Source organism: Thermobia domestica, unplaced genomic scaffold (assembly GCF_964235325.1).
Source record: "Thermobia domestica unplaced genomic scaffold, izTheDome1.hap1.1 HAP1_SCAFFOLD_255, whole genome shotgun sequence".
NCBI lineage: Eukaryota > Metazoa > Arthropoda > Insecta > Zygentoma > Lepismatidae > Thermobia > Thermobia domestica.
In genome coordinates this window covers 8,695-152,873 of record NW_027655972.1, presented here as the reverse complement: position 1 = coordinate 152,873, position 144,179 = coordinate 8,695, and the positions used below count along the sequence as shown (strand labels likewise).

Here is a 144,179-nt window from a genome sequence, read left to right as displayed (position 1 = left end):
ATTTAAAGTCTCCACTGTCTTTTCAGGGAATCTTCGATTGACACCGAAAAATTTATACGGTGAAATTAAAGTTTAAATAGAGAATGATATTGAACAAAACATGTTTTTTCTATTATAGACGACATTATTGTTATTATTAGAGATTATCGCAAGATTAATTTTGCCTTTACGCAAACCATTACTGAAGTCCCCACTGTCTTTTGAGAGAATATTCTATTAACACGGAAAAATGTATATGGTGAAATTAAAGTTTAAATAGAGCATGATATTGTTGAAAACATGTTTTTATTTTAGGCGCCGTAAATGTTATTATAAGAATTATGCAGATTATCATAAGATTAGTGTAGCCTTGAAGTAAACAATGGATGAATGTCCCTACTTCATTAAACAGTGTTGTATCAGAACCAAAAAAGTTACATGGTACTGGCACCCTGCGTCTAGGAGACCCTATCCCAGTGACCTTGATTGCAATTTCAGTCCGGTGGATTCAAATAGGTTTTCCGTTCTTTCGTAGTATTTCTTTCCATCTCAGGGAGAAATGTTCTCTACTCATCACTGCTACAGTTAATTACTCGAATGACATATTATATAATACGAAGTGGTTGAACATTATACCGATATGGATAGACATGAACGTTTAAATCAATCCTCGTATTTCTTAACTCAGATTCTTAGAACTAAAACGCAACTAGTTAACATTTGAAGGAGAACGTAGCTCAGGAATTTGTCACCCAAAAGGTGCCTCATTTTTCCAGACAGCCATGCTCCTTCCGTCAGCCTCTATTAGGTGAGGAATTTTGCTACTCTCATGTTGAACGCCCACACAGTAAAGACTCATGTGATGACGACAGATTTTATGTGATAATGTAAAATTTTGTTGTAATCATCAATTTCATGATTTATTGGAATTATCAGTGCCTTTAATGTGGTTTTAATTAACCTATGAATTATTCATTATATATTATTAGTAAAACAATGAAGCAAAAACTTAATGTTTTCTATGAACTATATTTTCATTTGCTAGTGTATTCTTACGCTGCTTAACTGGCAACGATATGACGCCTCAAGCCAAGCGTCAGAGCATTTTCAAAACTCCGAAAAGCTAAAACGTAAAGGAGTCTCGCTCTCGTAAAAGAAAAACGCACCAGAGAACACAAAAAATAAAAGTATTTGTAAAATTAGTTTAATTCAACTAAATATCTTCTCTAATAGTGCAACGACAAATTTGTATATTTTTAATAGTTGTGATATTGTGACATAAACAACGTTTTCATTGTATACTCGCAGTCAACATCCTTTGAGTTCAAAAAGGATGAAGAAACTCATAGAAGAGATCAACTGTACTCCAGAATTGAAGACGTCGCACAAACTCATCTTTATTCAGTAGTGGAAGTGAAATATCTCCCATAAACTTTTATCATCGTTCGAATCATCGCATCCGCCGACCGCGAATATTGTGCGCGTCAACGGTATCGTCCCGTAAAATAAATGGGCCAGTGAGTTTAAAAATGAAAATTCTGATAAGTCAAAGGTGTTTCTGTGTTGCCGCTTACATGTAAATATTTCATTTTCATGGAAGTGAATTCAAAAATATAAGTGTTTTGCAAAATATTTCTTTCTAATATTCGTTGAAAGCAATATTTAATAGCATCAAAGTGTGTGATTTTACATCTTTCTTTCTTAGTGAATGATGGATATCAAATTCTAAATATGTGTGCAGCTTAAATTAGGACGTCATGAGGTAAGGTATCTTCCAGGCAGTGAAGTACAAATGTTTACTTTCGTCTCCCACTACTCGTCTTTTGTTGATCATGCATGCCCGTTCCACCTTGTATTCTTTTACAGGTATTAAGGAGTATACCTTTGGGTTGACGCAACAGTGACGGTGGGCACACGGCATATGCCTCTGATATTTATAACGCCCGAATCCTAAGACCGTGGGAGTGGAGTTCTTTGTTTTGTTACCAGTTCTTTATTCGATCCCATTAATTTTTTGCAATTGAATGATGTTATAAAGAAGATTTCTAAAGAGATCTAAGGTTCGAATCCTGATAATGTCATAGGTAGTTTCGTGAATTGGAACAGGTAAAGATTGAACCACTCAATCCTATTATATATTGGCTAAGCCCTTCACATGGACAGAATCCGCTTACCATTATAAATTGACGTCCCGAACAGAGACATATCTTTATTGAACCCAGGACCATTATAAATCGTCGCTCCGAACTGGGACAGACAAGAATCGAACCCCGACACCATTATAAATTGGCTTACCCGAACAAGAACGTACAAGGATCCAATAGGAATATAAGTTCCGACCTTCTATTACCATTATAACATACTGCGACTGCACTCACATACGTACAAAGACGTGTCCGAAATCAAATTTCATTTCTTGTTTTCTTTCATATTTGTAGGAAGTTAGCAATCTTGGATTATAACCTAGATATCATAGATCATAATTCAGTTAGTAGATGATGTACAGATGCTCCTTACTGTTCTCTTGGCGTTCTTATCCGATAGCAATCTGCATCTTGTTTTATGGTAAAAACGAGAAAATATGTCTGACGACGCGGAGAAGTTATTAAAAGTGTCACTGGGAGAGGTATTCATTGAGGCAGGATGCCAGTACCATATAAATTATTTGGTTCTGATACAAGACTGTACATTGACAGTGGGGATATTCAGTAATGGTTTGCGTAAAGCAACCCTAATCTTGCTACAATCTGCATGGTACTTATAATAACATTAACGTCGCTTAAAATAAAAACATGTTTTCATCAATATCATGCTCTATTTAAACCTCGACTTCACAGTATAAATTTTTCGGTGTGAATAGATTCTCAGAAAGAAAGTGGGCACATTAAATAACGGTTTCAGTAAACGCTCAGATAATCTTGTGATAATCGTCAGAGGCGTTTAGAATGACATTTGAAGGGTAAGGGGAAAAAAGAAGGAATGTCACAAAATTGAATTTTCGAGAAAACTGCGATTTAATATAGAAAAGCGCGTAAGAAGAATGGGATTAGTTAGATCTTTTGCTCCTTTTTACATGGACATTTTTACATCTACGTATGCATGGCATATACAGTCAAATAGTACCAAGAGTCACCAACAGATAGGACAAAGCACCCGAAAAATCACATACATGGACATTCCTTGTTTTTTCCCCTTACCCTTCATTTGTGTGTGTGTTGCGTTACAGCACGCAGAATGGTTCGATTTCTGATACGGAATGAGCCACAGCATGATTTTAGTGTCACATTATTACGTTTTCAAGCTGATGGTCTTTAATTGTCAGGAATATTTCTTATTACTGTCGGGAAATCCATCAATTGGATAATAATAGCACAGTTAACGTTAACGAATTGAAAATCGTTATACTTATTTTAAATTAGTGTTAATGCGTCATTGAATCCAATTTAATAACAATACTGTTTTAAGAATCCAATTAAGCCCTTTGATGTTGTTTCAAAATTCAACGTGACTCCCCGTCTAGGGCGCTGATTCTGGGGGGCGTTGCTCCCCAATGCTCATTTGGGTCCCATGTGCTTTTACGAATATGTATGTTTGATTGTTATATGCATCTTTAATCAATATAGAATATTTTACATGAATACCCTCATTTTAGCTTTGGAATTTCTTTTATACAGGAAAAGTATTTCTGACCAAAGGATGTATAACTAAAACTTATTTTCGCGTTAAGAAGAACTGGAGCGTTAAAATCCGTAACGAGCGAGTTAGAGAAATGCAGGATGGATCTAAGGAGTTCAGGAAGTTAGGTGGGAAGGAAATGGAATTGTGAATTCCGGAAAGTTTACATTCATTCAGTGGGCACATAATCAAATAAATCACGTTTTAGTAGATAGAAGAAGGCAATGTAGCATAATTGATGTCCGGTCGTTTAGAGGGGCTGATTGTGACACTGATCATTACTTGGTAGCAGCGAAAATACGAGAGCGATTATCGTTGAATAAAGGCAATATTGATTGCCCGAAAACGGAGAGATTCAATTTAAAGAAATTAGAAGAGTGCCAGATAAGGGAGGAATACCAGGTTGAAGTCTCGAATAGATTCTCAGTTTTAGAAGTTTTGGAGTGTATTAGTGTTGAGGATGCTTGGATTGAAATTAGTGATAGCATTAAAATTTCAGCAAAAGAAAAATTAGGACATAAACAAACCATGGTTCGACCAGGAATGCATTAAACTAGCAGAGAAGCGAAAGCAGCCAAATTACGTCTACTACAAAATCCGAATGAAATAACTACACAAAATTTCGTAGACATCAGGTGAGAAACGCGCAAAACTTTTAGAGACGTGATCTTGTGAAGGCTAAAATTAAGAAACTTGAAGATAATAGTAAAAATAAAAAAACATTCGGGACATGTATAAAAGGATCACTCGAATTTAAGTAAGGCTATCAACCTCGTGCTTATATATTAAAGAAAGCTGACGGAACAGTTCTTACTGATACAGATAGCATCTTAAATATATGGAAGGATTTCTTTGACGATTTGCTTAGCACACAGCCAAAACCTAATGCGCGTGGAGAAAGGCAGATACACACCGCAGACAACAATATTCCATAACTCAACCGAATAGACCTTGCTATAAAGAAGATAAAGAAACACAAATGTCCGGGTGAAGGCGAAATTCCTCCTGAGTTAATTTTAGCTGGAGGCGGAAAATTGTGGAACAAGATACACGAACTCATTCTCCTTATCTGGAACAAGGAAGAATTGCTACAAGAGTGGAAAGAATCAATCATTGTTCCAATTCACAAGAAAGGGACAAGACTGACTGTAATGGAGGAAAAAGGTGTTATGATACACTTTTCGAAATGTTGTATTCTGGCGTTTCATGCACGTGTTATATGCTAGTCATGGTATGTAACACATTATGTGGCGATTGCTCGTCCTAGTGCAGATGTTTAGAAACGATGAAGGTGCTATGTTAAGGGACTAACTTTTGAAAGTCACTTTTCCCATCATATTCAATTTGTTATGTACCATGTTTATCCTCCAAGCGCTTCAACTATCGAGGCATTTCTCTCTGTTAACATCCGATAAAGTTCTTTCAAATATTCTATTATCTAGATTGACCCCACACGCAGATGAAATTATTGGTTATTATTAATGCCGACTTAAACAACATCGATCAACTACCGACCAAATATTTACCATTCGCGAAATACTCGAAAGGAAGTGAGAATACAGTAGGCCGGTATATCAATTATTTATTGATTTTAGAAAGGCTTACGACTCGGTTGGGAGAGATGCATTGTACAACGTTCTTACACAACCTTGAACACTGAAAAAAGCTAATTAGATTAATTAAGGTATGTTTAAATGAATCCCAAATAAAGTCCGGGTAGGAAAATTTTTGTCCACGAGCTTTCACGTCGAGAATGGCCTGAAGCAAAGAGATGCGTTGTCGCCATTGTTATTTAACTTTGTACTGGAATATGCTATGAGGAAAATAAAATATAGCAAAAAGAACCTACAGTTGAATGGTGTTCACCACATCATGGAGTATCCTTATGTAAATTTAATAGGCGAGGGTAGGGAAACAATTGAAAATAATGCAGAGATCTTATTAAACGTTTGCAGTGACATGGGATTAGAAGTAAATGCTGAGAAAACTAAATACATGGAAGTACGCCCGGACCTAGTACGGGAAACTATGAATGCGTTAAAATATTAAATAATACTTTTGATAAAGTGGATACTTTCAAATATCTAGGATCAATATTAACAGACGAAAATCAACTTTACGAAGAAATTAAATGTCAACTAAAAGCGGGGAATTGTTCTTGTTATTAAGTTAAAAATCTCCTGGCTTCGAGAATTCTGACAAGGAATTTGAAGCTTAAAATGCATAAAACAATAATAATGCTTGTTGTTTTATATGGTTGCGAATAATGGTTGCTTACTCAGAAGGAAAAACAGACTGAAGAACAAGATCGTCAGATAAATATTTGGACTCAAGAGGAACGGGAAATGGAAATGTCGGAAACTTCATAACAAGGAACTACATAAGTTATACGATTTACCAAACATTGTTAGGGTCATCAAGTCTAGAAGGATTAGATGGGCAGGTCATGTAGCTAGGATGGAAGACAGTAGATTCACTGAAAGACAAATTGTATAACGACCATTAGGCAGACAGAGTCACAGATGGGAGGACAATAATAAGAGGGATCTCGCACAAATAGAAATACAAAGTAGAAACTGGATCCAGTTGACTAATGATCAGTGGAGAGCTTTCGTGAACGCAGCATTGATCCTTCGGGTTCTATCGTCCATACAGTTAGTTAGCTAGATATTTTCTTTTAATCGACGTACTTTGTCAGGATTATTGTACTATTGGTAACAGTGATTGTTTTCAGTTTATCGTTTTGTATGTTTGCTCCTTCTCTTCAGTTCTTCCCACTTAGGCCGCGCCTTCATTGCATCCGAATGTGATTGCGAATGCGAATTTCCCAGCATGTGTAAATAAATTGGAGTGTCTCTGCTAGTTCCGACCTGCAAATTGCGAAAACCGACGAAAAGATGCGAATGCGAACGATCCCAACATGCTGGGATTGTTCGTCCAAATTCGTGCGAATTGAGATTCGCCTGCAGAGAAATTGAGCGCTACGTGAGAGATGAAAGTTCGTTTTGCGTGAAAGTAAACGACGTTGCGTGGTGCGGAGATAAAAATGGAAATAAGTTACCGTAGATGTTGACGTTTTAATAAATTGTGTTTTTGATAAAGTTCCATTGTGGATCCAAGTTCATCCTGATTACCACAAACGACACGTCGTGAACAAATTATGGGGAGATGTAAGTAAAGAACTTGGAGTGGAAGATATGTATAATTTTCTTTGTTTTCTCTTTAAAATATGAAGATTTAATTAATACACGAACAGCAACTTTTTATTCAATTTATATTTCCTCTTTGTTCCTCAAATAACGATTTTACGAATACATGTAAATATTGACTAATATGTTTGAAATAGCAAAAACGGGTTATTTACTCATGGAGAAAATTTTCTTAGAAAGTTGGTTGATTTTGCAATCACTAATTTTATTTAGTTAATTTATTTTAAAGTGAAAATAGCGGTTACCACAGAAGCATAATAATAACAGGACCGACATTCACTCTATTTTGCACACAAAGGAAATTAATAGATATTATTATTATTATTATTATTATTATTATTATTATTATTATTATTATTGCTTTCAAAACTTTAAGATATTAATTTGCAAGCAAAAATATTTCACATTGAAGGTTTTAAAGAGATATTGCAACTTGATTCGCATTCACAAAACTTCGGATTTAGTAGAGGCACATGAATTCGCAGTTCGCACTCGCATTCGCGTTCGCAGTCGCATTCGGATGCAATGGAGGTGCGGCCTTAGAGTTTTTGTGATTCAGGAACAGAAGAAAAAAGATTCGCAGCATGCAGCGTTTTCCAATCATAGCACAGAACAGCGAATGAAATAGAAAACCTTTGTCTTGATATCTCCAGGAGTTGCTATAGCAGATCATAGAATCCTTTGCAGCAATTACAAAAGACATTGTGACTCGAGTATGGGAAAAAATGTACTATCGACTAGATATCTGCCGCGTCACGAAGAGCGCCCATATTGAATCCGGTTTTCTCGGGGTTCTTCCGTTTCCTCCTACTTTCTTCATTCCACCATTTCATTTATTTCTGATAATCACCGTCTCCTTTAGCCTAACCGGCATAACCGAGGGACGTAAAACTCAAATATTTCATTTCATTTTTCTAATGTTTTTGCACCAATCTCTCTGCTGTCAGCAGAGCACACTTGGTCAACGCTTAAGGCTGGAAGTCTACATCGCTCAACACGTCAGGATTGAAAGGGTGGATCCTTGTAGCCTGCCACGAACACATAGCCTTCTCAAGTATGCAAGGCCGAAGATGCGAGAAATGTCTCTTTGTATTATTCCTCCTCCCGGATGATTAACGATGGTTCACCATGCATTTATCATATTCAGTTGCAAACACAATTCTGAGAGGTTCGAACAACTTGTCAAGGGGCTGGAGCATGTGGCTTGAATGCGGAGGGAAAGCAAGTTAATGAAATTATTCCTACAATACTGTACTGCTTCTAAAGTGTAGTCTGTGGTGTGGTTATCAAGAACGAGAGACACTCCATCATTCTGAGTGGACTTCACGAGGTGAGAGAAATGTTTCAACCAATCCAAATAAGTTGAGTAGTTATATTGAAGAATCTGAGACTAGAGGTAAATTTTCTGCAGGCCTATCTTCATACAACTCTATTTTCATTCTTTTTCTGGGAAATATGATTGCTGGAGGCACGTAAATTTCAGTTAGAGACATACATCAAAGAACAGTAATAATCTGTTCCCTCTCACCAGACAACTTTACCCACTGCCATTTCCCGATTGGCGAAAGTACTTTTGAAATTTAAATTCGGCCAGTTGAAATATCACTTTCATCCATATTAAACATTCTAGTAGATGGAAATTGTTTGTGTTGTAAGATTGTCTGTAACTCGTTGAAAAATACCGTGCAATGAGTTTTGTTGAAGCCAATTACTTTTCCAAGGCTGCACTTCTCCGTTCAGCGCAATATTAACTTATTATTCCTTTTGCAAAATGCATATACCCAATTCTTCCAAGCTTTCTTGTTCTCCCTGTTGAAGTTATGGTTGATATGATTTCTCTCTGCATAGTCGAATGCAAGGTTCATCAGTTGCTTGCGTGTGATACCGTTTGCGTCCTGAGCCAATTCCTCTCAGTGGGAAGGACTCCACCATTGGATGTATCCGTCCCAAAGATCCTAGAAAATTAAAATACAGGAAATTGTAGCTAAACAAAAATCGTTGTATTATGTTACTTAGTTTAATTATGAGGCACTTTTCCAAGGTTAGTTCACATGCAGTAGGTTCAAATTTGCCAGTCTTTTATGTGATTCTGACAATAACCATACCCACCTTTCTTTAATTTTGTTCTACTTCATTCACTTCAGAAAAGGCTTAGTGACACATTGCTATAATGCAAATCATGAGTGATTCCCATTGTTATTGTTTCAGTGAGCCTATGAATCGCCGAAGATTCGCATTATACCTAGACCTCTCTACTTTCTCAAGCCATGCGAATCAACGGTGATACACACATTTAGCAGTAGGTCATCAACTTCTACACGTCCGAAAAGTACTGACCATCGAGGTCAAAAAACAACAATTTTAACTCGAATAACACGTAAACGGAGCCACATATTAAGGTCCTGTTTCCACATTTAGTAACAGATCATCAACTACGACATGTCAAAAAAGTACTTACCATCGAGGTCAAAGGTTAAATATATGAACGCGAATAACTCGTAAACGTAGCAACGTATTTAAGTGATGTTTCCATATTTCATAATAGGTCATCAACTACTATGTGTCCCCAAAGTACTAACCATCGAGTTTAAAGGTCAAATATTTAAACGCGAGTAACTCGTAAACGGAGCAAACTATTGAGGTAATGTTTCCACATTTTGTAATATGTCATCAACTAGTGCACGTCCCAAAAGTACTGATCATCGAGGTCAAATGTCAAATATTTAACCCTTAATAACTTGAAAACAGAGCGCCGGATAAATTTGTGTGACTTATTCAGTTTTGTACTAAGCATAAAAAGGCGAAGAAGGTTAATTTTAACTGGCTCAGCATTTTGTACCTTTTTGTAATATTTAAAACGAAGGAGTAAATTGATATCTATCAGAAAAAGAAAAAAATGAAAAATGAGCGTCCTACTTTGTTTGTACTAAGCAGAAAAAAGTGAAGAATGAATAAATTTGGGTGTTCTACTATCTATACTAACCAGAAGAGAAAGCAAAGACCATTTTCACTAGGTCAGAATTTTATACTTTTTTCTATCATTTAAATAAGAAAGTTCCATGCTGGCCACCATCTACAAAAATGCTGATTTATTCAATTCTCAAAACTAATATTCTTTCTGTTGCTGCAGATATTTAAGCTTCTCAATATTAATGCACTTTAAATAGAAGAAAAAAGAAACATTACGAATGAGTTAAATAATGTTTGTATTGTTAGTATAGTGAGGGTTCTAAAGTACAGTTTATTGAGATCAAATTTGTTTTTTTATATAACATACGGCATCTTACCAGTGTGGAAGGCAAACGGCTATTAACACTACTTTTTAGTGTAATTTCATTAGGAAAAAGCTGTTTATATAGTGCATGTTTTTATATGACGGGAGAGGCAATTAAAATTTATATAGCAATGCTACTTTAAAGTAGTACATTCTCTGGATGACACAAAAATATAAAAAAATTAGAATTGGAAGTGCACATCCTAAAGAAAATAACGTAGAGAAGTTAAAATTTATGGGAAACTAATAATTTACAGAAGAAAAGAACTTCCTAAATTTTCACTAAATTATTTCAGGTTAAGTAGAAAGATAAATATTATCTCCATAGTTTCTCTTGTTATATATTAGTTTTCCTAGTCGGGATATGTAACGGAAAAATTCGATGTTTGAAATAAATTTATTAACAGTGGCTTTTGTTGACGTAGAGTGTATATGATTTTTACATGTTTAATTTTATTATACACATGATATATTGACATAAGGGTCAGGAAAATGTCCACTTTTCAGTGAACCCTTTTTTGAATAAACTAAATAATTTCCACACGTTGCGTAACAAGAACTAGTTCCTTCTTCACTGGAAGGAAACTATGATGTATATGAAGAATACGCGTTAAGAACAGTGAAGGTCACATTTTCAGTGTACTCAAAAAATGTTTTCTCCACACTAGAAAACAGGTCGGAGTCCACTCGTGAATGTACACGGGAGCAAATTACGTGTTTTCACCATTTTAACCATACATTTTGGTGCTGAGAAAGAATTTTCTGAGCATTAGAAAACGTGCCCTTCATAGTTCCTGCGTACTCTTCGTATGGAAGAGAACAAAATCTTATTTTAATTATTTTTAAAAAATAAAAATGAGATTACTTCAACTGAAAGTGTTTTTATTACATACTAGTTTGCTTAGTCTAAACACTGCATCTCTGGAACATGCTAAATGACCGACCGCCCTCTTTGCTCCGGCATAGAAGTGCGGCAAAACTACTTGCACCAGTGAGATTTTGAAAAAATGTCAGATGTATCTGATGTCATTTTCTTCTATTTTTATCAGAAAAACATAACTTGAATCGAAAACGGTGGACGAAGCATGTAGCGTGCACCAGAGATGCAGTACATGGCCCTATTCAAATATGATGTGGTGATATATCCATCTGGTGGTAAATCGGTAAAAATTATATGGTCGCATCTAGTTTACCGATGTGGGTGGGATCTGCCACCCAGATCTTCCCCATATCCACATTCTCATTCGAGCTTCCATGGTTAACCGATGTAGCTCTATATGGGTCAAACCCATATCTACATGCCCTACAAATGAACATATGCGCAATCAGATTTGAATAAAATTTTATATTTAATCATTTAGTGTGAAAAGAAATAGGCTGAGCTCGTACGTTACGCAATTGTGTATAGTAGCTGGGCGATCAGAAATATCGCCTATTGCATGTTCCTTGTGAAAAGTACTGGGCGATTCAAGTACATTTGAATAGCTCCGTTCTTTTTACAAAGAACATAGAGCTACAGCGGTTAACCATGGGAGCTAGAACGACGATGTGAGTATGGAGCAGATCTAGATGGGTCGATATTGATGCCACATAGGCCGATATTGTTCAACCAGGGATCAAGATGGATGATGTTGATAAAAGGCAGATCTAGATGGGCGACATAGATTATTGTGGTGCCAACATTGATCTGGAAGAATCATGGGACCCACATAGGTCAACATGGACGCTTATGTCTATCGACATAGATTTGCCGATCTTGGACAATGTCGGCAAAATGTTTGCCATTCTGCATCGATCCACATCGACACCGACATCGATCCCACCAACAAATCCCATGTTGATTGACATCGGCCCATCAATTATGCTACTGAGGATGGACAAACCCGAAGATGAAGTGTTGTACTGTCTGTAGTGTTAGAATATCACTAATACGACAGAGAAATTGTAAGGAGTGTGAAATGAGACAAGGAGTCAAATATAACGCACGATAATTGATCCGTACAATCCATATATGATTTTTTTAAACTAGTGTATCGAACAGCGCTAATTAAGAACATAGAAAAAAGTTTTCCATGAGCATATTTGAAAGTGATTTACTCCGGACATTGGCATTGGCATTCCAAAATATATGAGAAACCTATTCCATTAAATACGTATGAACATATTGTTTGAAATTCGATGTAGAGTTAGCACAAAATAAATAACATTACAATAGGTACGTCTCTATGTTTAAGTATATACTTTGATGTGTGCCAAAAACGCTTAAGTAATACGTTATTATTAAACACATGTAAATATTAAATTCACCCACAACCACTCACAGCAAAAAGTGTTCATTTCTCATGCATGGGAATTAGAGGATAATTATAGGCATAGGGAACTCAGATAATAAAGAAATTACTTATTTATTAATAGAGTTGTTATAAAGAATTCAAAGGAAAACAAATACAAAAAACATTTTACCACTAGTTATACAGATTATAAGTTACCGAATACTAGTTATTGTATACAGCTACGGAGAACGTAAGTAAATAGGTAAATAACAATTACCCTTAACAAACTGTTGTTCTTATGCAGAAACAAAATTAATTTACAACTTGTAGCACTCTTTTCGCACAATTGATTTTTGGGACGAATCTTCTCTAACGGAATCCAATAAGTCGTATAGTATCCTATAAATAAACTGAGTCGATTCATTTCAAGCTTGAATTTTTGCCTAATATTGGAAAAGAAATACAAGAATAGCACTTAATCAATACGGAAGACCAGATAATGTAAAAGAATGTTAGAACTGAAAGAATTGACTGCGGGCCTTCTCCTCACTACTATAACGATCTTCTTGACATTGTTGTTGTAGGTTATCCACTTTTCATTGCTTATCAATAACAACTTCAGAAATGCCTGGAGTTCGTTGTGTCAGTAGAGTTTTATAGAGAGAAATCCGATCTAATAAATGTTTTAAGGAAGATTATACGGCGAGCAAACATCGAGCTTCTTTTTCGTAGCTAGTTATCTTCAAATGGTTACCACTGTTTTGTGATGGATATTTAAGTCATTGGCGATGTCATGATTCTCTACACGCGTATGGCTCATTATTTTACAATAACACATAATTTTCTACGAATTTTGCCTGTTGTAACATTCTAGGCATTGAAATTTTCAAAACGGAAGCTTCTAAAACATAGATTGATTCTCACTTTGTAATAATCTATTTTTTTTTATAAACAGCACATTCTTCATGATACTTCAATAAAAAAAAAATCTTGAAAATAGATGATGCCATTTTCACACTTAATTTATCATTTAGTGTCCGCCATTGGATTTGCTCTATTTGCTCATTAACGGACCTACGTTACATTTTAGGGAATTATGATATCTGTTCTTTCGTATCAGGAATTCCTTTAAAATAGAGACATTCGTATTCCGGTTGCATTAAATATTTTTATGCTAAGTTCACACTGATAAAACTGTTGAAACATACCAAAATCCAAAGCGAGTGATTGGGAGAAAGTCAAGGAACCTTCAACTACAGAACTTATAATCTTCAAAACAAGAGCTAAAAGTTGAAACAAGCAGTGGATGAGTTTGAGCTAGTTTTTCATATGTTTAATTTTATAAGTTCTTATAATATTTTCAATTTTATACAGAGCGTTGAGGTTCCTGTTGAAGATTATTGTGGTTGTCAGAAAAATTGAACGTCAATATATTTCGTATTATGAAACATTAGTGAGAAACCGTAATACTCTGGCAACTAATTTGTTGAGTTTCTTATATTCCATTGCCTTCTTTGTGCGAACTGTGTATCCTATTCTGGTTAATAAAAGCCCGCTGTGTGTCATCCGTCGTCGAAATGGACATAACTATTCCATGCTTTGAAACTTAAGCAGTCAGAATTTCTCTATGGCACTTTTGTATTAATAGAAAGTTGAAACTATTGCTTTTTAAGCCGCTCGGTCCCACAGCCACAACGGAACGAAGATGAATTTACAAAAAAATACCGCCCGTAGACGAATTGGAACTTGATTCCTTCAGTTGGTAGGCAAACTGGTAATATTTACTGACTACGCTATTGCGCCCCTAATACTGTTGGAATGGAAACTGAAAATCCGTAAGCCGATAAACGTAAAATTGTAATTATATGCTAATGTAGTTAATTGATAATAAAATCAGATTGTTAAAGTGGTGGTCCATTCTCGATTTCATTCCTAGAAATATTATAGCTTATGCTGAATCTAAAGATGAAATAAAATCACCTTTAGATACATTTTAGCATGATAGCATCATAGCATCACTTTTAGATTAAAATAAAAGGTATACTTAATCTAAAGGCGAAATAAAACTGCATATTCATAGCAAGTCCATGAGTAGAGTATCTGACTTAAGTGGCGTAACCGAAACCTTATTAGGAGAGAGCTTGAAATCCCAAAGCATAAAATATATGTGTACAGAGCTCGAAGAATGGCGACTGGATATATAGTGTGGCGCCCAGTTAACTTAAGCTTAAAGAACGTACGACTATCTATCAAATTCGTCGCAAATGGCATAAATTACAACTCTACGAGATAAAACGGCAACCGAACTCTGATCTGGCTACCGAATCCAAATGTATAATGTGTAGTCCTCTGGACAATATATAGGAAAGCATTATATAGGTACCTTTACACATAACCTGAAAGAGTCAGAAGTATGGCGTTTGAAGCAAAAGGCTAACAAAGTGTGCATCCAAATCAACATATTCTGGCGCCTAAAGCTGCACTTCAGAGACCTCATTCCCTCCGGAAATCATTGATAAAATTGTTATCTACATTGTATTTAATACTCAGCTACACGAAATCTCATTTTCGAATGAGCATTTATACCAGGATTCCTCGCAAGGAGTAAAGTTTAATATAGAAGTGGCCTTATCGGTAATTCTAGATCAATTTATTCCTTAATATCCAAGTATCCCCCAAAAATATGTGGTCCTGGGGAACAGAACAGTAGCACATCTTAAGTTTTCTGAGACAACGAGATTGTTTAATATAGAAGTGATAAAATTTGCTAACAAATAAAGGGAAGTACTAAACGCACTTTTGAATTCATGTAGATTTACAATCGTAAGTTCCGCTTCTTTAACTGGGAGATGCATGTTCAGTTCATCGGCTCTCACGTATCCCGCTTTTTGGACCGTAGTGCAATGCCACTTTATTTAGATAGCTCTCCAATTGACTAATGATTCAGAATTAGCAGCAATTATGCGTTGTCCCAACGGATCTAGGGAACACTACACGTTGAGGCAATGCTCATTAATCATCCTGCAAATGCAGGAGCTAGATTAGACATTTAACTAGATTAGATTAGAACTAGAATTAGATATTTAAATATCGTTGTTACTATTTATTGCCTTGCCTCTTATTACATATAGTTAATTATAGAGCCTCTTATCTTTGTTTGGCATGACTATACATCGTTGCTTGCGCATATATATATACGTGTGTGTGTGTGTGTGTGTGCATGAAGTTATAACAAAGAGAGTCAGTGAATCAAACTCAGAAACTCGCGATGTGTAAAGCCTTTGTTTACAAACAGAGACTGACCATGGCTCGGGTACCAAATATAGCGATAATTATAAAGTGAATTATTTATTGTTTCTGGTCCTTTGACTTTTGTTGAGATCGGAGGCAGCAAACAGATCAGTTTTTCCCGGCTACGGTATGGTCTTGCGTTATTAAGCGTGTCACGTTTAAAAGGAAACTTAAATAAGAAACACTTACTTATGTTTTTTATCAGTTTCAAACTATCATAAGTATATTTTTCAAAGATCACAATAGTAAGAACGGAAAATTTTACACGGATCAGTATGAGCTTGCGTTTTTAACCAAGAAACACGTTGTTTACAAGGTATGAAACTACTTTGAGGAGACACTAATTCCATATGATATATATATAGTTCCGTATATAAATGAACACACTAATATAAAACAATGCTTACTGTAACTTACTTTATTATAAATAACACCTTTCCACACTCATGGCAGGTATGAGGTTTTTCACCTGTATGTACTAACTTGTACAGCTAAACTTGGACTTTGATCAAATCCCTTGACATACACTTTGCGTGTGTGAGGTTTTTCACCTGTATTTATCAAGGTTTTTTTAAATAAGAACTTCGTGTAAATGTTTAGCATACTTTGGCCTTTGTGAAGCTTTTCACCTGTATGTACTAGCATGTGACTAGCCAAACCGAAACGTTCATATAAGCCGTTTGCACAATCCTCTCATGTCTGAGGCTTTTCACTTGTATGTATTAAAATATGTACAGCTAAGGCTGAACTTCGAGTGAATCCCTTCCCACAGTCGTTGCATGTGTGAGGTTTTTCACCTGTATGTATTAATACGTGTCTTGTCAAATGTGATCTATGATTGAATCCCTTTCCACAATCATGGCATATAAGAATTTTTTTATCTCCATGTATTAACATGTGTTTTTTCAAATATGAACTTCGTGCAAATCTTTTACCACAACGTTGGCACTCGTGAGGCATCTCACCTGTATGTATTAACATGTGTTCACCTAAGGTTGAACTATAGTTGAATCTCTTGCCACATACTTTGCATGCGTAAGGCTTTTCACCTGTATGTATTAATACGTGACTAACCAATTGGGATCTATTATTGAATCCCTTTCCACAATCATGGCATATGAGAAATTTATTATCTCCATGTATTAACATGTGTCTTCTCAAATATGAACTTCGTGCAAATCTTTTACCACAATGTTGGCATGCGTGAGGCTTCTCACCTGTATGTATTAACATGTGTTGACCTAAGTTTGCGCTATGCTTGAATCTCTGGCCACATACGTTGCATGTGTGAGGTTTTTCACCTGTATGTATTAATACGTGTTTAACCAAATTGCAACGTTGATTGAATCCCTTTCCACAATCATGGCATGTGTGAGATTTTTCACCTGTATGTATCAAATTGTGTTTCTTCAAATATGAACTACTTGTAAATCTTTCACCACACTCTTGGCATGTGTGAGAATTTTCACTTGTATGCATTAACATGTGTTCACCTAATTTTGCGCTATACTTGAATCTCTGGCCACATACGTTGCATGTGTGAGGTTTTTCACGTGTATGAATTAACATGTGCATATCCAAATGGGATCGTTGATTGAATCCTTTCCCACAATCTTGGCATGTGTGAGGCTTTTCACCAGTATGTATTAACATGTGTCTAGCTAAATTTGAACGATTATAGAATCCCTTTCCACATTCATGGCAAATGAGAAGTTTTTTACCTGCTTGGATTAACATGTGTCCAACCAAACTTGAACGTACATTGGATTCGTTTCTACATTCTCGGAATATGTCCGGTTTTTCACCGGTGTGTTTTAACATATCTGTTCCTAAATTTGATTGGGGAAACCCTGCGTAAGGCTGCTTGCAAATATGAGATTTCCCACCTGAATGACAATTTATTTCCTTCCGTGTAGTAAACATATATGATTTGCTGCAATCAGTGCTTTTATGTAACCTGCAACAAATTCAATAAAGACGCTCACGGATATCGAGTTCAATAAGAAAAACTAATGATATGCAAACAGTTCCATATAAAATACTTGTTATCTGTTGTATTTGTTATTGCATCCTAAAGCATGTTTTTGCAGTTGTTATTACCATCTGTATCATACGTGATAACAATGACGTGTTCCTTCTATGCTTTTTGTATCATTTATATGAGATCTGATACGTAAGAAAAGTTCTTCTTATCGATGTGAGTATACATATACAGGGTGGTTCAGTAATGTTGGACAGCCCTGAATAAATCGGAAACCAGAAGATATATTAGCAAGAATGTGGTGGATCCAGATACATGTGGAAAGGGACGTCTATTGAGGTACCACACAATGTTATCAGGTCAACAGTGTTGCCAGCACTGTACAAAGTTTTATTTATTTTAAAATAGAACATATAGGGGTTAATGCCATCAAAAGAATTAGTTTAGAATGTGAATACCAACAAGCGAAACCGCACCTGTCAGTGTTGCCAAATAAGGAAGTTATAAAGCTTCAAAGATCAAGAAATTAAAGTGTCTGTAGAGCAAAACTAGCAAAAAGGCAAGAAAAATAATACTACGGAATGAAAAGGAGTAACCGAATGAGTAAACCAGAGAACGCACAGCATCCAGTGAGTAACAGGGTTGCCACAGCAAAGCGGAAAAAATTGAAAATTTGCATTTGCCATAGGAGGAAAAGTGCCAATATGAAGTAATGCTGGAAACACCATAGAAAGTCTATGTAAGATTCAGGAATCCTAATAGCGTCTGTTCGAAAGCGATATCTCTAACCGTTCTCGAGATACACCAAAGGTGTGCGGGGTTTGTAACACTGCATAATAATTCCCTCGCCTTCCAAACTACAGGAACGAGTAATGAAAATGACACGCCCAAAAAAATGTAAGAACTACACGGGTCTAATCGTCAAATTGAAGTCAATGATACCTTTATGTTTACAAGAAAATATGAAGTGTGGGATTTTCCCCGTAACTCGTATGGACACGGAGACATCATTGTCACGCAACGTCCGTGACAATATACACAATATGGTACACAAACCAGATCAGGTGTTCTTATGATGTACTGGTAAACGATTGGGGCTACGATAGCCATTCAGGGCTACTGTTGTTCTTTCAACAAGCACTATAATTACGTTATAGAGGCGATTTTCTATGAAACGGTTTACTAACGTTGCTTGGCTTCGCGTTAGGATGTAGTCCGTTGCACACATAAGAATTCCAAATCTAGAAAGAATAATAATTACATGGTTGTAGCAGTGAACCATGGTTTTGAATAATAATAATAATAATAATAATAATAATAATAATAATAATAATAATAATAATAATACGTTTTACTGAACGTTGGAATAGGCCAGTTATAACAATCATCAATAACATTGTTACAACAAGCTCGTATCATGCTTGTTGATGGTTCTCACAACATGAAGTCTGAGAAGCTGAAAGCAAGTGACTGCCAACCTTGCCAAGCTGTCATACTGAATGAATACAGTGTATTGACCATACTAATAGTAACAATAAATGTGTGAATCAGTGTTACATAAAGGTAAGAGAAAGGACGTAAAACCTACCTTGTAACATATAAGGGGAAACCAATCAGTTTTAGATGAGTACGCAAGATGGCGCTTGCTGTTTGATTTTGCCACTCCTGTGCTCAGTTTTATGAAATTTTTACTTACAAGCATAAATTATTTTACAAGTAGTTGTCTCATTACGGAATATGAATATTATATTACCGTTTTTCGTTGTTTTACATTTTTTCCACGTAAATATTATACACACGTGAAATACAAGAAATACAATAATCATTTTAAACGTTAAATATGTAGCCTAATATGTGTTATTTCTTTTTTCTTCTTTCTTTCCTTTCCTTCTTAATTTTTGCTGAAACTTAATTTGCTTAGGTAAAATATATCTTCTTAAAAATAATCTGTTTATGTTTTTGAGCTTTCGTATAAATACGAATAGTTGCCTGAATCCGTTAGTGGAAAATACTAATTAATTTCACTTATTAGGGAAGGTTGAGGGGTGTTACTCTGACTTCATATTGATACTATGCTCAGTCGACTTCTTTTTACATATGAAACAATTAGGCAACCGAAGAAATCCTCGATCGCAAGCTTGTTCGAATTATGAGCGTTAAAATTTCAAAATTGAACAGATTTTGAAAAAAGTTTGAAGAAACCATTTTTTGACATACACGCTTCATTTTTAGTACTGGGATGTTTTCGTGGGTGCTCGACAGAATGGTAAGATCAAAACGTACGCATTTTGCAAGATACGGAAACTTATTGGGGAAGGGTTAAAGAGTAATGGCGTCTTTCAACTTGCAAATTGCATCCTATTTGGCACACCGGGTAAATAGGCTAATAAAATTTATCTGAAAGCAACTGTATTGCCATTTAAGTATCACTTTACCGTGTGACCACCTAAACATTAAACAATGACATTTGTCTCCGAAACGCTTTGCTTCGAAACTAACTTCAACGGGACTCCCAACCCAGCAGGCCTGGGAAAAATGAAAAAATGAAATATTTCAATTTAACATCCGATGATTATACCCTTTATGCTAAGGAAGACGATGATTAAGGCAAGTGAATGGTGATGGAAGAATTGATGGAATGAGAAGAAGGGAGGAAACAGGAGTATCTTTAGAAGACCCATGAACATGACGGTATTCATTGTGGAAGACGGTGTTCTTGGGCTGGCTACCGGCCTGGTTCTATACTCACTCATTTTAAGTTTTAAAGGTTTCTTGACATCTCGTAACGTTAGAAAATTGTTGTTTCTGTAACTAACGGATATGGAAGTGGAGATATAATTTTAAAAACCGGTTATAAGAACCCGAGTAATTTTGATAACCGGTTCGGGCGAACTAGGTGAATGACATAATTGAACAAAGCAATATGCTCTGTCAACGATAAGGCCATGAGCATCCGCAGCGGAGGCAAGGGAACAATCGCTTTACATTGCATTTTCGAAAGGTGTTTGGTTGTTTCTAAACGCTTTTATCCAGAAACACACGTGACGGCACATTATATTTGGTTACACCTACAAGAATATTTAATATAGACCTATTTAATATAGTCCACAAAGATATGCAATAAACCTAAAAATAACTGTTTCGCATTATGTGTTATGTGCACCAATGTATGTCGGTCTTTTGCCCCTCCCCGCCCTTGGAAAAATCCTTCGATTGTTTCTGGATAAAAGTGTTCTTATTCGGAACTGTTAGTATCTTCAGGTGTGCATAGTATGAAGTATGAACCAGTACTGAAAGATTGTTTTGAATATATCCCACTATAAACAAGAATTAGACAATTCATACTTGAGCTTGTTATTGTTGAAGATCATGTGATATATGAAGTACAGTAATCATGGTGCAAAAGCAAGTACTTGCAAAACACTTGGAGAATTGAAGTAGGTGAAATATACTAGCAGATTTTAATAAAATTAGCTATAAATAGCTAAGTAGATAGATTACTTCTGGCGCACGAGATCTTTGTTTCGATCCCACTTTTCGCCAGGAAGACTTTACGTAGGACCCATAGTGTGCTTGGATTTTCTCGCTGTTTTCCCACTTCCTTCAGTCCACCATTTTGATAATCATCACCACTGATCCTTTGAGATTCGGACTATAACCGTGGAGTATTAAACCAGAAAAATGGTGCTAATCGCGTAGTTTGAAAACGCTGGAATGTTAGCTATGATATTTAAGCCAATAAAGTAAAACTGCTCCAAGAATTGCAACTTCCCTTACAAAATTACATTTCTGAACGTACTAAGAATGTGTTTTGTCCTATCTATCTAGGTAATGATTTTGTACTTGTACACGTATCCTTAATCTGCACCGTAGAGACATCTAGCTATAAATATATGTATAACGTTTAACAGCCGTTTCCTGAGAAACTATTACGATAGAAATGATATAATTTTTCTCTAAATGGAAATTGAGTTGCACTTTAACCAGAAAACGATGGAATTTCTAAAGTAGAGATAAGTTTTACACCAAGGATTGCAACTACGCTTATAAAACATCATTTTTGAGCGTACTTACAGTCTGTTTTGTCCAAAAGATGAAATTTATGTAATGATTTTGTATTAGTATACGCCCCCAGGCACCCGCGTTTGCTCGGACTACGGCCTCCATCTGTTAGGTATCAGCCTTTGCACGATGAGTGAATTTTGTTCATTTGCTCTTTAATCACATTTTCTGAATTTGGCACAACTGGGGGCTTCGCACCCTAGATCCTCACGTTTACTCAGCCTACGGCCTCGCACCTCCTAAAACCACAATTCTACAAAATTTTTAGTTTTTTTACTATTTCAACTATCTAAAGATAATATTTTTTTTATCCTAAGAAAACGCACATTTAAATAACATGGGAATTGCTTCACCCCCTCCTTTAGACCCCTTAAAAACTAAAAATATTCACTTTTGGCAATTTTCCTGTACGTTGGTCCCGGAAGGCTACACTCTTACGAAATTTCATCATTCTAGTCCTGCCGGAAGTCTCTAAACATTTTGGGGTGTAGAAGATATCCCATATAAATAACATGGGGAAGATTTTTCAGTTTGCCATAAAACCACTCTACATTTGGAAATTTATATTTTTGCGAATTACTTAGTTAACGCTAACGAAAACGTATAAGCATACCGAATTTTAGGTTTTTATTTCAATTCCAAGTACCTAAAATATAAGATTATAAGTCCAAAAAAAGGCCCATTTAAACAACATGGGGAAGATCTTCAATTTTCCTTTAGATCCCCTAAAACTTAAAAATATTCAATTTGGCAATTTTTTATCGGTTAGTCCCGAAAAGCTACAATCATGTCAAATTTAAGCATTGTAACCCTACAGAAAGTGCCCAATAATTTGGGGGTGTAAAAGGTATTCCATATAAATAACATGGGAAAGTACCCTATACAACCACTTTAAAGTTGTAATTTTTTATTTTTGCCAAAAATGAATATTTTTAATTTTTAGGGGATCTAAAGGAGAGTATAGTATTAATGTACCATAATGTGTATATTTTCACGGATGTTGCGTGACAATGATGTCTCCGTGTCCCATACGAGTTACGAGGAAAATCCCACACTTCATAATGTTCTTGTAAACATAAAGGTATCATTGACTTCTATTTGACGATTCGACCCGTGTAGTTCTTACATTTTCTTGGGCGTGTCATTTTCATTACTCGTTCCTGTAGTTTGGAAGGGGAGGGAATTATTATGCAGTGTTGTAAACCCCGCACACCTTTGGTGTATCTCGGGAACGGTTAGAGATATCGCTTTCGAACAAACGCTATTAGGATTCCTGAATCTAACATAGACTTTCTATGGTGTTTCCAGCATTACGTCATATTGGCACTTTTCCTCCTATGGCAAATGCAAAATTTTCAATTTTTTCCGCTTTGCTGTGGCAACCCTGTTACTCACTGGATGCTGTGCGTTCTCTGGTTTACTCTTTCGGTTACTCCTTTTCATTCCGTAGTATTATTTTTCTTGCCTTTTTGCTAGTTTTGCTCTACAGACACTTTAATTTCTTGATCTTTGAAGCTTTATAACTTCCTTATTTGGCAATACTGACAGGCGCGGTTTCGCTTGTTGGTATTCACATTCTACTCTAATTCTCTTGATGGCATAAAAACCTATATGTTCCATTTAAAAAAAATAAAACTGTACAGTGCTGGCAATACTGTTGACCTGATAACATTGTGTTGTACCTCAATAGATGTCCCCCTTCCACAAGTATCTGGATCCACCACATTCTTGCTAATATCTCTTCTGGTTTCCGATTTATACAGGGTTGCCCAACATTACTGAACGATCCTGTATATCTGTAACAACTTACTTGCGTTCAGGGACCTAGAAAAACATTCTGCAGTAGTAATTCTCGCGTCAGTTGACTACTTTCCTCTGAGTGAATATGTTTTCGCTAAATAAAATGTGCAAACATTTAGCTAATACATCCGAACTGTAGGGCTGTGCGATATCGAAATTTCGATATCGACATTCGATATTTTTCTGATATCGATATCGAATAGATATATCGATATCGACAATATTGAATATCGATATCGACAATATCGATATCGGATATCGACAATATTGATATCGAATATCGATTTCGATAAAATCGAATATCGATATCGACATCAAATATCGATATCGACAACATCAAATATGGATATTCAACATATTGATTGATCTTGAATATTCATGCTGATATAGACAATCTGGTCTCAAAACGTTTCAATGGGGGATATCTCAGAATACTTGTTAGTCACAGAAAACAGACTTGTGTTATGAGAGTGAAACAGGGTGACATAAAGTAGAATATGCGTGTTTTATTTATGTGTAGGTGTTTATTTCATGTATGTGCATTTGTGAATGTGCACGTGTGGCGGTATGCGTTTGAGAGAGAGACAGAGAAGTTCTTTCTATAACACGTGCGTGCGTTGTATTTTAAGCTGACGCACAAACAATACTTGATCCAGATATGGACGATAGGGGCCGCGGTGGCTCAGTGGTAGAGCGTTCACCTTTGTTGCATGAGGTCCCGGGTTCAAACCAGTGATGTGCTCTAAACTATAATTTTACGTCTACGCGATTGTCTACTGTAGTCTATACGTAATCTACGTTACACCTTTTCTCGTGTAGACTATGTAGACAACCACGATCAAATGTAAGGAAGAATTTCGTTGCGCGTTTGTTCATATTTCCTCATTCAGTTGTTTTGCTTCGGTTCGGTGCAGCGAAAGATTATGGAAACGACTAACATATAAAAAGTAGAGGGAATTATCTAATCTGAAAGTGATACGGATGACAACGCTTAAGTTGCGATGTCGATGCTGATGTGGTGTTTAAGAAAGGTAGAAGAATTAATCCTATATCCTTTGTGCATACCACTTCCTTAGATTTTCCACTTCGAGCACTGCTTTTATAATGAAACGTACAAAACTAATTCTCATCTGTGTGCTTTCAGTCTTCAAGCAGCTGTATTTGCCAATTTTTTCTTGCATATTTTACAAAATGCATAATATTTGTTATTTTTCTTCATTAAGACGAAACTAATTATTCGAAAGTTACTATTCGCTGGTCTAGGTATTTTATTTTGTACGCAATTTCGCAAGGTAACGAAAAAGAAAGCTTCTTTATTGTCCACGACGCCATGTTAAATTACGTGTTCTTGACATATTCTACATAGTCTACGTTGTTTACATTGTCTACGCATTGTTGACACGTAAACGTAAACTATCGTTTTTTACGCGTAGACGCACATCTCTGGTTCAAACCCTGCTCCCGCCAAGTAAACTTTGTGGTGGACAAACACCGTTGCGTGGGTTTCCTCGGGGTTCTCCCGTTTCCTCCCGCTTTCTTCATTCCACCATTTTCATTCATTTCTCATTATCTCTGTCTCCTTTAGCCTAACCGGCGTAATCGTTGGACGTGAAACTCAAAAATTTCGTTTCATTTCAGATATGGACGAATGACCTACCCGATCAACAAAAGCAAAATCGGGGAATCCCCGTTTCTCTTTTGTGCTAATCATTTGATGCCTTTCTGCAACAGGAAATCGATGGATATCTTTCAGTGCAATCTACAGACAGTGGTGCTATTCAGCCGGTTCGCACCGGTTCGCTAGAACCGGTTGTTAATATATTTCGAGTTTGCTAAACCGTTTGTTATACCCAGATATAACAGTAAATTTTATCCAGTTATACCCAAGAACGAGCAAGTTTCAGTTTGTTAACTTTGTTCTTAGAAATTCTTACAGCTACAGGGTTAGATATATGATCTCTCAGAATAAGGTATAAGCGATTTTTTCTTAATTTTAAATGGGCTGGTTAGATAGCAAGAATGAAAACTAGGATTACATGAGTGCAGTGGTGAGGGTTATTTACATTTGTAAAAATGAAAATGAAATGAAATCTTTGAGTTTTACGTCCCACGGTTATGCCGGTTAGGCTAAAGGAGACGGTGATTATGTGAAATGAATGAAATGGTGGAATGAAGAAAGTGGGAGGAAACGGGAGAATCCCGAGAAAACCCATGCACACGGTGTTTGTCCACCACAAAGTTCACTTGGCGGGAGCAGGGTTTGAACCCGAGACCCCATACACCAGAGGTGAACTCTCTACCACTGAGCCACCGCGGCCCCATTATTTACATTTGAAAGGCATACATACCATTATCAATAATTGTTGATCCATTGCTGGGTTATGGTGTTTCCAATACTTCTTGACAAACATCTATTTTGGATAATTCGTTTCCAAGATATTCGCAGTGCTACCTAATTTCGTCACAACACCTTATATTAGGTTGCTGTGTAGGTCTCTACTTGCCACTTGTGGTATCCAGTGAAAAATTTGCCTTTGTCTATCTTGTATGATTTGCTTCCTAAGAGAGAGGGAGAGAGACAGGGGCGTAAATAAGGGCCCCGAAGACCTCGCATTGCGGGAGACCCAAGTCATCACGGGGCCCCCAAATCGTGATGTAGGACGTAGAAAAGGGGCCCCATTCCACGTTATCTGTGGGGTGGCCCCCAAGCCCTTAGTTACCCCACTGGAGAGAGATATCTTTCTATGTATCCATCTACTATGTCTCTCTCATATATATAACCAGTCACCAAAAATTAAAATAGCACCACTGCCTACAGATATGGAAGAAAACCTCCTTCACTGGAGGAAATCTCATGACACTGACTTTCCAAAATTAGCTCTTCTGGCTCGTATTTGTGTAGGTACCAGCGTTCTATCGGAAAGAGTATTTAGTTGTGGATGCAATATCGTAACTGATGCTCATACTTCACTTAGAAAATACAGTGAGTGCAGAAAATGCGAAACAACTGATTTTCTTTCCATGAATAAAAGAGCTCGTTCCTAAATAGCAGTGTCATGAACTTCAAATGCATCATACATTTCTAAACGAGACAGTTATTGTTCATTTTTCTCTCTGTGTGTGATGTGTGTGTTTGTGTTCTTCAAAGTTAATCCGTTGGCTTTACAAATTTAACACTTGGACTTATTCTTTTGTAGTATTCTATTTTAATATCCAATTAAAAAAGCACGCTATCAATCGAGATCTCTTTCATGTTATTAATAAATTGATAATCTTTTTGTATTAAAGAGCTTTACACAAAGACGTGACATCTCCCACATGAACTTAAAAGCTTTCTTGTTATTGGTTTTGTGCAAACTCATATCTAAAAGTGTTCATGTTTTCATTAAATTTAGGCTAAAGCTTACGTCTTATACCATTATTCAGTTTTGCTTATGAAATCAATTTAGAAAGGTTCTAAGTCATTCCTAATAACGGTGCACCTAATAATGCATATTCTAATACTTAAGCAAATCCAAAGAAATAGGGAAGGGTTGATACTACCTAAACAGAATATGTAGGTCTGTGCAGTGAAGTGACAGAATGGAGGCTTTTGTTTGTTTTAGTGGGCTGAGTTACGTGGCTCAACTTACATCTAGTAACCACATACAAATAAACGGAAAATTACTACTTTGCACAAAAAACTAGTAAATTCTTGTTTAACTGTCTGTTTAGATTTAAGCAAATTTTAGCACAGGCATTTGATTTTTCACTCGCAATGGCAATAAAGCACAAACATTAATTGTAGTGAGGATATCAAGTTGACTCGGTTAAGGAATGCAGCCATGGTCAGAAATATTATGGAGGGCATAGCTCCCCGGCTCTCGGTTTTGGCTTTATCTTCGAAACGAACATCATTTCTGTATTATTTTTGCAAAAAGTTTGGTTTGATTCGGTGTAGAAGTTTAACCGATAATATAAGTTAAACATACAATATTTAGATGGTTTAAGTAGACGTAGAAACATCGCTACTCCACCGCCGTCGGTTTGGACTATCTTCAAAAGGAACCAAATTTTTAACCAATACTAATCCTCTGTAAATTTGGCTTCATTCTGTTAAGAAATGAAGTCAAAGAGAAAATTAAATATTAACATGGAACATTGGGAAGCATAGTCCCCAAGCCCTGCATTAATTTGACTCATGAAACGGGGCGTTTTTCTGCTTCATACGAGTATCGTGCAGTTTGGTTTCATTCGGTTAAGAAATGCAAATGCAGCTGCTATCGCGAGCCAAAAAAGCGTTATATATATATATATATATATATATATGTAAAGCAAAACCCGCCGCAATTTTTTCGAGGAAGAGTGAAACACCAATATCGAATATCAATATCGACGATATCGGATATCGATATCGACGATATCGATATATCGACGTCGGTATTTTTGCGATATCGACTGTCGATATAAGATGATATCGATATCGACGATATCGATATCGACAATATCGATATATCGAAATATCGCACAGCTCTACCGAAGTCCGCAATTTGTAGATTACTAGCTTTATTTTTCATACGTATTTATAGTGTATTGTGTAAACGTCGGTTTGCATAGGGTATATTAAGTTCGTATAGCATCTATTAAAAACATATGTACTAGGTACCATAAAATTGAACCTAACCTGCACAAGCGTATCAAAGAGTATAGAAAAAGTAAAATCTTTACGCATTTGTTCGAAGTTTACTCTATATATGTTAATGTTGACGGTGCTATTATACTATATATAATGCATATTTGCACTAGCCATGTAAACTACCACTTGCTGTGGCATAAAATATGATAGATCTACACAACGATTAGGCCACTTTAGTGCGTGTTGGTGAGACATTCTGGGCACATGCATGGATTGCCTACGCACGCATCCCAGATAGCTTGTGTGATCTTTTTCCTTTGTCCTAGTGTTGACCCACTTCTTCTCGCGTACGTTTTGTAGCACCCCGTACACCTTTCTCGAACTTTCGTGGGAGAACTACGTGCAGGTGTGAAAATTAGCTGATGTTCACTATTCTCCTGTTTGCTGGTACAGTAAGAGCTGATTTATCTTGGATTGATGCGCAACATAAAGATTCCGTTATGGCGTCCTGAAATTCCTTGATATTCATTTTCTCCTTCAAGGTATAACTATTATAAAGATACTGCGCAATTACAAGACTTGTGCCACAAATTTCCTAAATCACAATTTTTCCTTAACATTTTGTATATCTTCTCGAAATCTACTATATGTGACTATCTGGTCACAAGAATAAATTGTTTTCGTGGTTGTAATTTGCAATGCACTTAGGTTTTTTAAGTTCTTGGCCACGAAAAGTTTTCAAGACATAGTCGTCTGCAGATTTAGCAGTGGAAATCATTAGGATATCTCTTAGGGCTTTCAGTTACAAAACTGATACTACTCCTCCTGATTTTTTTCCATTAGCCTCTCTTCTTTTCAACTTCGCATATGTCACTTTCTTACGAATATTTTTTTCCCCTCATTTCACAAGATCCCAACGAGATGAGAGTTTTCGCGCAACAAGTGATATTTAGAGCAATAATGATAAAAATAACTGTCCACGTAAAATGAACGTCCTTCACCAAAAAAGTTCTGTAATCAATGACAGAACCACTCCCTCCGGAACTGACTATCTTGATTTACATAACTTAAGAAACATTCATTCCGTATTTTGGCGGCTCGATGGTACATGCTGATGGAACGATACTCGGCCTCGTCAGGGGATAATGGATTAATCCATTAACACCTTTCCTCCTCGAGGATATATACATTGATATTTGCTAATCAACAGATTTAGAATGTTTTCTACTTTATGAAGTCTATTATCATTATCAGTTTCGTTTTCGGCAAAATGCCACAATCGCAACAGAAGTTCAAATCTGTTCTGCTACAATACCGATCTTGGTAGTGTGAAACTACATAATTTACTATTGCTCCAATAGTCCTCCACATTAGGCTTTGACAAGAACCACAGAACCTACCAAGCCAAAAGTTTTCTTTATTTCTTCAATGTTGGTCCAAGTGCACCTATGTAATTTGAATGAGGTTCAACGTCTTCATCTTTCAAAAGAGTGTGACTAGCCAAGAAGTTTGTTTCATGCACCATAATATGTAACAACATTTGGATTGTTACACAGATGAAATATGCTATATAAAATTTCTACTACAAACCAGTAAGCAACTGATCTACGCTTTAAGAGATTGAAGCGGCAATTTGCGTAGTTTACTTAATATACGTAAAATTACTAAATTATGTAAAATTAATAATGAATGTCCAGTTTAATGGTCATAGTTTTGCTTGCATACAAGAAATTTCAGGTAAACTAGCTTTTCATGAGGATTTCATAAAATGTTGTTCACCTGTGAATCCATGCATCTTGAACACAACATATAGACTTATTTCCATATTTTAACATGAAACAACGTCTTAAACTGTAGAAGCTCTCGTGGTATAAGACCTTAGACATGTTTTCAGGCAAACAAAGTATTTCCACCATCTAAATAACGATATTTTCTCCTTCTTTTATTACGTAGATTATTTTGCTGCTTGGGAAGAATGTCAAAAAAAATTTCTCCTGCGTAATTCATACTCATATTACGTGCATCATTCCCGAGTTACTACTCTGCAATTTTCACTGGACAAGACTTTACTAAGTATGTTTATGTAGTTTTAAGACTTCATGCAGTATATAACTTTTTAAAAAGACGACTGGGAAAGTAAAAATTACATACTATATGATGAATATTCTGATAAACACTCAATATATGAAGACCATTATAACAACGAAACAAGACAAGCAATTCACATTTAAAATAGTGCTTTAGCAAATAACTTCTTTCCCCGTCTATACCAATGCTTCCTGAAAAGTGTACACATTTTATTTATATTATCTCATCAAAGTCCCTTTACTTCGCAGAAATGCTTGCAAACAATTGTCGATTTTCATCTCAGTAACAAATAAGATCGAGAACCTGCAGATCTTGAATCGGGGGAACAATATAGATTACTCATCCCCCTTGTATTTTCTCACAGAGCTGTGAAATTCAGAAATTCAAGTTGTGCATTAGTTTTCTGGACATTCTGTTACAGAAATCGCACCTGAGCCAATCCATGCAATGTGATCAAGAAAAAAGAAAAATTGCCGCTCGACACTTTCTAAAATATCTAATTTTTTCAAGAATGTTTATCCTATATCAGGGTACCTCGAAATCACAATTATTTTTTTTAACGTACTATGGCGACGCAGCTGCTGTCGTTACTTTTTTTCGATTTTAGGCGTTAACGTTGTTTTGAATATCTCAGCAAGTATTTGTCTTGCAGAACTAAAGCTTTGATTTCTTAACTTTTTTGCCTAATACCACTTGAAGTGGGTGAAATCATGGTTTACACTAGCAACATTTTGAACATTAAAAACATGATTGGGAAGAGGAAACAACTGACGGAGGGGTCTGTATTTGGTTCTGCAAGTAGTCCGGGGTCATAAGTTAATACGCCAAAATTTACAGAACTGTAGCTGCTGACATAGCCCTGAAAAAAATAGTGAAGTTGGGGAATTATGTCAATTTAGCATCTTTCACTCTCCAATATCTCTAATGGGCCCGAGTAAAAAAATCTGATATTTTTGCAATAGTTTGTGCTTAATATACCATAACACACAACAAAACGCGTTTTGTGTTTTTGAGCAGAAAGGGAGTCAAAGTATCAAGTAATGACGTCATACTCTAGGAGGTGTTTTGTTCATAAAATCTACTGGAAATTTGTTGTTGTAAAGTAAATAAAGTAGGATGAATGCTTAGTCCAGTCAAGGCGCTGAAGCTCGTTTCTTTCCTCTAGTTATAAACTTGTCACCACAAGAAAATGCAAACACTATTCTGGTGGTATGAAAAGAGGCTGATGTCATAACAAAAGTGTACAGTAAGTACATGGTAACGTCTTAAGACCATATAATTACAAATATCAATGTGAGTAATACTACTACTACTTTTAATAATAACAATTATAATATATAGAAGTTTACTAAGTTAAAATATTTGCCATAGAGCTAACAGAAATGAGATGAACGAGAAAAGAGCAACTTTATTGGAGAAAAATGCGTGTAGAACTATTTACAAATCTTTTTAACATTAGAATTAATATTGAAGAAACTAAACAATTGAAAATCCATAATTCATCAGTAATAAACATATAGACCTAGCGTACAGAACAATTGGATAGGGTACAATGGATCAGTACAAGTTAACAATCGTAGCTTTTTATAGAACACCTGATAGTAATCCAAATATCTTTTTAGAAAAAGTGAAGTTATTGGCGTTTCTCATTTATTAGCAGTAACTGGCATAATTATCAGGTAGTAATAGGGAGCGATGAAAAAATGCATATTTTGATATGACAACTAAGAAAGGAACTGTCCATGAGTTTATTAATCTACTCAGACAACATAATCTTCAAGTGATTAACTTTACCGACTAGATGCACAGCGTGTTTAGATAATGCACTTATCAACGTAAGAACGGAATATTTAACCAGTAATGTATGTCAATTTCCTTTCTCAGATCATGATGCCCTGCTAGTCAATCTAACTAAAACAAAAGTAGAATCCTGCAATTTTAGTATTCCCTCCACCGAACTTATAGCAAATAAGCCCATAAAGGAAACTAACTTGCAAAGTTTAATTCAACTGCTATCGTGTATAAACTGGTATGTAAAAATTAAGTACGATAATTTAAATGCCAGCGATACATTTGATCTTTTCGTAGCTAAGTTTCTAAATATTTTTTAAATGTGTGTGCCTAAAATGGTTGTCCGATATAATTCACCAAAGAAAAGCAAGTTAGGTAATATAACGTGGTATACCCCAGAACTCTCTACTATGAAAGTTAAAGTAATGCTGTATTATAATATATATAAGAACAAAATGGCTAGTGAATGCAGTGATATTTATAAGTCTTAAAAGCGTAAATATAAATCTGCAATAAAGATAGCGAAAGCAATATATAATGAAAATTGCATTGAATTATCATCAAATAAATGCAAAACTGCATGGAAGATAACAAGGTAACCAATAGTAATAATAATAACAATAACTTTACGCTGTCGCCTGATACACTTAACACGGATTTTGTTACTTCCGTAGAGGAAATAAAAAAAACAAAGCAGATACTAAGGTAAGTATGTATCAGTATTTAACTCAACATAGTCCACTTAATAGTTCTTTTTTTATTAATCATGTTACTCCTCATGACGTCATAATAGCAGTAAAAACATAAAAATTTCTGACAGTAACGATATTTAACATATCGGGCAAGTTTATAAAAGCTCTCATCAATCACATTACGAAACCCCTTACAATATGCTTCAATAAATATCTCTCTCAAGGTATTTTTCCTAAAACACTTAAAATAGCAAAATATTTCGTATATACTAAACGGGAGATCGATCGTGTTCGTCTAATTACCGTCCAATATCTCTTATTCCAGTTTTCTCTAAAATTATGGAAACTTTTGTTAAAGATCAGCTATATAAATATTCGACTCAGCAAAATTTAATTCTGGAAGCCCAATTTGGATTCTGGCCTGGGAAATCATAACTCATGCAGTAAAATCACTAACGAAAAAATAAATGAAATTTTTGAAAAGAAGGGCTTGCTCCATTCTATGATTTAAGTGAAGCATTTGATTGTGTAGATCATAAAATCCTATGTGATAAATTAGCGTATTACAGATTCCATAGTAGCTATTCAAACTTCGTAAAATTCTATTTAAATGAACGTAAACACATAGTGTTAACAACATGCACTCAAACAAATTAAAAGTGAAATATGGGGTACCGCAGGGTTCTGTTCTGGGTCCGGTACTATTTTTAAAATTATAAATGATTTATCTCTAAATACTAATACCACATCAATTCTATACGCGGATGACACTACCCTACTTAATATAAATTTGAAGGAGTGTATATAGAAGCTCAAGCTGCATTAAGAGAAGCAGCGACCTGGTTTAAAAGAAATGGTTTTGTGCTAAATCAAAACAAAACAAAAAAAAGTAACCTTTAGACTCAATCACTACAACGATAAAGGAAACTATGATGGATCTCAGGTTAAATTTATTGATATATGTATAAATACCCAACTAACCTGGAAACAACATGTCAAATATGTATGTATAATGCTCTCCCGAGTGCTTTTTATGTTAAGAAAATTGTAAGATACAGTTCCCTATGAGTATCTGAGGAATTCATATTTTTCATTTTTTCACAACATTGTTAGATATGGGATTTTGCTTTGGGGTAACAGTAGCCAAGCACATGATATTCTAGTTTTCAAAAGAAATTCATCAGGTTTATTGTTGGAACACATGATAAAGAACACTCTAAACCACTATTTATCAGGCTTAAGATAATGACAGTCGTTAATGTATATATTTAACAGGTGCTACTTTACACTAAGTAAAACCTGGCTATATACATATATAATACTAGATTGTTAAAAAAATTGATATATCCTTCACTAGATTATTGAAGACCAAAAATAGTTATTTGGTTATAGGACCAGAGCTCTTTAATAAACTAAAATCCTCCATGCAGTAGCTGCCATTTAAGATTTATAAGAAAAATTGTACGATTGGTTAATAGTGAATCCGTTTTATTCGATTCAAAAGTTTAGTGAATGTCAAGACATTGTGTCCTAATTTTCAGTGTCACTTTGTATCAAATATTATTAGGTTGTCCATTATAATATTAACCAATAACTGATTGTCGGTGTGTTATGGTTACTTCTCTATATATCTGCATCTATATGTATATCTCACTCGGACGTTGTCTATTGCTTGTAAAGGTCAATGACAATAAACTATTCTATTCTAATTTATTGCATCCGTGTTACACTAACAACTTCCCACCACGATCCACTAAGACCACTGTCTACTATAACCTTCAATGAACTACTATGACGTATCACTATTCACAACCAGCGTCATATACCGTTGATGTCTTAGCAGCACTTAATTGAAAAGAGCGTATAAATGTTAGCATTTCTTATGTATGTTTAACTAGTTAAAACATTTAGCATCATTGAAATGAATTTCACGTGGTGAAATTAAGAAAATAGAAACAGCACTGACATTTCCCTGCTAATCAGATGTGTGAGTCCCTATGGTATTCACTTAAACTTCTTCCTGTACGGTAACTATAGATCATATGAATATGATACAAGCACCGTTGAGTAGTGGTTATAGATAGCCTAAACGAAGAGAGACAAAACTCCCTGAAGCCAAGTTCTAGTGATGTTAAAAGGAGGAAATTATTTCCTACGCGAGTCAGCACTCTAGTTGAAAGTCTGATATTTTCAATCTTTTCCGTTCTCTTTTCTTATCTTCTACCACCTTTCAAAAGTCCTCTGTTTCCCACAGTAGGCACATATCTAAGGTACTCCTCTTAGTTGTAAGCTTTCCACGAAAAATATCTGTACATAATCCACATACATCTTTTATGATTTTCAGCAACACAGAACTGACATTTTTCTGTGTACAATAGAATACAGACGAACATTGCGTTATCACATTATGCATTAATCAACTACTAGTAAATAACGTTATAAATGTTTCCCAAGAAACAGATATTCAACAGACGTTTTTTAAAATACAACTGAATTTCTTACTTGAAGATCTTCAATTTTAGAGTCGATCAATTTATTAGAACCATTCATTAAAAGAAATTAATGCTTACTTATTTAATAAATGGCCCACAGCACACATTATCCTAATAGAGTATTTTCCTGCCATTTTATTAAACAATTACAAACCACCGTTTACAATGTTTCTCATTAAACGATGATATAACCAATTATCATTAAATACGAAGCTAAAGAAACCCTAAAGTTATAATTTGATGACATTTCGTTACAGGTCAATATACCACCTTAAGAAATATTCTCGTGAGACACGAACTATTACAAGTTAAGGTTATGAAGCCAGATATTAAAATAAACCATTTCGGATTGGTCTTGTTACAGTACGTTCGTGATACGACATACATCAATATTGGAGTAATCATATTAAGTGAAAGGATTCCGTAACGTATTAAAAAAAAAAACTTCACAATTCCTTCGCGTAAACAGCATTTGGCATTCTTATTTACTAAGAGGTTCTGTACATAAAATGTTAGAGTTTCTTAACTGATAAATAAAATGGATACAAAAGTATGAGCATTTGTATCATGAAAATATTTTCAATGAGAGAGGAAACATAGATAAGAGTGTGAGGTACTGTTCTCTATAATATGAAACTTATTAACGAATATTGACATTATTCACAAGGAAAGGACATTAACCTAATAACGGGACTTCCTAATCAAACCTAATGCTTTCGATAAACAAAACAAAGGTATGTTCGTGCACAAAAAATTAGGTGCCATGGACAACGGAGAGGTAAATCCGGGAACCCATTAACCCTGTTAGTATAAAGAAAATCATAGACTCCCAGTAAAATAGCTATTGCCTCAACACTGTTCATTGGAAGGTCATGTTTTATAGTTTATTCCTCCAGCATAAAACAAACTTTCCAAAGGTGCTATGTATTGGGGCCCCTAGCGTATTCGAACAGGGAACACTAGGAGAATGTCGGGGAAATGACTTCTAGAAATTCCTCAATTAAAATTTGGACGCCTCTGGAGTTATTCCAGATAAAAGCACACAATCTCAAAAAATATCATAAGGGACAAAAAATATGTGCACCCCAGGATGTATTGATAAACGTAAATATAAGAGAAAAGCTTGTATAACAATACACGATTTCCCCTCATACCTAGTCTCTCTAGTAATACAAAACTTAGTATACATATTTCTTATTTCCTATGGTATTTTCTGAGACGTTTTTGGATAGTCTCTTTATACCCGGGGTTACTCCAGATGTCCAAAGTTGATGGGAAGAATATTCCCGACATTCTCCCAATTTTCACGTTTCATGTAAGTTATTAGTAAAAACACATAGCACCTCTGACAAGCTTGTTTGATGTTAAAGGAACTTAACTATGAACTATGAGTTTCCAGTGTTGATGCAATAGTTCTTTACTGCGAGTGTATCATTTTCTTTATACTAACAGGGTCAATAGGGTTTACTCTGTTGTCCACATTACCTAATTTTTTGTGCATGGACATATCTTTGTTATGATGATTTGTTGGAGTCTAGTATTAATCCAGTGTTGTGATTGCTGCCAGAGTGAATGTTGGCTGAGCTTTCGTTACCCGGTAACATCTTCAGAGTTTTGGGTTGGAGTATGGGTATGGGGTGGAGTGTGCAGAAGTTTGTATTTTCCTGTCCCAGAACTGTTTGCTTTTCTTTAGAACTTTAATTTGGTTCCACATAGTAGTATGATTTTATTGTATGCGGTGTTCGATTATTGGAGATTTTTCAGGTTGTTTCAGTCTGGTGTTTCGCTGGTATTCTTTCATTGCCTTCAATATTCCTCCTCGTTTCGCTTATGTAACTAGCGTTATATTCACATGTGAACCTATGGATGCCCTGTGTCTTTAATCCCAATGGGTCTTTTGGGGTAGGTTGAAAACTCTTGATCTTCGGTGGGGTGCAGTGTCGTCTTGATGTTGAATTTCTTCAGTAGCCTTGCTAGTTGATTAGAGGTTTTTCCCGTGTATGGAATAACTGCAATATTTTCCTTGTCTCCCGTATTTTCTTCTTTTGTGGCGCAATTTCTGTTACTATATTTTCTCATGGCTGTCTTGATCTGTTCCGACGAATATCTGTTGAATTTAAATACGTTTTCCAGGTGAGAGACTGCTATGCTTATATTATCTGTGTCAGCAATTTGGTGTGCTTTGTGTATTAGATTATTTAACATACCCATCTTGTGTGCAGGCTGATGAAAACTGGTATCGTCGAAGTAGAGATCAGTCAGGCCGGGTTTCCTATAGATTGGGTGACCTAGATTTCCATCTGGTTTCTTGTATACGAGTACATGCAGGAACGGGAGTCTTCCTTCTGTTTCTATTTCCAATGTAAACTGAATGTTGCGGTGTATAGAATTCAGAATGGATGTGATCGTATTCAAGAAACCAGTAAAAAGTTTAGGCCAGTCAATATACAGGAAACCCAATCACACTGATCTCTACGTTGATGATACCAGTTTTCATTATCTTACACAGAAGATGGGGGTGGTAAATACTCTAATACACAGAGAAAATCAAATAGTAGATGCAGATAAGCTTAGAATTCTGTCAGATCAAAACGGTATTTAAATTTAACGCACAGTCATCGAAACAGATCAAGACAGCCATGAGACACGATAGTAACAGAAATTGCGCCTCGAAAGAATAGAATACGGCAGGCAAGGAAAATATTGCAGTTATTACATACGTGGGAAAATCCTCTAATCAAGTAGCAAGACTACTGAAGAAATTCAACATCAAGACGGTACATTGCCCCCACCTAAGATCAAGTTTTCTACCAACCCCAAAAGACAAATTGGGATTAAGGGCACTGGGTATCCATAGGATCACATGTGAATATAGCGCCACCTACACAGGCGAAACGGGAAGGAATATTGAAGACAGAATGAAAGAACACCAGCGAAACACCAGACTGAAACAACGCGAAAAATCTTCAATATCCGACCACGAGTATGTGGGAATAAATTGAAGTTCTAAAGAAAAGCACACAGCTCTGCGACAGGAAAATACACGAAGCTCTATTCGTTGGTAAACACAATGCCTCCACCAACAGAGACGAAGGTTATCATCCACTTGATATCTGGCTTCAGCTTTTCAGTATGAAAGAACCATCAGCCAGTAAGAGAACAGTTTCCACCAGCAACATCAGAGCACGCTATTGACCAATAAAAAAACATTAGAAATACAGCAATTCCTTAAGAATATGACTGTGTGTGGTTCGATTACGTGTATTCCCGTTTGGGATAAGCCATTCTATGACGGTATTGAGGTTCATGTTCCGATGACGGAACATTACACTATTAGGGTCTTCAGGTTCGGGTGCTATCGGATTAATGAAGAGAGACTTGGTCGCGTACCCACCGTTGCTGACAAGGGATAGAACTGCAAAAGGGATAGAACTTTTCTTAACAATCTTATAAAAATTATATTTATATTTCTGAGCCTCTCCTATAGCGTCTGGAAGGAAACTCATGAGGTGTACAAAAAGCAAAATAAGCACCGGATGGTTGCAGAGGACAAATGTAACCTTGCACTGCGCTACATTAAATATATCGATGGGTATCAGGGCAAAGGTGATATGTCCAATTTTTTTCAGAAATGAGGTTATGACTAATACGGATAATGTCCGAAGTCCTTATTGTTAATTTGTGAGCAATGGTTCTAAATGCAAATACGTAATAACGTTATTGGCAAAAAAAAAAACAAAAAAAGGATATGTTTTGAAATCATCACATGCAGTGAGCAAAAGTGATACGTCCATTTATATGTACATATCACTTAAGTTTTTTGTTAAAACAGAGGTGATAAGTTCATATATGTGGACAAATCACCTCTGTTTTTCTGAAAACGGTTCGTAGTTCTTCTGGTATCTTCACATATCTTCTATTTCTTTTGGTTGCAGATAATTCCACCATTCTACTTTATATATGCACTTGTTATTAATTTTTAAAACTTAACTGGAGGTATCTATTTGCACATTTTCCATTTGTGGTTTCAATATTCTGAAAATATGAGCCATTTTGTGAGACGGTTGAGGTTGCATGTTTACCGATCCTTTTCCAGTATCAGTCTTGCCTGCGTTTTTACGCGTTACGCCTTGTAATCGCTCTGAAGGCGTAGAGATACACTAGCAGTTTAAAAAATAATTCCTCCACAACACTTAGGTTTTAAGCACTTTCTTCGCATATAAAAGTTGATCAATTAAATATTATCTTATTGGGAATATATAATTTATATTTAAACACATTATAATATACGTAATAACAAATTAATGTAAAAAATGCACATTATGGCGTATAGTCCACCTTTGCCTTTTAGCTTTGGAATTCAGCTTTGGGTAGGAGGGAGCAGAATGCTAAACTGAGTTGAATTTTTTGTCCGTATTTGGTCCCACAAAGAGGAAAGTAGGAGGGTGGATGTACACACACACACACAGAAATGTATGAGCAAAGGAGTTCGCATCATCTCGGTTTCTAAGAATTTTTGTACTGGTGCGTAGGAATTCCAAGAAATTATCTTTGCATACGAGGGTTGATTGAGAATTGTATAACGATAACGTTATAAGATTACAATATAAATTGCACTAGCACCACACTCCAAGCCATAGCTCTGAAGGTGTTACCGTTGCATCGTAAGCAAAGCTCAGCACAACATTCACTCTAGCAGCAATACCGAGAACATTGGATTAATACCTTTGTCATGTTTATCGAATGGACTGAGTTTGTTTGATTAAGAAGTCTCGTTGACAGGTTCACGTCCTTTTCTTGTCAGAAGCGCGTCAGTATTCAACCCTAACACCCAACCCTTATAGCAATACGAGGTTTACAGCAAACTGTAATTACTTTTGGATACTCATTTCACTGCCAAAATTTCTTTCCTCTTACAAACTTAAGCATTATGTTGCAGTCTCTACATGTCCAAGCGTTTGCGATTCTATTAACTCAGTTTAAAGTAAACGAAGAAAAGAATATTTAACGACGTATTTCAAATGTTGAAAATATATATTTGTACGCACCATACCCATGATGAAACAAAACGAATTTAAACATACCTGAGGGCTAGAGCTTCGTTACCTGCTTCTCGATTATCATTTTCTTGAACATCCTCGTCCTGATCGTCCTTCTCTCCAATAGTGGCAGACATGTGAGTGCATGACTCTTCCGTGTTGTGTGTAAAATCTGGGGATATTGGTTCGATGTTACTGTGAAAATGTTTGGCATTTACGACTACTTCATCTGTTGATAAACGCTTGACTAAACATATTGCTGCGGAAGTTAGTTTCCAATCGGATATTGTTTCATCCTTATTACTTTCTGAAGCGATATTCTCTCTTTCGGTTGAACTTTCTCGTTTCTTACATTCCAAACGTATTTTAAGAGGATCTTGGTGGTCACTAGTGTCATTAGTACTTAGTACATAATTACATTCTTCAAATGACTCGTTTTCTATTTTCATTTGAACATTAATATGATCGTTTTCTGTTTTCATTTCAATTTTGTTAGGACCAAAGTAGAAACAATGAAAAGGAATTTCGGTTTCACAAAAACTGTCCAGGTTAGAGAGTGAAACCTTTAGCACTTAGTGTTAAGCAAAGCAAACAAATCTGAAAAAAATAAGAAAAAAAATAACAAAAATTATGAATGGGCCAGAGGAAAACAATGGTAAATCCGCTTCAGGTCAAATTCAGTTGGTGAGTGAAATCGTTTAGGATCAGACTATGGGTGTGAAAGGTACTGAAATCAGCATTTTAAAATATATGAAATTTTCCTACTACCGATACTAAAATATCGATATACCATAAAACTGAAAATACGGAACTGTACCGAAATACTGATATTTATATTTTTTTCTTGTACTTTATATGGGTATATTATAGACCTATATTACCTCTCTTGTATAGTGTTGTTTTTTAATACAAAAGTTCAGTTTATCGATGTACTATTTTTGCTTTTTGATTTTAGGTAGTTACGAATTCTCAACATTCCGTGTCGGACGAGGACAGAAAAAATTTATATATTTTTAAATAAAATATAAAAAGCAATGTTATACAAAATTTCCAATTAAAAATAGATAAATATTTTCCAAAATTACTGTAATATTTCAAATACAGATCTGCTCTTCCCTGAGGTCTTCTGTCTTTACTCAAATGCAATAGCGCTAGCAATTTCTAGTTAAATTCATTTTGTTTTTATTGTCCTATGTTTTAATTTTATGAACTTACCTTTTTTCGGTATTTTTGGTTTACAGTATTCGTCACTTTTTTTAAAAGTAACTTATGGTATTTCTTATTACATTCGCGTTAAGCATCACTTTGGTAAAAAATATTCAGTATGTAAGACCTACTGATTAATGCTGGATCATATCAACATTAGATCTTATATGAAATAAATCAGTATCTCGCGCAGAAGGTGCAGAAGCTACCCGCAGAACATGTAGAGAGTTCCTATATGGGATGTAATAGGGTATATACTCATTTAATTTTTTTTTATAGTTCATCATACCTACCTTAAATTAACGAAAGAACAAACGTATTAAGTGCATAAACCTACGGTATATTTTACTTAACTAAAACGGTTCAATAAATACATACACATGGTATTATGGTTATACAATGTTTTTCGATAATCAGACAATCAAAACCAATACCAAACAAATCTCAGTAACGAACAGCACATATGCTAGCGAGAAATTTCATTTATTCTAAAAATGATAGTAAAATAAAAAAGGTGAGAATAGTAATAATGTTACCTTTCTTTTTAGCCTAACATTAAAAACCAAATTTATTTTACCCAAATAAATTGCTATTTACATTAGTTGGTAGTTCACGATTTAAATGGTTATCTTTCTTATTTGGACGCAGAAAACTCATTTTCTCGCTGGTGGTGAAGTTTTGGCAGACCACAGTTTGGAGGATTTACAGGTGAAATGAGATATTTTGCACCAAAGAACAAAATTAAAAAAAAAAAATCTCATGCAACAGAATTTAATAAAAAGTAATACAGCTGTATTTTAGGTTTGCAAGTGCAGGTCTACTAGTGTAAAATCATTACAAGTGCATTACACAGAATAAAAATAAGTGAGTGCATAAGAAAGAGGACTCTATTAGGTGATACTATTTCGTTCGGTGTATTTTATTTAGAGTGTAGAGAAGCGGTATATTATGTTAACAACTAGTGTCGCTAGTAAGAAATGATGGCAATTGCCATTGAAATTTATAACATTGCCAAACCACATCTATTTTCAGTAATCTCAATTACGCATATACCTACCATCGCTGACACGCCCGCTACCTTAAAACATCCCGGCTGGCCAACAAGCTTGGCCCTGCCCTGCCGCAGTTAGATAGTGTTTGTCTTTACAAGCCATTTAGCATCGGTTGGTTTGTGTTTTAAGGACTACATGCGTAAGGTGTATTTACAAGCAAATCATAAAACAATTTTAATTTTTCAACATTTACTTCTAGTGGTTGCCTTTATCTATACAAAGGGAGATATTTTCTTGTTCCTCAGCGCAAATCTTCTATGGGACAATAATAAGGAAATTAGTGAACGAATTATAGTTTTTCAACAATTATTTGAGTGGTTCACCAAAAGCAAACTTTTACGATTTTCTATAATTAACAAACAATAGTATATTATTTTCCTCCCCTTTCAGAGATATCCCGGGAGAATTAACCCAACAGGATTCAAGTAGGGTTACCATTCTTTCGTAGTATTTATTTCCATCTCAGGGAGAAATGTTAGCCTATGTTTAGCAGAAGGGGTCCAGCTATTTTCTCTAAAAAATGTTACAATTTTGGTAATTTCTGTTCACATTCGGTTAGTTTGGGGTAGGGTTGGTTAATTTAAGTTAGGTTAGGCTAGTTTAGGTTACGTTAGGTTAGTTTAGTTTATGTTATATTAGTGTAGGAGTCCCGCATAATTTTCCAAAAAATTATAGAATTTCGCTTATTTCTACTAATATTAAGTTAGTTTAGGTTAGTTCAGGTTAGCTTACGTTAGTTTATGTTAGGTTAGGTTAGATTTGGTATGTTATGTTACGTCTAAGTACTTGCATCACTCATTTCTCCTGTAAATTTTGCGTTTTTTACGTGCTTCTGGACCCCTTGTACTAAACATACCCCGAAATGTTTTGTACTCATCACTGCTGCAGTCAATTACTCGAATGACATATTATATGAGCGCTTAACACTTATATAATACGAAGTGGCTGAACATACTGAGACCACTCACATCCAAAGACGTGTTTGAAATCAATTTCCATCTTTTCTTTCATATTTATAGGAAGTTAGCAATCTTGAATTATCAGCTAAATTTCATATATCGTAATTCAGTCTGTAAATGATGTGCAGATAATACTTACTGTTGTTGGTGTTCTTATCCAATAGCAATCTGCATTTTTTTTTTTTTTTTTTTTTTTTTGCACACTATTATCAGTGATGGGAAGGGGTGCCTCAGGCAAAGCCTAAATAAGCCATAAGTGCTGTATTAATCAAATAACGAAAGGGAATGGGCAAATAGCGAAAGTGAATGAAAAGGGATTGTAGCAAGACCAATATGAAAAACAATCTGCATCTCGTTTTTATGGTAAAAATGACGAGAAAATATGTCTGACGACGCGTGACAACCAGTGTTGCCAACAACCCCTAAAGAAAATATCAAGGAAGGCCTTCACAAATAAGCTCTTATACGCAACCTAAACTGGGGCTATAGTATAGTTTGAAAATGTTGCATTTTATTTGATGACGACTAACAATCAACATACATAACTTTAAATTGCAATAAAAACCATTAACAACCGGTCCCACAATGCTCATGTGGGCTCCATGTATTTTTATGAATACGTATACGAACACCCTATACGTATTTTCTTATGAATATGCAATATGTGGCATAATTTTAATTCAATTTGTCTTAAGATCCTCATATAAGCCTTCTTAAACCCTCGTCTGCAACCAGGCCGGTAGCCAGCCCGAAAATGAACTTTCATGAAACGAACGTGGAGTACTTTCAATATCTTCTTAGCAAGGAAGACTGGACGGACACACTACTAGAAAATGACGTAAACAATAAATACAGACAGTTCATTAATACAGTTAGGCACTATTTCGAAATAGCCTTTCCACTTAAAAAGATAAAGGTATATTCTCACAAAACTAGATGCAACTGGATAACACGAGGCATAATTAATTCCTGCATGAGAAAGAAACAACTACATACAATTGTAAAAAGGACGAATAATAGGAAACTAAAAGAATATTTTAATAAATATAGGAGTATTCTTAAAGGTGTAATAAAAGAAGCAAAGAAAATGCACACGTCAAATAGGATATCTAAATCTGATAACAAGAACAAAACACTATGGCAAGTAGTAAATGAACAATCAACCGCATCAAAAACGCAAAAAATAGAAATTAAAAAAATAATTCAGCATGGCCGAGAAATAACAAATAAACAACATATTGCAAACCTACTTAATGATTTTTTTGCCAACGTTGCGAAAACATACTCAAATTCTGAGTCTGAAAAGACTAACAACATAAAATTATCTAGTAATTCTGTATCTATATACTTAATACCTACCACAGAGTTAGAAATAAGATCGATTATTAAAAAAATGAAGACGAAAAAATCTTCTGGGCCCGACGATATTCCTTATTACTTGCTTAAAATGTGTGCCGAATATTTTCTTATACCGTTGACTGATATATGCAATTCCTCTCTTGAAACGGGAACATTTCCAGAAGATCTTAAACTTGCAAAAATGAGACCTATACACAAAAAAGGATCAACTACTGACCCAGGAAATTATCGTCCTATCTCTATTCTATCTGTTTTCTCCAAAATTTTAGAAAAAGTTATGTATAACAGATTGGTGCCCTTTTTGGAAAAGAATAATATCTTCACGAAGAGCCAATTCGGGTTTAGGAAGTGCAAATCAATTAACAATGCTGTAGTTGCTTTTCTAAGTGATATATATAAAGCGAGAGAGAGAAGAAATAAAATATATGGAATTTTTCTGGATCTCACAAAAGCCTTTGACCTTGTTAATCACAAAATTTTATTGAATAAATTGCATAGTTATGGTATTAGAGGTCATGCTAATTTATGGTTCCACTCCTATTTGACTAACCGCATGCAATATGTAGAAATAGGTCCAACCAAGTCAGAGGTAAGACACATTAGGCACGGAGTTCCACAAGGATCAATATTAGGTCCTATACTTTTCCTTATCTTCATTAACGATCTTCCTGATTATATAGTTCCAAACAAAAGCGTACTTTTTGCGGATGATACAAATATTTTAGTTGAAACTCCAAATAACATTTGCTCCGAGGAAATCATATTTAAGAACACGACAGATAAAATTACAGAATGGATAAAAGCAAACCAACTTAACTTAAATGCAGCGAAAACAACTATAATGAGTTTCAATGAAGGAAAACTGAACTCTCTAAATATACATTAAATACGTATAGACGGGGAACTCATACAGGTATCTGACTCTTGTAAATTTTTAGGGATAAAATTGGACTCTAAGTTAACATGGGACGATCACGTGAATGATTTGTTGAGGAAACTAAGTGCAAAAATATATCTTATACGTAAAGTTAGTAAGATTCTAACTACAGAAACATTGAAAACAATTTATTTCGGATTGATTCAGTCAATTCTATCGTATGGAATCATTTTTTGGGGTAATACCTGTTATGCAAAGAAAGTGTTTACGATGCAGAAGAAAATGTTACCAATAATGTTATCAGTACCGTTTCATACACCAAGTAGACCACTGTTTCAGAAACTTAAAATATTACCATTGCCGTGTATATACATTCTAGAAACAACATCATTTATACATATGAATAAAAGAAACTTTCAACTCAACTCGGACCTACACGAATACAACACAAGAACAACCAATCATATTCATATCCAAAATTTCCGTCTAACAAGAACTCAAAATTCGTTGCACCACATAGGAATAAAACTTTATAATAAATTACCAGATCGTGTCAAACGAATGCCAAACTTGCAGTTTAAAAGACACCTCAAGTTACTGTTACTCAAACATCTTTTCTATGGTTTAGATGAATATCTTCACTGTGATCTTTCTTTATAATGTAAATATCAAAATTTATTTGAATTTTAAAATATATAAAACAAGGTAAATTTATATTTTCTCTAAAAGTACACTTAGTTTGTTTTATTGTTACGTATATATTTTATATTATTACTTTATATATTGTATTATTATATATTATTTTTTTAATAATTGTAATACTAATTGTAGCGTATCTCTTGCAATTATTATTATTATAACTTGTAATAGTAACTGTATCTCTTGACGAAGCCATGAACGCTAAGTTCTTGCGGCGGAAAATGAAATAAATAAATAAATAAATAAAAATATAGCGTGTGCCCTGCTGAAGTTAGGGGATGCCCGATTGAACCATATTATAGTTCATTTGCAAGCCTAACGTGAAAATGTTAGTGAGGCAGCAAAAATTTAGGGGGGCGGTCCCCTAGACCCTTGGATACGGGCCTGTCTGCAACCAAACGTCCATCTAAATGCCCACATCCCCCGCCAAAGTTACAGAGAAATCAGAAACCTTGTCAAAACTCATCTGATTTGTGAAAGTCAACAGTCGTACCAATTGGATTGAAGTAAGTCATCATCCGTGGACGGTGGAACTGGATGCAACACTATTGAACTGTGGATCGGTGGTGTTTGTGTATACTGTCATTGTCTCTATTCTCAGTAGTACTTCTTTTGGTAGTTCATCAGTGGCGGAGCCAAGGGTGGGCCTGGGGGGCCCCCTTACTCAAAATCTTGCCCCCTCCTAGCGGCCCCCCACACAGAGTGATACTGCTATAGGTCGACAAACGGTTAGTTAATAGTGGCCGCAAGTTAAACTACTACCAAGACATCTCGACAACAAAGTTACCAAATGCAGAATATCGTATGTTGCAATAGTCTGCGTTCCGAGCAAAAATCTTCAGGCTCCTTTTTGTTTGTAGTACAGCAAGATCTAATTTATCTAAATCTCTAAGGTGCATGCATTCACCTCAGCATCTGAACGTTCCTTTTAACATCTGTCCCTTATCTGGTTGTCTACTTTGTTTTCGACAAAAAAAAAAAAAAAAAAAATCGGTCTGCATTTGATTTGCTTCAATGTTGAAAGTCATACTAAAATAAGAGATGCTTACTTACAAATAGCATGCACTGCAGTGAAACATTACACTTGTGTTGGACGAAAGAAGTCTTCGTACACTAAGTAACTAATTTCCATCGATTATGGCGACATAGAACAAATGCATAGCATCCATTAAATAATTTGGTATTATTATTATCATCAAATAATATCGAGAGGTCTTGTTTAATATACAGTAAAAGAAGAGGGCAGAAGTTTTAATTATTTCTGTCATTCTCTCTGCTGTTCGTATCCCAATAGTTCGAGAAAATTAAGATACTGAATACTACCAACACCTACTATTTACTACTGGTTGGTTCTCCTTCTCGTCTACCTATCATGATCCCGAAAACTATGGTTTCGACACTAATATTAGTCATTTTTAAATGTTTATTCCCCTCTCCTACGTTGTACTCTGGACTCGCTGAGAGGCATCCTTGGAAGTTACATCATGATAGGTAGCCGACAACTGCTTATAGAATACTACATCTGTACATTGCAACAGAGAATACGCCTGAAACGTTGCAGGCATTCGTCCAGTACATTATGAATGTGCACGCTCCTCTTTGATTTTGCATCAAGAAAAAATACATTGTGCGTTGAAGGTGGCCGGCACCTGTGGTTTCTTTTATCTGCTTCCCGCTGCATGAAGGACAAGTACAGAAAAATAATCGATCCTGTGTTGAAGAGAAACTTCTGCTTTGCCGGCCCGAAAAACCTCTTCTGACAAAGATTTCTGATAACGACCAAAACGTTTTGATACTTGGTTGGAGGAGAATTCCAAATTCACGATCTTTTAGTTCTTAATGTCCTAATGTTACCCGAGAAATCATAGTTCCGGAAACTGTGGCCGAAGTGCCAATTGTCTGAACCACCATTGATACGACACTTAAGTGTGAAATGAGTACAAGATAACATTAACTCAGCATCTTATCAGGGAAAAGGTATCACTTATTTCCCTGTTCATACACAAGCAGTAGAGAGACATGTGAAAATTGTGATTAGGCGGCAGCGTCAGTATGTAGCAAAGAAGGACGCCATAGATTTGTGTTGGCAACACTTAAATCTTAAGACCACATTCCCGATTTTCCACTAAGGCAGAGTACAAAACTACTACATAGAAACATAGCAACTGGTTGAATGTCACATAGTAAACCAATATATGCAATTATGGAAAGATGGATGGGAGGACGGAGCTCGACCTGCAGCCACCTCCTAGTGGTGAATTCTGGGCTATTCTTAAAAAAAAGTATTTTTTCTTTTTTGAAAATAAGAGGAGAGCTGCAGACGAAGCATTATAAACCGTACGAGTTGTCATAATGAATGCGCTTTGTTTTCATCGGAAGAATAAACGTTATAAATATATACACATTTTGTTTATATGAAATAAATTTCTGGAAAACCTTCGAGCTCAGGTACATATAGAGACCCTGCAATGCTCATTAATATTATTTGTAGCCTTGTTTGTATCATTTAGAGATAACCAACATGCAAAATGCCATCACTGGACTAAAAAATTCTATTTTTCAAAATTTACACCAAATATATATATATATATATATATATATATATATATATATATTTTAAAAAAAAATCAAACTTTAGGTCCAATGCGGCACCACAAGACTTTCACCGATCGAGTTCAAATTTTGCACACTTCTTATTAAGCCTATTTCGCCAAAAATTAGCATTAGCCGTAAGCCATTTTCGAAAAAAGCTTTTCGAACCACCCTACTGGATACTTGTATAATACATATATGGAAATTCCTAAGGCTGTAATGTACAAAATTCAAAACCTGTTTCCCGTAAGTTGTATCTAGAACATAACTGAATTATATGGAAGCACACAGGATTGGAATGGGTGGGACCGATGCCCCTGTTAATGTTTTCTGTGCTTAAAACAGTTCCTAAATTGAATTGCAATATTATATTACTGCCACAATAAATCTATTATATAAGAATGATAAGAATCTTGTAATCGCATCAAGTGAAAACAGTTGAACCCTCGAACCTTTGAAAATGAATTTTTGGATATAGTAACACATATTTCGAATTCAATTTTTATTGTGTTAGTATGATTTGTTTCAGGCCCGTATTGAGGGGCTGCAAGAGAGCCGAGCCATCCCTAAATTTTTAGTGTCCCAACTATAATTTTCAGAGTAGGCTGGCAAATGACCTATGGTGATGAACTATAATATGGTTGGATCGCTCTCCCTAACTTCTACCGGGCTCCCTATTTTTGCTCGCTACGGGCCTGATTTGATTTGATTTTGAGTTTAGCGCCCTTTTCAGTAGAGAGGCACGGTAACTCAGTGGTAAAGCACTTACCTCTTGTGCGTGGCGTCCCATGTTCGATTCCCGGACAACTAAGTTTTTGGTGGACAACATCGTCTCTGTGGGTTTTCTCGGGGTACTCCCGTTCATCCCACTTTTTCATTCCACCAATTTTTCCATCATCAATCAGTTGCTTTAATCATCGCCCCCCTTAGTCTACAGGGCATGTGAATGAGAAACTAAAATATTTCATTTCATTTCAGCAGCGAGCCCAGATAGCAGAAACAGCTTGCCACAAGCATGATATAAGCTTGTCGTGACAAGGATATAAGCTTGTCCCAAGCTTGTTACGACAAGTCTGTAAGCGTATATCAGGGCTGATTCAAGCGACGAAGTTGACAGGCGACAAGCATATTGTAGGCTTGTACTATAAGATTGTTTCAAGCTTATTGCAAACTTGTTACATAAAGCATGCTATAGGCTGGTTACCTCAAGTTTATTTCAAACTTGGTACATAATGCTTGCTACAGGCTTGTCACCTCAAGCTTATTTCAAGCTGTCCACTTCAAGTTTAGCACGTGCTTAATATGTCTCGTTTACTGCAAGATGCTCAGTAAAGCTTGATACAAATTTATTTCTGCACGTGAGAAAATGATTCATCTGGTTGGCGTCATGTACAGTACAACCCCTCAAATCCGAACTAATTGGGGCTGAAGCCTGTTCGGATTTCGTGGGGTTCGGATTACCCGGGAAATAATATTACGTACTTATTTCGTCACTTAATTGGCGGTAAACCAATGACTGAGGTTAGACAGGGTGGCCCAGTGGTCGAAAGAGCAGTGACCTTGACCGGCGGATGTACACTCATGTCCAAAATGATTGTCGCATATCTATAACTGTCTTCTTGTAAGAATATAATTAGATAATGATTTTGCAGGATACTTTTAATACTGATACTATGTGTATAATCGGGAATGTATATTTGTGGTAAATTTCACAGGAATAGAATTACAAATACGAAAATTAGAGTGAGTAAAACAAAATGTTACAAGACGTAAACTATTTCATGTTTTATCTAAACTTAACTGTATTTTATAACGTTTTGAATAAGCATTAAGTTTAAAAATGTTAAAACCTTAAAAAAAAACTAAATTTGTGTGATTAAATCTATTTTTCTAGTTAATTTTTTTCCTGAGAACGTCTTCGGATTTGCCGGGCTTTCGGATTTCCGGGGTTCGGATTTGAGGGGTTCTACTGTATAACGTTTGACGTGTATGTTAGTATTATGTTCAATGTGTAAGTTACATAAATGATGGTGTGTGTTCTTTTGCCATCTGAGGGTGTTTGGACATTGCCACCTCTTTATTGGCATTCTTTTAAATATATTACAGAAACCATAGCTTACTACTATGTTTACTATTAATAGTAAGTATGGTATGGTTTCCCCTATATATATTAGGGTGGAGTGAAAAGAGGCCCAAAAAATTTTTTTTCGAAATTCGATTTTGGATAGGGGGCAAAAGTTGCATCATATTATAGTACTTTACCATGGAAAATTTTAATCCTCTAAAATATTCTTAGCCGTGGGTTAATGGACCTTAAGTTTCGTAGATTTTGTAAACAAATACGTGTTTGTTGTGTATTTGTGTAATTATTAGACAGCTTTTCGCTTGAAGTAGACTGTAATTTGAGGGTGTTAAGATTCATTGTCGTGACGAGTTGAATTTCTAAAGCTACCGAAGTTCATATTCTGTGTTACAGGCAACATCAAGCCAGAATTCACCACTAAGAAATGGCTGCCGTCGAGTTCAATTCCACACACCCGCCAACATTAGATTAAATGTTTCATACGTTTCGTTCACGTCTTCCTTCAAAATACTGCGACTTTGTCTCAAAAGTAGGCATGTATTTTCTCGAGCCAATTTTGGAACGAATAAAGAAATCGCTCTCTCGTGCCCCACATACTGAAAGAAGTTTCACTAATTATAAATAATTTCGCTAATCTTTCCACTACTTGCGTATGATATTTCAACTCAGGGATATCAATACATGTATTTTCTGAAGCACGAATTTCTTACAATTTTTCATCTGTCTCATGAGTCAGTATTAGCGTTCTATTATTTTACACTCATTCCAGTTTATCATTTCTGTGTAAGTATTAGTCTCGGAGTTTAATACTGGCACTTCGAAGGAACGAATTTCAGAAGGTTTACACTGCTTTCTGGATTGCAATATTTTATCAGCAGCAAGGATTCGTGTAGTTGATCTGTCGACATTAATCATGGCAATGAGAATATTTTGAGGATTCGTACAGAACAGAGATGGTCATCCTCCCTCATGAGGGCGATAAAGTAATTGAGGGTGAGTGTGAGGGCGTCAATGGAGGGTGAGTGTGAGGGAGGGTGAGTGGAGGGCGTCAATGGAGGATGAGTGTGAGGGAGGGTGAGTGTGAGGGCGTCAATGGAGGGTGAGTGTGAGGGAGAGTGAGTGTGAGGGCGTCAATGGAGGGTGAGTGTGAGGGAGGGTGAGTGGAGGGCGTCAATGGAGGGTGAGTGTGAGGGAGGGTGAGTGGAGGGCGTCAATGGAGGGTGAGTGTGATGGAGTGAGGGTGTCAGTTGAGGGTGATTGTGAGGGAGCTGAGGGTGAGGGTGAGGGTAAGGGTTCATAAAATTAATTATCTTGCAATTCTACATTTCTGGAAAATATGTTAGAAAATGTAATGTAGTTTTTTCTTAGAATTAATCGTCGTTCACAGAAAATCGTCATATCAATATTCTATCAGTTTCATGCGCGAAGACAAGATGTTTCTTATAGCTTTATTACTTTCCTATATTTATATATTTTCACTTTATAGAAACAATAATTACGAAATATATAAAAATATCTACTGCAAGTTTTTGGTTACCGAAAATTTCAAATTTTAACGAAAGTAACTCATTAAAAATACTAGAAGTTCTCAGGAAATGATGTTTTTTTCATATATTCGTTCAGAAGAGAAACTAATAAATATTCATATATTCGTTCATTCTGAAATTGTAACTAAGAAAAAGCTTTATTTCTTCTTCTAAGAGAAATATATATATATATATATATATATATATATATATATATATATATATATATATATATATATATATATATATATAACTAACTCTATGGCCTATGGAACCCGGAGGTTCAGTGCCGCGTTCACAAAAGCTCTCCACTGACTTCTATCCTTAGCTAATTGCATCCAGTTTCTACTTCGTATTCCTATCTCTGCGAGATCCATCTTAATATTGTCCTCCCATCTGCGCCTAGGTCTTCCTAATGGTCGTTTTCCTATGGGTCTACCAGTCAAGACTTTGAAAGCGTTTCTACTTTCTTCCATTCTAGCTACATGACCTGCCCACCTAAGCCTCCTAGACTTGACGACCCTAACAATGTTGGGTAAACCGTATAAAGTATGTAGTTCCTCGTTATGAAGCTTTCGCCATTCCCCATTCTCGTTCCTCTTGGGTCCGAATATTCTTCTCAGGATCCTGTTCTCAAATACTTTCAGTCTATGTTCTTCCCTCAGAGTAAGCGACCATGTTTCGCAACCATACAGAACAACAGGCATGATTATCGTTTTATATATTTTAAGCTTCAAATTCCTCGACAGAATTCGCGACGACAAGAGATTTTGAACCGAATAGTAATACGAATTCCCTGCTTTTAGTCGACATTTAATTTCTTCGTGAATATGATTTTCGTCTGTTAATATTGATCCTAAATATTTGAAAGTATCCACTTTATCAAAAGTATTATTTAATATTTTAACGCCTCCACAATTTGCCGTATTACGGTCCCGACGCACTTCCATGTATTTAGTTTTCTCTGCATTTACTTCTAAACCCATATCCCTGCAAGCGTTTAATAATATCTCTGCATTTATTTCTACTGTTCTCCTATCATCCCCTATTAAATTTACATCATCAGCATATGCCATAACCTGGTGAATGCCGTTCAACTCTAGGCCCTGGTTGCTATCTTTGATTTTTCTTATGGCGTATTCCAGCACAAAGTTAAATAATAATGGCGACAACGCATCTCCTTGTTTCAGGCCATTTTCGACGTGGAAGCTCGTGGACAAAAATTTTCCTACCCGGACTTTACTTTGGGATTCACTTAAACATATCTTAATTAATCTAATTAGCTTTCTCGGTATTCCAAGCTCTGTAAGAACGTTGTATAATGTTTCTCTCCTAACCGAGTCGTAAGCCTTTCTAAAATCAATAAATAGTTGATGTACCGGGGTATTGTATTCCCACTTCTTTTCGAGTATTTGGCGAATGGTAAATATTTGGTCGATAGTTGATCGATTTCGTCTAAATCCGCACTGATAATCTCCAATAATTTCATCAGTGTATGGGGTCAGTCTAGCTAGCAGAATATTTGAAAGGATTTTATAGGATGTTGACAGAAGAGAAATGCCTCGATAATTATTACAGTCAGTTTTGTCGCCTTTCTTGTGAATTGGAACAATGATTGACTCTTTCCACTCTTGTGGCAATTCTTCCTTGTTCCAGATAAGGAGAATGAGTTTGTGTATCTTGTTCCACAATTTTTCGCCTCCAGCTAAAATTAACTCAGCCGGAATTTCATCTACACCCGGATATTTGTGTTTTTTAATTTCTTTATAGCGGCTTCCACTTCTATTCGATTGGGTTCTGGAATATACGGTTCTGCGGTGTGTATCTCCTTTTCTCCACGCACATTAGTTTTTGGCTGCGTGTTCAGCAAATCGTCAAAGAAATCTTTCCATCTATTTAAGAGGCTATCCGTATCAGTGAGAACTGTCCCGTCAGATTTCTTTAATATATAAGCACGAGGTTGATAGCCTTTCTTAAATTCGCTGATCCCCTTATACATGTCCCGAACATTTTTATTTTTACTATTATCTTCAAGTTCCTTAATTTTAGCTTTCAAAAAATCCCGTTTCTTTGTTCTAAAAGTTTTGGAAGTTTCCCGCCTGATATCTGCGAAATTTTGTGTAGTTATTTCATTCGGATTTTGTAGCCACCGTAATTTTGCCTGTTTTCTCTTCTCTGCTAGTTTAATGCACTCTTGGTCGAACCATGGTTTGTTCCTACGTATTTCCGCGTGTCCCAATTTTTCTATCGCTGAACTTTTAATGCTATCTCTAATTTCACTCCAAGCATCCTCAACACTAGTGCACTCCGAGTCTTCTAAAACCGAGAATCTATTCGAAACTTCAATCTGGTATTCCTCTCTTACCTGGCTCTCTTCTAATTTCTTTAAATTAAATCTCTCCGTTTTCGGACATTGAGTATTACCTTTATTCAACGATAATCTCTCCCGTATTATCGCTGCTACCAGGTAGTGATCAGTGTCACAATCAGCCCCTCTAAACGACCGGACGTCAATTATGCTAGATTGTCGTCTTCTATCTACTAAAACGTGATCAATTTGATTATGTGTTTTTCCGTCTGGTGATGTCCAAGTGTATTTATGAACGTCGCGATGTGGGAATTTTGTACTCTTCACGATTAGGTTTTTGGATGTTGCAAAGTTCACGAGTCTAACACTTTCCTTATGCAAACTTTCGTTCCCTATAATCGGTTTGAAAATATCCTCTCGTCCTACCTTCGCATTGAAATCCCCTAATAGAATCTTCATATGGTATCGCGGGAGTTGGTCAAATATCCGTTCCACTTCTTCGTAAAAACTATCTTTTATATCGTCACCCTTATCTTCAGTTGGAGCATGTACATTTAAAACAATAATATCACACCACCGTCCCTTAAGAGTAATAAAAGAAAGTCTGTCAGTAACAAATTCAACCCGTTTAATTGCTGGTAATATTCGTTTGTGAACGAAAAACCCTGTTCCTAACTGGTGATTTTTATTTCCTTCCCCGTAAAAGAACGTAAAATTTCCGGAATTCTCACATCCATTTCCTTCCCACCTAACTTCCTGAACTCCTACTAAGTCCATCCTGTATTTCTCTAACTCACTCGTTACAGATTTTAACGCGCCTGCCCTATAAAGACTTCTAATATTCCATGTTCCAAATCTCATGTCCATTTTCTTTTGCTGATGTCGTGCCAAGTTATCAGTCCTTGTCCGAGGCTTTTGTGAATGTTTCTGAACAAGTACCTTTCTTTACAGGATGAGGGTGTTAGCCTTACCCAAACCCCCAAGCTGGAGGACCACTCCTAGTCGTCTGTCCGCGACTGCTTATTCAGTATATTCGCAGCTAACCTCTATATCTAGAGGCCTTCTCCTCGATCCGCAACCTGAGGACGCGCCATGCCGTGGTGACAGGAACCCACCTTACACGGTATATATATATATATATATATATATATATATATATATATATATATATATATATATATATATATGAGAAAAGTACAAAGCTGCAAGCCGCAATAATTAACTTTATATTTAATTATCAAATAAAAAGATATTTCCTGCTTTTGGCTATATACCTACTTTTAGACTTCCAAACTACGCTATGCATATGAAAGGGAAGTCTTATAGAACGGCTGAGTCTGTTTGTCAACAGGTATCACATCAAAATCGGTAAGAGCTATTGACAAGCGGTTTTCGGGAATCGATCCACCAGCATCCCAATAATAGGTTGCATCTCCTTCAACAACCTCCTACTTAACAGGTACCCTCAAATCACCTTAGCAGTCAATCTGTTAAACCGGAAGTGGTAGAAATCGGAAGTTTCCGGTTTCAAATTAAAGACCACGAGTAAAAAACGGTAATAGCGATCGGCAAACGGTTTTCGGAAATAGGTGGATATGAAAGGAACCACCTTAACTCCTGCATTTCTACTAAAACTGGAAGTGGTAGGATCCACTACTACTTCAGGTTTCAATATTTATTTTTATAAACTTAAAAGGGTAAGAGCTATCGACAGACGGTTTTCGGGAATCAATTCTGCATTCCCAGAATAGGTTCCATCTCTTTCAACAATCTTACTTAAACGGGAAGTGGTAGAAGTCGACCATATCTGGTTTCAACAAACATATTCATAACTCATAAATGAATATAAAACATAGCTAGCGATAAAGAGTTTTCAGAAATCGATTTAATTCTTAAGGGGACAAACCACCTGTACTCCTGTATTTCCACTAAAATCGGAAGTGGTATAAATTCACTACTACTTCTGGTTTCAATATTGATATTCCTAGACCTAAAACGGTAAGTGCTATCGACAAGCGGTTTTCGGGAATCGATTCAGCATCCCAAGAATAGGTTCCATCTCTTTCACCAATCTTCGAGTTAAACCAGAAGCTATGTTCAACCATTTCTGGTTTCAACAATATTGGTCATAACTCAAAAACGGTAAGAGCTATTGAGAAACGGTTTTCGGGAAACGATTCGTCGTTCCAATAATAGGTCCCATCTCCTTCAACAACCTAATATTTAAACCGTAAGTGGTAGAAATCAACTACTTCCGGTTTCTACTATTTCCAGTTTTACTAGTTTGGAAGTTTACCGTAGTTTCATACAGTAAAACGATAATCGCTTGTTCTATCATATAATTCTTGTGTTATCAAATACTAGGTTTATTACCAGGTACTCAATAATATTTATATATTTTCCCATTACAGTACCTAGAAAGTTGGAAGATTATAATTTGCTGTAATGTCATATTTCTATTCATGGATTCAATCAATATCATGGCTTAACCCTTAAGTACTATGGACGAGAAGAATCACGTAACTACTATGGAACGGTCTGTCAGACCGCATTGTTGTTTCACATTTTCTGAATAGTAGTTTCACTGCTTATTTTTTAAAAATGATATTCTACATATCTTAGTTACTTATAGAAAATTAAAACATAGTAATTTCACGATGTAAAAAAAGCTTTATATTTTTAAAACAATGAGAAAGAGAACATAGTCAAAATTTGCAGCAATGTTTTCATTGTTATTCTAAAATTGTAATTCTTGAAATATTAAATTTTTTCTCCGTTTCTATGTAGTCAAAACAACACTAATTAAAAATGCACTGTTCTTATAGATGCACTAGGAATAAAAAATACAGTAAAAACGGAGAAAAAACCATTGAAGTTCAGCTTTTTTAAACTTACAGAAAAGTACTGTTATAGTTGTACTCTTACATTTTTTGTAATGAAAAGATAATGAATAAAACTTATTTTTAGTTCTTATATGATGGAGAAAGTAAAGAAAATACGTTTTGCCGGTGAAGAAAGTACCGCACTAACTTTTCTAATAGCATGCGCTTTCTTCAGGCAGGCAATTATATATTTTTTATTCTGCACTGCAAGGAAATCGGTATCCCACGCCGCTGACACGAATGAATATCTTTGCTTTCCGCTTACAACTCAGTTGACAGAAGATTATGTTTTCATTTTCAACTCCTTGTGCACAATGGTGGGAAACCCACTTTCAAGCTGTAGTATGCGCTTGATTGAAAAATTCAGCTCACGTGGCAGATGTCCGATGAACAATCTACGTTCTACGTGAGGCCTAACAAGTCCTTTTGCCAACGTTTTCATGAAATCAAGTCTTGTCATCACTGCGGACTTAGCGTAGACTTGATGCAAGACATACGCTTTGACACCACACGAAACATCCACCAGCATAAAGAAAATTGCCAATGGCTATCGTCTTGTGTGACGACTTGATGTGTAATCTGTACATTTTTTGTCTAGGTTATCCATTCCGCCTTTACTCATCTTATAAAATATGATTATTTATCTTTCGGTCATTGTTTGATGTGTGGTCCAAGACGTACCACACGGTAAGACAGAAAACTACTGATAATCAGTAGATAACGAAAGACAACTGAACAGCAAAATACTCACGTAACTACTATAGTACGTCTGTGAGACCGCTCGACCCCTCCAGCGACGCGCACAGATGATTAGTTATAACACGAACTTCACAATACGTAACCATTTGCTAGACAGGAAGGTAGACGAAAAGATCCACTTGTAGTAGTGAGACTGTGGAAAATATAATGATATGAAAAGTCGCAGCGGTCTGAGAGACGGTCCATAGTACTTACGGGTTAATGTGGAGTTAATACTAGATTGTGAATATTTGTTTAGAATGGAAAATTTTCAGAAATGGGAAGTTTTAAGCGGAAAATTTTCCACTTCACATCACTAGTTGCAGGGATGGTTTCAGTAGAGTAATTGTTAATATGTACATTTAATGGACAAAACAATGTAAAGGAGATTCTTTCTTCTAGGGTAGAAAATGTTTTATTTGTAGCTGGACTTTATTTGAAGGAGCGCCAAGTGAACTTTGTGGTGGACAAACACCGTATGCGATGAATATGCGTATGCGGTGGAGGGAGAAAAGCTCAATTAAATATAAAACATAATTGTATTTATAATGATTTACATATACAATTATAGTCCTAAATTTACACAGTTCAACTTTTTTATTATTATTAAATTAAATATTTCCCTTTGTATTTCGTGACTGGTGGCTTGTTGGCAGTGGCGTTACTAGGTCTAATTTGGGGTGTTCAAGCCTCCCCAATTTCTTACAAGCCCAGCTAAATTTCACTATGTTACATACTTTTAGAAAAGAGAATACTAAGAAAATCTACCGAATTTGCACCCAAATGCAACAGAAGGTGCACACACACCTTAAAATTCAGCATCTTCACAGAGTAATTGATCGTTGATTATTAATATTCTGTTACTATATGAATAGCCCCCTTAAAACATGAACTATTTCACAGGGCAAATTTTAAATAGGTGACTTTTAAGGTTTGATTACTTTATAAGGTAATTAATATTTTCTTTTTTTACTGCATTCTAATATTATTACGTGCAAATAGGGATGCGCACGAGACAAGATTAGAGGTTGTCTCGCCTCGAAAATATGTTGTGTAAAGTGATGCCTCGAAAAATGTATCTTTTTCTGTTGGAAGAACCCTGTCTCCTCTCGAATCTTGTCGAGTTATTTTGAGAAACAATAGCTTTAATTTAATAAAGAATAAAACAAACATGACTATGTTGTTAAAAATGCGCATGACTGAAATAGTAATCACAATTCTTTTGCCCCAAATGCTCGCAAATTGTGTTATGTTCTTGATTAAAGATAAACCTAAAATACCGAAACAATGGAATTTTGGAGTGTTGGGAACCTTGGCCCCAAAATGGTTTTTCAGTCCCCTTTTTAAAAATCCTAGTTACGCCACTACTTGTTGAATGCAAACAGTCAATGATCGTACAGATCACGCCCATACCCATGGGGCCTGAGCTTCCCTGAAATTATGAGTTTGCTTGAGAATGAATTTCGTAATGAAGAGTAATTTCATTCATTCGTCCTTAAAGTTGCTTGTATCCGAAGTATGTTCCGTCCTTCATTTATAAATATGGTGTTATATAAAGTCATAACTTCAATATCTTCTTTCTGCATCTCCTAAGTTCTTTTCACCAAAAGTTGAATATCAACAAACATTTGGCAACCATTATTTTAGATTTTTTTAATCTATGTTCTCTACCAATTGTAAATCAGACATATTGAAAGAAAGGCACGAAAAGTCAAGCTTTATTTCTAAAGAAATGAAATGAAATAAAATGATATATTTAGTTTAACGTCCCAGGATTATGCGCCAAAGCTAAGGAAGACGGTGATGATGAGAAATGAATGAAATGGTGGAATGAAGAAAGTGGGAGGAAACGGGAGAACCCCGAGAAAACCCCCACACACGGTGTTTGTCCACCACAAAGTTCACTTGGCGAGGGCTGGGATCGAACCCGCGACCCCAAACACCAGAGGTGAACGCTCTACTACTGAGCCACCGCGGCCCCCTACTTAAAACTCAGGTCTTCATGAATGAGAAATCAAGAATAACATGAGCCAGTATGTTATTAGACGACTGCTTATGTATCAGTAGAAACAACAAAGACACCCACTACAAAACATAATATAAACCAGTAACTTCTTAATCACTATTTCATTCTCAGAGAACTTTTTTGAACATGTGTCTGTACTTATGTAACACCCTGTATTACTGAAAAAGCAACAATGATAACGAAATTTTGATTTTAGACTTCAATTTAGCATGATGAATTACTATAGAACTACAGATCTAGAACTGTAAATGAAGAATGCAAGGCACATTAAACTCTGAGAGTTGATAACTTCAGAGACGTAACTAAGCTATTTTGCGCCCGGGACGAGATCTTGTTTTGGCGCCCCCTTCCCCAACGTAAAACGTAAATATATAGCTACAGTAAAAAAAAATCTTCGTTTTTCACCCTCTCAATCCGGCGCCCGGGGCACGTACCCCGTCTACTAACCCCTAACTGCGGTCCTGGATAACTGACAGGTGAAAAAAAAATTAACTGAGTTGATAGTTTCATATTTTTTTTTTCTTTTTTTGGCTCTATATGATTCTCTATTTCCCATATGTACATACATATGCTATAGATAAGATTTTTTCTAACATTGGCCCAAGCTGTTTTATTTCACGGAAGATAACTTGTGGTTTTGCTTTAGTCGTGAGTACCAACATTTTGTAGTTTCAGCAAATTTTTGGATGGACACGTTAGTATTTATATTCTCCACAATCTAAGATAGGATGGGAACTTCTCATTTCTACATCTATTTTTTCCTGTGATATCCGTTTTGATATCTCTCCTATTATTTTGTGACATATTATACTAGTAAACATAATTTTATGCACTCTTGCATATAAGAAATGGATGCAATGAACGTTAATACTGGTGAGAAACGAAAAAGAACTAATGGATAAGGAACGAAAACAAAATTTGGTACGATAATGAGCCTTGAAGTCTTAGTTCTGGAAAAAAAAGTGGAATAAATCCCGTGTCCGTGATGACGCCGGATCCAGTAACTCATCCACATCCGTTTCTTTCTCCCATTAGCGTGTAGTAATATACGCCTAATACAATTGTATGCACTACTATCACACTTAAGACCAAATCTACAATCGGTATATTGTCCATGTCGAATTCAAATCTACACAGCTACACAGATAGAATGGCATTCCTTTCCCAAGCCGAAAAAGAACAGTTTTGGTATGGTTAAAATCTCTGAAACAGAGCAAGTTTGAAGCGGAAAATCTCAGCAAGATTCCGCATACTTCACGTGGTGTACAAGTGGCTCTACTATTAGTTTGTAAATGTGTTCTACGATTGCCATCGGAAAAGCTTTTTTTTTTTTTTTGTAATTTTATTTTGATGTAGTATGGTGCATATTTTGTGAGGTTTCCTTATAGCCATATTTCTTGGGTTCACACTCAGAAATGAATTCATCTATTCCATTCCAGATTTAAAAGAAAAAAATCCGGGTTAACTTTAGTTTTAAAAATCTGATTTTCAAAATTGAGAATTTCTCATGCTAGTTGCAATCGAAATTGATAACGAATAAGGCGATAAAAATATTTTATAATAATAATATTAATAATAATAATAATAATAATAATAATAATAATAATAATAATAATAATAATAATAATAATAATATCTCTCGCTTTACCATGCACTACATCACTAGCTCTGTTGAAACAGTAAGACTTCTTCTCCGAACCGATGGGTTTCTGTCAGTACAGGGAGACTGTCTCCTAAAAGTATTTTTCAAGCAATGCTCTATTTGGCTTAGTCCATTATGGTTTTCATAATATATGTTTACAAATTTATTTATTTATTTATTTATTTATTTTATTTACGAACATAATAAAATAAAATGAAATAGCCAACATACATTATGAAAATTATAATGCAGTAGGCCAAACAGAACATTGTTTGAAAAATACTTTTAGGAGACAGTATTCTTTTTCTTTCTTCAATACCTGCCTGCCTTTTCTCCTGCTTGCCACTATTTCTTTTTCCATTTCTTACTACGGTCATATTAATACAATATTCTATAGAAGCATTGTAGAATCTAAAGCAGGGGCGTCATTTAGGGAGGGCAGGGAGGGGCAATTGCCCCCCTCTGAGTATGAGATTTATATAGATCTTATCAATAAAATGGTAGTAAATCTGTGAAAAATGCGAAATTTTACTTATATCATGGGGTCTTGCCCCCTCCAAGCACCTGAAATGACGCTCCTGATCTAAAGGCCAAACTTTACTCGATTACTGATTTACAAAGGTTTTGAGTTTATCGTCCCTTTTCACCACGAGTGTTATACCAGACCTACACCTACAGTTTAAGGTGGAATCTTAATTATCGTAATGCGTTTAAAACTTTGCCCATCAGGATTCGAACCCGTACCATGTGGACCAAAGGTGCACCAGGATAATAACAAGTGTTATATTTTGTTTAAAAAGTTACTTGAATTCTGTTAACTATTCATATAGACCCCGGCCAGGAAGAAGAAAGAAAAGTGCGAAAATGTTATATTCATTGCTTCAGCTTTTTTTTTTTTCTAACTGTAATGCACATTCATACCTTCCTTCGATGTGGACAGCAGTAACAGGTGCAAAAATGCTATTGCTTTGTGACAACAGACAGCATTTCCAAGAATTATTTTATCCCTCTGTGCTGTGTCTTCAACCGTAAATACCGCGAATTCTTGGTAAATACAAAGCATCACATGATCTGTTCATCTTTAGGGTTTTGCCCTCATGAGGGCCGCCCTCACCCTCACCTCACCCTCATTTTAGTAGTTGAGGGTGAGGGCGTTGGAGGGTGAGGGCGATAAAGTAATTGAGGGTGAGTGTGAGGGAGGGTGAGTGGAGGGCGTCAATGGAGGGTGAGTGGGAGGGAGGGTGAGTGTGAGGGAGGGTGAGTGGAGGGCGTCAATGGAGGGTGAGTGGGAGGGAGGGTGAGTGTGAGGGAGGGTGAGTGGAGGGCGTCAATGGAGGGTGAGTGTGATGGAGGGTGAGGGGCGTCAATTGAGGGTGAGGGTGAGGGAGGGTTAGGAAAAATGACCATCTCTGCTGCGGAATGCGTGATCGAGATTTAAGAGAGGATAAGAGGATTTGGTAAATGTACCAGCTAATGTGTTGAAACGCATCTAATATTGCGAAGGCTGTGACATGGCAGAAATTGTTTCAGGTTTTAATCCACTGTCGTAATTTGTATACTTTAAGATGATTACACACTGTTAGATGGAGGGCTCTATGACGCTGAAGAGTTTTGCGGTTGCCAGTGCAAACATATTCTGTATAGATTTAACGTGAGTGTTTAACCAGAGAAAGGTAGCGCGGATGGATTTTAGGATCATGAGGTCTGCTTGGTTACGAGTTGAATGCTTGGTGATAGAGATTAGAGTGGATTGAAATTCATTTCAGTAAACGGGGGATAGGTCGCTGATAGTGTATGAATTTAGTAAATTTAGTGGCGAAGTATTAGCCGAGGGAGTGGTGAGACAGAGGAGGAAGTAGTGGAAACTTTTAGAGTGAGTGTAACGGGCACATGTTCACTACCCAGAGGATCTAGGGTGTAGATGAAAATACTGTGTGCGAGAGATGAAATTATCACTGTGTCAGGAGTAGTGGTAGATCATTGATGGGTTGGTTTTGGTAATGGGTGAATGAAGACTGTAGTTTAGGCAGTAATAAAATTATTAAAAGCCGCTTTCTCTCGGTCTGAGCGGTTATGGATGTTAATATTGGAAGAGATCAGTTAATGTCGGAAATTATTAGAAATATATTGGAAGAATGGGAGGGGAATAGGACGACCTGGTCGAACATAGGTGGTTGCCATTGTGACATAAATATTTGTAATAAAGAGTTATCATTAGATGTTCTGGAATATTGACGAATGATAGGGAGTGAAGACGATAGAATGTGTGAGGAGAAAATATTATTGGCACGCCGCCGGTGGCGCGTCGAGCCGGAAGCTTTTTATTGTGTCGAATGAGTTGATAGCCGGGAAATTTCCAACTGAGTTTGGAAGTGAGATGCGTTTTACTGATAAGTAATGTGTGAAGTTGTTCCTCGTGTAATAGTAGTTCAAATGTGAGTTTATGAGGTAAGTACAAGAGAATGTTGAGAAATAGAATTAAAAGTCATAGTCAAATACCTAGGTACATGATCACCATGAAGTTAAATAGTTGTTGCGAGTGGTGATGCATGAAAGTGCACGTACGAACCATTGTAACAAGAAAATCGAGGTGAACAATGCTACGAGCTGCGTGCTGAACGTGTTGTAATATTAATGGTCGTGCATAGGGTGAACGTTTTGTAGAGTGTGGGTGACAAATGCTAAGAGTTTATGCATATAAACAAATAGATTAGTCTCTCGTGAACTCTCGTCTTTTCGATTTTAAACATGAGTTAATAGTGGTACTACAAGTTTCGGCTTTAATTCTTCTGGAGCAAGCCGAGACTTACACTTCTAGCTGTATGTCGGGTGCGGGAATTGATGCCAAGTGTTGTAGGTTGGAGCTTGTTGCAGATTCGGACAACTTTTCATAGAATGAGAACAAGTGTGCACCTGTTAATTGGATGACACGTTTATAGGATGAACAAGTTAGTGGGATGTTTTGTATTCTTGACAACGTTTACCTCGGAGAGGAAGTGATCGTAGTGAGCAGGATGGTTCAAATTGGCGTCTCTTCTTGAAATGAATATTTCGATATCCAAAAAGCCGTTGATAGTATCCTGTAATGTATACAGAATTCGAACTATGTAGTTAGGTCCCTGATTGTTCCGAATCCGGATATATAGCCTTCTTTAGGTAGTTCAGCTTATTTTTCGGCATCTGTTATAGACGGAGGGACACCTCATACTGCTACGGACATGGTACGTGGCTGAGGTTTGATTTGATTTGATTTGATTTATTTGCGTTCATTTGACCATACAGAGTACACAAATTTGTACATATGGTATAGAACATGTCATTTCACAATAATACATTGGTTAAATACAGAGTTTATAAACACATACAAACAAACTATAAGCATACGAATATAAAACTAAATTTTTTTACAATAAAAGAAGGAAAAATTAAAGATTTGTTATATAATCTAATGGTTAAAATATATCTACGTACTAAGTTTTATTGCCTTCAGAAATAATAAAGGATTATTCACCTATATACTCATCTACAAAATAAAAAGATTTACAAATTAGCATATTTTTAACCTCTCTCAAAAACTTTATATCGTCTTTTATGTATTTCAATTCTCTTGGTAATTTATTATATAGCACCGCACCTCTATAAAATGTAGTTTTTTCAAACATACTTGTTCTGTGTGACGGTATTACAAATTTATCACAGTTTCTAGTTCTATATTCATGTACCTCGGCATGCGTTAAGTAGTTATCTATGTTTTTTCTCACTAATTTTAATACCTCATATATATACAAACTCGGTATCGTAAGCAATCTGAGTTCACGAAATTTACTTCTACAACTACTACGAAAATGGGAATGTGTAATGATACGGATTATTTTCTTTTGTAATCTAAATATTGTAAACAAATCATTAGTGACACCCCAGAAGGCAATACCATACTGTACTCGGGAATAAAATGATGCATAATATAATGATATTAAAGTGTCTAGGTTAAGAACAGAGGAAAGTGTATAAGCCATATAAACAATAGAAGATAAATTTTGGCATAAATTGTTTATATGATGTTTCCATTTAAGTTTGTCGTTTAGGTTTAATCCTAAGAATTTCGTATTTGAAGCACATTCCACATTATCATTATTAATTGTAAACGAAGGTTTAATTGGTGATGAATTAGTTGGAAAAAAATATAAACATTTAGTTTTTTCGGTGTTAATAATTAAGTTATTGTGGTGTAACCAAGTTTCGAGCTCTCTTGCTGTTGTATTTACATTATTTTGCAGCTCAGTTAAATTACTTCCTCTTACAAGTATATTTGTGTCATCTGCATACAGAAATAAGTTACCATGCGTGATATAAAGTGGTAGATCATTAACATATAAAAGAAACAATATTGGTCCTAAGACTGATCCTTGAGGAACTCCTATGTTAACCATAGAAGGTGTTGATCTGTGAGTTTCGATATACAAGTTGTCTTCATTAATGAAATTTATCTCTACAAATTGTTGTCTATTTGTAAGGTAAGTTTGAAACCATTGGTTAGCAACACCCCTATGTTGTTGAGAGAAGTTAAAGTGCAGTTTTCCCAAACATTTCAAAACTGGATTGTCACGGATTGTTTATGCGAAGTTAGCAGACTCTGATTTAATGATGAATCCATTTATTGCTTCTACCATTTGTGAAGTATCTTTGCGTTTCCGATACTGGAGAAGTTACAGAAGTAAAAGCTTCGAATTCAAGGACTTTGGATTGTAGTTTTGCAGTAAGAACCTATAGACAGGCTGCAAAGGAGGTTAAGCCGGTCGGAGTCAGAGTCGGAGCTCGAGATGCTATGTGCAATTGTGTGCTTCTTAAATTGTGGTGAACTCGCTTACGATGTTTGGCGATTGCCACAGATTGGAGAACGAGAACTCTGAGAACGTGGTTCAGTGTATGCTCTGTCTCGTCGATTTCTCCGCTTCTCGTTTATCTTCCAAGAATGTGTAAAATACTGTCCATCGTCATTTATCATTTGGGATAAAATAACCGAACTGAAGCAGTATCATCAACTATGAGATGAGATCAGAAGAATGAAAATGATCATGATGATCAAAAATTGTACTACTTGTGTACTTCAGCCAGCTTCCCCTCGTGAAAACTCTCAATCTCTTGCAACCTGTCGCTGTTAATGTGTTAAGATCACCGTGCGTCCACACGAGTGCAATAAACACAGCCTAGACTTGGGAACTACGCCTCCCTACATGTACGCCAGCAGGGAAATTATGCGAAAGCAATATTTTTTTTACCGCCCAGCCAAAGTATCTACCAACCTATGAGAAGGTTACGCCCTCTGTAAGGTGAGTGGTGAAAAGGAATTTACGTACAAATTATAAGTATTGGTCTGTACTATGTAGAAATTTTACAATAATACGGTATAACAACTAACAAAAATCAAAAAGAAAAACAAAAAATGGGCGTAAGGAACTTTGATTCTTAGCATTATGAAGGAAGTAAAATATATATAACACACAACTTAATATAGTCAGATTCAATAAATAAGTACAATTAGAGAAAATGGAAACTTGGTAAAGTGATAGCCAGGATGGAGAATGTGGCGAGTTGCGAAGCACAAGATAACACATGGGTTTTGTTAATCAGACAAATGAATGTTTTCTGCGTAGGGTCATCTCTATGTGATGATGGGACCAGGGAAGCCAAATTGAGAAGAAGGTATTTACTGTGCAGGATATAGTGGATAAAAGAGTGGAAGATGTTAATGAATAACATAATCAGATGTAATCTTCATTAGTAACGTTGGGTCTACTACACCCCATATATATACATATATTAGTTGGCAACAACGTACGAGCTTCGAACTCCATCTAACTTTCAATGTAAAATAATACTTTATGTGGTGTGTGGTCATTTTCAGTTTAAAGCTTTTCATTGTTGGATGGTCTTTGTCTTTTGCTAGCCTGGGCTGTGCAGATTCAACGTTACCATTCACGTTATTATTTGAGGAACAGTTTGTGCAATGTTTGCCTTTATTTTACGTGAATATCAGAAGATATTTTCCCCTAATATCAGCTTTTTTGTGTAGATACTTTGTTTTGTGTTATTGTAGTTACATGGCTGGAAGTTACGAATCAAATATTGAAAGAGTCAGAAAGATGTTAGAAGAGGAACTCGATGTTTTATCCTGTGAAGAAGATGATGATGAAGATATAGATCCTGATTTTTGTATTTAGAGTGACCATGATACTTATAGTGACGCGCAATCTAAGGAGTAAGACTGTGTCGGTGATGAGACTAACTGTACTCAATATTTTGTGGGTAAAGTTAATAAAACAAAATGGAGAAAAAAGTTCGAAATGTAAATGTCCGTACCAGCGCTAGTATAATTGTGACTGTTCGTATATCTGTAGTGTCCGAAACTGCAATGAATGCTAAGACTATTCAGGAAACACTGTCTGTGCTTATAAGCGATGCAATGATTGACAATATTGTTACTAATACAAACAAATATAAACAGAAAGTACTGCAAATTATTCAGAACAAGGGTTTACACATCTAACCTGTTTGTGTGAAATAAAAGCGTTCATAAGATTGATATATATGGCTGGTGTGTTGCATGCTAGACGGCACGTCTGAATGTTGGGGAATGCTGGGAGCAAGATGGAACTGGAGTGGAGATATTTTGCGCTATAATGTCCTTAAAGAGATTCCGTTTTCTTTCCCGTTTTTTGCGATTTGATTACGTTGATACACGTACGGAAAGAAAATCCTTAGACAGATTTGCCACAGTTCGTGACTTTTTTAAAAAATATATATATGTAAACAATTATAACAACAGTTTTTAATTGGTATGTTAGCAACTTTGGATGAGTCACTTGTCGGTTTCTGGAGAAGATGTGGATTCCGTATGTATATGTTCCAAAGACCTGCAAAATATGAAATTAAAATTTTTAGTCTTGTTGAGGAAACATTATACTACACAGCAATATGGAAGTATATGTGGGGACACAACCAGAGGGTCCGTTGCAGATAGATAAGATACCTAAGGAAGTAGTGAAGAGATTGTGTCAATTGATTAATGGTTCATTTCGCAACGTGACCTTAGATAATTGGTTTACAAGCTGCAATTTAGTTAAATGAATGGAATGAAACAATAAGTTAACAATTATATGGACAATTCGTAAAAACAAGAAAGAATTGCTCCTCGCGTATGTGAATGCCGAAAGGAATGAATCGTGAATTTCCCTACGTGTAATACACAGCTATTAGGAGAAATACTGGTTTACTTCTGAGTGCCTTTATTTAAGGAATAAAATAATCACATAGGTATCAAACTTAATCGTAACAAGAAAGATATTGCTTCAATAAAAAGGAATTTACAATTTCAATTAAAGCGTATTCACTGTCTGGTGTTGTTTGTATTTAATATTGTAAATATAGGCCTAATAAAGGTTTAAATCTTATTTCACATCTTACCAGGCAAAAATGTTTCTGGGTCCAGGAGGCAAAATGTTACCACTCATGAGTTATTCTTTCACGTTACCACTGTAGGATTAAGAATGACGAATCTTGCGAGGGTAAAGTGTATTGATAAATCGTAAACATTAGGGAGAAGGGGTATGCTGATAACGATTTGGTGTGAGGTGTAAAATGAGGTAGTAGACACTGCATGGACAAAGGGTGCTGAGTTGGGAAGTGTTTGTTGATATAGTTGAAATGGGGGGAAAGTTATGCGTTGGTATAGCTCCAGGGTGGGACTAGGTAATTGGACACGGAAAGCTATGTGGAAAACTTATCGTTAGAGGATCAAAAGCTTTTGATAGATTGTGGATGATGCGGTTATCCACACCGTAAATCTGTATGTTAAGTTTGGCCGTGTTAAAAAAATAATAAGCAGACTGTCTCATTGCGAATTTTGACTGTCATTTGTTAGTTCTTTTTTTCTTTTTATATGTATTGAGGGTGAAGGTATCTACGAACCGCAATGTACTCTGTGTACGTGAACTGGCGGTAGTGCTGGAGAGGAGAAGTTGTCTTTGCTCTTTTTTGTATTGTTAACTCTGAACACAAAACTCTGAACTCTGATGTTAGTAATAGAAAAGGAGTGTTATGTTCAACATCATGTTATAAGTAATCTTCAATTGCCTGCAAAATATATTTACATACAGTTCAGATATTAGTTTACTTTCAAATCCTGCATTCTTCTTATAGAAAAGCGTGCTCTGTCAACAGGTTATGGGCGCAGCAAAAATGCAGGAAGTTCGATTGTAAAAATACTGAAAGTGTGAACTATGGTAAAAAAAAAAAAATCACCGGTACGAAGTTTTTCCTTCGTATTTGTGACTAGATTGCTGTACGGGACAACGTGTTTCGTGGTGAACAGTGTCAAAAAGGTGGACTGAGTGGATTGAATTGTCGAAAATGGCGGGACCGGAAATTAAAATTGAAAAGTTGGTTGGGCAATCTAACTGGTGTCAATGGAAGTGGCAGATGAAAATACATTTTCAACAATATGAACTGATGTCAATAGTTAATGGTTCAAGGACATGTCCAGAAGTCTCTGCGGAACGAAAGGGAGAGGAACTGCAGGCGGTACAAGTATCGAAACGGAACAACGCGAAAGCAGCGGCGTTAATTGTATAACAGGATTAGATCGTGTTTGGTTCGATTCCTATTCGGACTAGCCATTCCTATGACACGATTGGGTCGTGTGTAGTTCGGTTCGTTGACTTTCCTTATTCGGAAAACATTTCATAACACCAAGTCTTCAATTTTCATTTGGTTCTTACCTGTTCTCACTTTCGGATAAGTAATTCTTACAACTCCTGTTCGGTACACCTTACCTGTGGTGGATTTTAGTAATTGGTGGGAAAAGGACATTCGCAACACAAATGACAACACTAAAATGAAGAGTGCGCAAACCTCCAAGTCGGATCTCGAACCAAAATAATATTTAATTGAGGTTGCGACTGCGAGTGCCCACCGTCCTTGCCACGCCTGCTGGCATTAGCAGAATGAACACAAGTACTTAGACATAATATCCGCCTTTTGGTAGTGATTGTGCAGAAAGTACTGTAAAGGTAAATGCACAGAAAAGATGTACAATATGTAAATTTTATTCAATTAACACAGGTTATATATAACACTTACGTTTACAACATTACAACATTTTGTTAGTGATTTTTATTCAACATATACTACCATTAGGTGAGCCCATATTCGTAGTAATTTGGAATTTACACGGAGAAATGATTAAATATGATTAATTACTTTCTTTCTATGAAGAAGACGAAGCACTGTGAATGCCGGCTAAGATTTACATTACACGATGCACTAGCATTAAACACACGCTATTTCTCGTATCACACTTAACTGCACTGTAAATTGATGGATTTGGGGGGGGGGTCAATAGAAATATTGGAGGGCAATTCTTTGGAATCTTCTTCCCATTTTTCTTTGAACGGATGTCCTGTTTTCTAGGTTAGCTTCAATTTTCATTATCCGGCTGCATAGTTTACCGTGTACTTACTTATGGTTCCATTGATTAACAATCTATAAAATAAATTGATCTCCCGTCTCGCCTACGTTTCTTTATCATGAACACAAATAAAATTCAACATTAGATTTAGTATTTGTTTTTGAATAACAACGTTTGCGAGAAACTGAAACAATGTGCTCTTACTTAGTTTCAGCTAAGTTAAAGTATTTTATAACATTATCGTGGAATTTCACTATAACTTACGTAAATAATAAAATAACGTAACTTCTGCAGTTCACTCTTGATTATGTTAACACAACTACACAAAAGATTACAAAATTAACGTCGGATATTGGTGGCGTGTTAAGTACTTCTTCTCCTTTCTATAGCGTCGATTTTCACACACCCTTCGCGCGCTATTCTTCCGGCGTCAGTAAGATTGCGCCAGTCACGCTAGAGAAAATATTTTAAAAAAATATCTACGAGTGTTTCACAACGAATACATATATCAGAAAGGATTAAATGTGTTCTTTATTAAGATAAAATAATTAAAATACTAAAAGTAATAAAAGTATTTCTAGATTGTTTCAGATTCTGTGGTACTATTTTGTATAACATCATCACCACATCACATCTTTTTTGTTCGGTGAACAGGAAGCACAAGTCACCACTCACAGGACTGCCAACTCATAGAAAAAGATAAAACTAAGACACAGTTTGCGTCGACGTACAGTACACGGAGCCTTATTCCAATTCAGCCAAGAAAAACGGGAAAATTAAAATGGAATGGGAGTGAGGGGGGCTACACGCTCACAAATGGGGTGCGAAAGGGACGATGATCTTCTTCGAAGATTATCAGAATCCTGGCATCTTGAAATTATGCTCTTCCCAAAAGTTCATTTCTCCGGTTATTATTCCTCTTCTTACTTCCACTATTATTATTTGATTTATTATAGTTCACTAACACTTTCCACAAACGTAGATGGGCTATTTTATATTTATTGGCTATATACTTTAAATGGGCTTTTTTTGTATATGTAAATATTAGATTACATTTATCTTCACAATACAATATTTCAATATGAATTGAATAATATATTGATTATCTATTTTGTTTTCATTTTATATTATATATAGGTTTTATATTCTATTAACTGATATATTTTTTTACATCATTACATAAATCATAAAATTTCGATCTTTTTTTTCTTATAAGTATCTGACTCGTATTATTACATCTTACACTAAATATCCTTATCGTACTAAACATATGAAATTTTCAATATTTGAGAAGAATGACATAAAATGCAAAAATAACCTTTTTATGAATATATACTTCCTTATAACTAATTTTCAAAATAACTCCTAATAATGCATGATTTTCATAATTCAAACATTTAAAATACAACATTTAAACAGCACTATTAATTGATTAGTTAACTTCAAATACAATGCAATAATACGGTAACACGAATATATGAAATGAATTCTTTCATTAGTAAACAAATTTTTAAAACATATTGCATATTAGAAACTTTATTTTCACACAATATTAAATAACATACGTTTTTGTCGAGATTTAATAAAATTTATCGGCGCCTTTAAGATTCACAGCTAAATTTTTACAACGTAATAATTCAGTTATGACTCTCTCTGATCGCTCGACAGGATCTGCCTGGCTAAATTTTGAAGATACCTACCCACAATAAATTATTTGTTCTACCACCCCGAGATGAGGCCGAATTATAGAATACAAGGTTAAAAATTCAAAATAATAAAGAATGGGATTTACCAAAATAGCTTACTCTGAGCATTAAAGAAAAATATAATATTAACCAATATATAAGAAGGGGAGGGGGCTCATCTCAATGACTTGGGATATGTCTTTGCTAGTTTTCCATTACTTTGGAAAAGAAACATCAACGGCCATCTGGAAGTCGCATAGCGGGTCACAGATGCCTGCATATATCATATGAAACAACTTTTTTTTTCTACTCTGCTTGTACTTTCTCATTCAATAACACATAAGGATTTTGTAAGTTTACCAACGCAAGTTCCAACACATCAGATGAACACAGATTTTTACAATACAGAAAATTCAAATATTTGTCGACTTCCAACAATTTTTCCAAAATTTTATGTATTCGTTGGTTATTAATTCTTGATTGAACACTCTGAGACAAACATACTGGTATAGTAGTTAATGCGTTGCAAAGAACAGTTTCAACGCTACTTTCTAAATCTGAATTTTTAAATTCGCTCGAAATGATGTCATGGTATTTCTCAGAACTATGTTTTACAGCTAAGTTTAACCAAATTTTACGAGTTTGTTTCGTAGGTTTCCACACCTTTAGTCTATCCACTGAATGTGAACCAATTGATTTACCAGTTAAAGGATCTAACAATTCGAACACCTTTTCTGAATTTGATGGTTTATTAACACAAAGATAGGGTCCTTTGAACACGTTGTAAAATTTTGAAATTTTGTCTATTGCGGAACTTAAGTTTGTCTGTTTCAAAAAAAAAAGCAGATCGTTCACCTGTATTTTATATTTACTCTCCTGTTGGGAGTTATACCTTTCATTTCGCTTTCGGATCACTTCTTTTCTTTTAAAATCAGCCATTACCAATTTATTGTCCCAACTTTCATTATCGTTTCGTTCGTATCATTCGTAAAAATGCCAAAATGTTCGAAGATAGGTTTTTCAGCCTGAATGTTCAAATGTAAACTGGCTGGACTCGCACCAAGACTGCTAGATATAGAATAGTTCAGCAACACTACAACTTGTGGTATAAATTTCTCCCAAGAACCATGATCATCTTTACAAAATAGTCTGAACAACCTGTTCGTCTCCCGATGGATTCTCTCCACCGCGTTCGACGCCGGATGGTAGGGCGTTGAATAAAATATTTTAACACCATATTCTTCCATTTTCTGTTTGAAATTTTTAGAGATAAAACAACTACCATTGTCCGCCAATATAGCTGAAGGTATTCCTAAGTGCACAAAGTACAATGTTTCCAAACATTTAACTACGCACTTCGTAGTAGCGTTCCGGATCGGATAAAGAACAAGGTAGCGAGTAAAAACATCCAAAACTGAGAGTATAAATTTACACTTTGAAGGAGATGGCACAAGAGGTCCGATGTTGTCAATCGAAATCTATCTCCTACGGCCTCTCACCTGTATGGTTTCTAGAGGTCTAGCTGGGGGTCGAGTATCAACTTTAGTTCGTTTGCACTCGAGACAATCGTTAATATAGTTCATCACGTCTCGCCGCATCGATTTCCAATAACAAATCTCGCTGATGAAGCTTACAGTTCTTTCACACCCGAAATGTCCACGGTTGTTATGCATTTCTTCAATTACCAGATTTACTAAAGATGGTGGGATGCAAATTCTCCAACTATTGGGAAAGTGGAAGTTCTTATACAACAATAGACCGTTTTCCAGTTTGTAGAATTTCTCTACATTTCTATTTTGCATCTTACTGTAGGGATCGTTTGGTTTCTCTAAAAATTTGATAATTTTACTATACTCAGGATGTTCCTTTTGTTTTTCGGTTACCTCTCCTGGTGTGAGGTTTTTAAAGAACGATGGGAGTACTTCTAAATTGTTTATGTCCAAAATTTCACTAGGAGGGGCTAAAATTATCCTGGACAATGCTAAAATTATCACTAGCAACATTTTCACTCCCTGAAATGTGCTTTATTTCTAGATTAAATCCTTGCAGTTCGAGACTCCACCGAGCCAAACGAGAGTTCCAATGGCGAATTTTATTCAAAAACACTAAAGAATTATGGTCCGTGTAAACTTTCACGTGATGGCCATATAATAAATGTCCCCATTTACGTACGGCTGTAACGATTGCATACGCCTCTAATTCCGTGATAGTGAAATTTCGCTGTGCACTATTCAGAGTTTTACTGTAAAAACCAAGTATATGTTTTTCACCGTTAACTTCTTGGAATAATATACTTCCCACTGCTACCAAGGAACTGTCTGTCACTAAACAAAAATCGTGATCTAACAGCGGATGATTTAACAACACTTCTTCAGCTAACGATGCTTTTAACTGAGCAAAACTTTGCTCACATCCGTCAGTCCAAATCCACTTTTTATTCTTTTTCAGAAGTTCAAACAATGGATTGGCTAAATGAGCGAAATGATATACAAATTTTGAACACCACTCGAACAAACCTAACACTCGCTTAAGTTCCTTTATATTTTTCGGACGAGGCAATATTCGAATTGTTTCTACATACGACGGATCCTTTTTCACGCCTTCAGGTGTGACTACGAAACCAAGAAATTGAAAACTCGTATTGCAAAATGAGGATTTCTTTAAATTTACAGTCATGTTAGCTTCTTCTAATTTTGTAAACAAATTTAAAATTTCTAACTGTTCATCAAAAGAAAAAGTTGGTACAGAAATGTCATCGATGTACGTAACTAATTTATCGAACAGTGCATGACCTAACACGACCAAAAGACAAGCCACTAATCCTACGCCTCCGTTTGCATATCCAAAAGGGATAGATGTAAATCTATACATTTTACCATTCCACGAAAATGCTGTATAATCTCTACAATATTCAGAAATTGGAACTTGTGTATAACTTCCTACTAAATATATATTTGATACGTATTTTGCACCCTGAAACAACAGATCATCAATTTTATTTACCTTCAATTGTTTTATTTTTACATGCTTGTTCAAAACAGTTAAATGCACCACTACTCGCATTTTACTAGTATTTTTCTTTCGTACGCAGAAGATTGGGTGTGAATGAATAGACACGCAAGATTCTATTACACCACATTGTAACCACTCATTGATTTGCGAATCAATATGTTCTTTGAATTTATATGGTAATGTTTATTGCCTTTTAACAAAAGGTTGATCAGTGTCTACCTCAATTTCATATTCAAATTTGGTACAACGTCCGGGAATATTTTTAAAAATTTTCCTATGTTTCAACAACAATTTGAACAATTTCTCTTTCTCAAAATCAGACAATTGAGCTTCCCTAACCTTTTCCCATATTTCTGAAATTGACACAAATTCACTTTCTATTTTACTATCAAATATATTACAGACTGCAACTCTATTTAACGACTTACAATGCGATTTTTTGATCTCACAATCTATTTCTGACATTTGCTGTGAATAGTAATGAAACAAAAATTTATCTTCATTAGCAACTTCTAAATTTAACACTTTCATTTCCTTTTCATTACTACAAGAATTACGAATTTTATTATAAGGTTGATGAGAAAGAACAACAACCCAATCTCAAATAAAATTTTTGATTCATCATCACTGTCGCTAGTAACATTCATTTTAGATTCAACACCAGCTTGAGACACTAAATTTACCTTTTTCTGTACATCACCTTTAGTCAGAATTTTTGTAACTTTCGTATTGTCAGCTTGACCACCTAGCATAGGTACGTTAACGATTTCTCCTTCCTTTTCAACCGTAATAGAAATATCACCAAAATCTATCTTTGCCTTGGATTGTGTGAGAAAATTTCTACCCAATAAGCATTCAGTATTCATATCAGAGACAACTAGCACACGTACGTCAAAACTAACTTTCCCTATTTCAATACACAATGTTTCACCTTGCACCTGTTTCTTTCTCTTACCTGAAAAATCCACCAACAAAATATGTGGAGCTGGTCGCAAGTGAGGGTGGGAGATGATTGACGCTATACGTTTCCATGTCTCTAAAGACAAAATACTAACAGAGGCTCCAGAGTCACACAAGGCTACTACTGGTTGATTTAAAATCTGTACTTTTATTTCAGCTGACCTAGATTGACTATTAAATACCTGTTCTTCATCACTACTTTCAGATGAATCAGTGTCCCAACTTACAACATTCACTACGTTCTTTCCAATTACAACAAGCTCGCATTGCGAATCGTTTTTGAGTGCATTTTGACTTTTAGTACCAAAATTACCATTTACATTACCAACTCTACCAACCGTACTCGCGTTGGAGAGCACATTTAGTTTAAAGTTTGATCTTTGTTTTGAGGAAACATAACTCTTGGACTATAATACGGAAATTGTGGTGCAGATTGAGTATATGTGGGCATTGGCTGTGCTCGGTTCATACCTTCATCATGGTTACTATTTACAAAGTTCACCCTTTCGCTTTGGTTTGAATTTTCATATTCGTGATCATCTTCGTAATTACTACGATTATTACCCTGACCTTCATTGCGATCATTATTCCTTCTATAATTATTCTTACCTTTGTTCCAATGGAACTTTCTCTTGTTCGGAGTTCCCTTCCTTTTGGGTCCGTCAAAGTTACCTTTACCTGAATTTTTGCGGTTTTCATTACTATAATTTCCCTTTTTATTAAAATTCTCATAATTCCCTTGCACTTCATCTACCTGATTAACACGTACAGTTCTACCATGAAAGTTGTTCCTGTCGTTAATATTTCTGCTGTCATAGTACAATGCTTCAAGATTTTGTATAGCGGTTAAAAATGAATTGTAATATAAATTTGGGAACAATGCTAATTGTCGTCGGTAAGAGATAGGGATCAACTGTTTAATCGTATTCACAATGAAAGTATCCGGTATATCACGTGACAAACCACGTATCTTATTCAATCTTTTGTGAACAAAGTCGGTAACAGTACCATCAGTTTTTGGGTTGAACGCTTGCGATTGCAACACTGAAAGTTTACTTGCGATGACTTGTTCAGAACCAAATTGAGCTTTAAATTATTTAGTGAAATCTTTAAATGAACGAAATGTACCTAGTTTTGACTTGTACCACTCACGAGCGTTACCGGTAAAAATAAACCCTAGTACATCTAAATATTGGGATTCAGGTACGTCTACAGCATGTGCTGCAATCTTAAACTGCTCTAAAAACGAAGTTGGTGACTCATCATCTTCTAAGCCAGAAAACTTTGGGAACATTTCAATGTCACCATGACGCAATATTCGTCGTTTAGCCCTTTATACGTCACCCCTTTCTGATTTTCTCACTTTAATACGTTTCTTTAGTTTTGTTGTCTCACTTGCTGTTGACGAACTACAATCTGTTTGGTTGGCACTACTACTATCCATTTCATAAAGTTAGGCCCCTGACTTCGCGGTGCTGCCGTGACGTCCAGTCGAAACTTATATTGCATTGTCGTACCTCGTTGGAATTGCTGGAATGTTGTCTTTTTAATACTTAAGACATAAAAATTTTCATTGTACTATGTAGTGAGAAAAAAATAAAAATTAATGAAAAAGTGCGTATTTTTTCGTACTTTTTTGGTAGGTCAATGTTTATAGAGCTATATCTCAGAAAAGAGATCACGTGAAATAATTTCCTGTGTACAATATGTAGATGCATCCATTAACTGTAAGTTGTGAAAAGTTCAATTTTCATCACTTGATATTTTTTGTGTAATTAAAACAAATGTGCGAAGCTCTGATCTCCTTTACCATGGTAGGTAGAGAAACGTACAAAATACTGTTCGAAAATTTGGAAGTCTAGTGTTCCAAATATTTGGAACTATTAACAAAAAAGGGTTTAGTTGGTAGAGTATTTATTTTTTAAAAAAATATGTTTACTTCAACATGTTCTCTGCGTTAAGCGGTGAGCCATGTTGCAACCCAATCTTTAAATTCCCCGCGCTTATATGAAGAAACAGCATACAGTAAATGGAAGTGCGGCAACGCTGTCGTGCAGTGTTGTCGCGTTCAGGAAGCTTGTAGCGCGAAGCCTACTTCATAAGAATGTAATAGGAAAAAGAATTTATTATAACCTTTCACAACATCATAAAAACATTAATGCATGTACACTCATGTCTAAAATTATTGTCGCATGTCTATAAATATGTTATTGTAGGAATATAATTTGATAACGAATTCGCCTGGTATTTCTTATAATGTTAGTATGTGTATAATCGGCAAAGACATATAGGCTATGTGGAAAATTTCATGTCAAAAGAGCAGTAAATAAGAACAATAAAACGAAACTAAAATTTTCTTATCCATTTAGCAACATTTTGTTTTACTCATGCTAATTTTCGTATTCTTTTCCTATGAAATTTACCACAAATATACATTTCCCGACTCTACATATAGTATCAGTATCAAAAGTACCCTGCAAAATCATTATCAAATTATATTTTTACAAGAAGACAGTTATTGATATGCGACAATAATTTTGGACATGAGTGTACAAACTCATCTCTTAATCTATTTACTTCATTCACTTTCGTCATGACTTTGTTGACTCATCGCTGCTCCTGCTGTCTTCCCTAATATTTATAAACTACTGCTCCATTTCTACCTCAAGATCTATCAGTATACACACTCTCCAGCTTACGAACATGTTAAAGGTTAAAAAGAAATGTGCCTTGGCAATCACGTGTTCACCCAAGTTCTGCGATCAATTCCCTTGCCGAATGTACAGTAACACAGAATGGGTCCTTTGTTTTCTTTCAACGAAAGAAAACAATGCAATGAGTAGGTGACGAGGGCTGTATTTACGTCTAATCACGTCGCACTGATTAAGTCTTCAATACTTCCCTTCGGTTCGTAGGCGTCAAAAACTTACACACGCATTCATATCATATGGGTTCATTGCAATTAATTAGTAATTAATAGTAAGGACATTGATTATTCTGTGCTCAGTGGCGTATCCGGGAGTGAACAAGATAGTAACTCTGTTTCAAGTAAACCTGAGGCTGCGCCGGAAAAAAAACGCGTCATTCATATTCAAAGGCAGATTCTAATGTAGCTTGGAGCTCTTAGATCTGAAAACAGATTTTCTGTGAATTGTAAACTCAATATTACATATCAACTAAGGTTGTATCATATAATAAACTCTGTGCGTGTTTTTGCTTCTGTGCAAGTGTATTTTGTACTGCGTGCAATAAGTGAAGAACTGATAAAAATCAACAAATTTTCGAGGACCATCACATGCAAATCCAAACAAGATAAGAGTTCGCTTTTCTAATTTTGAACACTTGGTACATTTACTGTATTTCCTGTTAATTTCTAAGAAATTGGTTTAAAATCTGTGGAGACATTACATTTTTAAAATATCTCTAAAAAGTGACGGACAGTGCGTAACAAGTTTAAATACCCGTCCGGCTGAGAGTGTATACGCGTCAGGAAAATGTGGCAACATAGCACTCCGTATAAACTGCGATAGCGAAGGGCGCAAAGCAGAGAAAATCATAATGTCATATTTGTGATTGTTTATCTTTTAAAACAAGTCGAAACAGTTTAGTTGAAAAAGCTACTTTAAGATCTTTCTAAAAGTTTTTTCAGATTGTTAATACACCGCCGCAATTCAGAGATAATGATGTCTCACTTTTTGCTGAATAACAAGAAAATTACTACGTGTTGAGTAATGAAATTATCAGAACTTGCAGGAAATATATGCATCTACATATCTTGCACAGGAAATTATTTCATGTTAACTCCTTTCCGAGATATAGTCCTACAAACATTGATTTACCGAAAAAATACGCACTTTTTCATTAATTTCTATTTTTTTTTTCATTATACAGTACAAAGAAAATTTGTATGTCTTAAGTATTGAAAAGACAACATTCCAACAATTCCAACGAGGTACGAGAATGCAGTATAAGTTTTGACTGGACGTCACAGCAGCATCTCGAAGTCAGGGGCCTATCTTTATGAAATGGATAGTAGTTTCTTCCTTACTACTATACTTTAACTTATGGCTACTCCTATCGTCACCCGACATACTTAATGGACGCCAATTACGTTCACTCCCTTCTCTGCTAGCGCTCTCCGCTAATGAGGTTAACTTCGTTTGGGTTTCATATACCTTGATTTCTAAACTTGACAACCTGTCACCTATTAAAGCAATATTTTGGTTCGTGTTGATTAAATCAATACCGGGAGGGATAGTGTTCTGTGACAGAGTATCAACCCTACTATGCAATACTGCGATATTTCTTTCTAACTTGTGGGTCGTATCACTTAATCCCACTAGCATTTTTTCTTTATTTTCTAAATTACCTTCAATTTTATTTACTGACCCCTCGATTGCTTCAATTTTCTCAAAAGCTCGGTCCGCCTTTTCTTCACATTTACTCAAATCGACCGTAATGTTCTCAAGTTCTTGATAATTCTGAACTGTTTTCCCCCATATTTTCTCACATTTATCATTTACCTTCTCACATTTCTCGTCTATTTCTTTCGATATTTGTTCATATCTACCTACGCATTCTTTTTTGAATATTTCTAATTGCACCTCAAGTTTATCGTCAATCTGCTTTTTTGTTATTTCAGAAACTTCCACTATTTTGTTTTCTAAAAACTCCCGTACATTATTAGTTTGTTCAACGACTTTTTCTAATTTTCCTTCCAAAGATTCATTTATTTCAGCTATTTTATTTTCTAATGATTCATGCAAAGTTTGCATTTCAATTTTATTTGCATTAATTGCATCTAGCAATAACTTGACGTTACTTTCATCCATTTCGTAATATTGCAGAAAATTTTAAACAATTATGTAAAAATTCTAAATACGAGTCAGAAACTTACACCTTTACGTTTCTACACATAAATCACTACCTTTTGCATGTACGGTGAAGGAGTTCTGTTCCTGTTTCCGAGCGCCATTCTTATAACACGAATAGATCGTCTTTGGTTCGATTCCTGTTCGGACTAGCCATTCTTATGACACGATTGGGTCGTGTGTAGTTCGGTTCGTTGACTTTCCTTATTCGGAAAACATTTCATAACACCAAGTCTTTAATTTTCATTTGGTTCTTACCTGTTCTCACTTTGGGATAAGTAATTCTTACAACTCCTGTTCGGTAAACCTTACCTGTGGTGGATTTTAGTAATTGGTGGGAAAAGGACATTCGCAACACAAATGACAACACTAAAATGAAGAGTGCGCAAACCTCCAAGTCGGATCTCGAACCAAAATAATATTTAATTGAGGTTGCGACTGCGAGTGCCCACCGTCCTTGCCACGCCTGCTGGCATTAGCAGAATGAACACAAGTACTTAGACATAATATCCGCCTTTTGGTAGTGATTGTGCAGAAAATACTGTAAAGGTAAATGCACAGAAAAGATGTACAATATGTAAATTTTATTCAATTAACACAGGTTATATATAACACTTACGTTTACAACATTACAACATTTTGTTAGTGATTTTTATTCAACATATACTACCATTAGGTGAGCCCATATTCGTAGTAATTTGGAATTTACACGGAGAAATGATTAAATATGATTAATTACTTTCTTTCTATGAAGAAGACGAAGCACTGTGAATGCCGGCTAAGATTTACATTACACGATGCACTAGCATTAAACACACGCTATTTCTCGTATCACACTTAACTGCACTGTAAATTGATGGATTGGGGGGGGGGTCAATAGAAATATTGGAGGGCAATTCATTGGAATCTTCTTCCCATTTTTCTTTGAACGGATGTCCTGTTTTCTAGGTTAGCTTCAATTTTCATTATCCGGCTGCATAGTTTACCGTGTACTTACTTATGTTTCCATTGATTAACAATCTATAAAATAAATTGATCTGTCGTCTCGCCTACGTTTCTTTATCATGAACACAAATAAAATTCAACATTAGATTTAGTATTTGTTTTGAATAACAACGTTTGCGAGAAACTGAAACAATGTGCTCTTACTTAGTTTCAGCTAAGTTAAAGTATTTTATAACATTATCGTGGAATTTCACTATAACTTACGTAAATAATAAAATAACGTAACTGCAGTTCACTCTTGATTATGTTAACACAACTACACAAAAGATTACAAAATTAACGTCGGATATTGGTGGCGTGTTAAGTACTTCTTCTCCTTTCTATAGCGTCGATTTTCACACACCCTTCGCGCGCTATTCTTCCGGCGTCAGTAAGATTGCGCCAGTCACGCTAGAGAAAATATTTAAAAAATATATCTACGAGTGTTTCACAACGAATACATATATCAGAAAGGATTAAATGTGTTCTTTATTAAGATAAAATAATTAAAATACTAAAAATAATAAAAGTATTTCTAGATTGTTTCAGATTCTGTGGTACTATTTTTTTATAACATCTTCACTACATCACATCTCTTTTGTTCGGTGAACAGGAAGCACAAGTCACCACTCACAGGACTGCCAACTCATAGAAAAAGATAAAACTAAGACACAGTTTGCGTCGACGTACAGTACACGGAGCCTTATTCCAATTTAGCCAAGAAAAACGGGAAAATTAAAATGGAATGGGAGTGAGGGGGTTTACACGCTGACAATTGCTAGTGCACTGAGTACACAGGTGGCGGATTTAGTGTCAATTTACACAAATGCCAAGGACATATGTGACAAACTTGTGAATGTGTATGAACAGTCAAACATACAAAGGTTAAGTATGCTAATGACAGAGTTTTTTAATTTAAAACGCGATCAAGAAATGCGGAGCAATTGTTCGCAGACATGAGCAGTGAATTAGGACGAAGGGGATCGCACGACATACCGGTTGAACTCTTACATGGAAAAATACTTGATTCGGTTGGTTCTGAGTATCCGGAGTTTAACACTACAGTACTCGCATGAAATTGTTGAAACATCAGTGCTCGCGCGGATTACGATTGTAGTCCATTTGATAAATACATATATCATAGTGGTTATCCAATCGGTATTTTTACATTATTTTTGTGGGTTTTCAGAAGCAATAAAGAACACATTTCAGTGCAAACATTTTGTTTCTTAATGCACAAAAGGACTTAGAAGACAAAACTTCAGAATGCGTATGCAATTTACTATATTTTTGTAAATGTTCGTTTATTTTCTTACTATTTGATTAAAAATTGAAATAAAAGAGGAAATTTTCATTTAAAGTGTTAAAAACTGTCATAAAAAATAAAAAGTAGTAGTTAAATTGTTTACACGTTTAACTTTTACACTTGAAAACAAGGTCAAAAGTAGGCAAAATTTTGGGTGTTTTAGTCATAAGAGTCAATGCAAAGAGTGTGCTTGTGGTCAGAGCAGATCCACTTACTGCACCTGAAACATCTTTTTCGGGTACCCTTGTTCCTTCATCTTCCACAAAAAGGTTTGTAAGTTCCATAGCCACAGATTGCAGGAAGTCTCTACGGTTGATCATAGCATCATTGTTATTTGCTTTGAAAACAATGAGAGCGTTTATTCCACCAACGTTTAACACGTGGAAGAAGAGAGTGAGTGGCCAACTTTGCGAATTCCTGGATGTATCACACTGGCGACACAATTTGCCCAATATGTCAACTCCAAATTTAGTATTGTTCTATCTTAATAACTATGCAGTGTAGGTGTGATGTTATGACGCTGTGTTCACGTATTTCTTGGGTGCACTAGATCAATATACCATCTGGTAATTACGTCCTTGCCAATGTAAAATTCCCCGTGAAATCTATCTTCCTGGATAACCTCGTTCCTTTCTTCATCTTCTATTTCTTCCAAATCGTTACTACCACTTTCTTCAGTCACTATGATGTCTTTCTACATCTTCTATTTCGTCTTCGTCTCCTATACCCAAAACACTTCCGTCGTCACTTTCAGTTTCTGTTAGCCACTGTAGTATCTGTTCTCGTCCTTCCTCTGACGTTTTAAACTAACATATATCACATATATTTGAGCGAATAATATGAAATAATACGTTCAAAACAAGAACATTTAAAACTTCAGGCAGAAAACAAACTGTCACATCAGTACTCGCACGGATTACAATAGTAGTCCATTCGAAAATAAGGATCCATATAACATCAATGCATTGACTTTGGGAGCTACCACTCGACTAATGGTGTTCTAGAAATGGGGGAGGAAGGTAGACGACCGCTCACGGTCACAAGCCTTGCCAACCCTCAGATTGCAGAAAACTGAAACCCACTATACTACAATAGTAATCCGCGCGAGCAATGTAGTGTTAATAATGTCTGGGAATCAATGAGTGAGCGGACTACGAAAAACTTAACAAAAAAGTTGTGTACCATGGAAAAACGTTTACAAACCGTATCGTTATCAGAAAATGCTGCATTTGTTGCTGAAAGATACGCGAAAGGAGAACGAAGCAAAAACCTTACCAGTCGTGTAAGGGAGAATGTGCATGAAAGTGCAAGAGAGAATGTGAATGAAAACAAAACGCGGAAGAAATGTTATTATTCTTCGTCGACTACCCATCTTCAGAAATTCTGTAAAAAGAAGGCAGATAAGAAAAAAACGAACTGAAAGTGCAACTTCCTCGGGGGTCTTTTCCAGAGGTGATCAGAGTGGAGCAACGTTATCTGCGTATAGTAGTGCAGTGCAAGAAGATACATGGGTTTGTGATTCAGGAGCAACATATCATATGACTGCGAATAAACATTATTTTGCTTCGTATAAGAAGTTTGCTGTTCCACTAAGTGTGACATTAGCAAACAAAGAAAAAGTGTTGGCGTATGGAACAGGTCAAGTAAACATTGAACGGTTCGTAAACGGTAAATGGATTCCAGGTTATCTACAAGATGTGTGGTACGTACCGGAAATAGAAAAGAACTTATTTTCTGTGCGCAGCACGTTCAAACATAATATTAGTGCATCGATAGACAGTCACAAAGTTACATTATGTCGCGATAACGAGGTCATTGCGACAAGTGAGTGGAAACAAAACACGTATATCATGCATATTCGAGTGGTTATTCCGAGTGAACCGGTTGAAGTGAACACTGCAACAACCAAAGAAAAGTTACAGTTGTGGCACGAGCGTCTTGCGCATCAAGATAAAAGACATGTTAAAAACATTCTTCAGCAGGCAAACATAGAAGTGAGTGATAAAGATACTCAAGGTTTCTGTGGTGGTTGTGTGCTCGGAAGAGCACATAAGAAACCGTTGAGGGTAAGACATAACAGGCCACAAAGGATGGGTGAATTAATAAATGCAGATGTAAATGGTCCAATGTCAACGGACAGTGTACAAGGGTTTAAGTATTACGTGTGCTTCACGAACGATTACAGTAAATATCGCAGAATATTTTTCATTAAACAAAAGAATGAAGTGATGAGATGCCTGAAAATATTTCTAAATGAAGTATCGACGGCGGGGCATACTGTTAAACTGTTCCGAAGTGACGGTGGCAAGAAATTCGACTGTGAAGACGTAAAAGCGTGGAATAACACCAGTTTTGTCTGCACCATATACGTCAGAGCAAAATGGGGTTGCAGAACGTGAAAATCGAACCATTGTTGAGCTGGCGAGGTCAATGCTTTCAGCAAGTGGTTTACCTAGGTTCTTATGGCCTCAAGCGTGTGAAACGGCAGTGTATGTTTTAAATCACACAGGAAAGACCCCTCAAACAGGAAAGTCACCAAGTGAGTTGTGGAATGGCACCAAAGTGATGGTTTTTGACCATCTTAAAGTCTTTGGTACGCAATGCTACGTGCATATTCCAAAGAAGTTTCGTAAAATGTTCGACAACAAAAGTATTCATGGGTATATGGTTGGATATCTGAATGAAAAAGATGGATACAAAGTATACATACATTCAAAGAAACGTGTTTTGTTGTCACATGACGTGTACTTCAAGCCAGAAAATACTTGCACTAATTTCTTAGAAGTGGTTCCAGATCAGGAGAAAGAATTGGTTGCAGAAATTTGTACCCAAAAGGAAGAATCGATCCCGGAGAATGATCCGATTCTGAAGGAAGAGATACCGTGTACTGACTCCAACTTTGAAACCGAGGCAGAAGACGCGGAAGGTCAACCTACCAAACAACTAAGAAGAGAAGTAAAGAAACCGGCCTGGATGACTTCTGGTGAGTTCGTTATGGGTTCAGCGTATATGGCAACAAGTGAAATAGGGGACCCAATATCACATAAAGAAGCCATGCAGTCAGCCAACAAGGAACAGTGGTCTCATGCTATGAAAGAAGAAATGGAGGCATTAAAGAAGAACCATACGTGGGACTTAGTGATGCTTCCAGATGATGCTAAAGTTATAACAAACAGATGGGTATACAAAAGAAAACTGAACACTGATGGTTCTGTGCAAAAATACAAAGCGGGGCTCGTAGCTAAAGGTTGCGCACAAAAGGAAGGGATAGACTATGAAGAGACATTTAGCCCTGTAGCAAGGTATGATACAATAAGAACTGTATTTGCAGTCGCAGCAACGGAGAGACTACATATAAAACAGTTTGATGTGAAAACTGCATTTTTGAATGGGGTACTTCACGTAGAAGTGTACATGAAGCAACCGGAAGGGTTCGACGATAAAAGTGGTAGAGTGTGCAAGTTGAAGAAGAGCCTGTATGGCCTGAAGCAGGCACCGAGATGTTGGAACGAAAGTCTCGCAAAGTTTATGAAAGAACAAGGAATGAAAGTGAGTGTTGCTGATCCTTGTTTGTTCGTTCGACAACGAAATGAAAAAAAGTTAATTGGCTTGGTGTATGTTGATGATGGATTAGTGGTAGGAAGTGATTCTAATGAAATCGACCATTTCTTAAAGCAGTTGAGTAATACATTTGAAATTAGTACTGATGAACCTAATAGCTTCTTGGGTATGCAGATCCAGCGTAGTGAAAAGGGGATTTTTATAAGTCAGCGAGCATATACCGAAAACATTCTCAAAAGATTTAACATGAGTGAAGCAAATTCAGTTGCAACATCATCCGATAGGGGTAGTGGCGGTAGTACAAAGCCGATAAAAGAGGGAACTCCATATCGTGAAGCTGTAGGATGCTTAATTTACTTGGCAATGGCAACACGTCCTGACATTGCTTTCGCAGTTTCTCAAGCAGCTCGAGCCGTTGAACAGGCAACAGAAGAGGATTGGATCAAGATTAAGAGAATCTTCAAGTACTTGAAAGGTACATTCGACTATGGCCTAATGTATTCATCACACAACACCACGGGTTTAAAAACCTTCAGTGATGCTGATTATGCCGGAGACATCTAACAAGACGGTCTACTAGTGGCGTAGTTACAGTGTTCGCAGGAAGTGCAGTAACGTGGTCAAGCCGCCTTCAGAAATCAGTGGCTTTGTCAACAACGGAAACTGAATTCATTGCGGCGAGTGAAGGTGCGAAGGAACTAATGTGGCTAAAGCGATTGTTCAGTGATTTGGGCGTGAAAATTGGTGAGAAACCTGTATTATTAGTAGATAAAGCTAGTGCTGTGAAATTGACAAAAAAAAAAAAAAAAAAAAAAAAAAGAATTTCACAGAAGGTCAAAGCACATCGAAGTAAGATACTACTTCGTACGGGAGTGCTATCAAAATAACAAAATTGATGTAAAGCATATTGCGGGTCAAAATCAGGTAGCTGATATATTTACCAAAACATTAGAAAAGGCGAGGTTTTCAGTTTGCGTAAAAATATCGGAGTTTGCTCCAGTAATATGGCAGGACAGTGTGCTTAGGAGGAAGTGTTAAAAAAAATAATAAGCAGACTGTCTCAGTGCGAATTTTGACTGTCATTTGTTAGTTTTTTTATATGTATTGAGGGTGAAGGTATCTACGAACCGCAATGTACTCTGGGTACGTGAACTGGCGGTAGTGCTAGATAGGAGAAGTTGTCTCTGCCCTTTTTTGTGCTGTTAACTCTGAAATACTTATGTTAGTAATAGAAAAGGAGTGTTATGTTCAACATCATGTTTTAAGTAATCTTCAAGTGCTTGCAAAATATATTTACATACAGTTCAGATATTAGTTTACTTTCAAATCCTGCATTTGCTTCTTATAGAAAACCGTGCTCTCCCAACAGGCCGTAACAAAATTGTATTGTATTGTATTGTATTTATTTTCATCCTTTTTCGTACAAATTGTTCACAACGTGAACGTATGAGTTGGACACGGCATAAGAACACTGAATGTGTACATATGTATAGTTTTAAATCTACATGCAATATTAAAATAGTGTGAATTTATATAAAACAAAAAAGGTACAATTTTTCATTATTCTAATTTACATACATCGATATAAAACAACATAATAGTTAATAAAACCTTACATTATAGATATACAGAATATATATACTTTAAGCATTATTTACTACAGGCGAGATATTCTTCTACAGAATAGAAACAGTGCTCGAGTAGGTAGGACTTGACTGCTTTATTGAAACCAGATGTTTTGTTTTTTAAAGTGGAAGGAAGCTTGTTATAAATATTCACTGCCATAGGAAATGTACTATTCTTATGTACTTTTAAATGTGAGGACTCTACATGAAGGTCAGACGCTTGTCTTGTATTATGCATATGAATATCTGAGTTCAACCGGAAGGTGCTTGTATCTATCTGTATATCTTTTCTTACAAATTTTAGAATTTCATATATATATAAACATGGAAGAGGTAAGATTTCAAGAAATTTAAATAGAGGTTTACAAGAAGTTCGAGGTTTACTTCCGGTCATAAACCTTAAAGCTCTCTTTTGTAAAACGAATATGGAATTTAGCAGTGCAGTAGATCCCCAGAATATAATACCATATTTCAATTTAGAATGAAAAAGTCCAAAATAAGTTATGAGCAGGACATGTTGACTGACACTATTTCGTAAAAGCTTTAACATGTAACAGGTTTGAGCCAATTTAGTAGATAATTTTTGAATGTGAATTTTCCAATCTAATGTATCTGACACCCAAAAGACCAAGAAATTTGATATCCGAGACGTAATTCAACGTTTTGCCGTTAATTGTCACACAAGGGCGTATTCTTATCTCGTGTTTTGCTACGTGAAAGCACATGCACGAAGACTTTGTTGTGTTTAGTATTAGTTTATTTCTATCCATCCAGTCACTGATGGCAGACATGGTGGAATCTACTGAATTACATAACTCAACGTAAGTTTCTCCAGTTACCAATATATTTGTATCGTCAGCATACAGAACAATTTTAGCAGAGTCTAAACATTGTGGCAAATCATTTATATATATTAAAAATAGAATAGGGCCTAAGATGGAACCTTGAGGAACTCCAAATTTTAACTCTTTGGTATCTGAATAATATTTGCTTACTCCCTGAGTGTCTCGAGTTTGACAGTTAATTTCAACAGTTTGCCTTCTGTTGGATATATACGATTTAAACCACTCATAAGCATTTCCCCTAATACCATAATCTTGCAATTTTTTAAGTAAAATTTGATGATCAATTGTATCGAAAGCTTTGCTAAGATCAAGAAATATGCCGGTTGTATATTTCTTAGCGTTTATTGAATTTAAAGCAGAATAGAGAAAAGAGCAGTTTCAGTAGATTTATTTGATCTAAAGCCATTTTGAGCAGGAGATATTAAGTTAAAATTATTTAGAAAGCTAACCAGTCTTATATACATAAGTTTTTCAAAAAGTTTAGAGAAGGTAGACAGACATGATATTGGTCTATAGTTCGATGTAAGATCTTTCTTGCCACTTTTATATAAGGGCTTAACAACTGCTAGCTTCAATGCCTAATTCAATTTTGATTGATTGATTGATTTTGATTTTTACGTCCCGTTCAGTAGCGAGGCTATATGAGACGTGGACCTACTGATTAACGTGGAATCCGAACCACATGAACTCCCGCCGGGAATCGAACCCGGGTCTCCCGAGCCAAAGGCGCGTATGCTAACCGCTTAGCCACGGAGGAGCTCGTAATAAAATTTTGTATGTACTTAAGATCGTCTATGCATAAAGTTAAAAAAGGTGGCATCAAACCGTAGAAATGTGGAAGTTCGTGCTTCTGTTTCGGGAAGAATATCTGTGGTTTATCATTTCCATTGTGAGCCCAGTAGTAAGGTTACGCCTAGTCTGCGTTTGACAATGTATCGCACAATATCTCCAGCTGGAAAGCAGTGAAATACCGTTATCTTTGTTGCAACAGGACACTCCATTAATATATTTTACAATGTTAAACACAGTTGGGAAGAAAAGAGTGAGAGTGACTTCGACAACGTGATCTCACGTTGGAGAAGTGTGCCAAATCAGGTTCTTCATATTCTGTGTTTAATGTGGTGATGTACAGAAGAATGCTGGTGAAAAGTGCAGTGAACACAAAACATTGTTTAAAGTATACTACCAAAATATACAAAGCATTAAAAACAATTTTACGGACTGTGCTATTAATATTAGTTAGTTGCTGGAATATGGGTCTTCAGTGGTGAGTGAAAAATGGCTGAAGGAATCGGGAAGGAACAGTGGAATGCCGTTTCTCTTCCAATTCTCTATATAGACAAACGACCGCAAGACAATAGGGGCGGAATATGTATTAAAATAAATGAGACAGCAGAGCCGAGAATGATCTCTTACGTGAGTGTGAAATTATTTGAGCCGCGGTTAGCAAACAGAAACTTGAAACATGCCACGAATTACTTCCAGATGACGTCACAAGGTGATAAAATTTGCTCATTTTGGTGACTATCCCCTTGGCGGATCCCATGGTACAATTTGTACCATACGGGAGTTTTACGGTACATTGCGTTATAGCTCTCCTATTTGAGCTTTTTCGTCCGGTTTTTTTTTTCAAGTCCAGAGGCATTGTGGAAGAAATTACGTATGGTTTCACACCTTCCTGCGTCCAGACAGGAGGTGATGACGTCATAATTTTAAAATATATTTTTCTCTTATAAAGCCTATGTTCATGATTTTTTGGCTGGCTTATTTTTGCTCGTAGAAGATTGAAATTTTGCACAAACATTCAGTCCACCGAGTAGTATTTACCAGATTTTCTTTTCAGATTTCTGCGTTAAAACAGGGGGCGATCCAGAGGGGCAAATGGTTGAGAAAAGGGATATTTTTACCCAAAAAATCCCGTTTTTCCTCATTTTCCCGCCTTAGATACATGATGGAGACACGTGAGTCATACCGTCTGAAAGCAGTTCCATCCTGAAGAGAATGACGGTCGAATTATTATCCTAGGGTAATTAGGGATGTCTGAGGGAATTTTTGACAAAATATACTTCTGTATAGGAAAAAATGGGACATGGTCGGTATATTTTTTGCGGGCTTATTTTTTCATGTAGAAGATTGAAATTGTGCACAAACATTCAGTCCACCGAGTAGTATTTACCATTTTTTTTCAAATTTCTGTGTTAAAACAGGGGGTGTCCATAGGGGCTAAAAGTTGAAAAAAGGGATATTTTTACCCCAAAAATCCAGTATTTCGTCATTTTCCCGCCTTAGGTACATGATGGAGACACATGAATCATACCGTCTGAAAGTCAGTTTTATTCTGAAGAGAATGATGGGCGAAACATCACCCTGGGGTAGTTAGAGATGTCTCAGGAAATTTTTTTCCTGAGATAATGGTCTTTTGGGGTAATTTGGGGCATTGTGGGAATTGTTGATAAAATTTCTCCCGCCCTTACTATTCAAGATAAAAGCTTGAAATTTGGCACACACATTCAGTCTACCAAGTACTATTCATAAGATTTTTTGAGATCTCTACGTTCACACAGGGCCGCTCCAGAGTGGCCCAAAGTGTGAAAAAAGATCCCTCCGAAATTTTCCATTTGTCATCATTTATCCCTCTCCTGATATACGGTATGAGCATGCAAGTGATACCATTTGAAAGCCAGCTTTATTCTGAAGAGAATGAGGTATGAACCATCATCCTAGGATAAATACTGACGATGCAGTAGCTGCTTGACTGAAAGTCTAAAAAACATCCCAAAACCCCAGGATCTGGAAAAGGCTATAAGTTGGGCTTAAATATGGATCGACAGCAAACATGGGATAACATCAGACACAAATGACACCCCTCTGTCGACTATTCTATTCAAGGCCTCGATTTGGGAGAGTACAATATTCATAAAGCACATAAAAGTAACAGCTTAGATTATGTCATCTCTATTTTTCTGACAGAATTTGACATCTTACATAAAACTTTGGTTCTCTCAGACCATGAGATCCCCGTTCCCTATCTTACTCTCAACTCCAGCAACCAGTAATCCAACTCAAAAAGAAAGCTTGTACGTGACTGGAGGAAGGCTCCTTTGGGTAAAATTTGTAAAGTACTACAGGTGTTACAGTAGGTATGGCCGGATCCAGATTTCGGATCTGGGTCCGGATCTCGGATTTGGTTTCGAAATCCAGATCTCAGATCTTGATTCTTATCCAAACCCACATCCCAGCCAAATTGTGATAAAGTTGAATATCTAAAATTCGTCGAAATTAATTTCACGAAGTCCTGACAGTGAAGAAGGAAACAGAAAATTAAGACGAATATTGACAAGTCTATTTGTCTCCTTCATTCTACACTAAAGATCAAATGTTTGCCTTACTATAAAAAATCTGATTTGATCCGGATGAGAGTTCGAATGTCGAATCTAGGTCCATCCGGTTGCAGGGCCAAGATGAAATACACACCTATTTATATTTGAAACCGGAAAACAAAACTCGAATATTTAAAATTCTTCAATACACCTATTTCATTGACAGTTAAGGAAACAAACAGTTAAGAGAAGTATTGACTAGTTTTTACGTATATTTATCTTGCTCAGTCTGCTCAAAATATTAAGTGTATACCTTACAATTAGATTTAATAATTATTTAGTAAATCACAATACGAGCACCGAGAATAAACTACGAATTTTGGTGCCCCTTATCTAGATTTGAAATTTCCGACTCATACATAGAATCAGGCTGGAAGATAAATATTTGAGATCTGGACACCGAAACATGTGCTAGTACCAAGATCGTAGGCGTTTGTGCCTAGGTAATGCGAGCGGAAGGCACTTGCACTAATTCCGCATGTACTTTGGGGAACACAAGAAAATAAAAACAGATAAATGTTCTTTTTCAGGGGCAAGTCGCGCTTTAACATGACTTTTCATGAGTGTTATGTTCAAATACGAAATCTGTAATGGCGACTTGTTTGAAATAAATGCCTTTTCTTTTTTAGCAATAAAGTTGGGTACTTTCACATCGAGGAAAAACCAGCAAAGCACATTCCACTAATTAGAGTGCTGGTTCTTATGGAAGCTTTCACACTGAACCGAAGACTTCCCCATTTGGCCAAGATTCTTTTGGACTTAACCTGTAGACAGCTTCTGGTCTCAATTATTCCCTTATAACAAGAGTAACCATATATAAACTTCGTGCGAAATGATTTAAAATAGCACTAATTTACCTTAAGGGGATAATCGCGATTTTAATATTCGTAAATCAGAAGAGTTGTAAAAGTTAAGCGTTAGAATAAATCCGATAATTCCTAATGCAACATGATAGCAATAAAACTCCTTATGTAACATTTTCAAAGCTAAGATTAACAGTAATGTTCTTGAAGAGGGTTTATGGCAACATAGAATATTATAAATCCAATTATCATATGTAGTACCTCTGACAGCCCCGCATTTCACATCACCATCGCCCTTCATCCTGACAAGTGGGCAATTCACTTACCCACAATGACTTTTTAGGTGTTCCAGTGACATCAATATCTCAGTTTGGGTTTGGGATCATGCTTCGGTGAACCTTGACTACCGCCATCAGCAGCTAGTAGAGAAACAGAACTTATTTCTGTATTAGATAATGTGGGTAACTATAGCTATCCATCTATAAAAAACGGAGAGTGTATGGTATTATCGCAGGAAATATTTAATACATAAGACTTAGATTATCAGTACTTAGGAGCAACTTTTAAAATAATGCTACTTTAAATGTGCTACGGATTAGCCGAGAAAACCCGACAGCCATAGTCGAGTGGTCTGTGGCATTAGGCTGTGGATCATTTTATGTGAATGTCTTGGATTCAAATCCCGCTTCGGGCAAAGGTGATTTTAACTGTCCTCGTTTACTTCTATGTCTGTGTGGTGTCATAATGGTTACAGTGTAATCCGTGCAAAGCGTTCAACAGGTTAAATAATCTGATAAAAAGCTGTTATCTTTTTATATATAAAAAACAGTGGTAAGCGCGTGCCTTCGCTGCCCGTGGTCATGGGTTCAATTTGCGGAGGCACTCAACAATTTCGATGTTGACCCAGCATCGTGAGAGCAATTCGGGACTTATCTTAAGTAAGAGGTAACGGACTCCAGTCTAGAAAGTCGGCATTAGGGATTTCGAGTGTCGATGCGCTGACTACACATCCCCACTTTGAACGTAAGCCCGCTAGTAGGAACCAAACGACTGTCGTGTCAAGAATTTAGTTCTTTTAATTATCATCAATGCCTTATTTATTATTAGATTTTATTCAATATTTTCTTTTCAACTAGTTTGCGAAAGTCAGAGCTAGCTACTTGTTTTCTTTTCAATTCATGTTCATGTAAGCACAACTAATCACTAAGGAAAAACAATCTTTTCAATAAAATTCGCTCGGCGTCTTTCGTAGCTCTAACTTTAGTTATTTTTAGCTTTTTTATGTCGAAGGGCGTTTTATCATTTTCCCCTAGATTACCCTATTTCTTTTCTAGTTTTACCTGTTTCTTTGCACGCACATTGCACCTATACGCACGTGCTCAATGTGTTCGTTTACAAAAGCGGGCCATTTTCTTGCCACTATAGAAAGTAAGAGTGCCCTGTATCACAGAAATGTTAATTGACGTATGTAAGTGAATATATCTCTGATGAAGTCATAATTACTCAGTTTTTGCATCGTACATAGTTTCCTCATCCTCATTAATCTATTCACCCCCCGCTTCCTGAATTCCAGTTCTAGTATTCTTTCTTGGTGGGGGACTGATGTCTCATGTAGTCTTATTAACTATAACATCAGCAATAAAGAAAGTAGGGTTTAATTTGCTCTAATTTTAAAACATTACGTTAATTAAATAGTAATAATAATAATACGGAGCGAGTTCAGGCTACTTATTAGGATTCTTGCTTGCAATTGGATAATACCGGGTTCGAATTCGGAGACCAGACATCCTGACTGAGGATTTTCCAGGGTTGTTCCTCAGTTATACTGGGGAAATGCTAGGTTAGTACCTTGATCTAAGGCTCTGGAGACCTTCGATTCCTTTTCCAATGTTGTTTCCGACTGTTGATTACTACAGTGTAAAGTGATCTCTTTGGATGTATCTGGTAGCTTATACTAAATAAACAATAGCGACGTAATATATCTTCACGAAACTTGTAGGTTAATTTAACTACAGCCTTACAGTCACAATAGATAGATAAAGTTTTAACATAAATTTCCTGACTTTTAAATACTATTTTCATATTGTTTCAGCTTTCAATTTTCTCTTGTATGTTCCCACCGAAAATCGAACCTGAGATCACATGAACAAATGCGAATATGTTAAATATTTTTGAACACTTTAACATACAAAACACAAAACGCTTCAATGATACGATACATGGATATGTTTTGGTTACGTCCTGCAATGTATGATTAAAGAAACCTTGAGGGTGAAGAAAAAATAAAAGAAATCTCTTTTATATTTACTCCAACAAACTCACGACCTCAGAAGGGCAAACATAAGTTAGGTAATAAAGTCATACAACGAACACAACTATATCACTTTCCTAAAATTCTCGTGTGTATGTTTAAAAGTCTACTGTTGTTCCACGCCAACCAGTCTATATTTAATTTGTATATACCTTCGAAGTGAAATATATTCATTATTACATTTGTTGATAGTTGGACTCTAATGAGTCAGAAACTACTATTAATAGAGAGATTGTTTTGTCTAGTATTCCTGCAATTAGAAGGGCCTTATCTAAAAGATATTTCACTTGTATATGAGAAAATACGAAAGATTATTTTCTAAAGAATAAATTAAATATTTTCAATGTGAAGCTAACATTAAGTTTCGAAGAGGAGCTAAACAGAAGAACTCGTTAAAATTTACATCAGTTCTCAGACATCTGAATATACTCTGAAATGGGAAGAAGTCAAACTTGAAAACATTTTACTAAAGAGACTTCAAAAGAAAGCGCAACATGTAAATATTCCAAGGTTAAAATAAATTAAAGAACAAAGGTAGCACAAACGTGTTATGGAAACATTTAAAAGCAGAGCAACCTACTATATTAAGGAATCCGAAAAAAGTTATGACGAATTTTAGTATTCAATTTTATCATCACAATTTCAGATGTAGGTTTGGATACGAATCAAGATCTGAGATCCGAATTTCGGATCCAGATCCGAGATCCGGACCCAGATCTGAGATCTTAGTTTTGAATCCGAGATCTGGATCTAGGTCCGGATCCAGATCTCACTGGATCCGACATTCGGATCCGAAAATTTTTGGCCATCCCTATTTTACAATGGACACTTTTACTAGATGGAACAATAGACGAGGCACTGGATTCTTTCGCTGATGTTTCTAGTACAACAATAAAGATTTCGTATTGTTCAAAAATAGCAAATACAAGGAAATTTCCAACGTGGCACGGCAAACAGAGTCGCCACACATTCCGAAAAAAAGACTTGGGAACTATGGCGTTCACTTCCAAATGAATATATATCTTAAAAGGAATTTCTGATGTAGAACTTTGTATAAAAAAGCTATTGAGATGCAGTAAATACCTAAACTATATTTCAAAAAATCAGACACCAGCATCAACAACAGTAAACAACTTTGTTCTCTTATCTGATCTAGGTCTAAAACTTCTAGCATACCTCTTTTGACATACAATGATGTATCAGGTGCAGAATATGAAGAAAGAAGAGAAAATTTTCATGAATACTTTTATAACAAATTCTCAAATGCATAACCAACGTATTTCCCTGTTCAATCCGTTTGCTCGTCCACTTTATCTCATTTATCTTTCACTCCTCTGGAGGATGAGTTACTCTTATTTTCTCTCTGGCATAAGAGTTTCTGGCCAAAAGAACATAAGCCAGACCTTCTGCGTTCGACATCATCTTTTTTTTCTTTTCCACTTTCGCTCATTTTTGATAGATGTTTCAAGGAAACCTGTTTTCTCAGTTTTAGGAAAACAGCCCGTGTCCCCATTTATAAATCTGAATTACGAAATTAGGTGTCATCCTAAAGCAATATTTCGCGTCTCAAACATATCAATCTTCTACTAGAAAATTATCAAAGACATTAATTATTTCCGGTTCAGTACAATCCCAAATTTGGTAGTGGAGGGTGGACGGCTGATCTGCCGTCAGAGCAAGCCAAAATGTGATTTCTTTTTGTTTCGCGTTTAATTCGAAGCCTATATCTTGAGATAAGTATTCACTTGTGGAATCGTCACTGAAACCTTTCTCGGCGTCAGCCATCTTTTCATTATGCAGCAATCCCTGTGGCGGCAAAGCAGAAGCGCCGCTCGCAGGGTAGAATTTGCCGTAACATCTCCATCCAAATACGGACTTAACCAACTTCTCTTCTAGACCTACATTCCGTTACCAAGGGCAGATACGTCATTTGAAGGAATTAACGTCGTCTGATCCGTTTAATATGTAATACTATTGTAGGCCTCTACTGCAGTATATATATATATCGTGCACTTAACATTTCTACCAAAACTTAAAAACTTGTGAGTGCGACAAATCCTTTTAATCCTTTTGTTATGTCTAGTAACATGTCTTGCTAAAGCAGAATACAAACTATATCCTTTTGGACACCCACTACATGTGCCTGGTTATTCAGCTGCGTGCTTTAACATGAGATTTGCCAAATGTGAACTGCCAGCAAATATCTTTCTACACTCCCGCCCGTTTCAGATTTCTGTCCTATCTGGATTAACATGTGCTTTGCCATGTGCGAACACTGAGTAAATGCCATGCTACGCTCTTTGCATGTTTTTTCATTTATGTGTTTTGAAATGTTTTGCAATGTTTGAGCGTAAATTATATATTTTTCCACATCTTTTGGTCGTGTGAGATATTCCTTCTGTTTGGATTAACATGTCTGTAGGCAAAACTGAACTTCCATTAAATGCTTTGCGACACTTTTGGTATCTGTAGTACTTTAGCCCTGTGTGGATTAACATGTGTGTAGCCAAATTTGGATGTTGATAAAATCCCCTACCACACTCTTGGCATGTGTAATTTTTTGCTTTTGTGCAAATAAACATGTGATTAGCCAAACTTGAACGTTGATTCAACGTCTTATCACACGTTTGGCATGTGTGTAGCTTTGCTCCTTTATGGGTAACGTGTGTTGTGACCTACGAACGTGGACTAAATCCTTTACCAGACTTAGCACGTGTAACGACTTTCTCAACTGTGGATTAAAATGGGTGTAGCCAAATTTGAGCGTCGATCAAATACATTCTCACACTCTTGGCAAGTGTAATGTTTTTCTCCTGTGTGCATTCACATGTGTAGCCAAACTTGAACGCCGATTAAAAGCCTAACCTCACTCTTGGAATAAGTAACGCTTTTCTCTTGTGTGGATTAAAATGTATGTAACCAAATTTGACCGGTGATTGAATGTTTACCACATTCTTCACATTTATGATATTTTTCTCCTGTGAGAATTAACATGTGTTTAGGTAAACTTAATCTTAAATGAAATTCTTGACCACACTCTTCGCGTGGGTTAACATGTGCGATTTTTAATTTGAACGTACACTAAATCCTTTTCCACACTCTTGGCATCTGTAATCTTTTTTCTGGTATGGATTAGCATGTGTGTAGCCAAATTTGAAGGTTGATTAAATGACTTACCACACTCTTCGCATTGACGATGTTTTTTCCTGTGTGCATTAAGATGGGTGTAGTCAAATTTGAACGTTGTTTAAATCCCCGACCATATTTTTGCATGCGCAATGTTTTGCTTTTGTACAAATAACATCTGATTACCCAGACTTGGACGTTGAATATGTCTTACCACACTCTTGGCATGTGTTTAGCTTTGCTCCTTTATGGGTAACGCGTGTTGTAATGTACGAACGTAGACTAAATCCTTTACCAGACTTGGCATATATAACGACTTTCTCCTGTGTGGATTAAAATGTGTGTAGCCAAATTGGAGCGTTGATTAAATGCATTCAACACACTTTGCATGTGTATTGTTTTTCTCATGTGTTGATTAAAATGTGTGTAACCAAACTTGGAAGTTGAAAAAACGCCCGACCACAATCTTGGCAAGTGTAATGTTTTTATCCTGTGTGAATTAACATGTGTTTAACCAAAATTTGACGTCGGTTAAATGCCTGATCACACTCTTCGCATTTATGATGTTTCTCTCCTTTGACAATTACCATGTTAGCCAAATTTGAACGTTGATTAAATGCCTTACCACACTGTTTATATGTGATGTTTTCCTTTTGTGTGGATTAATATGTGTGAACCAAATGTGAACGTTAATTAAATGCCTTACCACAGTCTTCGGATTTGTGATATTTTTCTTTTGTGTGATTCAACAAGTGCGATATTATTTTTGAACGTAGACAAAATGTTTTTCCACACTCTTGGCATGTCTAACGCTTTTCTCTTCAGTGGATTAACATGTGTCTAGCCAAACTTGAACGTTGATTAAATGCCTTACCACACTCTTTGCATTTGTGATGTTTCTCTCCTGTGTGAATTACCATGTGTTTAGCCAAATATGAACGTCGATTAAATGCCTTACCACACTCTTCGCATTTCTGAAGTTTTTCTCCTGTGTGGATTAACATGTGTCTAGCCAAACTTGAACGTTGACTAAATGTCTCTCCACACTCTTGGCATGTGTAACGCTTTTCTCCCGTGTGGTTTAACATGAGTGTAGCCAAACTTGAACGTTGATTAAATGCCTTACCACACCCTTCGCATTTGTGATGTTTTTCTCCCGTGTGGGTTAGCATGTGTTTAGCCAAATATGAACGTTGATTAAATGCCTTACCACACTCTTCGCATTTCTGAGGTTTTTCTCCTGTGTGGATTAACATGTGTCTAGCCAAACTTGAACGTTGATTAATTGTCTTTCCACACTCTTGGCATGTGTAATGCTTTTCTCTCGTTTGGCTTAATATGTGTGTAGCCAAATTTGAACGTTGATTAAATCTCTTACCACACTCTTCGCATTTGTGATGTTTTTCTCCCGTGTGGATTAACATGTGTGTAACCAAACTCGAACGTTGATTAAATGCCTTACCACACTCTTCGCATTTGTGAGGTTTTTCTTTTGTGTGGATTAACATATGTTCAATCAAATTTGAACGTTGATTAAATGCCTTACCACACTCTTCGCATTTGTGATGTTTTTCTCCTGTGTGGATTAACATGTGTGTAAACAAATTTGAACGTTGATTAAATGCATCACCACACTCTTCGCATTTGTGATGTTTTTCTCCCGTGTGGATTAACATGTGTGTAACCAAATGTGAACGTTGATTAAACGCCTTACCACACTCTTCGCATTTGTGAGGTATTTCTCCTGTGTGGTTTAACAAGTGCCGTCTTATTTTTGAACGTAAACTAAATGTCTTTCCACACTCTTGGTATGTGTAACGCTTTTCTCCCGTGTGGATTAACATGTGTGTAGCCAAATTTGAACGTCGATTAAATGTCTTACCACACTTTTCGCATTTGTGAGGTGTTTCTCCTGTGTGGATTAACATGTGTGTAGCCAAACATGAACACACACTAAATTCCTTTCCGCACACTCCGGAGGTGTGGAATTTCTCACCTGTTTGCACTAAATTACCGTTCGAAAAAGATGAATTTTGACTAAAGCGTTTATCAGTCTTTTGGTACGTTTGACGCTTTTCACTTGTGTGTCTTAACGCATGTCTTGACAAACGTGATCGATTAAATCCTTTGCCAAACTGCTTCGAAGTATAAGATTCCTCATCTGAATAAGAAATGGCTTGTTTTAATGTAGGAAACGTATTCTCTTCTCCTTGAAAAGCAAATACGCTATTGCGCCTGCAACAATTCCAACGAACAAGGAAAAGTGAATGGAGACAATAATTTAGTACCAACAAAAAATGAAATCATTCGCTATATTTCATGATAAAATTAAGTTTATTTTTGTTCTATTAAATGAAATACGTTAGAAATATGAAACGGACTCCTATTGAGAAGTATTCATGTCTCTTTACTCTCAAAGAAGAGGATGTAATTTGTTTTAATGTGTCAAATTGAACAGTTATTTGTATACTAGCGGACATAAATCTTTGGCCAGGTAATGGCGACTGCTTCGAAACATGTTCACAGTATGAGAATTAAATCTGTGATATCTGTAGTTTCGTGTGGAGAAGAAACACAGTGTCAACCAAAGGTTTAAGAATAACCCAACTAATAATGTAAACTCTGCCGAAGATTACTCACTTATATCATTATAAAAGAAACACGAAAGTCTTTTTAAAACGAAGAAAAGTAACAAAACTTTCCAAGCGGAGGCACAGAAACATAACGTAATCGACTAAGGAGAATCACTTGCCGCATAGTGATCGTTGTTCAGTGGTCAAGGCGCTTGACCAGTAATCTGGATGTTCCTGGATCGAATCCAGGTCGAGCATTTTTTTCCTTCAGGAATTTTGATGGCGATTGATCGGCGATGACACACGATTTATTATCTTCAGAAATTTGAGTACTCGGATGTTACAATACTTGAACTATCAAATCTACAGGAATAATAATACTATTAATAAGAATTATCTCGTAGAAGATTAAAAAGTAGAAACTTATGGTCGGTCAAGTCATACCATTACAAGCAGAAACGTCATATTAGGCAAAAAATGCATTTCGGTTTTGTTTAATGTTGATCATGACAAGAGGAATTTCTCAACTCGATACTAAAACCAAACAATATCGGGATGAGACTTAACATTCGACACGGGAGAAGGCTAACTCAAATCATCGTCTCGCTTTGGAGATGAGAATCGAGACGAGACAAAAATTATCGTAAACATTTATCGTTTTATCTCATTTCTCGAAATAATGTATGCCCCTTTTTAAGTAACAAATGCTCCCTTAACTCAATCTTACACGTTGTTATGTTACTTTGTATTTCAGAGCTCACTGAATTATGGTCTGTGTATATTTTTTTGTAGCAAACCTTTCATAATTACATGTGCAAACTCTAAAGGTTAGTATATTATATGACTTACTGTTCAAAGATATTCAGATTTTTTTATAGTTATTTTCCTTACAACGTACAGTGGAATATTTTCTACATGAAACTCTAGTGAAAAGCTTTCGTTTAAATTTGAGTAGCTGCAGAGGTATCTCATGAAGGTATGGAACCCGTTCACCGAAATCCCTACATTTCAGTAAGTTTTGTAACTTTAAAACTTTTAGTACCCTTAATATTATTATTATTATTATTATTATTATTATTGTTATTATTATTATTATTATTATTATTATTACTGAAGTGTTGGTTAGATAGTTAGATAGTTGTAGGGACGTATGCAGAGGATATGTCCTGACACGTCTCTCCAATCCCGACTATTTTGTAACTTCTACCTAACGATACGGCGATTTTACAAATTTTAATATAATGTGTTTTCATACCGAATTTGTCGTCTATATTATTACTATTATTACTGAATATTTGAGACCTCAATATTAAGTCCTATTCCAGTGCAAATAAGCATACGGAAGTTTTTGGACACACTATAAGGATGAATTTACTTATAAGAGATACTGTGGAAAGAAAACAGAGGGAAAAGAAGGTGTCAACTACTGGATAATATGAAAATCGAACCTTCGGAAGACTTAACAGAAACTCAGTAGGATATGTCTTTATCACGATACCCTTTCGATGTAACACCCATTCTTTGGGTAAAAGACATTAGATTATGTATGATTTATATTGATATTTTAACATAATATGCAAACAAATATAAAAAAGAATAGTTCCCATTTACCAATTTTAGTTGAACGAATATATGGAACGTGTAGAAAATGGCGAATGAAAATATTATTTGTAATAAGAGGGGAAGAATTTAGAAACAATTTCACAATGACGTTTCAGTTAAATTCATGACTCATACTACGCCTGATTGATGAGCCGTTTGTATCCACGAATTGTTTACGAGACACGTGAAGTTTTCAGACAGTAGCAATCGAGACTGTAGACTGTGACGTCATGTTGTTAGTTTTTCCCTGTGAAGGAAGTCGTTTGAACTCTAACTTTTAAGAACGAGAGAAATTGACTATTATTCATTTTATTATACATCAAAAATATCAACATTCTAAATTATATTCTTTTTCTGAATATCCTCGGAGAGAATCGAACCGCGGACCCCTAACTCACGAAACGAATGCTCAAGCCATTATCCTAAGATTGTTCTTTTTATGTAAGAGTCAAGAAACACTCGCCTATGTAGCAAATTGCAAACGTTTAAGATTCCAATATTTCATTGATGAAAAAACATTGTAGTCCAGAGAATTCACGTTTAAATTTTAAAACAAGGACCGAAATTAGCTCCGTAATGTATGTATTTATATTCGGTTATTCTCGTTTTACAGGTATTTCCAGTTAACCTGAACAGGGATACATCGAAGACATGTAATATTTCAAAGACTTTCCCATCGGGAATCGAAATTGAGACCCCGCCTACTAAGTTATCTGATGGTTGGGGTGCATAGTTCGTTCCCAAGGCAAGTAAGCTCGAGTCGGACAACATCGAGTTCGTGGGTTTTCTCCGGCCATTCGCACATTTTCATTTCACCAATTCGTCCATCATAGTTCACTTGCATCAATCATAGCCTTCCTTAACCAAACCGGTATAACCGTCGGACATTAAACGTAACGATTTCATTTTCAAGTTATTAACCAAAACCAATCCAAATCGAAAAACAGTTGTATTTTATTTTGCTCATTAACGTTTTTTTTTCAAAAAATGTAGAAGAAATCATGGCGAAACGTAATTCCATTCAAAAGTGAAACAGAAGGCCCATAATGCACTAATCTAAGTTAAAACCATCACATATCGTTTGGAACTTTTCCAAAATATGTACAGATATTCTGAAAAGTGCTACAGTTGTTGTAAGTTTGTGAGTCGGCGAGTCAGTGATCGTGGGCCAACAGCATGTGATCCATAGCGACCCATCACTCACCATGGCCCACTGCGGCCCACCACGCACAGACCCACTCTGCTCACTATATTGTAGACAGCACCGTCTTAACAGCATGTTTCTTTTAACACTCGATTTTAACCATAGAAACTAAAAACACATTTCTCATTCGTTGCAGTTTATGATTCTACAAACCAGGACCGACCACAGGGAAGATAGGGGGCGTGGGCCCCTAAACTTTCAGTGGCACCTCCAGACCTCAACACAGGAAACACAATTTAGATATGTGTAAGATAATTTTAATCACTTGTTCCCCTCTTAAAATATTCATGGACCCCCTAAATCTCTGTGGCTGGTTGCGGGCCTGGTCCAAACCTTCTGGTGTATGTATTGTGTATTATAGTGGTAACAGAAGAAAATTGCCACTTTGTTGGGGTTGAGGAAAATTGAAGAAGCAGTTGAGGTAATATTTATATCATGGCAGCCAAGGCGGAACAAAATGAGCCATGCGGGGCTTCTAATCCGTTCCTACTACTACTACTACTTCTTCGCCTTCTTCTTCTTCTACTTATACAGTAGAATCGTATAGCAAAACTGCGCACGTAAGCAAATCAAAATTTGAGTATTTTTTTTATAAAAATAGAAAAAATCTTGGCCCGGGCTTGAACCCCCGCCAAAAGAAATTATAATTTTTAGCGCATTGCGCCAATACGCACAACTACGAAGACCGACAGTAAGAGTTATTTTATTTCTGCTGTATTTATATATCCTACGTGGCGAGAAACTGATAACTGCCACTAACCACCTCCTATGACTAGGATTGAGCGTGATTTAAAATTATGCTTCTGAACACGGGAGAATTTGTCTACGTTTTACTTTCAACGCTTTCATTTCCCTTTTTCACTTGTTTCTGTTTACTTATCTGAGATGAGTATCTCTACCTGAAAAAAAAACAGCTTGAGGTATTCTTGGATATTAATATTTGTAATTATAATAATAGTAATATGACTTATACTACTACTCGGCTTTCGAAACTATGAGTTTTTGGAGGAACTAACTACAGCAAAAAATACATTTTTGAATCACTGCGATATATAAATTAATATATAAGGAAAGGAGTAACTAGTGTGCCTAATCCTTACGGCCAAATTGAAGTCAAGTGAAATGAACTTCGGTATATAGTTAGGCCTTGATTCAAACTTAGATGTTATCATATTGCTTTCATTATAATAATATCCTAAAGTATAGTGGAAATCCGAATTTTTGCGAAAAAAAACTTACAAGCCGTTCAACTTACGGAGCTGAAATTCACTATATTAACTCTTTATTGAAAATTAACAGAACATATCCTACCATTTTCTAAACTTCTCCTTTATTGCAAGGGTCGCCACTTTGTAAATATGGTAAATTGATACTGGGTTAGTTTGTAAAAATAATCGAAAACAATCGATATTAGTTGAGACACAAACAATCGAGCTTTGCATCATATATCCATATATGCTTACCATCAGGGGCGGATCCAGGACGAACTTCTGCTCGGGCGGTGGGTTGTAATACTGATACATAGAGCTACATTTAAGAGCTTTAAACTCTGGGATTTATTTTTATATACAAAATAAGGAAATTTCTTGTTCTGAGGACCTTTTCCTCTTCTATGGGGGGTACTCCCCCAAGGATCCACCCCTGGTAACCAAGCGGTTTCTACTACATTCATTGCTGAAGCTTGTTTTTTTTATATGGAGCGCTTACAGCACAAGGCAATCAACCGATAAAGTTGTGAGAAAAAACGAGATAGAATTTGTAATATAAGCTTCTGTGCGTTGGTCTACCGCCCTTGAATTGGGACTTAAAAAATTTAATCCATTTTTCCACTGAAAAGTATCGATAATTCAACAAGGAAATAATTAGACCATGACAATTTAATTGAAATTCATCGTAATTTTACCCACTACAAACACTTTACCATTTTATATCGTAAAGGTCAGATCCATCGTTATTGTAACAGAATGGTGTTTGAGCGATTGATTGTAGAAATTCAAACTCCGATTAGTTAGAATTTCACAACTTGGTTTCACAAGTGTAAACCCTTTAGTCGGTAAAGAGGCCGTGCATCATGTGTCAGAGTTGATGATGATGCGTTTTGATATGTGAGTGCTTCATGGTGATTGGTGGGTCGGAGTGGGTCAGAGTTTCACGGTGACTGGTGGGTCGGGGTCATGGGTCAAGGTTTCATTCACTAAGACCATCTTTAGGTTAACTGGTTTGGGTTCGGTTTCAACTTGAAACAGAATGTGTATTTTTATTTCAGAAAACGAACAGTAATTTGGTTCAGTTTTGTTTGAAAAGAGACACTATGTTGCCACTTTTAAGAATATTAGCATATACTTTCAAAGTTCCAAACGATATATAATGGTTTCGTTTTAGGTTAAGGTATTTTGAGTCTGCTGTTTCACTTTTGAATGGAATTACGATACCTCAAACTTTTTCTTTATATATATATATATATATATATATATATATATATATATATATATATATATATATATATATATATATATATATATATATATATATATGTATGTTGTGAAAACACGTTACTGAGCAATAGAAACTACAACTGTTTTTCGGTTCGGATTTTTTTGGGTTAACAGCTTGAAAATATAATCTTTACGTTTAATGTCCAACGATTATGCCTGTTAGGTTGAGGAAGAGTAGGATTAAAGCAAGTGAATCATGATGGACGAATTGGTGGAATGAGAAAGTGGGAGTGTCCTGAGAAAACCCACGAGCACAATGTTGTCCGTCTCAAGTTTACTTGCCTTGGGAACGAACCAGATACCCCAACTATCATATAGTTTAATAGGCGGAGTCTCAGTTTTGATACCCGGTGGGAGAGGCTTTGAAATATTAAATGAGCTCGTTGTATCTGTGTTGGTGTCCCTGTCGTTCAAGGTTACTGGAAAGATCAGTAAAACGAAAACAACCGAATATAAATGAGATAAGTTACGGATATACTTTTGTTCTTTTTTTAAAAAAATTTAAACTTGAAAACTAAACTACAGTATTTTATCATGACCGAAATCAGTGTTTCACTGTTAATAAAATATTGGATTCGTAAACGTTTGCAATTTGCTACATAGACGAGTGTTTCTTGACTCTTAGTTAAAAGAGAATTCTTAGGGTAGTGGCCTGAGCATTCGTTTCGTGAGTTAGGGGACCGAGATTCGATTCCCTGCGAGGATATTAAGAAAAATTTTATAATTTAAAATTATGATATTTCTGGTGTATAATAACATGAAAAAAGTCAATTTCTCACGTTCTTACAAGTTAGAATTCAAACGACTTCCTTCACAGAGGAAAAACTAATTATATGACGTCACAGTCTACAATCTCGATTCCTACTTTCTGAAAACTTTGCGTGTTTCACAAACAATTAATGAATACAAACGGGTCACCTTCAGGGCAAGTACAAGTCATATATTTGTCTAAAACGTCATTGTGGAGTTGATTCTAAATTCTTCCCTTCTTAGTACAAATAATAATATTTTTGTTCCCCATTTTCAACACGTTCCATATATTCGTTCAACAAAAATTGGTAAATGGGAACTATTCTTTTTTATATTTGGTTGCATATTTTGATAAAATATCAATATAACGCACACATAATCCAATGTCTTTTACCCAAAGAAAGGGTGTTACTATGTATGGTGATGAAGACAAATCCTACTTAGTTTCTGTTAACACTTCCGAAGGTTCGATTTTCATATTGCCAGTAGCTGACACCTTCTTTCCTCCTCTTTTCCTTCCAAAGTATCTCTTATAAGGCAATCCATCCTTATAGAGGATCCAAAAAATTATTTTCATTTTTCTTAACTTCAATATGGTTATTTGTATTGGAATAGGACGTAATATTGAGGTCTCAAATATTCAGTAATAATAATAATAATATAGAAGACAAATTTCATGAGAGAGCCCATATTAAAATCTGTAAAATCGACCTAGCAAAAGGCCAAATTTACAAAATAGTCGGGATTGGAGAGAAGTGTCTGGATCATCAGGACATACCCTCTGCATACGTCCCTACAACTAGCTAAACGTTATAACGGAAAGTTTCGACGCAAATTTCATGTAGAAAGTAGGGATAATGGACTCACAAGACCCGTAAGAAAATTTGTTTTTAAGTAATGATTATGCCGCCTAACCCACAGAAGACTTCGATGACGAGAATGAAAGAAATATTGGAATAAAGAAAGTGGGAGGAAGTGGAACCCGGAGAAAACCTAAACGCACGTTGTTTGTTCAGCACAATGTCTACAAAGCGGGAGGTAGGTGGAACAGGGTGAACCATTAAATTAACAACACTTCAGTAATAATAATAATAATAGTAATAGTAATAATGGTATTAAAAGTTTTAAAGTTGCTATAAAATTTGGCAAAACTTACTTAAACGTGGGGATTTCGGGGAAGGGACTCAGTTCCTTTAAGAGACACCTGTGCAACTACCCAAATTTAAACGAAAGCTTTCAACTAAAGTTTAATGTAGAAAGTATTCTACTGTACGTTTCAAGGAAAATAACTGCAATAAAAATAACTGAATGTCATTGAACAGTAAGGCATATAATTAACTAATTTGTAGAATATGCAGATGTAACTATAAAATGTAGAATATGTAACTATAAAAGCTTTGCTACAAAAATGTATATAGAGACCATAATTTAGTGAGCTCTATTTTTTTTAAATACATGATATTAGGATTCCAGAATTCCACGTTAAGGTAATGTGGCCAAACATTAGCACCCTCGTCACCCTTAGATCATTACTAGTGCTTGTACGTTTGTGCTCAAAACATAGAATTTAAATTTTTCATAACCTGGTGTAATGCCATTCGCAGAAATCGAAATATAAAGTGGGTTTGGAATCCTGCTATTACAGGGTGTTTGCAATATCCCTGGAGTGATATTAGCATCGTGAAACTCTAGTCATTATTGTTTCTACGTTAAAAGTAGAAAGGGCGTGTGAAGATAAATGCTACATTTTGAATTCCGAAAAATTGAAGAAATTTGTTATGCATCACATTATAAAAGACAGGAAACTGGACTGTTTGAAATAAATTATTTGATATGTTGAGCGCCTACATGCATGTGGCATTTTATTACGTTACGTTCATTCAAATGGGTATCATAAAGACGGGAAAAAGATTAAATTTGTACGTCAAAAATTATAATCTGACTGGTCTCTCTTGTTAGAAAAAGGGCAGGTGGCACACTAGCTTTGTTACTTTAAAAAATTGTCTCGTGCAGCAGTGTTTTCGGAAATACAACATTCAAGAGAGAGAAGACGAACAACCTGCATATTACACCTCAGTACACAAATTTGACATCAACCTAATCTAGCATTAGCTAAAGAAATGGCTGAATCGATTGAAATTAAATTTATACTGCAGTTAGCCAGACATGTATCTAATTTAGAAAACTTTTTTTCCTTTCTTACGTTGCTGTCACTAGAATGAAGATCCTACGAGTAACAGAACAGATTTAAATTTTACATATCTGATGAGTGGCTCATGTATAGGAGGTGAAATTTGTCATAAAAAAAACTTTACTCAATACCAGTGAGTAAGTGATCTACGCCTTACGAGATGAAAACGGGCAACTTCCGCAAATTTCTTAATACATAAATTTACCATATGATATAAAATTAATATGCAATGTACAGAACTCCACCACGCATGTACAGAACTCAAGTGATCACAATTTTGCTAGCATACAAGAAATTTTAGGAAACCTACACTTTCAAGTAGATATTGAGAAATTAAGCTTTAAACTTCAAGTCAACTTATACACTTCTTTAGATGTTTTAACAAGAGCAACGTCAAAAACAGCAAAAAAGCTTGTAGTATACGACTTAAAAACTACTTACTGGGAAACAAAGTAATTCCATCATTTCTCTTTCAAGCAACGACTTTATTCTTTCCGAACGTGCTTCTTTACTTATATGGAAAAGTATATCCTCGTACTTTTTGGGAAAAAATATTGAAGAATCACTATTTCTTCCTCCGTAATTCACATTAATATTACCTGTTTCATTCTCGCGTCACTACAATACAGTACTCACGGAAGAACACTTAGGGACACTCTTCACGTCGTATATCTACGTACTTTTAACGGCGTTAAACATAATACACCTTCTTTAAACACAAACTAGGAGGAATAAAATTTACATAATACTATATGTCTAATGTTGTCATGAAAACTGCACATTTATAAACCCTTACAACGTAGAAATTACAAAATAATAATAATAATTAACATTTAAATTAAATTCTGAAAAAAAAATTCCCGATTTTACCATCGCATTTCGAAGAAAGTATACATTTTGTTTATACTATCTATGTCAAGGTATATTTTCTTCGCATAAATTCGTCTTGAAACTAGTCCACATCTCATTAAAGTACGAATTAAGATCAAGATCCTGCACAAATTCTGAACCAGGGACAATAAGCATAAGCTTGCTCCCGGTTGAATTTACTGAACGATCTGTAAACATTTCGAAGTTGAAGTTAAGCATTGGTTTTCTGCACATTCTGATGCAGAGGTAGCACCCTCGTGATCAGGTGTTTGTTCCGCTGGTTACAAGCCTGTACAAGATAGAGAGCACACGTTCGAGGAATTGTGAATGAGAAAGAGTCTAATATTTGCAAAAAAAAAAAAAAAAAAACGTGACCATCATTTGAAGTTTTCATAGTAATTTTCACTGAGTAATTTTAGCAGCAAATATTAAAGGCTCAAAAAGTAAAATATTTACTTCACTTTAAATTTTAGTATACATTTAAAAATATACGAAACTCATTCACTCAGTGATTAGCCAAACTTGAAGTGCCACACCTCATATATTTAACTTCTCAACTGGATACCATCCTGCATTAAACAATGCCAACTTGGAGTAATATCACTCATTCTTAGGATATCGTACTGTATAATATTATCTTATCGTTTTTGACATACCAACTTTTCACAAAAGTTTTACAGTTCACATGCACTGACGCAAGCGACGTGACCCGCCTATCGTAGACGTATGAATTTCGTTATTTATGCAAAAATATGTGATGTCTTCCTATTGTAAATGTTAACCATATATATATATATATATATATATATATATATATATATATATATATATATATATATATATATATATATATATATATATAGCACGTAAACTTTCTTTTCGTTCATCTCACGCTAAATAAGTTATTCAAAATTTAACGTCTTTTTCCAGCTTGTTAATAGCCATCTTTAACCCTTTCAGCACTGACCTACACAATTGTGCAGATAGATAGAAAAAAAATATATACAATACCGGCCGAACATGCACAATTGTGCAGTTTAATTTTTCTGAAAGCTACTACTTTAAAAAAATCTAAATCATGTTTATGAGGATTAGTAGATCAAACTAGGTTATGGAAACCACTACTCTTTCTTTCTTTCTTTTTTCTTTTTTTATGCCCATGATTATGCCCGTTAGGTTAAGGGAAACGCGGATTAAAGCAAATGAATAATGATGGAATTGGTGGGATGAAAATTGGGAGGAAACGGAAGTACTCCGAAAAAAACATGGACAACATGTTGTCCACCACAAATTTATTTGACCGGGACCAAGAATCTCATCCACCAGAAGTAAGCGCTTTACTTCTGAACCACTGTGCCCCCCGAAACAACGTAAGAAAATTAGAGGGTACTCAGGAAACATTTTAAGAAGGAACTTTCAAAGGTAAAGTCACTGCGCGGATGATCATCTCTATAAGCAGAATAGACTGACATGTCTCCCTCCTATATGGGCTACTTAAAACCATTTCCTTCATCCGGATATTATCCTACGTGATGTGAGCGTGGTTCCGAATTCGACTCTAACAAGAATAATCAAAAATTTGGTGTTGACCCCGCATATTAAAAACAATTACGAGGCTAGGTGAAATAAGACGAAACGGAATCAGGTCTAAAAACCTGCACTAAGGGTTACTAAAGCCATTATAAGGTATAGGGCAAAATAGGTTGCCTTACTCTCTCCGACACAAATGCATGAAAATAATTGATATTTGGGCATACTGAATTTTATGGCTAACATGCTAATTACTTTCCTATTACAAAGGAAATTTGTAGAAAATAAATAAATAATATAAAATGAAAAACTGTGACAAATATCAATCTTTAGTTTTATAAAATACGACATTCCTTACGGTGATTGCGTAACATCCTTTGCCGTTTACGTATAAAAAAGGAAAAACTTAAAAACTCTGGTTTGGTCTGGCGGTCAGAATTTTGTGTTTCCGAAAATGAAGCTGGAATTTCTCCTCACATACATTCCTTCTCGTTTATCTTTCAACAGAAGTCCCCAGGCACCCACCCTTTCCCAACTTCAGCTATTGCCAAAAAGAAAGGGGAGGAAGGGAAAATGCAGGTAGTGACACCTACCAGTTGAAGCGAGCATCACCTCTGCTTAGAAAAAGTATTCAAATGTCGAATTTATCAATGCATAATAGTTCATAAATGACGCTTTCTTACGTTTAATATATGTTTTAACGTATATTACGATACGTTTGAAACAACTCCTAAATTAAAAAATAGTGACGTAGAGAGAACAACCCTTAAAATTTCAAATATCGTTTTTTTTTTAAACTTTTATTGTACATTGATCACCGTGACTTTCATTATATATCTAATAAAAATATATTAGGTTTTTGAGAAAGGGACCCTAAAGCTACATAGTGCAATCCTATAACATATCCAAAAATTATGACAATCTTCCATTTTGTTAATTAGCAGGAAGGAAGGAAAAAGTACAGCAACATTTATCAAAATGATACTTTTTTCCACAAAAGTTACTGATATTTGGCAGGGGCGTATTTTTTAAAAATCGGAATAGCTTGCGGCATAAAATACATAAATTTAGCCTAAAGTTATACGATTTAAAAAAATTCGGAGAGGGGATAGGAACTCTCTAAATACACCGTATTATCTGGGATTAAACAAACAGGCACGCACACAAAAGAATTTTCGTCTTAAATGTCCATGGTTATTTTCCCGTTGGAATAGTTAACAATTTAAAAACCCAAACCCAATCTTACTACGAGAAGAAAGGAGGATTGCTCCGTTCCAAATTCAAAACGGGATTTTCCCACATCATTCACTGCATGATACTTGTTTTCATACTATAGTGTGCATACTTTATATTTGAGTTTCATCGCATTTTGATTAACTTCCATAATCCAAATAACAGAACACAAACGAGATTTTACTTATTTTCACTTTCTATTAATTTATTTCGGAATTTGATTTAAATCAAAGATTTTGTTGTAAAAAAAATCAAGTAATTTAAATCAGACTTATTTAAATCAATCCACCCTGTTTTACGAGCTGTGATCTACTTTATGATATTATTGCATTTCACTTTACTTTCTTAAAATAATATCTCAATCTAATCTAGTGTTATTATTTTGGTGCATGTCCAAATAATCGTACAGATCAATATGCTTGCCAACTGATATACATTGAAAATATTATTGATGCGTAAAACATGCAACAACTCAATAATAATTAGTATATATTCCTCTTAAGGCTGGACGAAACTTGCGGGGCTGGTCCCGTAGGGAGCAGGCGCGAAGCGATGCTGGGTACAAGCATAAACGAATATGTTTGGAAACTACAGTACCTACTTATAACTTAAAAGCACTAACCTCTCTACTAAAGCCGGAAGTGTTAAAACTCTTGTATGAGCCACAAAATTTTTGCCATTAACCCAGCATCTCGAGACAATTGGACATATACTGAAGTTAAACCTATAAAACTTAGCTACAGTATAAAAATTTTGAAACGACAGGAAAAAGGGGCTTTTTTCTATGCACGCTCTTCGTCGGAAGGAAATTTACTATAACTTACTTTAATGCTTGTTGCTATATCATCACTTACTATATCAAGTATATGTATCCTTTACAAAATGATTGCCTTATTAACTGAAGTGTGTAAACGAGTGTGCATTGAAGCTATGAACATTCAATTCTTTTATAGAGTTTATTTATAATTTTCATTGCATCACTCCCTTTCCTAATAAAATTTGTCATAAAAAAGTTTAGTATTGATAGACAGAACAGGTATGAAAGGAAATCGTGTATTGATAAACAAAGCTTTTCCCTCATATGTATTCCGTCTATCAAAACAAAACTTGCTACACACATTTCTTATCCCCTATATAATTTTTCGAGATACAACTGGTTTGTGTGCTTTTACCCAGGGCCACTCCAGAGGAGTCCAAAATTGATAAGAAAGATTTGTGGAGGAAATTTTTCGACATTCTCTATTTTATCTGTTCAAGTACGTTACACAGCACCTCTGGAAAGCTTGTTTCGTGCTGAAGGGATGAACTATCAACCATGACTTTCGAATGAAGAGTATTGATGCAATACCTATTTCACTGCTAGCCAACGATTTTCTTTATAACTAACAGGGTTAATGGGCCTCAGGTACTTACTCCGCTATCCATGGCACCTACTTTTTTGTGCATGAACATATCCGTTGTTGTTTATCGAATGGATTACGTTTCATTCGGATGTCCGGATGACACATTCATGTCTGTTCCTTCTAAAGTCGGGGGTTAGAATCTTAGAATATCATTAGTTAAGCCGCTATACTCTCATCCAAGAATACATATTTTCCAGTATGACAAAAAAGAAGAAACACGAAAAAATCTATTCATTCAAAATTACTTAAAATTACAATTTTAGCAGGACCAATTTCCAGAATTATCCCTGAAAGGATTCTCCTATAAGCCTGAGTGTTATTTGCACCCCAAGCCGAGATTCTTGGTCCTGAATGTTAAATTAAAGGACCTCTACTGATTTACAAACCCGCAGCCTCTGCATCGATATATTTCTGAGGATTGGCATTTTTTGGTTCTCTTTCACAGAAAGTACTATACTTGGAATACTTGTAATGTAGAAATTATTAAAAAAAATGTTTTCTTCAATTTCTACAATTATACTTAACAAGGCAAGTATTTCATTAGTACAAGTATTTAAAAATACATTTCACTGTTATGATGTTAAACAAGTTATCAAGATGAGACTTCCTTTTGTATCAATCCGCTGCGTAAGTTGTGCAACACACACGCGCGCACACATAAATTACTACAGTTGTGCGTTTTCTTAGACCATGATTTAATGCCACCGATACTAAGAGATGGAGTTAGTATCAACGTACATTGGACTAAAGAAAAGTACAAGCAATTACAACCTATTCTGCAATCGAGAACGGGCTTACCGATGAAGAACGCTGAAACGGACGATCAGCCATTTAGCATAATTCCCAGATACTCTCAATATTACTGCTATGAAATATATCACGTAATTTCTATTACTCTGCACCTGTCACCTATAACTCCATCTGGCGATAATCGATGTAACTACGTGAAGAATTCGTAGAGTAACTGCTAATGTTTCAAACTTAATCTACAGCCATTTGACAGCACACCATAGTGCTACATTTTGCAAATAAGAACAGAAATAAAACACAGCACTCCTAAACAACACTGTATTATTCATAAAAATAAATAATTTACATGTTAGGTCTTCTAACCAAAATCCTCATCAGACATACACTAAATCTGTATACAATGTAACTAAACTACTATACAAGCCAGAAAAGCCTTCCTGCTCCCTCATTGTTCAGGATAAATAGCCAATAACGACGCCATGTGAAGATAGCTTGAGCCAATCATAGACGCCCAAATATGGCGTCCAATAAGAGAACCTGTCAAAATAACACGAACATCATGAATCAACATTAACATATAATCCCCTGTATTTGTCAATAAGCGTTCTCTATTCTTTATGCTCAAGCCTTTACTCCAGTTCATTAAGTATTTATCTCCTTTTCCTACCCGCCGTGCCTCCTTCCACTTTCTCGGAAACATACTTTCTTCATATTCTAACATAATAACTTTTTCCCAGTCTACCTTATGTCCTTTTTCCTTGACATGTTCGTATATAGCATTAATTTCTCTACTATATTTACATCACTCTTATGTTGTTTAATTCATTCAGTCAAAAATTTATCCGTTTCCCCAATATATTTCATATCACAATCTAGACATTTTGATATATAACACCTTTCTTCTCCTTTTTCTTTCTTTCTTCTTTTTTACTTCTTACACTAAAAACTACCTACTGCCTTTTCTTTACGCTCTCATATCCTGCTTTCTTAACATCTTTTTAAGAACTTCTATCTCCTCCCCTAACCCAATAATACCTTTCAATATTACCTCTTTACCTTCCTCTCCAATTTCATCATTCCCGAAACCCACAGAAGCTTTAAAAATATCTCTTCTGCTATACCCATTCTCATATAACTGCTTTTCAAACTCTTCAATGTTGTCCTCTACATTTTTGTTACTAATGTTGGTAATTCGTTCATCATATTCCTTATAAAATTAGATTTTGTGCTATGTCCACACTACTTTTCTATTTACAATAAATACCCGCATTGCATTCTTTCTGGTACCCTTATGTTCTAATTCTCCTCCCTACTTACTCATAAAAATATCCAAATAACAAAGAATACCTTCCTTCTCTAACTCAAGCTCTAACTCTATGCCTTTTTCCTTATCCAAATGATTTTTACAAAATCCAATAACCCTTCCTTAGACTCTTCCCAAATTCCAAAACAGTCATCAACACACCTACACAAATACCTAATCATTCCTTCTTCATTACCTTATTCTACCATACATTCATAATGATATCTGATAACCCTATATTCAAACCTACCTTAATTCTATATATGTCACTTTTCAGTGTACAAAAACTAAAATCCCACATGATGTTTTTCCCGTTATTTTGAAATGTTCTCTTATTGGTTGAGTAGTCATATTTTTGGGTTTCTATGATTGGCTTAGGTTGTCTTCAACAGACGTCGTTGACTGGCTATTTGTTCCGACCAATGAGGAAGAAGGTAGGTTTTTGTGGCTATTATATTAGTATGGTTGCATTATATAGAGAATTTGTATATGTCTAATACTGCTTGTAGACGATCCAAGAAAACTTGAACAAGACTCTTGTTCAAGACCATTCAAGAGTTTTTGATGAAAAAGAGGCCAGCACTGACGTCATTTTTGTCTTGAATTCAATAGTTTCATTCAAGAAGTTTCGGTCCTGTTCGAAACAATGCAATTCAAGAGCATTCAGGAGCTAATCAGCACCCGAGTTGATTGCAGGAAAATACAAAACAACTATGATGGCGTCGTGAGACAGAGCAGCAGTTCAATAAATATCTTTTTATTACTCTTTTTCACAATTATCTGATATTGAAAGTATGCATTATAATAACAATAAAAAGCAAATATCCGCACTGAAAGATATTGTTAGTATTATTGTGATAATATAAATGATTTAATGTAGATAGTTACAGTGCTTGCATGCTTATAACTATTGTTAAATTTTTATTAAGTGATAAGTATAAAAATATTAATTTGAGAACTTAATATACAAGAATATCGACTGTAGATTAAGAAAAAGCCCATCAAATAAAATATATATAGGGGAGGGTGGGCCAGAATGAGACAAAAAGTAGTAAATCAGTAATATTTTGTTTAATCGTGTCTATAAAATTAAGAACCTAAGTTATAATGAGAATTTGGTTCATTGTGCACATAAAGCATGTATTTCCAAACAAATATCGGTTACAGTAAGGAAGTGACGATAAATCGAAAAATAGTCTCCGTTTGTCTCATTGTGACCCATCATAGGGCCGCAATGAGACATGCCATGGGCCACAGTGAGACATAGGAAGGAATAAAAACAAAAACAAAAAGTAACATGGTCTTACTAATAAAAACAAAGCAACTTATGGTTTCTCTTGCGAAACAATATAATTTTAAACTGTTACGGCTCGATATGCGCTTACATAGTTAACGGATGTTAAGCAAATCGAAGTTATTGTCGAATGTCACAATCTCTTAGTGGATTCTAAACGTTTCGGATTTGGGAATATCATTTTCACATCGGACAGATGAAGTAATGCTACATTGGAACATGAGGAAACCAAAAGTAGCCTTCATATTTTACGCACTTTCTAAAAAACTAACTTGTAAATCATTATTATTGTCTTTTGACATAATAACCTTTGCGATGTAAAAAATGTTTCTAGATCACGTGAAGTCAACCAACACAAAATCATCAACTTCTGGATCACGTTCAAGCTCTTGAAAACCACTAGGATCAACGTGCGGAAATGTAGGGCTCGTATCAGGAAATTCTATGTCACCACTGCTTGATAAAATGTTATGGTCACATTCATCGTCGCTATCAGAGGAAATGAAATCATATTCGTTTCTTTTCTTGTTGCAAGGAAATAAACCTTTACACACACCTGATGATTTCCGTTCGCGCAATTGTCTTTCTTCTAAGTTCTTTTCAATTTTCTGTTTCTCAGGCGTATCAGTTGGGATTATGCTTGACGCTTTCGTGCGACCAGTCGTAGCTCGTTTGCTTTTACCAGCTTTAGGGAATCCTTTGAAAAGGACTGGACTGATAAATTTGGAAGTGTTACATTCAATAGGGCTATTGGTTTATATGCCTATTTCTATACTTGCTCCTAATACACTAGGACCTGAAGAGTCTTCAACACTTTCAGCACAAACTACCATTGGGGGACTATCACTGATTGCTGGAGCTGTTGTATCATTTGAGTTATCACAAGGATCACGATCAGTAACATAACTGGTTAGAAAGTCATCAGCAGTGAATATTTCACTATCGAATGGAAGAATTCCCGTTGTCTTAAAGCCAGATTTGTTGTTTGATGGTGTCATAGAGCGTTCGTGAGCTACCCCAACACAGGCAGCAATATCGTAAATTGCCATTGGCGTTCCAGGATGATGCAGCAACTACGAATCGACAGCTGCATTATAATGATCTTTAAATGAATAAAACACACACATCCAACGCCTGTAGTTTACTGTTACAGTGTGGTGGTAAAGTGACTACAATCACGCCTTTTTCTTTAGCAACATTCAACGCCTCAATACTCAAATGACTCTCATGATTATCATATATAAAAATGGTTGGATTGTCCTTTGAAGAGCCACTGTGTTTAATGAAATGTCTCACCACTTCAGGAAAAACTTCACCTGTCATCCATCCAGAACTAGTAACTAACCCCAGGGTTCCGGGAGTGGCACCGCGAATCATGTGTGCCTTGAAGGTTTTTCGAGGGGAGATCATAGCTTATGGCAATGTATTTCCCGATGCACTTATAATACAGCATGTTGTAACCAAGACACCTCGTTCTCCACTCGTACTCCTACACTCGCTATCATCTGTAAGCATTTTCAAATATTTTCTCGAATGTACTTCCGTACTTGGTATCCTGCTCTTTAAATACCTCATCTTGCGTTCATGAGTTATTTACAGTATGCGCCTCATAATCTTTATTTATATATCTATATGTGGCCAATTGTTCATAAGACAATGTATGTACTACTGAAGTAAAGATTATATCCGTGAACAAATAACTAATTATGCATTTAATAAGATCAACACAATATGCTGTAATGATCTTACCTTTATATTCTTTATTGACTGTCAGGACTACTGAATTCTATTAGAAGTGATATAATATTTGTGTTATTTAGACTTTTAACTTATTAGTGAATAAGTAAGTACTTACGACGTGGTGGTAAATCCGGGGATAAGAGTGTGACCACAACAAACGTGTAAAATAAGTACACCGTAACGACTTGAGATCACCATCATCATAAATATCGATTTAAGTAATACTACTACTACTTTTAATATTAATAATAATACAGAGAAGTTGACTAAGTTAAAATGTATGACACAGGAGGGAAAATAATGAAATGAACGAGAAAAGAGCTAGATTAATGGGGGGAGGAACTTTGTATCATTAGAATTAATGTTGAAGAAACTAAACATTTGAAAATCCATATTTCTTGAGTTATAAATATAATTTTTAGAATTCAGAGTTAGTACTAGAGGCACACAGTACAGAAAAATATATCGCAAAGACCAGTCATCAAAAAGAGAACAAAATTAATTAAGAAACTTCGTTAAGACGCTAGCAATACTGTACTGCCAGCGGACAAAGGCAACGCGACATTACTCATACCCACTGAAGTCTACAAGAAGATCTCGGATTTACTCAACGACTCGAATTATAGACAACTCAAGAAAGAGCCCACCTCCATTAATGAATGTAGAATTATCAACCTTCTGAAGAAAACCAACATACTAGAAAAAAAACGCACGAAAATTACGCCACATAATTGCCAACCACCGAGACTGTATGGGCTTCCGAAAGTACGCAAGATTGACATTCCAATTAGACATATTCTTTGGGCGATTGGAAACCCAACTTACTGTGCGGCTAAGTACCTGACTACTCTTCTTTAACCGCTAATAGGACAGTCTGAAAAGCACGTCAAGAACTCATGTGAATTCCTGGAAATATTGAACACGATACCCATTTCTCCAGACGACATCCTAGTCACTTTTAATGTGGTCTCTCTGTTTACCGGAGTCCCAGTATAAGACACGTTACATTTAATCAGTGAGCACTTTCGCCGGGGACTGTTGATTTATTCAAGATCACAATAACTTCCACATATTTCCTCTTCGACGGACAGTACTATGAACAAACGGACGACGTTGCCATGGGATCATCAGTGTCAAACTTTTTCATGGAAAGTTTCGAATAGAAAGCGCGAGAATCAGCACCATTAAAGACATCGTGTTTCTATAGATATGTTAAAGATACCTTTGTCATCTGGCCTCGTGGGAGAAATGCACTGCGATCGTTCCTTGAATTTCTCAACAATCAACGCAGCAACATCAAAGGCTGCATACAATTTCTAAACATCCTCATTCGTCGCAAACCTGATGGAAGTCTGGGCCACAGTGTTTACAAAAAAAAAAAAAAAAAAAATACCCAAACTGAACATTATCATAATGGAAACAGCTTTCCCAATACACCAAAGGGCAAAACAGTCACTAGCACGCTTGCGCTTAGAGCAAAATCATCTGGGACCAAGAAAGCTTCTGCAGTTAACTTGCACATCTCACGAAGACCATACTGGAGAATGGATACAATGAAGATGACATTCGATTGGTCCTTAAAATGACCTTTTTCAGTAAAGAGACCACTAGAGAATCTGAGGATCCAGTCCTCATTCCAGTCCTGCAATACACTGGGAAACTATCTGGAAAAATTCCTAGGAACATGAAGAGACACATCAAAATCATACACAGACCGCCTAACCTAACATAACCTACTCCGTCCAGTTAAAGACGATTTGGGTCTTAAAACACCAGGGGTATACTGCATTCCCTGCGAATACGGCAAAACTTACATAGTACAAACAGGACGAACAACAGAATATCGATGCAAGGAGCGTGAGAGACACATCAAGCTGTTTCATCCGGAGAAATCAGCCCTGGAGGAACACAGTACAACGGGACAAAATTTTATTTTCAGACACGAAAATTATTTTAAAGAGCTCAAACCACTGGGATAGGATAATTAAGCAATCTCTTACTATAATACAAGAACCCAACAATATCAACAGGGGTACAGGATTTAACCTTACCCAGACATCGGCACCAGTCATAAAGAAAGCATATATGAATACGACCAATCAGCGTCAAGCTATAGGCCATCCAATCACAGACACTGATTCTTAAGTCCAACCCCCTTACCTCTCCTATATATAATACACACGAACTGGTGTCAGCATAATCACCCTGAAGACGAGAACGGTGTCAGTTCTTGAAACGTCGACTCTATCGTCGCACTTCACCTGGTAGATATCCCTAGAACATCTCTATAATTTATTGCATTTCTGCGTAATGTGTGTCTTGAATGCAAAATTGCAAAAAAGTAAAATTTCAAATTCTAATCAATTTCTGCTGTGAATAAAATAATAACCACTTGAACGTATAAGACATATTCTAAATTTGGCACAACTAGCCGGCATCCCACGTAGGAAGAACAACTGATTTGGACACGAACAAAAAATTTTCCTCTTCATATCATCATATAAGTCGAAACGGAAGGGAAGAAAGAAGTAGAAACAAGAACACGAGTCGATGAAATTAAAATTATAATATTGGGAGTTAAAAGAGGAAGCTGAAAAGCGAGAAACATAAAAGAAAAATAAAGAAAAACATTTCATTTGCCGTAGGACTGTTAGATGGAATACTTAATATCTAATCGTAAGCGTTCCAGTCGACAAGTTTTCTATCTATTCTTAGTAGTTATGAATCATCAGGGCTGGAACGCATAGGGTAATATTGTGTTAAATATAGGTAGATTACACGTTCAATTAGTTATTACTGAATCCACAAAAATGACATCAATACAATGCTAATAACCAACACACAACTTAAAACATCCCAATGTAATGAGTTCGAGAATTCCATCCGAAACATTAAACATTACTCATCACTACTGTAACGTGTAATATTAATATTATACTTCTATTGAAAATTTTAATAAAGACATAAAGAAAATTTTAGAAAATTGTCAAACATATTTCAGATTTAAAAAGGTGATGTGTGTATCCGAAAAGCTTGAATCAATAAAAACTTCATCCATTAAACACTCACTACTTCACACCACGATCCACTAAGCCCACTATGTACCTTAGCCTTAGTAAATTACTCTGATCTTCCACTGTGATCTAGCCACCACTGTGGTCAACCGTCACCTATTATGTTCGACGTCTAAGAAACACTTGATGAAAATGGCCATTATATATTTACATTTCTTATGTGTTTTTATTTAAATGTAATACATGATTGAATTAAATTTTACATGGTGAGAAGAAAGAAAACACAAAGAACTTTCACATTTCGTTTCTAATCTGAGTGTGAATCTATATGGCTAATTCCAAAACCTATATTTCCTCTACAGTAACAGCACATCACGCCATAATGATATATGCAGGTTGAATACTGGTTATAGCTTGCCTAAAGGCAAGAGTCAAAACTGCATAAAACAAAGTTTCAGTGAGGGTAAAATTAAGTCATTTCCTACACAAGTCAGTTACTGTAGCTGAAAGTCTTAACTATTTTCGATCTTCATTCTCTCTTTTGTCTCGCACTTTCTATTAAAAGTATTCTACTTGAAAATCTTAAAATTTTGCGTTAATAAATTTCTTAAAGTTAATCATTAAAATAATTTAATGCTTACTTATTAAATAAACGTACAACAGCACACATTATATTAATAGTGTTTGCCTCAATTTCATTAAACAATTACAAAGTACCAGTTTCGATATTTCTCATTAAACGGTTATATAATTAATTATTATTAAAACACAAAGGAAAAACCCTAAAGTTATAACTTGATAACATTTCGTTATAGAATAGGTATTGCTGTCTATACCTAAGCAAAATGAAGTATGGAAGTAATGTATTCACTTAAAAAAGTCGAAAAAGAGTAGGTAAGTTTTCATAACTTCCTTCTCTTTGTAATGTTATCAAATCCTATCGATTTCAATTGAATTTTAATCCTCTTAGATTATCTTACCTTGGGCTTCTTAACTGTCAACATTTATTTGTAGAATGGTTATTTTAAGTTTAAACATCCTCCGCCTTATGCAGAGTCGTTTTGAGGTATGATTAGCGTCATACTAAAGGTCTGACTACTACAGGAACCTTATGTTAGTCGAACACTTTAGTATAGTACTAATCACGCGTCAAAATGACTCTCCATACGGCGCCCTATGTTTATGAACCCAGGCTAAAGAAAAAGATGAAACGCATAAGAATAGTGCAATGAGGAAAGTGAGAATCACATCAGAACTCCAAGAAATCGAAGGAATCTATCGCGATTTGGGACAGAAACAGTAGTCCCAATGCCGGAAGTGATCACACTTCCAGTGAGCAAACTTGACCCAATAACATGGTCAGTGTTCAAAGAACAAATGAAGGAGTTTTTTAACAGATCAAATTATTTTGCCTGCTAATGTCATACAAAAGTAACAAGAAAAAAAACCTTTTATCTATAAGCTTTACAAACGGTACAAGTGCATATTATGAGACACTCCATCCAAAGGTATAACCTTCTGAGAAAAGAACTTTTACCAGTTAAGTTAATGAGCCATATAATAAAATAGGCTACTTGTAAAAGAGGAAAAGGTGAATTTATGATTGGTCTAGTAAGAGTTCGTTTTTGATACATCAATATTAATATCACAATAAGTGAAAGGATTCTGTAACGTTAACAATCTTATATATATATATATATATATATATATATAAAACTTGATAATTCCGTCGTGTGATCCACATTTGGTAGTTTTAATTACCCAGGTGTTTTGTATATAAACTAATGTTACAGTTTCAAAACCGATATATAAATGAATATTAAAATATGCTTTTTATATCATGAACACTTTTTGTGTAGAGGGGAAAGATATAAATAATTCGGCGAGGTACTGTTCCCTGTAATAGGAAAAGAATTACCGAATACTGACATTACCCAGAAGCGTGTAAGTATTCAATCCTGATATTCAAGCCCTGGTGCAAGGTGGTTTATAGCAATTTACCATTACCTTTGCATAATTATCTCAGTGCCGAACTGTCTTACCTTTTACAACGTTATGCATTAGGTTGAATTATTTATGTGTTCAAATGTTTGCGATTCCAATAACACAGTTTAAGGTAAAGGAAAAATGAATACTTAGCGAAGTATTGCAAATGTTGAAAAGAAATATTTATAGAAAACATATCCGAGGTGAAATAAGCGCATTTAAACGTACCTTAGGGCCTGTGCATTGCTACCAGCTTCTGGATTATTGTTTTCTTGAACATCCTCTTCGTCATCGTTCTTGTTTCCAATAGTGGCATACATGTGACTGCTTGATCTTTCTGTGATGTTTGTAAGATCGGAAGATGTTGGCATGATATTACTGCGAAAACGTTCGCCACTTGCAAATACATCAGCCGTTGGTAAACGCTTCACCAAACATATTGCTTTCGAAGTTAGTTTCCAATCTGATATCGTTTCATCTTCACTCCTTCCTAAAGCGATATTCTCTCCTTCCGTTGCAGTTTCTCGTTGCTTATATTCCACATGTACTGCAAGAGGGTCTTTATGGTCATTAGTGTTACTAGTACATAGCTTATAATTACATTCTTTAAATGACTCATTTTCTGTTTTTATTTCACCTTTAATACCATTGTTTTCTGTTTTTATTTCAATTTTATTACAGTCAAAGTTGAAATAATGTGAAGCCATTTCGGTCATATAAAACTGTTCACGTCGGAGATTTGAAACCTTCGGCAGTTAATGTTCGAGAAAAACCAATAGATCTGAAACCAATAAGAAAAATATTATTCGCTTTAACAAAATTTATGAGCGGGACAGAAGAAAACAACCGGTAATTGCCGCATCAGGTGAAATTTAGTAGTGGGTGGAATTGTTTGTAATCACACTAGGGATGTAAAAAGTACTGAAAGCAGTACTTTAAAATATCCGAAATTTTGCTACTACTTATACCAAAATAATGATATAGGGGAGGGTAGTCCACAGTGTGACATTGTATACATTGAGACAATTAAGTTTTCTCTGTACCTTTTCGAGTTTGACGCCAGGTGTCTCCCTCAGTTGGAACCCTATAAGTTCGTAGTCAGTTGCTTAGTCGGTTTGTGCATGGTGTGGACGAGTGAGGAAATACAGGTTTTTATTTTTTCACTTCTAAATTACGACTATTGTTGATTTAAGGCAATTGTTACAAAATGCCGTCACGTCCTATTATATTATTGTGATGGCACAATTCAAAAGAGGCATGATTTGTTTCGGTTCACAGCGGGTGAAAGTAGTCACTCGCTCTTGTTGAGTCGACTTGTTTTGTTAACCTTCTGAAAAGTACACACTGAGACACAGACATGTAGTACACAGTCAGATGACGTCTCAGTGAGTACCATGCATAAATACGAAACATGTCACTAAATATATTTGAGAGCAGGCCTCCAGAAGTGTGCCTATTAAAGGAATAAAGCCTAGCCTATAGCTACAAGCAGTATGCGAATTAACGGGAACTTTATAGGGGGATGAAGTGTACATATATTTCAGAAATTAATATAAGGAAAAACAAATTTATTATGGATATCCAATCCATGTCTAGTTTTACAGGTGGTTTCGCCTCATCCTCAATAATTCGCACACTGGCTACAACACATTACTAATATTGTGATCGAAATTCTAGTAAGTGCGTTAAGATGCATTTTTTAGTAGATTATTGGACTTTGGACCTATCTTTCTTTCCTATTCTTGAGTCCATCCCCTTTTCTCTCTATTTTCTAGATGCGCTACTACCAGTCGTTCATGTTCATGAAGTTTGTCTACATAATCTTGATCAATTTATTAAAACAAGAGAATTTAAAAAAATGGCAACGTATGCAAACAAGTGGCTGGACAACCAAGTGTTTTATATTTATTCGAATGTAATCCAAAGCAATATTTTCGCTCACGGCGTCATTGTCACGTCTGTTTCAAACGTTTACGCACAAGCTCTGTGTTACTTTACGGGATAGTGGATGCAGGGCCGTAATCAGGATACGTGGCGCCCGGGGCAAGCATTGTTTCCAGGTCACCATTAATATGGATTGAGTCAAAAATATTAGATGTAACGTTTGAATACTATTTATTTGAAGCCCTCCCAACAAGGCGCCACCGGAACACATGCAACTATAATTTTCCCTAGATTTGGTGGTCTGGTGATAAAATGGTTCTCGTGAAAACAAAATCAAAGCCGTACAAGCACATAGGCCATTCCGAAAATTGCAATAAAATATCTTCGACAAAACATTCATTTCACAGCATAGCTGAATCCCTATCTGTATATACATTACACTAGCAACTACTTAGTGTTGAATAGTTTTTTTTTTTCCCACGAGAGGCCTACCTACTAGGATCAGCGCAGGTGCGTTAAAGAACTACTCGAGTTCCTCTGTGATATGGTAACAAATCTTACATATAGGCCTAAATTTTCCCATCCTGTGTAGCCTTTTTTGTATGCTTAGTATACTAATGTAGGGAACTTACTTCCTCGTCTTTAACATGCTTTCTTTATTTTTAGGTTCATTATGGTGAGGCGGCGAGGTATTCCAAGAAAGATAGGAAATATTGATCTGCAACAAATGGAAGAAGCAGTGAAATTGGTACTGAAACAGAAGTACTCATTACGAAAAGCAGTAAAGGAGAAGAAGCTGTCATTTCAAACACTATTTCACTACGTCAAGAAGAAGAGAAATAATCCTGACGTCCCAATCAAGATGCAACCGAACTATAGTGTTTGCAAGACATTATCTGAATTGGAAGAAAAGAGTCTAGCAGAGTACGCCGTTTAGTGCAGCACGTTAAGCTATGGATTGACAAGAGCACTACGTGAGTTGGCATACAAAATGGAAGTTAGAAATGAAGTCAAAATACCGGAAACATGGAAAGAACACAAATGGGTAGGTGTAAAGTGGATGCGAGGGCTTTTGTACCGAAACCCAAACCTTAGCGTAAGACAAACAGAGCGATGAGTGTATTTAGATTAACAGCTTTCAGTGAGGGAAATGTAAATGCGTTTTTTGAAAACTTAAATGGGGTGTATTGTCGTTTTCCTTAGTTTGCTAATGGATCGCGTGTTTTCAATTTGGAAGAAACAGGCGTAACAACAGTCCAGAAATAAAAAGATTCATAGCACAGGAAGGGACAAAACAAGTCAACAAATGTACTAGTGGAGAGAAGGGAGAATTAGTGACAGTGACAGCAATAGTCTCAGCAATTGGAACGTTTCTTCCTCCTGTAACGCTCTTTCCGAGGAAAAACTTTAAACAGCACATGCTAAATGGAGCTCCTCCAGGAACCTTAGGATTAGCAAATCCCTTAGGATGGATAACAGCAGACATATTTACAGAAGTTCTTCAACACTTTATTCAATATTCACACAATTCAAAGGAAAATCCGTCTTTGTTAATTTTCGATAATCACGAAAGCCACGTTTCTCTCCGCGTAAACGATATGGCAAAGAGCGCTGGTGTTACCATACTTACGATACCTCCACAGTGCAGTAACAAGTTATAGCCTCTAGATGTCTCCGTGTTTGGACCTTTAAAAGTGTACTACAACGCTGCAGTTGATTCTTGGTTGTTGAGAAATCCAGGTGTTCCATTGCCTATTACCAAATTGCAGCATGTGCTGGCGAAGCACTTACACCAACTAACATCGTTGCAGGCTTCAAAGCCAATGAAATTTATCCCTTTGATCAGGACATCTTTGACCCCTGATTTTTTTACCTTGAACAGTAACGACGACACCGGAAGAATCAACATCCTCTATATTCAGCACTCTAAGTGACACATCAGCAAAATCAACACCCCGCCCCCAACCGCTAATCAACGACTCAATGTGAAAAGAATTACGAACAGTGCAATATCTCCCAAACTTTAAAGGAGGGTACCTCTGGAAAAACATTTGTTTCGCCAGCTGAGTTTCGTGGTTTTCCGATAGCAGAAAGTAAGAAAAACAATACTGGAAAACGCCGAACTGGAAAAAGACAGACACTTCGGAGTGAGCTCTACTCGCAAGCCAAATCCGGAAAACAAAATCAACGGGAACAAAAAAAAAAAAAAAAAAAAGCACATTGCTTGTAACTTATTTGACGATACCTAAAGTGACGAACCTTCGATTAATGACAACATTGACACCATCCTGAGTGGTTCGGATGATGATAATGATGCGTCAGATCTTCTTTCAGAAAACTACGTAAGTGAATTCGCCGATTTAGATCGTGTGCCAGTTCCAGGTGATTTTGCTCTCGTGCCTTTCCCTCCTATGTCGCTGAAATATTCAATCCCTCAAGAAAAGAAGGTGAATGTAGTTTCCTACTTAAAGAAAAGTGCCAAAGTGGGTGCGTTTGTGAAGCCTATCGTAAAAGATATAGCAGTCGTTGGTCCAGCTGATATTGCTACGGTTCTGCCTAAACTGCTTCCAATGCAAACTAAGAGATTCGAAGGTTTCATCAAGTTCCCTTTTAGTTTTGGAAGCATAAATTTGCGTTAAGACATTTTTTGCACATGTTTGCGAATTGTTGACGTTGTCGATATCATATTATTCATAAGCCTATGTTATAGTTTTTTCAGTAGAGTAGATTAGTTTTCCGTGTTGTGCCTTAACAGATCTAAATACAAACTAAGAGACTGAAAGATTTCATAGTTTCCTTTTAGCTTTTGGAAGCATAGATTTCCGTTAAGACATTTTGCACATGTTTGTTTGTATTGTTTACAATATCGATGTCACATTTTTTTTACTTGAGTAGCATAGGCTTTGTGCACAAGGAAACATTTCCACTGTTAGGCTGCTTAATTAAAATCTTTCGTGTTTTCAGGCTCATTCACAAGAGAATATCAATGCATGCATTAGTTTGCTTTGAAAACGTAAATCTTTTTCAAAGGAAATTAATGAATGCATTGTTACGCGTTTGTAAAAAGCAGGAAAACATGGAGAAAACTTCAAAAGCCTGAAAGTGGAAATGTTCGCTTGTGTACATAAACTTCTATTTGTTGTTATAATTAGTCTAAAAACAATATTTAGAAGCACAAATGTATTTACTAACTTGGGTCTCACTGTGCACTACTATTGGTACACAGTGAAACATTAGGGCCTAGGTTATTTTTCGCTTCCTCCCACATATACTATCAAACCATGTTTTGATAAAATGTATCTAAAATTCTAGCTGAGATATACCCTCAAAAAGTGGCTACTTCACTTTTTTCACTCTTTTAATATTATAATAATTACACGCCAGAAAAGAAATTTTGTCTCACTGTGGACTACTCTCCCCAACCTAAAAGCCGAAAATACAGAACTATACAGAAATATGGAAATACTCATCAATATACGATTTTTTAAATTTTACCCCATGTCAAAGAAAAACCTAACCTATTAATTTCTTCTACTTACATACGAGATATCATAGGCCTATATCTTGTTTCTTCCATATCATTATAATTTTCTTATACATTATTACATTTTATCGAGATACGCTTCTTGCTTTTTTCTCTTTTCTTTAAATACACTTACCAATACTCAACGTAGATCACTGTTGCATGAACACAGAAAACGCCAAACTAAAATATTTTCTACTATATTACTACCTTATATTTTTTTTAATAAAACATGACAGCAATGCTATACAAATTTTAGCGTATCTGGAAAATAGAAAATGAAATGAAATGAAATTTTGAGTTTTACGTCCCACGATTATGCCGGCTAGGCTAAAGGATACGGAGATGATCAGAAATGAATGAAATGAAGAAAGTGTGAGGAAACGGGAGAACCCCGAGGAAACCCACGCACACGGTGTTTGTCCACGACAAATTTCTCTTGGCGGGAGCAGGGTTTGAACCCGCAAAAACATGCTCCAGAGGTGAACACTCTACCACGGAGCCACCGCGGCCCTATCTGGAAAATAGAGTTAATCGAAATAGTAGTTATTACGTCACTTCGTATAACTATGCGTTACGTTAAGAAACTATGCACACAATTTTTTTAAGAAAAGTACGGAATGCCCTTGAGATATTTGTTTAGACTGAATATGGTTAGCTTAGGTTAGGCGAAGCGGCACTAGCACCGGTAGCCAGTGGGACTATTTCGTGGGACAGAAAATAAAAAAAAATAGGGTATTCCAGCTTTTTTCCCCTAGCATATACCCAGGTGCATTGCTAAGACCTGGGAGGAAATTTATTTCCCTTTCTATGCTTTGTTTTCTAAATAATAAGAACCACATAACTAATTACTTTGATTTATTATTATTTACTTCTAGATTATAAATTATTTGGGGGTTAAAAATTAAACTTCGTTAACTGTATTTTATATAACATATTAATAATATGATTCTATAAGTTCCGTTTCCATTTGCACTAGAAAGAAGTAAAGTACTAACCATGAACATATGGTTGAAAGGAACCAGTTTGTAAAGTAACGTAGAAACTCTGTAGAAATAGAACTGAAGTACCACGAACCAGGTTTAGTCATAGACGTCGGTCTGTCTGCTGTTCGAAAAGAATGTACGTGTAGCCGGTGGCGTCTGCTTGGTGATTTTTCAATCGAAGAATATCGATTTCCGTCTTAGAAGATACTGCATCATAAACAATCTCCTTGCAGTTTACTTGACGAGATTAGTATCATATTTATTTATTTTATTGCATGTTAAACTTTAGAAACTGTGGTCCTTATGACAGTGGCGTAACAAGAACAGGTGAGGGCAGTGGACAATGAAGGAAGAAGACAACGGTAGTTACCACTTCAGGTGAAATTGAGTAAGTGCTTGGAATTGTTTGTGATCAAACTAGGGATATAAAAAGTACTGGAAGCAGTACTTTAAAATATCCGAAAATTTGCTACTACTTATAACGATATGCCTAAATGCTAAAAATACAGAACTTAACAGATATACGATTTTTTAAAATTGTATCCCTTGTGAAAGGAAAACCTATTACTTTCTTCTACTTACATATGAAATATCATAGGCCTATATGTTGTTTCTTCATTATCATTATAATTTTTTTATACATTATTACATTTTATCGAGGTACGATTCTTGCTTTTTTTTTTTTTCAAATAAATTTACCAATACTCAACGTACGATCAGTGTTGCATGAGCACAGGAAACGAAAAAACTAAAATATCTTCTACTATATTCCTAGCTTATATTATTTAAATAAAACGTGACAGCAATGCTATACAAATTTTCCGCTTCAAATGGATAACATTTTCAAGATGTGTCTTAATATGTTATGGAGATTTGCTTGTTCTATCCAGCCATTTACCTTTACTCAAATGCACGTAGCATAAGTTATTTCTACTTAAATTTATCGTTGTCGCCTGTTTTAATTTGCTTCTCCAGTATTTAATCCTTTACATTTCTTCTAATAACTTATTGTATTTTTTGGTTTATTGGTTCTATTTGCGTTTAGCGTCCAATTTTGTAGCAATGATATATGAAACATAGGCATACTGGTTAAGGTTGGATCCTAACATGAGTTCTTACCAGAAATGAACATGACGCACAAAATAACCTTAGACTATCTATAGAGATCTTGTAAAATATACAATCGGGCTCCCTCCTAATCCTTTTACAGTCCAGCGCTACCTAAATTACATTAACGAAAAAACAAACGTATTATGAGCATGCGTAAATGGTATATTTTACTGAACTTAAACATTTAAAGAATAAACACCTGCTCGCATTTTTTTTTTTTTTTTTTTTTTTTTGCTAAGTAATGATGTTTTTTCATATTTCAAACACCAAAATCAATATATATACAAACATGGTAAAGGTAGTATAGCTAGTAAAGAACTAGCTATACTACCTTTACCATGTTTGTATATATATTGCTTAATAGAATTTGTAAGATCCAACATAAATGAGTACATAACAAACGGTGACATGCATGGATACAACACAAGAAATAAGACTAATTTTCATCCACCAAACCATAGAACAGCAATGTACGAAAAGGGAGTAAAGTATGCTGGTATTATGCTATACAATAAGTTACCAAACAAATTAAAGGTAATCAAGTCTAATGTTACATTCAAAAGAAAATTAAAAGAATACCTATTGTCACATTGCTTCTATACAATAGATGAATATAATCAATTAAATAGTCACAATGTAAATAGTAGTAGCAAAGTAACAAGATAGGTTCATTTATGTATAAGGTATGCTGTAGTATTTGTATAATGATATTTCAAATTACTGTAATGTATAAAAGTATGAATTATGTTTAACAAATGTGTCTAATATATGTGTACTGCATCAATTAACCATGGCGAATCCCATGTACTATCGGAAAATTATTTCCAAGTTTGTACAGAATGGAGGATAAATAAAATGAAATGAATGAAATCCCAATCAAATCTTAATACGGAACTACCCAATGGACATATACATCAACAACTAATTTGATAACATTTAAAACTTAAGTAAAACAAAAAGGCAACAGAAATATGTTACCTTTCTTTTTAACCAAATTTTTCAAATAAACTTACTTTAATAAAATAAATCCCTGTTCATATTAATAGCCTTTTTACAACTTAAAAGTTTCTTTCTTCGTATGACGAATAAAAAATAATTACCTCGGAGCTGGTGTAGTTTTGGCGCACAGTTTCGAAGATTTACAGGTAAAATAGAACACTTTGCATAGAAAGACATGAAAATAGATATCTTTAAGGAACAAATAACTGCAAGCAACAAAATGTAATATAAAACAATAGAGTTGTATTTTAGGTTTACAAATGTTCCGGTAGTACCGTAAACATCACAACTGCTATACGACGCATTAAATAAGTAAATGCATATGCTAAACGGCTCTATTAGATGCTACTTTCCACGAGCGGTGTATTTCTATATAGTGTACAGACGCTGTATTGTATCTCTGCAAGTGTAGCTTTACTAATATGAAACAATTGCAAGTGCTATTGAAACATGTATCAAACCACTTGTCTCCGAGTTCGTTTACTCTTATAAGCATCTACTCTGACACGTCTGCTCCCATTTCACACAGCACCGCACACGTCCTGCTACGACTCGGGTAAAGTGCATTTGTGCTTTTTAGTGGCTGCCTAGCACAGGTCGGTGATCTTTTGCACTGTAGTTGTTACATTATACATTCAGAAGCTGTATTTATACGCAAATCGTAAAAGAATTGTAATTTTTCAACAATTACTTCTGGTGGTCCTATAGAACTTTATCTAGTTCAAATGACATATTCTCATGTTGACAATCGCAAATCCTTCAGGGGACAATAAGGAGGAAATTAGTAAAACTGATATATTGTTTCCCCAATTATTTCGAGTAGAGGGCTTAAAGTAAATCTGCACGATTTTCTCTACCTTACAGGCAAACAATCGTATATTATTTTCTCCTCTTACAAATATTGGTTTCACTCAGATATGACTGTTAGTACTTTATATCACGGTTGCCTGATAAGCTTCATCTCAAGTTTCTTTTTCTAGGCAAGTGAATGTTTCCTCCCGCAGCTACAAAACTCCCCCGGAGGTTTTTCCGATCGGACTGAAGTATGGTTACAGGTGCTTTCGCAGTATTTCTTTCAATCTTAGGCAGAAATCTTCTCTCCTCATTACTACTACAATTTATTTTCCAATGACATATTACCACTAAGTATTAAAGACGTATACGTACGGAGTGGCCGAACATACTGAGACTGTGCTCACATAAAGACATGTTTGCAATCCAGATTTATTTTGTTTTCCTTCGTAATTGTACAAAGTTAGCAATCTTAAATTATATCCTGGATTTCATAGATCTTAATTTAGTTACTAGATGAAGCGGAAATCGTCCGTACTATTCTGTTGGATTTCTTGTCTGAAAGCGATTGTATCTCGTCTTAGCACAAAAACGGCGAGAAAATATATCTGACAATGTCATTTCCACAAATTTGGAAAAGGAATTTAGTGAACGTGCGGGCCGGTAATCTTTTTGCTACAGAGGCATTTCACACGTATCAATGGATTTGATCAAATTTTGCATACTGTATGACAGAACTAGCAGCAGTAAATGATTTCCTTTGGACTTACAAAAATTATTTGCGAGTGATTGATTGTAGGAATGAGGGAACCTTAGGAGGAATCTTTCCCAAGAGAGGCAATTAGTAGAACGCACGAGATTCGCAGTGTCTGAATCAGTTACAAGGCATTCGTGTTGTTTGGTGGCACCTTAGCACAAATTGGTTTTGTTTTTTATTGTAGGTATTTTGTCGTGCCGAGTATTTACACACAAATCATGAAAAAGGTTATGTTTTAAACAATTATTCGTGCAGTTTTACTACACAGATCCATAATATAAGTAGTTATAGTAGTAGGAGTAGTAGTAGGAACGGGCTAGAAGCCCTACAGGGAACTTTCTGTTCTCGACATAAAATGAGCAAATTTAAGAATTGGTCAAATGTTTCCGTACATTTAAAATCTCTAGATTAATATAGTAAAATTGCACCCAAATTATTTCTGGTGGATCCCGTGAATTCTATCTATGCTAAGTAAAATTTTGTGATGATAGGGAAAAATTCTGGAGGATTATGAAGTACGAAATTTTTACGTGAAATACTAAAAATTTCACTTGTATACTCGAGCCACCTACCTTCAGTTACATTTTGTTGGAATGCATTAAGTTACGTTACATTACGTTATTAGGCATGCAGTTTTACTATACGGATAAACACTTTAAGTAGTAGTAGTAGTAGTAGTAGTAATAGTGGTAGTAGTACGAGTAGGGGTATAGTAGTGATCCGCAAATTCCCGGGAATATTCCACGGGAATCTTCCCAGGAAAATTTTCAAAAATTGGAATATTCCGGGAATTTATGTACAAACCAAAAGAAAATTGCATTCTATTGCTATATTATGATTACTAAATAAAATTCGATTTTTTTAATCAGAGTATATTTGTCACTGTTATCTCCAAAAGATTCTTTAAAACGTATATTGTGAACGGTCTCCAGAAGATTCTTTAAAACGTATATTCTAAACGGTATTATGTTGTTTTATTATATTTAGAGAGTATGCTTAAATGTATATTTATTAAAAATATGTCTTATGCGAGTAAATATGTTAAAAAGATTTGGTATAGAAAGTCCACAAACTTTTACACCGCTGAACAGTTTAAATTTACATTTTAGTGAATTTTCTAAACTTTACCCTACTACTGATATTGTAAACACATTAATTACTTACGTTATAAAGAAATTAGATTATGTAACTGCCACAAGATACTTAGTCTGTTGAAAAACTCCTAAGGTTGCCCAGTCTAAATAATGGCATATATACAGAATATTGATTGAAGTACACTGTGCTTTGTTACTGTGTACTATTAAATCACTAATTTAAGATTAGGATATAGTATACATGAAGCTGCATCCGTTCCCAAAGGAGCAGGACGCTCATACTTTTAGGGATTATTCATTGAGTATGTACGAACTTACAAAGGGGGTTACAAAGTGACTTTTATTTACTTATCGACTGATAAGATACTGCATGTGTAGTGCCCTTGTACTTTATCTATGACTATGTGTGGGGGGGGGGGAGAATTTAACGCATATCGAATGTCTTGTGCACGTGGATACTTCTTACTATTGCACTACGTAGAAAATTTATGGTATTTCATATAGAAGTGGTGATAGAACACAGACGAAACGCAGATCAGGGGGTTCTCATGTGTACTATTACCTAAGATTATTTACAATATTTACTGTGTTACAAAAATTCTGTAACAACGCTTGCCACATATATACACAGGTAATGAAGAACAAAACACATCCTAATTAACACAGGTTCGGAAACGCCAGAACTAACGAAACATCCTGAGATGCAATCCTAATTTTGATAACATTATATTTTAAATGTGTATGTAATTACAGCTACAGAGATTCCCTTATTCCATGTCTCATCCTTCCTCAGAGAGCGAAATTCGAGTCAAAGACGACAACATGTATTACTAATAGTGTTGTGGCGATCATGAACGATTCGATCATTATGAACGAATCATGACGTGAATCAAATGAATTATGATTCTTTTCACAAATGAATCGATTCTTCTAATGAATCATTTGTACTTCTCACTGAATTGTTTCCTGTGATCGAAATGAATTGAGAATCACAAACTGCCAGCTTGTGTGAGACAATTGGTGAGGTTACTTCTGCAAATGTGCTTGCAGTTCACGGGGAGTGAAAAAGAAAGAAAACCATACGCACGTCTTTTCTTCCTGCTTTTGTAGGTGCGTGCGACTTTTTTTTCTTTCTGCGTGGTAGGGTTGTTTCCTAGGAAGAAAGGAAGCCGCATTGTTAGAATAAACTTTCTTGTTGCTTGCTTCTTGTCGTGAAGTACTGGCAGTGTTGCTCGATCAGATGTAATACGATTTCGTAGTTAATTTCAACATACTTTTGATGAGCATTTATCCATTTTATTAAGATACTGTACGTGCATTGGATAAAATTATTTTAATCACTTTCAACTGCAGTAGCCAAAAAGGTCAATTTTAATGTTTTATAATTAACTCAAAGTACTATATCATATTCAATGTAAATACAGTACTTGCACAGAAAAAGTGCACTGTAAATTATTCGTACTGTACATAATTGATTTTAAAAATGTATATGTAGAAAGACGAATAAAGATTATTTCTGGGGAGACAGTGTATTGCATCTTTCAGTAAAAACACTTGTCTACATGGAACGAAGCTTAGTGGTGCCTAATTTTCACTTTACTTCTATTGAAACATACATGAAGACACAAATAGTTTTCTGAGCTTCCATGTAAACAAGATGTGGGAGACCCGGGGTCGATTCCTGGCGGAAGCTCACGTGGTTCGGATTTCATATTAATCAGTAGGTCCACATGGAACGAAGCTTAGTGGTACCTACTTTTCACTTTACTTCTATTGAAACATACATGAAGACACAAATAGTTTTCTGAGCTTCCATGTAAACAAGATGTGGGAGACCCAGGATCGATTCCCGGCGGAAGCTCACGTGGTTCGGATTACATATTAATCAGTAGGTCCAGGCTTCATATAGCCTCGCTGCTGAAATGGACGTTAAACTGAAAATCAACTCAACTGAAATTCAACTAACTAACGGTTTTCTCTTAGAAATGTAGACAAAGGGGTGGCCGGGGAGAAAATCCGCCAGGCCAAGAAGTTTCTCCCGGGGCATTTCTCAGATTGGGTTCAATTGGGTTACCAGTATTTTCGCAAATATATGTTCATCTCTTGCTTAGTGGCTCAGTGGTAAAGCGTTCACTTCTGGTGGAAGGGGTCCCTGGTTTTCTATTTGCGCCAAGTGGGATTCATGGTGGACAAACACCATATGTGTGGATTTTCTCGGGTTCTTTTGTTTTTGCTCACTTCCTTCATTTCACCATTTCATTCATTCTCATCATTATCGTTTCCTTTAGTCTACACGATGATAATCATGAAACGCAAAACTTAAAATTTCATTTCATTTTGCGTTTATTCATAGTCTCCCCGAGCTAAATCTTTTAATATTATCACAATAGTATTAAATATATGTTCATGTGTAAACTCCCTCTTTTTCTCTATCTCGAAGATCAATATCTTTTCCAGTCAATAATAAAATAGAACATATTTTAGAATATAATAGAATAAAATAGAAATCTTGCAGTTTAACGTTCCATGTTTATGTCCATTAGCCTAAGGAAAACGAATGATTAAGGCAAGTAAATGACGATGGAAGAATAGTTGGAATGAGAGTGTGGAAGGAAAGGGGAGTGGTTTACCCGATAAAACCCACGGACATGATGATATACACCACAAACTTACTTAGCATTGGATCAGACCAGGGCAAAGGAGGCAAGAGTTTTATCAGTGAGCCACGGTGACCCCTAGGATAGAATAAAATAGACTGCGAGATAAAAATTTACTTTAATTAATCATCCGCATCTTCTTTACCCTACAGGGTATAACTCTGACTTACAACAAAAGAAATCCATTAACATGATGTGTACTTTCAAAGTTATATGACCTGGGCAAATAATACCCACTAGAAATGAATATAATACTACAGACTCATTGTATAATGCTTTCTGTATTTAAAACCAAAAGCATGAATGTCGCCTATGCGGAGCTCTATATTTTCCCCCATATTAATATGTACGACAATAAGAAGTTGAAAATAAATTGTTATAACTGCTCATATCCTGTGAAAATCTTACGGAGTATATTTCAACAAAATATTACCTTGAAAAACTGAAGTTGGCAGAAAAAACGTGGAGATTGCAACAGCTTTAGTGTTTGTCTCAAGCTCTAATATGAAAGCAGGATGCAAAAATAACAATATGAATAGAGCAACAGCATATTATTGAAACTTCATAATTGCACTGAAGCTTAAAGAGTTCCCGAGCCACTCCACTCACCCCAATGCAACGCTGGCCGTGTCATGTGGCAAAGATAATACACGAGGTAGTACTTCCTCACAAGGAATTTATTAAGTTGCGCAAAAAAGAAGTGCAGTAGCTCAAGCGATTCATATGATCGAATAATTCCCACTCAATTCATATGATCGAATAACTCATTGCGCAAAAGAGATGCGCGGAAACCTAACTGATTCAATGAGCGAATCATTCCCAACCAATTCACTTGCGCAAAAGGAATGCGCGGACGACCAATTCATATGAACGAATTAAATGATCGAATCATTTTAGTGAATCAAAGTAAATGAATCGATTCTCCGAAATGAGTCGTTTTGCCCATCACTAATTACTAAAGGTTGTTCGGTGTGGATTGATAGTACTTCAACTCTACGTCTACTACAGTGATGCAGTGTTGCCAGATATGAAGATTAAAAAGTAGCGTAGCTGTGCTTCAAAAGTAGTGATGGCTAAATTCCCGGGAAGATATTTTTCGGGAATGTTCCCTGGGAATATTCCCGGGAAGATTCCCAAAATGGGAATTTACCCGGGAATTTATGTACAATCAGAAAGAAAATTGCATTCTATTACTATATTATGATTTCAAAGTTGAATTAATTTTTATATCACAGCATATTATTAATGTTGTCCACAGAGGATTCTTTAAAATGCATATTCTGAATGGTACTATGTTACTTTATTAACACTTTATTATATTTAGAGAGTACGCATAAATATATATTTATTTACAATATGTTCTATCAATTAAATAGCTATGTGTGAAAAAATTATATAGTAAATTATATAGTTACAGTTTAAATTTATATGTAAGTGGATTTGCTAAACTTGACTCTATTACTGATATTATAAACACATTAAATTTATAAATGTTATAAACCAATTAGATTGGGTAAATGCTAGAAGATACATGTCTCACCAATTTATCTACATTTGCGCATACATATTTATGTTCACAATTTGCAGGATACTTACTTATCTTTAAATTTTTAGCACATAACATTGCCGTACAAGACCTTTCATTCCACCTATTTCTCGAAATTCTAAGCGTTACTTCACATGTAAAAGAAGTCCGAGTACGTCTTCAGAAATTCGATTCAGGGAGAGGAGACAGACCGACGTCTATTACTAATGGTGGTTCAGGGTTTATTAATAGCACTTCATCTCTACTTCTACATAATTCTAAATTACATTACAAAATGGTTCCTTTTCATCATTTGTAAATTCATCATTTGTATAATAAATTCAAATAGTGATTTTTAATAAAGAAGCTGTGATGAATACAAGGCGCCCTTTCATACAGTTGCTATTGGCAGAGAACAGGTAAAGAGTATAATCACTTACAAAAATATTATAAAGTTCTGTAGCTATAAAACGAAACAACGTGATACATCAAGAATAGATCGGATAGTCAAACGTCCAAGCATTCATGAAATACTACACTGACACTAGTCTCTAATTTACGATTTTTACGGCATCGAAGGTTTCACAGTCTTAATATGCATCCATATATCCGAGCATATTGATTGTTCCTGTGTGTTTTAAATCAGTGTTCGGATAATCAGTACCTATTATAATTCTGAAATATAGCTGCTTATATATTAATTTCCGTAAAATGTGGTCTTCCTGTCACTACGGCACGGCGTGTCCTCAGGTGATCGAGGAGAAGGCCTCTGGGATATATCGGTTAGCTGAGAATATACTGAATAAGCAGTCGCGGACAGACAAGGGGGGGATCCTCCAGCTTGGGGATTTGGTGTGGGGCTAACTACTCATCCTGTAAATAAAGAAAAAAGTTTTTTCAGATATATTGGCAGAATCCTCGGATCAGAACTGATAACTTGGCACGAACTCAGCAAAGTAAAATCGACATGAGAATTGGAACATGGAAGATAAGAAGTCTCTATAGGGCAGGACTTCAGCCGGACTTAACCGTGAATTTCAGAAAGTCTCAATTTCCATATGTTAAGTCGACTGTTCGCAAAATTTACGCGGAATAATTATTGGCGGTTTTGATTGCCACTGAATGCAATGTAAAGAGTCAACATACAACAGTTTACAATTTTTTTCTTTGCTCATTGATGTATGCTTTTGGAAAAAGCAATCCATACACATAAAGTTGAATGCAGGACATGCACGGCACTGCATGCGTACTTGATGTGCCTTTCTTGATGCATACGCTTTGTCGTGTTGTTGTAACAATTGTGCATAACAAGAACACCTTCCCTTTTTAGCAGTTTCTGTCAGGCGATGAGGAATCCTAGGTGAAGCTGCTGTAACAACTTCTTGTGATCGGAATAGCAAATGAAGAACCAATTGTTCCCTAAAACGTACTATGTCAGTCGGTGAATATCTCTACAAACACTAATAATATGAGGGAAATCCAATATCTCTACAATAGAATCATGTCCAGAAATCACGTCAAAAGATTTCACGTCTTTCGTTTTTGAAATGAAATCCCACATGATATCCAATTCCATAGCCATTAAATTACTTTTTTCGTTGGCATTAAAGAAGTGTGGCAGAACCCTCCATTCAATAAACAAATCGTTTTCGTCAATACTCTTACTAAAATGTTTGGCGAAATGTGTAAGCTCTTTTAGCTCATTTCTAGAATTTACTTCTAAGGCTACAGAGGGAGACAGAAACCTTAGTTCACAAAGTAGAGGTTGATTCACTGGTAAGCATCGTTGAATTTCAGTCACCACTCTAACATAAAATTCCAAACATCTCTTTCGCTCTTCTGCCCCGGAAGTTGGAAACACACTTAACAAATTCTCAGCGTCCGGGCCAAGGTACACTTCGGACAAGGGAAGAAAGTTTCTGGGACATGAAGCATTCACTGTCTCTATATCTTGTAAAGCACTTGACACTAAAAAGTTCTGCCCTATCTCCTTCAGAAGACGCACAGAAGATTCGGTTAAGGTATGAATAAGTATTTTCCGACCTTGAAAAAGTACATTAAAAGTATTAAGGCACGTCAACACATATTTGAGGAAAAACATGTATGTCTTTGTGAATAGATTGTTAAGTTCTGTCAATATCATTTCTGCAGTTTTCCATTTATCTTCGAAGACTGCTAATTGAAAAAAAAACTTGAGTGCCTCCCAATTTTCAAGAATGCGGCACACGCACGCATGCATTGCTAACCATCTCGTAAGGGCAGGCTTGAAGAGTTTTTCCTTTCCGTGTTCAAAAATTCTTGAATTTCGTGAAATTGTGCATTTCGTTTTGAACTGCATGACAAATAGGAGGAAATATCCCTTACGAGTTCTTCCGGTGCCCGCGGGAGTTTCTCACAGGCCTTGCTAGCGATTAAAGCTGCACAGTGACAGATGCATCCCATGGAAATTAGGCCACTCGAATCCTTTTTAAGGCGCGAAACAAGGAGTTTCTGGCCCCCACCATAACACTGGCTCCATCACAAGCAACTCCGACTATATTATTTAAGGGTATATATTTGGAAATAAGGTACTCTTTAAAGGCGGTATATATGTTTTCTGCTGAACAGTCTCGTGAATCTAGATTTACCAGCTACAAGAGTTTTCACTCTTCCTGTGATCGATGAAATATAGTGCACAAGAACAGAAAGAAACTTTTGTAATCCAAAATCTGTACTTTCGTGAACTAAAATGGAGAAACCGGTATCTTTGATATCGTTCACAACTTCATC

General features: G+C 35.7%; 2 protein-coding genes across 5 annotated transcripts; both read right to left on the bottom strand.

The window, feature by feature from the left end:
- Nucleotides 1-8,073: 8,073 nt before the first annotated feature.
- LOC145676636 (uncharacterized) lies at nucleotides 8,074-43,864 on the bottom strand. Of its 3 annotated transcripts, none has more exons than XM_081747473.1 (3): nucleotides 43,618-43,864; nucleotides 40,307-40,858; nucleotides 8,074-8,818 (listed from the first exon to the last, which is right to left on the bottom strand). In XM_081747473.1, exons 2-3 carry the CDS (start codon nucleotides 40,741-40,743, stop codon nucleotides 8,728-8,730), a joined length of 528 nt encoding a protein of 175 aa, XP_081603599.1. In that variant the 5' UTR covers nucleotides 40,744-40,858; nucleotides 43,618-43,864; the 3' UTR covers nucleotides 8,074-8,727. The 3 variants fall into 3 exon arrangements, with proteins under 3 accessions (XP_081603599.1, XP_081603597.1, XP_081603598.1); XM_081747471.1 differs by lacking the exon at nucleotides 8,074-8,818 and adding an exon at nucleotides 12,560-17,658; XM_081747472.1 differs by lacking the exons at nucleotides 8,074-8,818; nucleotides 43,618-43,864 and adding exons at nucleotides 12,560-17,658; nucleotides 43,488-43,597.
- A 51,977-nt stretch (nucleotides 43,865-95,841) lies between these two features.
- Nucleotides 95,842-138,072, bottom strand: LOC145676635 (uncharacterized). 2 transcript variants are annotated; one of them, XM_081747470.1, is made up of 3 exons: nucleotides 137,299-138,072; nucleotides 126,312-126,864; nucleotides 95,842-102,380 (listed from the first exon to the last, which is right to left on the bottom strand). In XM_081747470.1, the coding sequence occupies exons 2-3, from the start codon at nucleotides 126,797-126,799 to the stop codon at nucleotides 100,967-100,969; spliced, it is 1,902 nt and encodes a 633-aa protein (XP_081603596.1). In that variant the 5' UTR covers nucleotides 126,800-126,864; nucleotides 137,299-138,072; the 3' UTR covers nucleotides 95,842-100,966. The 2 variants fall into 2 exon arrangements, with proteins under 2 accessions (XP_081603596.1, XP_081603595.1); XM_081747469.1 differs by lacking the exon at nucleotides 137,299-138,072 and adding an exon at nucleotides 133,596-133,912.
- Between the last annotated feature and the right edge of the window lie 6,107 nt (nucleotides 138,073-144,179).

Excerpts from the sequence above, each read along its gene's own strand:
- LOC145676636 (XM_081747471.1), bottom strand. The coding sequence starts at position 40,743 with ATGAAAACAGAAAACGATCATATTAATGTTCAAATGAAAATAGAAAAC. Across the intron at positions 17,659-40,306 it reads AACGAAGCTCTAGCCCTCAG|GTTACATAAAAGCACTGATT; the intron begins GTATGTTTAAAT and ends AATTTGTTGCAG.
- LOC145676635 (XM_081747470.1), bottom strand. The coding sequence starts at position 126,799 with ATGACCGAAATGGCTTCACATTATTTCAACTTTGACTGTAATAAAATT. Across the intron at positions 102,381-126,311 it reads AGCAATGCACAGGCCCTAAG|GCGCAATAGCGTATTTGCTT; the intron begins GTACGTTTAAAT and ends GAATTGTTGCAG.